We start from the raw sequence: 133,863 nt of genomic DNA, 5'->3' as shown, positions 1-133,863 counted from the left end.
AGTATGTGTCACATACGGCAGCTTGGGTTGTATACTCCCCAGGTTGAGAATGAAATCTGAGTGCACACTGATCCAGTGTAATAAAATGTACTAATATGGACTTTTTGGCTGCCATTATTATTATTATTATGATGATGATGATGATGATGATGATGATTTAAAGATCAAAATAAAAAATGGAGCAAAGAGGGTTTGGGTGATCTTGGCTCATTTAGGCTGGTTAGGCTCATCATCAGCTCAGGGCGCTTGCCCCCTCTTTGTCAGAAGGGCTGTATTCCTGGTAGCAAACCCGGGTACTCTCCCGATCTCAGTCAACAGATTGAGAGGTACCAAACCTAAGGCACCATGAACAATGGGGAGTTAGACAACTTGGTACTTGGGGTGCAAGTGTGACATTTCCAAAGTGAGGTCCGCATATTTGCCATGTTTTTCCTCTATTATTATTATTATTATTATTATTATTATTATTATTCCTTCAGGATTATTATTATTCCTCCAGGATTATTATTATAATTATTATTATTCCTCTGGGATAATCCTTCATGTGTTTAGTTGAGATGTAGTTAATCATTGTAGGCAAGGGATATTTAGTCAAGACATGTTCTGACTCTGGTGGCAGTTTGTTATAAAGAACGAGGAAGGATACGGGCCCATCTTGTCTCCCTGCAAATGTCCAATGTTTATATTATGCCCATTATCAGATATGTACAAATGGCTGACTTCTGTCCTTTATTCTTTCCAACGCTTGGAAGTTTTAGTTTTCTAACATCATAAAACGTGTGGCTAAAATGTGCGAAAAAAAAAGGTTTCAAAATACTAAATTCATAACCCAAGACGATGTTTGACCATATGCTTGTGCTGTCTTTGTTTCCAAGGAATAGTAGTTTGGGTCCAAGTCTTGCTTGTGTTCTAATGTTAGAAGGGGGCACAGTTGGCCCAGTCGTCTAAGGCGCCGCGATTTTCTGTGCAGAGTTGCGTCCCTTGGGCACGCCAGAAACCTATGATTGTGGGTTCGAATCCAGGTTCGCCCCGATTATGTTTCTAGGTTTGTCAGCACCATACCTGTGCTCGTGGGTTTCACCGAAGTGGTAAACGCCTGAGACCTGCATCACTTCGGGCTTTCCTCCCACATTAAGCTGACACGCCGTGATATAACTGGAATACTGTTAAAAGCGGCGTTAAACCCAACTCTCTCTCTCTCTCTCTAGGTTTGTCAGCACCATACCCGTGCTCGTGGGTTTCACCGAAGTGGTAAACGTCTAAGACCTGCATCACTTCGGGCTTTCCTCCCACATTAAGCTGACACGCCACGATATAACTGGAATATTGTTAAAAGCGGCGTTAAACCCAACTCACTCACTCTAATGTTAGAAAAACTCGTCCTAAATCCTAAAAATCAGACACAGTTTAATGTTGTCTGCCCAAAACACACATGTAGAAATGAACAGTTGCATTCTACTTCACATGGACAGAGGGGCGGTCGGGTAGCCTAGTGGTTAAGGCGTTCGCTCGTCACGCTGAAGACCTGGGTTCAATTCCCAACATGGGTACAATGTGTGAAGCCCATTTCTGGTGTACCCCGCCATGATGTTGCTGGAATATTGCTTAAAGCGGCGTAAAACCATACTCACTCACTCAATGGACAGATATGTTTCAAAAGGATTTTTGAAAGTTTGGCTCATTTCTTAATCATATTGAGCAGATGTGGGTCAAAATGGGCCCGTATCCTGCTTGTCCTTCGTCAATTTGTTCTGAAGAGGAACTATTTTTACCTCTCTTGTGTGTGTGCATTGTCTATAATCCGAATACCTGGCTGCTTGGCAATTACTGATAATAATATATACAAGATATTGTCTCCATAGTAAGGGTGGTGGGATAGTCTGGTACTTAAGAGGACTTTACACAACAGGCAAACTAGCACAGTACTCCCTATACCCTCTGTCGCTAAGGTTCATATCATGCCAAAAGTATGATGGTTTACTATTCTGGCTGCCATTGTACAAAACAACCTCAGCCCTAAGACTGTCGTAAGTCTATGTTAATGCATGGGCGTTACGATCACCTTAGCGCTAAGATCGCTTTGTACGACAACACCCTGGGTACCGTTGTACAAAACAACCTCAGCCCTAAGACTGTCGTAAGTCTATGTTAATGCATGGGAGTTAGTCACCTTAGCGCTAAGATCGCTTTGTACAACGGCACCCAGGTCTATTGCGTTCATCATCAAACACAAGAAAATGTTTCCTAACTTAGCAACGAAATAGTTAGTATAAGTTTATTTTTGATATTGATATTGACTCGTATCATGTGACACTGCAGGTTGTCATGTTGCATACATCGGTTTGTTAACTGCATAGGTGCAAGGCGACTGCTTGTTGTAAGAGGCGACTAACGGGATCGGGTGGTCAGGCTCGCTGACTCGGTTGATGCATATTATCGTATCCCAATTGCATAGATCGATGCTCATGATATCATTCACTGGATTGTCTGGTCCAGAATCAATTATTTACTATTTATTTATTCATTTGTTTGTTGTTTAACGCCGCACTCAGCAATATTCCAGCTGTATGACCGCGGTCTGTAAATAATCGAGTTTTGACCAGACAATCCAGTGATTGACATCATGAGCATCGATCCACGTGATTGTGATAAGATGACATGCATCAACCAAGTCAGCGAGCCTGACCACTTGATCCCGTTAGTCCCCTTTTACGACAAGCATAGTTACTGACCGCCATTATATATCTTAATATTGTTGAGAGTGGCGTTAACAAACAGACCTCAGTGCGGTTTGTGAAGCCCATTCATTTGTTGGTACCTTGCCACAGGTATGACATTTCACCATTGTAACATGTCATTTTATTTGACATTCAGCAGTACTATTTTAACAAGTAGGTACCGGTAAGCATGATAGGTTTCAAGCAAAAATGCATCAGGATATTGATCTTCGTGTGGCACAGTGGTTGCTAATCATGCAGCTTATTGTTGACTTGTCATTCTGTGCACCGAGGACCTGTGAAGATCCATGGGCGGATACAGAGGGGGGGTGCGCACCCCCCCTTTTTATTTCGAAAAAAATCTTTATTTCTGTATAAATTACCACCAAAGACAATAAATAGATCTTAATTGTGCACCCCCCCTTTTAAAAAAAAACTGTATCTGCCCATGAGATCTGTAAAGATCTGGGGTGGAATAGGTCTCAAGCCACCCATGCTTGCCATGAAAGGTGACTATGCTTGTTGTAAGATGCAACTGACGGGATCGGGTGGTCAGGCTCGCTGACTTGTTGCATGTCATTGTATCCCAATTGCGTGGATTGATGCACATGATGTTCATCACTGGATTGTCTGGTCCAGAATCAATAATTTACTGACCGTCGTCATATAGCTGGAATATTGCTGAGTGCGTCGTTAAACAACAAACAAGCAAACAAACTAACAATCCTAATTTAAGATCTGAAGACATCCCATTAGGGGTCACGTCAGAACGGCCTTTCATCCGACCAATCAGTGCTTCGCTTACCAGATTATGAAAGTGACAGTCGGAATGTGATTTCTAATCATGCAATCTCGAAAACTTTAACACGGGGTATTCCGAAACGATAGTTACGGGTTTGACAACTGAATCCTTACAATCTAGACCATCTATTAGCCATTCCAGAATGTTTTTTTGTTCAGGTTTCAAATTTGTAATCGAGAATTTGTCAAAATATGTTTCAAAGCGTAGTCGCAAATTTGAAATTAGTCGCGTAAAGCACGAGAAAGCTGTCTTCTGATTGGTCATTCCATTGGTCAGTCAAAGTTTTGCGCAAGGTCGGTCTGACGTGACCCATAATGGGATGTTCTCAGATCTTTGTTTAGCGGCAGCGAGAACTAAGATCTGATTTTAATGAGATTGGGTAGTACCATACACATTGCCAATTCTTTTGCTCAAAATGTCACACATGGTACTTGTCAGAATTAATTATTCAAGCTTAAGTTCCTGGAAGAGAAGGTATGGTGATGTATATTTGCTGCAGAAACGTGTTGTTACATTTTTTTCTTGAAAAACAATGTGAATAAACTTTTGAGGGATAATACTGTTATACATATGATGTTTTTCACATCTCCATAGGGTGTTCAGTCTCTTTTAATTCTTGTTGGAGAGGTTGAATGGAAGTAAAAGATTTTCATTTCAGTCTATCACTAAAATCAGATCCTTTACTCTTTTACAATACGTCTCTGTGAAAATAGCTAAGGACTCCTCCATTGAAAGGTAATATCAGGTGAATTTTCTAATAATTTTCTAATAATTTTCCAATCAGCATTGAGGCTTTTAAATTCTCAGTACAAGTGAGAGTGAAACTTCAGACCTCCATGTCTGGTTTTGAAGATGAAGTTAAACAGCCAGTTCCAAATGTAAATAATAAAGGCTGCACCATTATGTATTGGAGAAAACACGCTCACGAGGTTTTGGTAGACAGAGCATGCCCTGGGGAGAGGGAAAAACCAAGAGGGCGAAGCCCCCGCGGTTTTTCCCGACCCCCAGGGCATGCTCTGTCTACCAAAACGGATTTTTTTACCCCAGGGCATGCTCTGTCTACCAAAACCGAGGGAAAGTGTTTTTCCATGCTTATAAACAGAAAAAAGAAACTTAAAACAACATTTTTCAACATTTTTATGTTTCGAACATACTTTCCATGAACCTTAGGAAACGCACATAAAATATCTGTTGCTGGCGTATGGATCTTGAAAAGGACATTCTAAAAACCAGTGAGTCTTATCAACACCTCTGTAGCCTCGTGGTACACTCACTGGGCTACAGATATGAAGGTTGCGAGTTCGATCCTCGGGAATATAAAGAAAACATTTGTCATTTGATTTTACATTTCATTACATGTTACAATCTGAACGGAAGTTATATTAATAAAATACCCAGGACATTATATAAAATCCCAGGGATATTACATAATATCCCTGGAATATTATATAATATCCCTGGGGTATTATATAAAATCCCAAAGACATTACAACGTCCCTGTTTATGAGATTAACCCGACTGGAAAGTAAAACTTCACAATAGGTTTTAATGCCTATAGAAAGAAGTCTCTTACTTAATAGCGATCCCAATGAATAGGTTTATAAGTTGTGGCTGAATATCAGAATATCTGACATTTCATTAACTCAGTAATCCACTCGTCCTTCATTTAGATTGAGTGATTACCATGGTCCTCTGTGGATGGGTTGTCACATCTTCACGCAGGGAGTACTTGTATCAGAGTAAAGGTTTTCTAAAGTTATTTTAATGAGATTAGATTTTAATTGCAGGACCTAGTCCTGTAGGATTGTTTAGGAATATGGACATAGGTTTCTTTAAAGAAAAGATTAATGGATCTACCAGCCCCAGAAAAATAAGTAGAAAAGAATAAAATCTGAAAAGCACAACTGTTTTTAATCCAATTAAAATCATTCTTATAAATATCCACCATAAAAAAATGTGAATAAAATATTGATGAAGAATGCTGAAATGGCAAAAAACTTTTCAAAGAACCAAAATCTGAAATGGATGTTTTTTAAAACTTTTTTTTACCTCTACCAATTATTATTTTTTTATACAAAGGTCAATATACCAATATAAATTGTATGGTGAGCTACAGTGCATATCAATGACTTGGATGCTAATGCTGAACACTGCTGGAGCACCAGGGCTCCAGATAAGACAGCGAGTGCTTGCTCTTATGTTCTCATTCACCTTGGGTATTGATAGATTTTGGGGGTATATAATGTATACTACTCACAAGAAGTTAAGGAATGTCCGTTTATTTTTCATATTAGTAGTTAATCTGCTATGCCATAACAAAATTAACTACAGTAAACTACGATTGTATAAAACTCAAAGGGACCACTAATTTTAGTTTGTTATAACCTTACTTTGTTATAAGCACATGTACAGCATATATAACATAAATGGATGGGACTCAGAAACAGTTTGTTATAACCGTACTTTGTTATAAGCACATATACGGGGCGGTCGGGTAGCCTAGTGGTTAAAGCGTTCGCTCGTCACCCAGAAGACCCCGGGTTCGATTCCCGACATGGGTACAATGTGTGAAGCCCATTTCTGGTGTCCCCCGCCGTGATATTGCTGGAATATTGCTAAAAGCGGCGTAAAACCATACTCACTCACTCACTATAAGCACAAATACAGCATATATAACATAAATGGATGGGACCAAAAAACAGTCTGTTATATCTGTCTGTTCGTTATAAGCATGTTCGATATAAATGTAGTTTACTGTATTATAACATATGGAAGAATTGGCTGTTCTTTGACTTCTTTTGTGTATAATACGTTTACTCCCTTGGGTCTAATCTACTGGTTATTTTAAAATGAATGATCACAATTTTTTGCAACAACAAATGCTTTCATGGTTCACTTTGTGCATTATTCACAGAAATTGTGTATGCGAGATGCATGCATCACTAAATAAAGATCTGTACAGACATACGGGCATATTATTGTTTTGAAATAGGTTTCATGTGTATTTGTATTTATCCCATGAAGATCCGGGTAGAATAGGTCTTCAGCAACCCATGCTTGATGTAAAAGACGACTGCTTGTCGTAAACAGGTGACTAACGGGATCGGGTGGTCAGACTCACTGACTTGGTTGATGCATGTCATCGTATCCCAATGTTTTTTTGTGTGGATCGATGATGTCAGTCACTGGATTGTCTCATCCAGACCCGATTATTTACAGACCGCCGTCATATGGCTGGAATATTGCTGAGTGTGGCGTTTAACAACAAACAAACAAACAAACAAATGTATTTGTATTCAAACAATTAAATAATTAGTTAGGGTGATTTATTTTTGGTATTTTATGCAGCTTTGCTGCTTTTCTGGAGGTCTGTGTGACTGAAAATAGCATTTTTCCATATGTAATTCTTTTTACAATAAACATTGTTAAAAGGTGTATAGTTTTTGACTTGTCATTTTTGGAAGTGTAAAACAGAGGATGGTGTATATGTAATTTTGAAAGATTCTCTTGGCAATCCAGTTGATGAAGTCAGGACTTCCTTCTCCATACAGCAGGTAGTTTGTTTGTTGTTTAACTCTGCAATGTTCAGCTGTGATAGGGTGGCATGGATCAGGCAGACTAGTGATTGATATTATGAGCCCCGATACCAGCCATCGAGGTACATGGACGTGTTGTCAACCAAGTCACCGAGCCTGACAATCTTGGTCCTCAGTCAGTAATGTTCAACTGTAAGAGGCTGGACTGTAAAGAATAGTCTACACCAGACAAACTGGTGATTGATATTATGAGCAACGCTCAACCGTGACTGTCGTGTTAAACAGACATGCTATCAACCAAGTCACCGAGCCTGACAACCCGATCTACTTGGTCTGCAATCCACAACATTCAGCTGAAAGAGGGTGGCCTGTTAAGAATAGTCTGGACCAGACAAACTGGTTATTGATATTATGAGCAATGCTCAACACTGTCGAGGTAACAGACATGCTATCAACCAAGTCACCGAGCCTGACAATCTTGTTCCGCACTCCGCAATGTTCAGCTGTAAGAGGCTGACCTGTAAAGAATAGTCTGGACCAGACAAACTGGTGATTGATATTATGAGCAATGCTCAACACTGTCGAGGTAACAGACATGCTATCAACCAAGTCACCGAGCCTGACAATCGTGTTCCCCACTCCGCAATATTCAGCTGTAAGAGGCTGACCTGTAGAGAATCAAGCTGTGGAGCTACACTGACACATTATGAGCCAAGTCACCAAGCTTGACAACCTGATCCATACGGTTGCCTCTAACGACTAGGGTATGTTGCTGGTAACCTATTCTAACCTGGAAGCCCCACAGGTTGTGAAGTGACAGCTTGGCCTGGGGATTTAGTCAGGACTCTAGGAACAGCAGGTGAGGCTTGACACCTGTTGTGAGTGATGGCTTCACTAGAACTTGCTGCTGTCATCCTGCTGAATCACTGATATTGCAGGACCGCTTCCGTGGTCTGTAGGTAGAGCACTCGCCTGGAGAGGAGGTCATATCAGAAGATGTTAAGATGTTGTTGTAACCCAGCTTGGCGTTCTGCATTAAGGGGTTAGACAAGTATACTGTCTCTGTGTGGGGTATTCATGTTGAACTGCTGCATGGGCTTGCACTAAAAGTTGGCATTAGTCCGGACAAGTACAAGCAGACACAGACACAGACACAGACACACACACACACACACACACACACACACTGACACACACACACACTAGCCTAGTGGTTAAGGCGTTGGCTTGTCACGCCGAAGACCCGGGTTCGATTCCCCAAATGGATACAATGTGTGATGCCTATATTCCGGTGTCCCCCGCCGTGATATTGTTGGAATATTTCTAAAAGTGGCAGAAGAACCAACTGGCTCAATCACTCTGTCCTTGGCCGACCTAGTTCCTTCTCAATAGATAAGATTGTCTGAACACTGTCGCCGTTGGGGTTCCAACAGTTGACGAACAAGGCAGCAGATGTTATATTTTACATCTGGCTTATTGTGAGGTGGTGTGAATTGGTGTATTTGGCAGTTTGTAGTAATCCAGACTAATGCCGGTTCTATTGTGCTTGCCCACAGAGATACCACGGAGCAGTTTAACATGGATACCCCTCTCAGATACCATGGCTGCGTCAATGCAGGGGTTCTGGGCGAGAATAGGTTCCCATGCACTAAGATGGGATCAGGTGACACGGATGTGACGATACAGGCTTCTGGGTGAGAATAGGTTCCCACTAAGATGGGATCAGGCGACACGGATGTGACGATACAGGCTTCTGGGTGAGAATAGGTTCCCACTAAGATGGGATCAGGCGACACGGATGTGACGATACAGGCTTCCGGGTGAGAATAGGTTCCCACTTAGATGGGATCAGGCGACACGGATGTGACGATACAGGGTTCTGGGTGAGAATAGGTTCCCACTAAGATGGGATCAGGTGATTTATGCCCCAATCGAAAGATCTAAATACGTTATGGGCATTGAATGCTTCCTGAGAAATGACAAGTTCCACACTATTTATCACTTAGGGTAGCGCTGTGTATATTTGACCGCCTACGTTGTTGCGCCACGTCATACCAAATGGCGATAAAAGATTGTCCTTGTTGTTACCCTGTCTGGCGCTCGGCATTAAGGGGCTAAAACAAGGACTGGTCGGCTTGGGGTCAGTATACTGTGTCTGAGTGGGGTATTCATGTTAAACTGCGACATAAACTAGCACAGTAAAACCGGCATCAGTCCGGACTAGTGCATGCACGTCACTGTATAAGTGCAATAATCTTGGACGCAACGTTAAACCCCATTTCACCTCACCTCACCTGCGTTCATTCCACGACTATACGTACTGGATGCATGAGCCCCCCATCGGTGGTGTTGATTTATATAAAATCCACTGACTTATAACACACAACCAGCAAACATTACATCATGACCTCTGTGACGATGATAGACGAGGCGTATATGATCAATACTTTCCTCTTCCTTTGACAAGCAACAGCTGGATTCCCAGAGCTACAAATAAACAGCATATTTGCGTAAAATACCCCCCCCAAAAAAACAACAACAAACAAACAAAAAACAAAACAAAACAACAACCAACAACAACAAAACAAACAAAACAAAACAACAACAACAAAAACAACAACAAAAAACCCAACAAAATAAATATGATGACACGCATCAACCAAGTCAACGAGCCTGACCACCCGATCCCGCATAGTCGCCTTTTACGGCAAGCATAGGTTGCTGAAGACCTAATATTCTACCCCGGATGTTCACGGGTCGTATTGGCATGGATATGGTTTGGTATACCGCAACTATACATCAGGATTGTGACAAGCAAAAGTTGTAATATCAAGAGAATTCCACCACCATTCAAGTGGGAATATCAAGTTTGGTCAAAGTCATTTAATATTTGTCAAACATATTGTCCTACAGCTCCAGCTTAGCATATATCCTTGAGTACGTATGATTATGGGTTCGAATCCCGGTTCGCCCCGATTATGTTTGGATTAATTGTCTACAGTAACGTGTGGAGTTTGGTTTGAGAAGGGGGCACGGGTGGCCCAGTCGTCTAAGGCGCCGCGATTCGCTGTACAGAGTTGCGTCCCTTGGGCATGCCAGAAACCTATGATTAATGGTTCGAATCCCGGTTCGCCCCGATTATGTTTCTAGGTTTGTCAGCACCATACCCGTGCTCGTGGGTTTCACCAAAGTGGCAAAAGTCTGAGACCTGCATCACTTCGGGCTTTCCTCCCACATTAAGCTGACACGCCGTGATATAACTGGAATACTGTTTAAAGCTGTGTTAAATCAAACTCACTCACTCGACATATGGCACATAAGTTTCTCTATTATTGTCCACAGCTTGTTGTAATGCCTACTTGAAGCGTCTACCCGTGAAGATCCGGTTTAGAATAGGTCTTCAGAAACCCATGCTTGCCGTATAGGGCCACAATGTTTCTCGTAAGAGGCGACTAACGGGATCCGGTGGTCAGGCTCGCTGACTTGGTTGATGCATGTCATCGTAATCCAATTGCGCAGATCGATGCTCATAATGTCATTCACTGGATTGTCTGATTATTTACAGACTGACGTCATAAAGCTGGAATATTGCTGAATGCGGCGTTAAACAACAAACAAAGAAACTTGAAGCGTCAGTCACAATGCACGGATTTTTACGTGCGCAGTGCCTTCAAGGACGGACACGTTATTGAATGAAGTAGCTGTAAAATCTTTAATGCTCCTTTGTCTGAAATCATAAACTGATTTTTACTGAAGATCACCAGCAACCATAGGATACGCGGTGTTTGCTGGAATTGTCTGAGGGACAAAATACTAGAATAATAGTTGGGGATCGTAAATATTTGGGGTATATTTTTGTAATGTAGAAACACTGAGGACATAATTTCATAAAAAAAAATCTCCAAAAATATTCATTATCCCTAACATTTTTTGTTCAGTATACATTGATTGTGATATTTATATCATTGACACAAAAATGCGCGTGGATAAGCTGATTATCATGAGTGGTCTGCAGCATCTCGAGATTCACCTTGAGTTGAAAATATGACAGCTCGAATCTCACGATTTGCACGTGCACAATGTACCTGAGCACGAGCTGTGAAGCTAATTGGCAGGAGAACTTGCAACACGACAGAAGATGGACGGTGAGTTTTCTTGAATGTCAAGTGGCAGGTAAGTTTGGAAATTGACGGTATATTGAATTCTGGGTGATCGGTTCAGGACTTGCAGAGATTCATATGTTCTCAGTTTCCGTAGACGTAATATAGCGTAGCCGATGTTGCTACTGTGGTATTCGTTACCACTCGTGTCATTCCGGGACAAGCAGCCGTGAAGCGCTCTGCACACGATCGGCCATTTCCGCTATAAATAGATCTCTGTGTTGACTCGAAGCCATTTTGAACCGGGAGAACCTTTGACCTCGCTTGCACATGACCGTCACGTGATGAAAACATCCCCGCTTGCAGTCGACAGTCAGTATTTAAAAATATAGTAATGGTAAAACCATCTAAATAAGCAAGTACGCATTTATTAAAGACGGACGAACAGCTTAAGAGGTGCATCCTCGAGCTTGTTTCGGCGGATGTTTACTGTTTGGGGACAAGTTGTCCCATTTCCGACGTTCACAGCCGAGTCGTTTTTGCGGTCACGGAAACTGGCGGGGTTGGCCGATTGCTCTCACATTGGCGAGTTGCGACGAATGCATCTCGCATCGTTCTTTACCTGACAAGAAGACCGCCATGAATCGAACGGCGCAAACCAATCAGAATGCGCGTACGGATTGGCGGTAACTTTGATGAATGTAATCGAGATTACTTCAATTAATTATGACAATATGAGATCGTTTAAAATATTTAAAACATATAGAGTGCCAGCATCACACCACTTCGTATATTGATAACGGTCATGTAAGCTTATGTCGTTTCGCTATGTCCTCTGTCCGTCCGTCCGGTTCTTTGTCCGTCGTTGACATTTACATTTTCGACATCTCTCAACAAGACCCATGGATCTGAAACTTTGAAGGAATGATTCTTGCTGTGCCTCTAAACATTCCTTATCCTTTTAGGGGTCACGGGTGGCCCAGTCGTCTAAGGCGCCGCGATTAGCTGTGCAGAGTGGCGTCCCTTGGGCACGCCAGAAACCTATGATTGTTGGTTCGAATCCCGGTTCGCCCCAATTATGTTTCTAGGTTTGTCAGCACCGTGCTCGTGGGTTTCACTGAAGTGGTAAATGTCTGAAACCTGCATCACTTGGGGCTTTCCTCACACATTAAGCTGACACGCCGCGATATGACTGGAATACTGATAAAAGCGGCGTTAAACCCAACTCACTGACTCACTCACTCACCTTATCCTTTTACCATGACAGTGGTTGAAACTTCCATGGGCAATAAATATCAAAGCAGCTGCAATATTGGATTAACCTATCTTAGACTGCACCGTACACTAACCTGTCACTAGGTTTCATCAAATTATCTGCATACATTATGCGACCCGTGAAGATCCGGGGTAGAATAGGTCTTCAGCAACCCATGCTTGCCGTAAAAGGCGACTATGCTTGTCGGAAGAGGCAACTAACGGGATCGGGTGGTCATCCTCGCTGACTTGGTTGATGCATGTCATCGATCCTAATAGCGAACATCGATGCTCATGATGTCAATCACTGGATTGTCTGACTCGATTATTTACAGACCGCCGTCATATAGCTGGAATATTGCTGAGTGCGGTGTTAAACAACAAACAAACATCATACATTATGCAATGGAAAAGAGTAGGTATCCGAACATGGATAAAGACTCGAGTGGAAACAAAAGAAATAGTACGAGCAGCACGAAGATCTGCTGTCGGTAGGATGATGAAGGCTTAAACTCCTAGATCTTTGATACAGTAGAAAATAGCAAAACAAGTTCACGCAGGCCAAACTGTCCACGGACGGCAGGCCAGCGTTTTGGCCAATTTGACCAAGTCAAAACAGCTATTACTTCGGTCGTCGAGGCAAGACAACTTAAGAGGTTCATAACCCTGTGACCACCAGCGACCCTGACACGGACCTTTGCAGTTGAAAGACCTTTGTATGTTTACCATACTCTTTAATATCTTCTCCCCTGATACTGTCAAGGGGGCAGTCGGGTAGCCTAATGGTTAAAGCATTCGCTCGTCACGCCGAAGCCCCGGGTTCAATTCCCGACATGGATACAATGTGTGAAGCCCATTTCTGGTGTCCCCCGCCGTGATATTGCTTGAATATTGCTAAAAGCGGCGTAAAACCATACTCACTCACTAACTAACTTACTGATACTGTCTAGCATTCAGGTTCCTTTTTTTGAAGACACATTTCCTTGCTCAAATCAATGTGATTTGATGTTAAAAAAAATAGAAATTAAACTCATATTCTTAAGAACCACAAAGCACAGGGCTTCATCATTGTGTGAATGGAATGACTATAGGAGATCCAAGACATCAGGGGCGGTTAGGTTAGCCTAGTGGTTAAAGTGTTCGCTCGTCACGCTAAAGGCCCGGGTTCTATTCCACACATGATGCCTATTTCTGGTTTTCCCCGCCGTGATATTGCTTGAATATTGCTAATAATTTGCATCGTATTATTGTTGCTCACCTCACTGCAGATGTTTGTACCAACATATAGTTGATGCGTCATAAAATCAGCACCCTCGCCCCGAGGTTTCCCCGGAAACCTTTATTGATAGAAGAATGGCATTTTGCATACGTCACTCAGGAATAAATATGTTGATCGTGCTTGACCACTGGCCTTGACATCCGGACTCCCACGTCCAGTGATGGTATCGTCCCATTAGTTACACGTCCCATTTGTCACACACGTTAAAACAACATAGGTCAAAGGCTACTCATAGCTGAAGGCACTGACTGGTCTACCCTATGTTACCTAAGTATTAGGATGGAGTGATCCAAGAAAAGTAGACCTGTACTTTGTTTATGTGAAGTATATGCATATCAAGACGTATCATGTTATAAATATGTAAAAATTCTTTATTAGCACTGGTAGAAGCACGATACCAGTAGCAGTGTTAAATTAATTGAATTGAATGTCTCTGAATAGTCTTACTCCAACCGTGTAGGGCGGTCGGGTAGCCTAGTGGTTAAAGCGTTCGCTCGTCACGCCGAAGACCCGGGTTCGATTCCCGACATGGGTACAATGTGTGAAGCCCATTTCTGGTGTCCCCCGCCGTGATATTGCTGGAATATTGCTAAAAGCGGCGTAAAACCATACTCACTCACTCACTACTCCAACCGTGCATAGAAGCCTGCAGCATCCAGGAACTGGAGTGGAGTCTTGAGTTCTGGCGAAGCTGGGATCGCCTCCGCGGTCTAGTGGTAGAGTGTCCGCCCGGAGAGCGGAAGGTCCGGGGTTCGATCCCCGGCCGCGTCATACCAAAAGACGTTAAAAGATGGTACTTGTTCTTACCCTGTCTGGCGCTCGGCATTAAGGGACTAAAACAAGGACTGGTCGGCTCGGAGTCTGTGTCTGAGTGGGGTATTCATGTTAAACTGCGGCATGGTATCTCAGTGAGCTAGCACTATAAATCGGCATCAGTCCAGACTAGTACAAGCAGCCACACACACACACGTACATGCACGTCGCTATATAAGTGCAATAACCTCTGGCGAAACTGACCTTTCAATCTCTTCAGGCGGTTTTCAGACTCTGTAGACTCTCCGTAGTATGTATACCTTGATCTCTGTGGTAATCCCGTGTATTTCAGTGAGGACTGGTCCATTACTCAGTAGGTGTGGTCTTAATTAATCCCCTCCTGGCCTCCTCCCAGGCTGTGTAACAACTTGAAATATAGAGGTGTGTGACAAATGGGACGTGTAACTAATAAGTGAGTGAGTGAGTTTGGCTTAACGCCGCTTTTAACAGTTTTCCAGTTATATCACGGCGTGTCAGCTTAATGTGGGAGGCAAGCCCGAAGTGATGCAGGTCTCAGACGTTTGCCACTTCGGTGAAACCCACGAGCACGGGTATGGTGCTGACAAACCTAGAAACATAATCGGGGTGAATCGGGATTCGAACCCACAATCATAGGTTTCTGCCGTTCCCAAGGAACACTGCACAGCGAATCGCGGCGCCTTAGACGACTGGGCCACCCATGCCCCCTGTAACTAATAAGAGATAACCCCAGTGATACGCCTTATTTTGCTTCCACGTCACCGTCAAACACGCCTATCTGGTGTAGAGTTGGACAGTATACCGTTCAAAGATGAGTCCAGGTTTCACTTAGACAGCTCCGATGGTCGTGCAAGGGTCCGCATGCATCCAGGAGAACGTTTTAGCGAGGCATCAGTTACTCGGCGTCGTCAGTGTGGGGTGGAAGCGTAATGATGTGGGATGGCATCACAGTTCATTGGACAATACAACTCATCAGACCCGTGAAGATTCCGGGGTAGAATAGGTCTTCAGCAACCCATGCTTGCCGTAAAATGCCACTATGCTTGTCATAGTGATCGGTGGGGTCAGGCTCGCTGACTTGGTTGATGCATGTCATCGTATCCCAATTGCGTAGATCGATGCTCATAACGCCAATCACTGGATTGTCTGGGCCAGGCTCGATTATTCACAGACCGCCGTCATATAGCTGGAATATTGCTGAGTGCGGCGTTAAACAACAAACCAACCAAACAAAGTAAGGGTCGGCATGCATCCCGGAGAACGTTTTTGCGACGCTTCCGTTACTCAGCGTCGTCAGTGTGGGTGGAAGCGTAATGATGTGGGATGGCATCACAGTTCATGGGACAATACAACTCATCATTGTTAATGGCAATTTGAATGGCGTACGCTGCTGAGACGACATCTTTCGAGATCATGTTCTACCGTTCGTGCGAATGTAGGGACGTAACGTCATGTTGTAGCAGGATCATGGCCGCCAACACGTAGCACGTATTGTAACAGACGTGTTGAGGCCGCATAGCATTACTGTCCTTCCATGACCGGCTGTTTCCCCAGACCTCTCCCCGATGGAACCTGTCTGGGATGAGATAAAACGACGCCTACGACAGGACCAGAACCACCCAGTAACGTTGGCTCATTTAGACCAATCTTTGGTTGCGCCTCCGCTGCCTCGCCTCTATCAACACGAATGGCGGTCACACCCCATACTATCATTGTTAATGGAGTTGTTACGCCACCGCTGTTTTGAGATGTGTCGCCGTCTCCTGTGACTTGGTATGGGTTTTGTCAATGAATTTGTCAGGATAACACATTCATCAGACTAATGACCAAACATTGTTATTTTCAGTAACATTTACACCACTTTAGGGGGCACGGGTGGCCCAGTCGTCTGAGGCGCCGCGATTAGCTGTGCAGAGTGGCGTCCCTTTGGCACGCCAGAAACCTATGATTGTGGGTTCGAATCCCGGTTCGCCCCGATTATGTTTCTAGGTTTGTCAGCACCATACCCGTGCTCGTGGGTTTCACCGAAGTGGTAAATGTCTGAGACCTGCATCACTTCGGGCTTTCCTCCCACATTAAGCTGACACGCCGTGATATGACTGGAATACTGTTAAAAGCGGAGCTAAACCCAACTCACTCACTACACCACTTTATGTGAAGCATAGTTACGTTTTTCATATTAGTATAATAGATGACATTTTGAATACATTATGTGATTAATGGGTTGTCAAGTTTGAAAACTGCCCTTAAGAATTGATATCTTCCAGAATTATATCCCTTATTGAATATATTTTGCGTATCCCCAATTAGGGACGGGGGTTGTATCAGGAGAATAACAAATGCCCATTTTTGACTCTGTCTTCTTGTTTCTTGATAAGTTAATGGTAAACAGTGCTTGATATAAAACCTGGGTCTTTAACACCCCCGACCCTCCACACCCCTCTGATTCGTGCTGCTTATTACAACCTTAAGAAGAGGTGACTGAACAAAACCTGATTCCTTCCTTAACATTAACAAATAATGTTTGTGTTCCACAAATAATATACGCAACGACATGTGAGATAAAAGTAATTATTCCTACATTTGTTGGCGACCTGTAAATAATAGTACCCCGCCACGATATTGCTGGAATATTGCTAAAAGCGGCGTAAAACCATACTCACTCACTCACTGAAAATAATACAATCTGGACCGGGCAATCCAGTGATTGATATTATGAGCTTACCATTAAATAGATTGACATTGTTGTTAGAAATTTTGTGATAGGCACCAAGCGCTTGTAAACCTTTGAAAGTGGAATATTTAATATCATTGTTTATATTGAGTTCTATGTTATGTAATACCCGTCCGTGCGAAGATATTGATCATCAAAGAAACTAGATCGCGAACGAAATACTTCTCTAGGAAGAAATAGCTGACGGATTGCACACCCTGCCAGGAATCTCTCTTTGGGGGGATTGGGCAGTTTAGGGCTAGGTGGCTAGGGAGTGGGGTCGGGTAGCCTAGTGGTTAAAGTGTTCGCTCGTCACGCCGAAGACCCGGGTCCGATTCCCGACATGGGTACAATGTGTGAAGCCCATTTCTGGTGTCCCCCACCGTGATATTGCTGGAATATTGCTAAAAGCGGCGTAAAACCATACTTATTCACTCTCTTTGGGTGTACGCTTATTGACAGTTCTAGCAAAGTTGATTTAAGTCATTCTAAATATACCTTGTTTGCCTTGAAACTCAAAGTTTGTTTTTTCTCTTTTGAGTCTCTAATTTCAAAGCGCGGGAAGACCCGGGTTATATTTGGTCTCCAGCAAACCAATGCTTGTCGTAAGAAACGACTAACGGGACCGGGTGGTCAGGCTCTTTGACTTGGTTGATCCATGTCATCGTATCCCAGTTGCGTAGATCGACGTTCATGGTGTCAATCACTGGATTGTCTGACTGGATTATTAATAGACCGCCGTGATGTAGCTCGAATACTGCTGAGTGCGGCCTTAAACGACAAACAAACTCATAATACATCGTCTAGGCATAGAACGAAAATGGATATCAAATCCTATATCAATATCTCCCATTAAGGAAGACAATATATACATGTTTCAGAAATCAGGATTAGGTTGTGGATTTTTAAACCGATAAGTAACAAGTACTTTCAAAGCATGATGTCGCAAAAAAAGAGCAAAAACAAACCCGTAACAGCTGCCCTCGAAGCCTGGCTTTTGACAACTGGGCGTCTACATACTTGTCAAATAACACCCAAACTTTTTCCTTTTCGTGCAAATCTTTCAAAAAACATTCTCTTGTTCCTGCTAAAAGAAGGACATGTAACGAGGTCATGATAATCTGTGCACGTTGGTTATTGTCCGAGTGCTTTCGGGACGTTATAATACAATTCAAGTAATATTTATTTTTTCGTTTCGTATAATACTCATTACAAACTTTATAACCTACTTCCATTTATGAAAAATAATTCATTATGGAAGGAACTACAATTTCACTTCAGTGATGTAGTTATCATTGCGTCTTCGTCAGTTTCCTAAAAAGAAAACTGTGGTTTGGATACCGCCCCCAAGTGACCAGAGTGGACAACTGTTTGAGGGGCAGTGTCGTATTTACGAGATAGGACAACGTTTCCGGATGATGGCGGCGTTGGCGACGCATCATGTGACTGTTGTCGCTAGAAGGAACTTCGGACGTGACCGCCGAACACAAACGTGGTCTTATGACAAGGAAAACTTCTAACTCCCATTCTTTTCATTGATGGCGTTGAAAAAAATCGAGCACCTGTTAAATCGTTTAGAGTTTAACCTGAGAGTGGATTCCTTGTCATCTGCTTGTTTGCTAAACCGTTATTTGCTTTCGGCTTTGAACAAGTTAAAAACACCAAGAGGCTTTTATTCCAAATTGTATATAATCTTCTTAAAATGCTTGGTTAAGACGTCGTAAAATTAATTATAGGTGAGCGTTAACCAGTGTTTGTAGAATAAAAAAGCCGATTTTTCTACCGTGTTTCAGTTTGCTTTCAAATTCCAAATGCTTCGTTTTCTTATAAAAGTCGATAACGGTTATTTTTCTATTATTTCACGACCTCGCGGAACCACATTTAAAACATAAAGAATTGTTTTTTATGTGGTACTGACTTTTTCTTTGTACGTAGTTTCTGTTTGGTGATGCTTATTCCCCAGGCCTGGTCTAAATTTGTTTAGAGAAAGTTTGTCAAATGTGAATATACTTAATTATATTTTATTTGAGAGAGAGAGAGAGAGAGAGAGAGAGAGAGAGAGAGACAAATTCCACTCCCCACCCATCCAACACCCACAATATTGAACGCGACGTTAAAACCCATTTCACCTAACACAAATCATACTTACTAATTTGCATATTTAGTTCATGGATCGCGGATATGAAAATACGCTACGTCAAGGTCAGACGCGTATTTTATTCGCGTATATATTTCGTATGTGTGTTTCGTCTTTTCTGGGTTAAACGGGACAGACTTAACGTTTTGCCTGATTTCAAAGTCCCAAAGTCCCAAAGCTTGTGGCCATGCTCGTATGTTGAGATCGCTTTATAAACAGTCTTCAATATTTAGAAAAACAAGGCCTCTGTTATGTAGGTATGGAGAGATTGCCAAGGTCATCGTACTGTATATAGATATATAGCAACAATACATTGTTGTATAACTAGCAGTCGACGGTGATCTAATGCGTCATGTCAAACCAGAAGCATTAGCTACGACTCGCAACGTTACCGCACGTCGTGGGCAGGAGTGATGGGGTCAGCTGGCCGGAGTCGGGGCGACCCCCAAGTGACCGTACATTAAGTCCTTCTCGTAGATCTTTGTGACGACTGGAGTCCTTCTCGGTATCCCCATGATGTTACAAGGTAGCAGGTGTAGGCGTGACCGAGACGAACGTGCTGGTTCGGCATATATGTGCAACAAATCGGCAACTGTTGCAAACTCCCCACACACATTAGTGCGGAAACAAGGAAGAAAAATTGAATTATTACTTTTAGCTGTACAAATAACCAAAAATACTTGACTCATTTCAAAATGATAAAAAAAAAACATTGACACATTGGTGATGTGGATTTTGTTATCTTTAAGTAATAATCTCTGTTCCATGCCTAATTTAGCGCAAATAAACATTGTAACTTTTATTTCAGGTAGGAATATGTGTGACTTGTCAAAATATTACAGGGCAGTGCATAACCCACGTGTATCGATGTCACGTGTCGATATCTAAAAAAACATCCCCATAGTCCTTTTAACTTCAGTTTAAGCTGATAATAACTAACATACATATACTTTTTTAGATGTTTGACTAAAAAACATGGGATGAATGTCGACGTCATTTGTACAGACTGAGATATTCGTGCGAGAATGTTGTTTGAGAACGTTTTTTGAGCGGATTATACCTGTCCACACGGTGCGATGCGTTTCTGTTTTTTGGGTATGTGTTTTTTGTGTGCTGTGGTCCCATAAACGATGTAGTTTGTTTTGCTCAGAAGAAGTTCACAGCTTGGTCGTGTACATCCTAGATGGTCCAGGGTACTATATTTCCATTCTGTTATGAGAAATACCATCGACCCATTGGTCACCCAGTGGCGTCACCATCTCAATCTCACTTATCACAAACTTTGACCAGCATTTCTCTCGCTGAGTGAGTGAGTGAGTGAGTGAGAATGGGCGAGTGTGGGCAAGTTTTGGCGCGGGTGAATGTGGGTGATTGAGTGTAAGCATATGGGCGTGGGCGACTGAGGGTGTGTGCTTGAGTGAGCGTGAGAGTGGCGAGTAAGTATGAGAGTATGGGTGTGAGAGTGTGAGAGTGTGAGAGCGGGTGTGAGGGTGAGGGAGTATGCAATATCGTTTTTTTACAATCTCGACGCCACCATGCATATGTGTGTCCGGTGTTCCAAGAAGCTGGTCCCCCGCCGTGATATTGCTGGAATATTGCTAAATGCGGCGTAAAACCATACTCACTCCAAGAAGCTGACACTGGGTGATTTCTATTGCAGTTGCGTTGTTTGTTTTCTCTCAAAGGGAAGAGCCACAAAATGAAGGTTTTATAAAGATCAAACTCAAGCACGAATGAGAATGAAATATGATTGTTGAGAGATTTACAACGCGTGAGATATTGTGGGCCTCGGACACACTCTGGCCCACCTCCAGCCTCAAGGTTAGGGGGGGGGGGGGACACTTTAATGTCTGTATTTGTTTTATGGGGGTTGAGAGGGAGATCACATCAGAGGTTAGAGATTTGAGGCTTAAGATTAAGCATAATGCTTTGTTGAGTAATGTTCAAGAGATCATTTTCCAGTTGGCGAAATATGATTTTATTTATGGTACCCAATGTGGATATAACAATCTGATTTAGGTATTATAAAATGTGAATCTCACAATCAGGTTCGCGGGTCACACAAAATGTAAATTTCTCAATCAGATTCTCGTGTCACCAAATTTGAATCTCACAATCTGATTTAGGTATTATAAATGTGATTCTCACAATCAGGTTCGCGGGTCACAAAATGTGAATTTCTCAATCAGATTCTCGTGTCACCAAATGTGAATCTCACAATCTGATTTAAGTATTATAAATGTGAATCTCACAATCAGGTTCGCGGGTCACAAAATGTGAATTTCTCAATCAGATTCTCGTGTCACCAAATGTGAATCTCACAATCAGGTTCGCGTGTCACCAAATGTGAATCTCACAATCAGGTTCGCGTGTCACCAAATGTGAATCTCACAATCTGATTTAGGTATTATAAAATGTGAATCTCACAATTAGGTTCGCGGATCACCAAATTTGAATCTCACAATCTGATTTAAGTATTATAAATGTGAATCTCACAATCAGGTTCGCGGGTCACAAAATGTGAATTTCTCAATCAGATTCTCGTGTCACCAAATGTGAATCTCACAATCAGGTTCGCGTGTCACCAAATGTGAATCTCACAATCAGGTTCGCGTGTCACCAAATGTGAATCTCACAATCTGATTTAGGTATTATAAAATGTGAATCTCATAATTAGGTTCGCGGATCACCAAATGTGAATCTCACTATAAAGTTTTCCTACAACCGGTAAAATGAATGCGTTACACGGTAAACTAACCCTTTATAGAGAATTGACAATGTGAACAGGTAAACGAAAAATAACAATAGGACTCTGTTCCGCATTCCGATCAAGTATGTATTAATCAGGGACAATGAAATATGTACGCGGCACGTATCACCTACCGTGGTCATATAATACAAAATACACCGACAAAGAAACAAAACACCCCAGCTGCATAAACAATTGTATTAATTACAGCAACTACATTTAACCCTAATTACTTATATAAACTAACTTTAATTAGGCAAATGAGTATCTTCAACTGTCACGTGACGAGCTCGGACTCGCTACAGACACCACAGCGCGACCCCGGGGTTGACCCTATCGACCCTCCTCGCGTGTAGTGCTACCACAACGAGCAGCAATCGGCCGAGGTTGGGATGAACACAACGTAAGGCCGCTCGCCTCACTTGAAGACGGCCATAGGAGTTGTTGATTTACCAGGGTTTGTTTACTTGGAGTTTGTAGGGTTGTGTTTCTGCTGTTGTTTTAACAGATTACTTATATTTGTCCGACTGTGTTCGTCAAGGAGGAATTTTACCTATATACTGTGTGTCATCGACAGAGAGGCTTCTGTTAATTAGAGAAAGAACATCGGTCCGAACGCCTGGATGTCGTCATGCTTATCAGGTACGTGCAACTGTAATACGTGAACGTAGAACTTGGGTCTGACTATGTTCAGAAGGTCCTGCCTATCCATATTGGCATTACTGTGTCAGCTCCTACATGAAACCAATGCTGTGCCTATGTCTTACGTTGACACTATGCTTATCTTTTAAAGAATGCCAAATAGTGAGGTATCTTTACTCTGATAAAGCCGGGGATAAGTCACCTAAACTATGTTTATTTGGGATAAACATTTTCACCATTTATCAAGTTTGACGAATGCTAAACTAAGATTATTTTGGAATTTTTATAAACGTCTTTTGGGGGAGTTTTTATAGGCATTTAGAAGTTGGGTAGCCTCATGTCAAGGAGTATAATGGATCACAACTTCTTTACTGTAAACAAAACGTTTCAGTGCTACGTCTTGCCCTTCGTGATGCAGGGCCCTTAAACGTTGGGGATGTATACTAATAATAATGGGATACACATAAAAGAGAGAATGAATGGATGGAGACTTTTTTATTATGAGGAACACAATGTTTCGGAGCTTATGCTTTGTCCTTCATTATTTAAGATACTCCTTGCAACGGCTTTTATGTAACAACGCATCATATTTATGGTTAAGATGTGACGTTGCCAATGTCAATGATGCCCAAATAAGGTTAAGGAAAATAAGGTTAAGTGAAGTCGCTGCTATGCATTAGAGACCCGTGAAGATTCCGGGGTTGAATAGGTCTTTAGCAACCCATGCTTGTCGTAAAAGGTGACTATGCTTGTCGTAAAATGCGACTAACGGGATCGGGTGGTCAGGCTCCCTGACTTGGTTGATGCATGTCATCATATCTCAATTGCGTGGATCGATGTTCATGATGGCAATCACTGGATTGTCTGGTCCAGACTCGATTATTTACAGACCGCCGTCATATAGCTGGAATATTGCTGAGTGCGGCGTTAAACAACAAACCAACCAACCAAAAGCTATGCATTAGACGTGTCATTGTCTATACAAGATATGAGCTGACTTAATCGGACTTAAGGAGGGAGTGCATAGAATATTGTAGTACTGTGTATCGGACTTAAAGAGGGAGTGCATAGAATAGTGTAGCACTCTATATCGGACTTAAGGAGGGAGTGCATAGAATAGTGTAGCACTCTATATCGGACTTAAGGAGGGAGTGCATAGAATAGTGTAGTACTCTATATCGGACTTAAGGAGGGAGTGCATAGAATAGTGTAGCACCCTATATCGGACTTAAGGAGGGAGTGCATAGAATAGTGTAGTACTGTGTATCGGACTTAAGGAGGGAGTGCATAGAATAGTGTAGTACTCTATATCGGAATTAAGGAGGGAGTGAATTGAATAGTGTAGTACTCTATATCGGACTTAAGGAGGGAGTGCATAGAATAGTGTAGTACTCTATATCGGACTTAAGGAGGGAGTGCATAGAATAGTGTAGTACTCTATATCGGACTTAAGGAGGGAGTGCATAGAATAGTGTAGTACTCTATATCGGACTTAAGCAGGGAGTGCATAGAATAGTGTAGTACTCTGTATCGGACCTAAGGAGGGAGTGCATAGAATAGTGTAGTACTCTGTATCGGAATTAAGGAGGGAGTGCATAGAAAAGTGTAGTACTCTGTATCGGACTCAAGGAGGGAGTGCATAGAATAGTGTAGCACTCTATATCGGAATTAAGGAGGGAGTGCATAGAATAGTGTAGTACTCTGTATCGGAATTAAGGAGGGAGTGCATAGAATAGTGTAGCACTCTATATCGGACTTAAGGAGGGAGTGCATAGAATAGTGTAGTACTGTGTATCGGACTTAAGGAGGGAGTGCATAGAATAGTGTAGTACTCTATATCGGAATTAAGGAGGGAGTGCATAGAATAGTGTAGTACTCTGTATCGGAATTAAGGAGGGAGTGCATAGAATAGTGTAGTACTGTGTATCGGACTTAAGGAGGGAGTGCATAGAATAGTGTAGTACTCTATATCGGAATTAAGGAGGGAGTGCATAGAATAGTGTAGCACTCTGTATCGGACTTAAGGAGGGAGTGCATAGAATAGTGTAGCACTCTATATCGGAATTAAGGAGGGAGTGCATAGAATAGTGTAGCACTCTATATCGGACTTAAGCAGGGAGTGCATAGAATAGTGTAGCACTCTATATCGGACTTAAGGAGGGAGTGCATAGAATAGTGTAGTACTCTATATCGGACCTAAGGAGGGAGTGCATAGAATAGTGTAGTACTCTATATCGGACTTAAGGAGGGAGTGCATAGAATAGTGTAGTACTCTATATCGGACTTAAGGAGGGAGTGCATAGAATAGTGTAGTACTCTATATCGGACTCAAGCAGGGAGTGCATAGAATAGTGTAGTACTCTATATCGGACTTAAGGAGGGAGTGCATAGAACAGTGTAGCACTCTGTATCGGACTTAAGGAGGGAGTGCATAGAATAGTGTAGTACTCTATATCGGACTCAAGCAGGGAGTGAATTGAATAGTGTAGTACTCTATATCGGACTTAAGGAGGGAGTGCATAGAATAGTGTAGTACTCTATATCGGACTTAAGGAGGGAGTGCATAGAATAGTGTTGTACTCTATATCGGACTCAAGCAGGGAGTGAATTGAATATTGTTGTACTCTATATCGGACTTAAGGAGGGAGTGCATAGAATAGTGTAGTACTCTATATCGGACTCAAGCAGGGAGTGAATTGAATAGTGTAGTACTCTATATCGGACTTAAGCAGGGAGTGAATTGAATAGTGTAGTACTCTGTATCGGACTTAAGGAGGGAGTGCATAGAATAGTGTAGTACTCTATATCGGACTCAAGCAGGGAGTGAATTGAATATTGTTGTACTCTATATCGGACTTAAGGAGGGAGTGAATTGAATAGTGTAGTACTCTATATCGGACTTAAGGAGGGAGTGCATAGAATCTTGGATCGGACATAAGCAGGGAGTTAACCGAATCTTGTAGTGCTCTGTTGCCCCTCTCCTCCGAACGGCATATTCCAGGCGCTGAATGTCACCATACTATGGATTTCTTATATAAGGACAACTGTCTGTACTATTTATGTAGCATGCTAGTCCGCTTGTAACAAACAGTGGAGATTCCGGGTTAGAATTGGAAACTCAACAATCTAGGGTGGTCGTAAGAGGCGATTGAATGGAACGGGTGGTGACTAGATTGATTGCGTGACATCATACCCGATGGCATAGATCGCTGCTCACAACATCGATCACTGGTTTGTCTGGACCAGACTCGATTAATTACAGCCCGCCGTCATGAAGCTGTAGTATTGCGGCGTCAAACATCAAACAATAACCTGATGGGCATCCATACCAGTGTATGTATCACATAGCATTCAACAGTCAAAATAAAATGGACGCGACAGATGAAAAACAACCCTAGTATATTTGACGCCCCAGTGACGAAAATAATGATTGAAGAATTGGCTTGCCTTTGCGTGTTACGTGCGGCGTTAGACAACAAACACACAAAACACCGTTTGTTTCTCTTCTACACTGAATCTGAATCATTCATACAAACCCAAGTAATAACTGAATTGAGTACCTGAATTGACCATATACACACATACACTAAATTAATCCGTCTATTTAGGGGCGGTCGGGTAGCCTAGTGGTTAAAGCGTTGGCTCGTCACGCCGAAGACCCGGGTTCGATTACCGACATGGGTACAATGTGTGAAGCTAATATCTGGTGTCCCCCATCGTGGTATTGCTGGAATATTGCTAAAAGCGGCGTAAAACCATACTCACTCACTCACTAATCCGTCTATTTCATATCGTAGCTGCACGTGTACACACATATGTTAACCTATATTGACAAGTGTGATGTAGATATCGGAATGTTTTCAATTTACGAAGCTCAGAAGTAGGTTTGTTAACAAAGCCCGGTACGCCCCGTGGTAAATAGCAGTGGTACGTATATGACTCAAAAGGGCTTTATAACTTCAATAACTACCCTTCGCGATATAATTTCATGATAGTGAATACAACTTGAGAGCACAATGCACTTACGATCTCGAGTTAATAATTCCCATTTGTCGACAAACCATGCGCCCTAAGGCATAACATGTACGTCAGGATACAGAGATCGGACCAGTAATGGTATAGACGCATAAAGGAACATTTGTCTTTAGGAACCCATACGCCACGACCCGTGACCTTTGAAGGAATCTTTGTTTCCATTAAGAGTGGAAATTATCGTCACGGGACATGGGTGCTGTAATCGATTGTTTATGCTGTGGAGGAGAAATGGGTTACTTTAAGAAATGTATTTAATGTATTCCCCCCAAGCTGACTAAATTGGGTTAATCGTGTGTAATTAGCGAGACACCTGCTAGAAGATGGTGTCGTTGTTGTAGCGGTCTTGTCACTCGGCAGTCTCAGCTTGATTGTTTTTATTTATTTAAAATTTAAAAATTAAAAAAAAAAAAATTCAGCTTTATTTTTTCTCTCAGCTTGATTGTTATTGACAACATTCAATTAGGCAAATTAAACTTTTTTTATTGTATTATAAAGTCTTACGGTGTAAATGTGTTTCTGAAATTATAATCCGAAGGTGTCAATTTGTTCCTTGTTACGTGTTAATTTGAGTGTTAATTTGCTGTAATTTATGACAAATTAAGGTTTATTACCTCTAGTCATTGCTCTTAGCTTACTGACTACCATATGTTTATTGGACGGGATTAAAAAGCCTAAACTGACTTGATAAAAAAATGTAAGTACAGACATACTTTAAAGAAAAACAAACGTTTAGATTTCCGTAAAATTACATATATATGTGACCGTGTTTCCCGAGAAAGTATGTTAATTACGTACAACGGAAGAGTTTTATTTTACAGTGCGATTTTCTAGATTAACATAACATTGTATGGGATCTGGCGTGACGATGATGTTTGATATAAAATATCCCGACCTTGCCAATATGCAATCTGCTGACCATGTTCAAATAGAATCTGCTGACCTTACTAAAATAGAATCTGCTGACCTTGCTAAAAGAGTATCTGCTGACCTTGCTAAAATAGAATATGCTGACCTTGGTAGTATAGAATCTGCTGACCTTGCTAGTATAGAATCTGTTGACCGTGCTATTATAGAATCTGTTGACCGTGCTAGTATAGAATCTGTTGACCTTGCTAGTATAGAATCTGCTGACCTTGCTAGTATAGATTCTGCTGACCTTGCTAGTATAGATTCTGTTGACCGTGCTAGTATAGAATCTGTTGACCTTGCTAGTATAGAATCTGCTGACCTTGCTAGTATAGAATCTGCTGACCTTGCCAGTATAGAATCTGCTGACCTTGCCAGTATAGAATCTGCTGACCTTGCCAATATAGAATCTGCTGACCTTGCTAGTATAGAATCTGCTGACCTTGCTAGTATAGAATAAACCAACCTTGTGATGTGGGGAACGTCAGTCCTCCCGGTTGTCGTAGGAGCAGACATGAGGATCGAGTGGTTACGAATGGTGACCGGGCTGATTGCGTGCCGCCGTACAGACAGCCGAGATAAAACTCGAATATTGTTTTACTGCGGCGTTAAACTACAATTTGTGATATAGTTATAGACCGGCCGTTACAGCATACCACCCGACCCTTCGGAAAAAAAGATTAATCCCCTTCTACGATAAAATCGAATCTGAAATACAATTTCTTATTGTATGTCATTTATATGCAGATGTTATATATTGTGTGACACAACGTGCTGTGCCTACCAATCTCATTTTATCGCTAATTTATTTACTGTTAAAATCGTTTGAAAGAAGATTGCTTTTATGATAAGAGAAATGTTTACAGGCTCAAGCAACTTTGTTCATATATACCTATATACCGATTTCATCACTGTATCATCTTTCATAAATTGAGCTTTATTTGATTTAATTCTTTTAAAAATATTTCGCTATAAATGTTGGTGTCCCGTAGGCCAAGATTTGGCTGGACGTTAAACATAGTTTTATCACTTCAATATACGCTTTTATCTGTACATTTTTATCATGCGACACTTTAAGAAACCGAATATGTCTGTCTGTAAATTAGTCGCCCTTTATTGGGGCCTAACACCAGTCAATCCAGACAATTGCGAACATTAATCTGTCCGGATTAACGATGTTGATGTGCAAACCAAGCGTCCCGTTTTTACAGCAACGCACTGTTCCAGAATCTGTCACACATGTGAGGAAAGTGAAAACATCGACCCCCTTTAATCGTTGTCTATTTCAAAACCTCCCAAAATGTTCAAATCGTTAATCTCACAAATCCGAGCATATTTATAGGGGAAAGATACGGAGACGTTGTATTTTGGTTACAGAGTCAACGCTCCACAACCTGACGGGCTTCAGCTGTTACTCAAGTGACGAATTCGATAATGCGAAGTTTGTTCAAATAGTGCTGATCGCATGTAGAATTTCGATGTCTAATGTAATATGGCCCCAAGAGACAGAACAGACTCATCTATTGACTCAACCTGCTGTGAAAACAATGACCAAAATAGTACACAGCAAAAAATGAAAATGAACAGTTTTGAATTGCATAACTGAGACGTTCGTGACCTTGAGAGATTTCTGAGCTATTTGCATTTCGTAATAATATTGTGATTCAATCCTGGCATGGAACTGAAGAAAATTATGAATAAATAGATAAAACTAAAGTGAACTTTTTTTTACATTATTCACATTTTGTTTCTTTAAATAGCACATTAATGTTGTATTCACAGATGATCATCATGTTTTGACTCAGACAGTATTCAACTTTTGATACGGGCAGTGTTTAACTGCATTACAGAGCGTATTTGGCTTTTGACGAAGAAAGTATTTAACTTTGACACATCTATTGATGATTTATGACTTTTATTATTTAGCTTGTGAGTTTTGGCACTTTGAGCTTTTATCATTTGACACATATATATTATATGGTTTATGGTATAGATAATGTTAACCTTTCTGCACAGCTTTGGCACAGGTAAGCTTTTTACACAAATATCTTTAATCTTACTTCAAGGTCAATATATATAGAAGAGCTTACGAACGACGAGTAATTACGGATTTTGTGTTCAGAGTGAAATATAACGGCAATGGCCATTGTCGAGCGCCATATTAATATTTACAGATTAAATTTAAAAAATGCAAGAAAGAGGGTTTTCGTGATCCTGGCACTTTTCATTATTAATATTATTAATATTATTAATATTATTAATATTATTAATATTATTAATATTATTATCTCCCATTTGAGCAGGACTTACCTTTTAAACCAGAACATATTAACCCTATTACCATGGAAACTGCGTTAAATGCATTCTTCACACAACGTGCATTTTTAGTAAATTGTTAAATCGTAAAACAGGGATAAGTCATTTAAGATTGTTAGGGAAGAGACAGAAGGTTCCTTTGGGGAGTAAGTTGGTGATATGGGAGCCATTATAAACAATAGGATAATAACTTTGTTAATACTTCCTTTGGTTTATGGCGGGTATTGTGTATTAAACAACAGCGTTAATCTGGGGGAAAATAGAAAGAAAACAGACAAAGGTTCGTATTTCACACCTCTTGCCAATGCAACAGTTTGGACGTTTATGACACCTCGTAATGCATACATTCTTTTGACCCGTGAAGATCCGGGGTAGAATAGGTCTTCATCAACCCATGCTTGTCGTAAAAGGCGACTAACGGGATCGGGTGATCAGGCTCGCTGACTTGTTTGATGCGTGGATCGATAATCATATATGCCGTGATATTGCTGGAATATTGCTAAAAGCGGCGTAAAACCATACTCATTCACACTGTCGTTAAAGCGGAATCTCATAAACAGATGTTTATTTGTATTTTCCGTCATTTGAGTTGCCTAACGCATGTTGCATAATTCCAAATAAACCTCTTTACAAGGGGTAAAATTAAAGCCACGACAGAAATATACTCTTCTCGGTATTCTGAAGTAATATTCACTGTGTCTGCAACAAATTGTGTTCTGCATATTTCAGAAATTCTATAAATAGTCAGTCATCTGATCAAAACTTCGTTTTAACACCTGTTCACATGGTCACCGCTGTTGTCGAAAGACGGTTGACCATGCACAAGTACATAAATATTTGTTCATCGACTAAAGCTTTGTCGCGGCAAAGAATAGCCCCAACGATCTCACAGACAGGTTAAATAGAATAGGATTATGTATAGACCAACCGCATGATTTACGAATCCGATAATGAGACAAATACCTTATGTCAATTTCAGCCTCGCCTCAATGAACTTGCGGGGTCTTTAATACTTAAAACAATTACTGGACAACAGGTTTAGCTTTGTGTGTATAGGAATAGAAACCGTTTGCTTTGATAACGGCTTTTTTCCTATTTTTGTGTTAACAGTGCATTCACGTGTGGCCACAGACTGTGAAATCTTCTTTGTCTGATAGGATATTTACGAGTCAAAAGTATGTCGATTTCACACGCTCGCGTGTCACCAGTGTGGCAGGCAGTTTTCTTTGATATTAAATTAAAATGTATCTTTTCAAAATATCCTCTATTTTTAAAAAGCCAACGAATGTCAAACTGAGAAATTTACTTTTCATATAAAAATAGAATATACTTTTATAGTTACTTGAGCTGGGTCGATGTTTCTGCTGGTGGACTGACTCGGTTTCATCTATTCTGAGACAGCTACAAAAAAGAAGTTTGGGCCGAGACATAAAAACTGCCTCCTACTATGTTGCAAAACGAATATATTTCCTAAATGTTTTTCTTTACTCATAAGCACCCTAATCTGTCACTTGCAAACAAAATTAACAGACAGACATATATTTTATTTTCGTCTCACCGCTGTACATCATAAAAAAAACATGCATAAAATAGACGTTTATACATAAAAATAAAATTACAGCGCCTATCATATAAAGTTAACATTTTCTTGTTCATCGATCACTTGATTGTCTGGTTTGTTTAGGGGCCGCCGTCGCATGGCGGGAGTACTCAGTGCGGATCAGGCAATATATACTTACTTTTTTATAATGCAAATTTTGTGAATGGCGGGCGCTACCCAGCGGGTTTTACAAAGCTGGATGAGTAGTAAAGTAAATTCCTCAAAAGGACACTATTATAATCTGTATAAAGATATCCTCTCAGTAGAAGACCACTTATTGTATTTACCTCATAATTTACGCATCTGGCTTACTAAAATCAGAACCACCAACCACCGACTCCCAATTGAAACTTCGCCGCGAATAGCTGCAAAATTGCTGATGCGGCGTTAAGCAATATTCACTCACCAATTGAAACTGGTCGATGGTATAACCTCAATAGGGAAGATAGGCTTTACTCTCTCTGTAAAAATAAAATTGGTGATGAATTCCATTTTATACTAGAATGCCATGAATTGGATCATTTAAGAAATAAATATATCCCATCATATTATTGTAAATATCCAAATACTGAAAAATTGTTTCACTTATGACTTGTTCTTATAAACCTCTCCTCTTACGACTAGCCCAGTATGTAAAATATGGACTGCGTATGCTCCACTAACTATTGTCTCATTTCTTTGTATATATACCCGTGAAGATCCGGGGTAGAACAGGTCTTCAGCAACCCATGCTTGCCGTAAAAGGAGACTTTGCTTGTCGTAAAAGGCGACTAACGGGATCGGGTGGTCAGGCTCGCTGACTTGGTTGATGCATGTCATCGATGCCAACTGCGTGGATCGATGGTCATGATATTAATCACTGGATTGTCTGGTCCAGACTCGATTATTTACAGACCGCCGTCATATAGCTGGAATATTGCTGAGTGCGGCGTAAAGCAACAAACCAACCAACCAACTTTGTATATATGTCTCTCTTGTCAACTTCTTTATGTCACCACGGTGATCCATGAGAAATAAACATCTTCTTCTTCTTCTTCTTCTTCTTCTACCAAACTCAAAACTCAAACTCATTTATTCTATTATACCGATGGGGCAGGACATGTTTTTCCTTTTCGCGAACACGTGGTGTCATCACTGACTTTTCCGTGATCCATTCATGTAAATTTCACAGCTTCTTTTCCCTTTACGCCAAATGTAACACGTGGCAGGGTTTGACTCCCAACTTGGCAAGACTTTGTGTCATTGTCTGGAACCACGGAGTTATACAAGTCCGTGCTGGAACATTGCTAAAAGCGGCGTAAAATCCTATTTACTGATTTGTCTTAGCATGAGTTGGTACAGGTCACTTTAGTTTGGAATTATTGCACAAGAATGCAAATGTTCTTATGTCACGTTTCACGTATGAATTGACAATTCACCCCGTTATCTGGAATATAAAACGTCAACGCCAGAGATTAACCAGTCTCGATTATACGCCGAAAGATACTCATTTTGGCGTAAAGAGCAGCATGGCGATGACAGTTATATGAGGTGAGGTGAAATTGGGTTTAACGTCGCGTCCAAGATTATTGCGCTTATATGTGTGTGTGGCTGCTTGTACTAGTCCGGACTGATGCCGATTTATAGTGCTAGCTCACTGAGATATCATGCCGCAGTTTAACATGGATACCCCACTCAGACACAGTATACTGACTCCGAGCCGACCAGTCCTTGTTTTAGCCCTTTTAATGCCGAGCGCCAGACAGGGTAACAACAAGTACCATCTTTTAACGTCTTTTGGTATGACGCGGCCGGGGATCGATCCCCGGACCTTCCACTCTCCGGGCGGACGCTCCACCACTAGACCACGGAGGCGGTCGACAGTTATATGAATGATCACTGAAAATCAGTGATGACACCAGGTGTTCGCTTGAGGGGTAATCCTCCCCTTTCGGTACCACTCGACACTCACACCACGTTTAACATTCGGTTTGAACATGTTTCTATCAGAATTCTTTTCTTCATCATAGATCCAATACAAGGGGTTCGTCAGTGGCTCATCACATCTGATGTATTATGTAACAACCAACTGAAAAATGGTAACACGCAACAGCTGGTCAAAGGGAGCTAATGATTTGTGATCCCGTTATCCGACCCACCCACGGTGCATATCACATGGCCTACGCACCCCCCGGCCTCCAGACGCGGACTTGCTTAATACGCGAATAACACCGATTGTACTCGCCCCCGCGTGGTACGGCTCTTCCAGATGTTGTGATAAAATCACTGTAACATTGAACTCGTCTTTTGGAGTAGGGGCGGTCGGGTAGCCTAGTGGTTAAAGCGTTCGCTTGTCACGCCGAAGACCCGGGTTCGATTCCCGACATGGATACATTGTGTGAAGCCCATTTCTGGTGTTCCCCGCCATAATATTGCTGGAATATTGCTAAAAGCGGCGTAAGATCATACTCACTCACTCTTTTGAATATGTGTTCAACAGACATTGACTGTTACGTTGGAGCGTGGGGTAGCCTAGTGGTCAAAGCGTTCGCTCGTCACGCCGAAGACCTGGCTTCGATTCCACACTTGGATGCAATGTGTGAAGCTAATTTCTGGTGATCCCCACTGTGTTAAACAAACTAAACATTGAAAACTTTGAGTGGGGGAGTCTTGGGTTTATGGTTAATGATTTTCAGTTTCTAAGTCTTCAGCAACCCTTTGTTTTAAAAACACCCCAGAAACCTATGATTGTGGGTTCGAATCACGGTTCGCCCTGATTATGTTTCTAGGTGTGTCAGCACCATACCCGTGCTCGTGGGTTTCACCGAAGTGGTAAACGTCTGAGACCTGCATCACTTCGGGCTTTCCTCCCACATTAAGCTGACACGCCGTGATATAACTGGAATACTGTTAAAAGCGGCGTTAAACCCAACTCACTCACTCACTCACTTAATGTCGAGCGCCATCGTATCCCAATTGCGTACATCGATACTCATGATGTCAATCACTGGATTGTCTGGTCCAGTTTCAAGATGTTTATAAAACATTTGAAATTGGATGGTGCGCAAATTATGAATGTTTTCTTGTCAATAATAACGAAGGTATGTTTTTGTTTTCTATTGTCTATGGCGGTCCATAAAAAATCTCATACATCGAGGTCCGTCGCTCAGAACAGGAAAACGCGTGCTTCTCTCGTTCAATCACACGCTTCGTGTGTCGCGTAGATTAAGTTCATTAATCGACATGGGCGAAACACACACCCTTGGAATGCGATGTTGAACCTCTGACCATTGACACGCACGTGCGTCCTTGGCCACGAGGGACCCGATCCTCCAATCATCGTATCAGTTAGCGCGGATCGTGTTGTCCATGACAATCAACGTTCATCATTGCTCATTTCATCTGTCAATCAACCTGTCACATCCTGGATAAACCAATGGTTGTATATATCCCTGCCCTCGCCAAGTCGTATCAGATTACCTGGGTATATCCAAGTAAGCAGCAATATACCTCGCGGGGGCTTCCGGATGACCTTTCCGTGGAATGTTATTACGGTAAATTTGACAGATCCCGTTGATGGGAACGTATGTATATTATTTGCGATTTAGTGAGGCAGGTCATTTGACAGTCCAAGCGAGTTTGATTCATGTCATTTATAGCCTCTTTGTTTGACTGCTAACCCAAACTTGATGCAGATTAAACGTCGTCGAAAGCGCTGTAATTTGCTGTGCAGAGTCGCGCCCCTTAGGCGTGCCAAATCCTATGATCCTGGGTTCGAATCCCGGTTCCCCCGAATATGTGTCAGCACCACCCTGTTCTCTAGGGTTTCACTGAAGTGGTAAACATCTGAGACCTGCATCACTTCGGTAGACCTGCATCACTTCGGTCTTTCCTCCCTCGTCAAGCTGACACTGTTTAATGAGTGAGTGATTATGGTTTTACGCCTCTTTTAGAAATATCCCAGCAATATCACGGCGGGGGACACCAGAAATGGGCTTCACACATTGTACCCATGTCGGGAGTCGAACCCGGGTCTTCGGCGTGACGAGCGAACGCTTTAACCACTAGGCTACCCGACCGCCCAGAATACTGTTTAAAGCGTTGAACTCACACTATGCAATAAATAAGGCTGCATAAAAATAAGTGTTTCTCTATTTCAATATGAGAATGTCACTTTAAAAACAAACAATGCATGTCGCTAGAAAATTAATACAAGTGTAATTAAAAAATATATATAGAAAGACTAAGTGGTTAATTATCGCAATTTCGTTGTTTTGCGTTTATCGCAACATTCTATATTTTTGTACCTGCGATAAACGCGCTGGAATCTGTCAAGTGCAAGTGTTGCTGAGTTTACTTGCCAGTCGCCTTTAATTGATATCAGATTCCGCACAGCGGGAATGTCGTTGTTCTGACAGCAAACAGAACAGCATACTTCATCCCTGCCACCTACTTGCTAGAATGTCCCACTCTGATATTTGTGGGAGCTAAGCTGCAATTTGTTTCTCAAACTTTTCAATGAACGGTGACTAATTTGGTTTCCGAGCACCCTAATGCCTCCCAGTCACGACTGCGTTTTGTATAGAATCAGGTTAAGTGTCGTAAACAAACCATTTAAACTTTTGAACTTTTGTCAATTTTTGTGGAATGTACGAATATTGGCAACAGTTATAAACAATGACCAGAATAACGATATCAGACGCATGCATTGTCATTTTTAGTCGGATACAAACGTTGTTAGGTTTTAGCACGCCTGTTCAAAACGGTTTGGAAATTCTCTCTGCTGTTGACAAAATATTTTGAGAGATGATGCGAAGCCAGAATGTGTGAAATCTGGTGATGTCCGTCCTTTCGTTCCCTTTTCATTTGTTGAAAACAGACGTATTCCGGTTAAAACCACATACTAACAATCAAACGTGCATGTATTTTTTTTAAATTTTGAGAGGAGGCGAATTGGCTCCCAGGCGTGATGGAAACCTCTCACCATGGGTTCGAATCCCGGTTCGCCCCGATTATGTTTCTAGAGTTTGTGATAACCACCCCATAGCCCTGGGTTTAATCAAAGTGGAAAACGTCTAAGACCTGCATCACTTCGGGCTTTCATTAATCTCGAGATTGATGTACATCATTCGGTTTGAACTGGTAGATAAACAAAGTGTATTTTAAAAGACTTTCATCAAATTTGCTGGGATTGCTTTTATTTTAAGATGAGGTGAGGTGAAATGGGGTTAAATGTTCCTTTGAAGATTATTTCATTCATACAGCGATGCGCATGAACGCTCCAACGTAACAGTCCATGTCTGTTGAACACATACTTCAAAAGAGTGAGTGAGTATGGACTTACGCTGCTTTTAGCAATATTCCAGCAATATCACGGCGGGGGACACCAGAATTGGGCTTCACACATTGTACCCATGTCGTGAATCGAACCCGGGTGTTGGGCGTGACGAGCCAACGCTTTAACCACTAGGCTACCCGACCGCCCCTGCATGCATGGTGTGTAGCTGCTTGCACTAGTCGTATGCCGCTTGTATAGTGCTAGACTAGCACTTAGTCTATGAAAACAATTCTTTGAAATAATTGTAATTTTTTTCTTCAAAAGAACCTTTCCTCTTCTGCTGTTGAATCAAGGAAAAAGGAATTAGTTTAGTTTTGATCTAGACTTGCGTAGGCTTTTAGTATATAATACACATGCTGACCCCCAGCCGACCAGTCCTTGCTTAATGTGACCGCCTCCGTGGTCTAGTGGTAGAGCGTCCGCCCGGAGAGCGGAAGGTCCGGGGTTCGATCTCCGGCCGCGTCATACCAAAAGACGTTAAAAGATGGTACTTGTTGTTACCCTGTCTGGCGCTCGGCATTAAGGGGCTAAAACAAGGACTGGCCGGCTTGGAGTCAGTATACTGTGTCTGAGTGGGGTATTCATGTTAAACTGCGGCATGGTATCTCAGTTAGCTAGCACTGTAAATCGGCATCAGTCCGGACTAGTACAAGCAGCCACACAAACACACACACACGTACATGCACGTCGCTATATAAGTGCAATAATCTTGGACGCGACGTTACACCCCATTTCACCTCACCACATTGCTTAATGCCAAGCGCCATCAGTGTAACAAGTAGCCTTACTTGTACCCTTACTTGTTACGAGTGACGTTCTCATCAGATTCAGATTCAATGTATTGAAACTAATAATCATAATTTAAGCTCTTTGTATGTAAAATATGCTTTTCTTCAGATGATATGACAATAGATTGCAAAAATGTCTGGACAAATTTAATAAATATAATAAGATGAAATCGCCCATACCCAAGTCACGTTTTATCATGAATCAAACAGGTGCTTGATTCAGCGCCCGAACAACCTCACGAAGACTCTATAAACGAGATCGGTCACGGGTCATGTATTTTGAACATGACAAAGATATAATACGGAACGGCACGGCACATTATCCCGGGTAATAATGGAGTAGCGGCTGTCACTGTCGTCGTCGCAGTAATAGCGGCATAGACTTGAACAGGTTCCAAATGATCATATATGTCATCTAAAACATCAATTTACTAATACAAATTAGTCACTTTTTAATGGTATATTTATCCGGAATATTTCTGTGCTCTGTGGTTAGTGTTCTCGCATGTCGCGTTCGGTTTCCTCATGGTGTGAGTGAGTGAGTATGCTTTTACGCCGCTTTTAGCAATATTCCAGCAATATCACGGCCGGGGACACCAGAAATGGGCTTCACACATTGTACCCATGTCGGAATCGAACCCGGGTCTTCGGCGTGACGAGCGAACGCTTTAACCACCAGGCTACCCGACCGCCCCTGTTTCTTCATGGGAATAGCCGTGATCACGTACTGGGTTTGGTCCTGTGTCGCCTCCCTTTGTTGTGCCAGTCATGTGTTCGAATCCTAGATTCAATCTATGTTAGATCCTTGGTTTGGAGCTGCGTGATATCTCTACACTACCGTTCAAAGCGGCGAAAAACCCAACTCAATCACTCACTTTATAGACCCGTGAAGATTCCGGGGTAGAATAGGTCTTCAGCAACCCATGCTTGCCGTAAAAGGTAACTATGCTTGTCGTAAAAGGCGACTAACGGGATCGGGTGGTCAGGCTCGCTGACTTGGTTGATGCATGTCATCGATCCCAGTTGCGTGGACATTACTGGATTGTCTGGTCCAGACTCGATTATATACAGACCGCCGTCATAAAGCTGGAATATTGCCGAGTGCGGCGTTAAACAACAAACCAACCAACCAACTCACTTTATACAAAAGTCACACAAGTGCAACTTGAAATGAAAAGACAGCCTCCGTGGTCTAGTGGTGGTGCGTCCGCCCGGAAAGCGAAAGATCCGGGGTTCGATCCCCGGTCGCGTCATACCAAAAGACGTTTAAAGATGGCACTTGTTGTTACCCTGCCTGGCGCTCGACATTAAGGGGCTAAAACAAGGACTGGTCGGAGTCAGTATACTGTGTCTGAGTGGGGTACTCATGTTAAACTGCGGCATGGTATCTCAGTGGGCTAGCACTATAATTCGGCATCAGTCCGGACTAGTACAAGCAGCCACACACACACACGCGTGCATGCACATTGCTTTATAGAGTGCAATAATCTTGGACGCGACGTTAAACCCCTTTTCACCTTGAAATGAAATCACAAGAAATTAAAGAAACGTGATATTTTTTCATATAACTATAGGTGATCTGTCATGGTCAGGGCAGTGAGTGAGTGAGTGAGTGAGTGAGTGAGTGTGTTTTTACGACGTTTTTAGCAACATTCCAGCAATATCACGGCGGTGGACACCAGAGATGAGCTACACACATTGTACCCATGTCGGGAATCGAACCCGGGCTATTCGGCGTGATGAGCGACCGCTTTATCCAAAACGCTACCCCACCGCCCTGACCATGACAAATTATCTATAGTCTTATGAGAAAAACGATTGTATATAGTGTATTGAGTAGTTTACATGGAGAGAAGTGCATGGGGATTCCTGCTTAGAACAGATTCACAGCAACAGCTGGTCTGAGAATGCGACTGATGGATAGAGTAGTCAGGCTAGATGATTCGGTTGATGGCGACGGCGTAGAACGTTGCTCTTAATATCAATCACTGGTTTATCTGGTCCAGACTCGATTAAATAGTGTCTACTGTCATATATCTGGAATATTTCTAAATGCGGCGTTAAACATCAATGAAATATGGTTAGAGAGCAAACATGTGACTAGGAACTGTACAAACCGCAGTATAAAATATTATCGATGGAGACTTGTAGTAAGTCTAGTCGAGCACATCCTTCAAAGATACAGTTGAGCGCATCGGTTTCCTCGTTGACTTGTAAGTTGCTTTAGAAGGAAAATTGTCTGCAATATGTCACAAGGCCTGGCATACTCTACACATATTTCACATTGTTGTGAAGAGGACGATGTGTTTGTTGCTACTGACGCCGTACGTTGCAGGTCAGAATGTTATTTCTTACATTGCAAAAAACTCGCTTGCTGTCTGTTGAACACAAGGGAAATGTTTGCAGCATTGTGCACTGTTTGTGGGTAAATATTGCATGAAATTCGTATACTCGTTGTGTGTTGACGAAGGGCCACATAGGCCGGGGAATGTCTTACGTTGCTGTTTTGATGACGGGATGGGTGACAAAGGCTATTGTTAAGGTGGTGATGTCGTTGATGATGTTGTTTGTAATGCTGTTGATGATGATGATGATGATGATGATGTTGGTGATGATATTGATGCTGTTATTATTGATATTGTTGAAGAAAATGAAGTTGATGATGATGTTGATTTTTGACAGTTGACGATGATGTCCATGTTGTTGATGATGTCGTTTACAATTTAATTGGTGATGGTTATGCTGTCGTTGACGAATTGATGATGTTGTTGTTGAGGGTGGTGATGTTCATGATCTTTGAGGTTACCGGTGCCTGTAATTTGGAAATGTCCTCAGCATGTCAACCATAAAGTTTTGAAAGCTTTACTGAGACCTTGAATGTTGTAACCCTGATCAAAGTACATCTGAGTACTCCTAGATACACAACACCCCAAGTCTTGTCAGAAAACACTAAGGCAACAGTTTATTCTCTTCAAAAGGTGAAGTTGATGATGATGTCATTGATATTCTTGATGCTGATATTAATAATATTCTTGATAATGTTATTGATATCCTTGATGATAAATCATTGATATTCTTGATGATAATATTCTTGATATTCTTGATGATAATATTATTGATATTCTTGATGCTTATGTTAATGATATTATTGATGATAATATTATTGATGTTCTTGATGCTGAAGGTAATGCTATTCTTGATGATAATATTCTTGATATTCTTGATGATAATGGTATTGATATTCTTGATGGTAATATTATTGATATTCTTGATGATAATATTAATGATATTATTGATTAAATTGATGTTGACGATGCTGCTGATTTTGACAGTTGACGTTGACGTTGACGTTGACGATGTTGATAATGTTGATGATGTCGTTGATGATTTAATTGGTGATGATGCTGTCGTATACGAAATTGGTAATGATGTTATGCTCATGATGTTGACGGTGATGTCGTTGACGGTGTTGTTGATAATAATTTTGGTCACAGATGCCTCTAAATGTGTAATGCCATCCACCTGTTTATTATTGTAAGCTTCACTAACGCCCTGGCTAAGGCCCTGGCTAAGGTATATCTAAGTACACCTTGATACACAACAACCCAACGCTTTGTCATAAAACATTTTTTCCCCTTCAAACCGCGTAGCTGATGTTGTTGAATGTAATGTCGTTAACGGTGTAGTTGATGATTATGATGTTGTCGTTGATATAGTTGGTGACGTCGTTGATGGTTCTGCTTGATGCTGATGATGTCTTTGTTTAGTGATATATACAGGTTATTGATGACATATTTGCAACAACAACATCAACAACAGTAATAATATTTTTAAAAGTGTGTTGTACTGTACCTAGTGGAACAAATAAATAAATAAATAAATAAATAAATAAATAAATAAATAAATTGTACTGTCCGTGCTGGAACCGTCTTAATTAAAAAGACAACAAAATTAAGTTCAAGAAAAATAACATTTTGTTGCCCACTCGTGTAACAGTGATTTATTATGTTTTCACTGACAGCATCTTCTTATTTCCCTGCTGACAGCGTCGTGCGGTGTCTTGTCTTGTTTGGTTGAAGAAATAACGCGGAAGTTTGCCGACGTGATTTCCTAACAACATTTTCACGAACTGTAATACCGTATTCGACGTAATAAGCGCCCCGCTCTAATAAGCGCCCACGGCGATATTTGTTAATATATTGGTTAGTGAAAAATCCCAATTAGCACCCCTTCCGATTGATCAATGTACACAAGACATATTTATTCGTGTATAATACACACTCGTGTGTTACATGCAGCCTTAATTATGGGCAATTAAATTCTGGAAAAAAATATCTATATATAAACAGTTCAGGTCGTCAGCATAAACCACGAAAATTATCTTTCAACTCTGTTTTTTTTACCAAAATAATATTCTAATAAGAGCCCCAATTTCCAATTTTGAGAGCACCTTGAGCGCTTATTACGTCAAATTCGGTAGTTTGATCATCAACTCCGTATATGATGTTTTAGTATCCAACCAACAGGCTGTCTGACAGCAGCGCATTTATTGCCTTTCATCTCAGGTCAGTCGAGAAAGGAATAGGATATCTAATAAAATAGTATTATTCTCCATTAAAACATATTACAAAACATACGTGATTTTGTATTACGCACGCCGTTCAAAATAAACAGCATTACCGTATCGAAAAAATATATGGAAGAAATAAATTGTTTTCAAGGGACATCTCAGCTTGCGGAGAACATTTCGAATTCCAGGGTCGTGGCTATTCTTATTCAGGGATTAAGTCAATGGTATGTCGTACCCCTGCGACACATTAACACCGTGATAACACAATGTGAAGGTGGGCGTTACAATATTAAATGACGCAGGCGAGACAATGAGGACACGAAAGTATAACCCTACCATCAACAGAGGGGCCAGAGCGGGACAGGGGAGGAACAAGAGAGGAACAAGGGAGGTACAAGGGAGGTACAGGAGAGGCAAGAGATGGGACAGAGAGGGACAGGAGGGTCTTAGAAGGCAGGTGTGGGTTGGCTGGTTGGTTTATCTCCGGTCGTGGTGCCCGGGTATATGGACATCTGAACGTCATCACTGCAGGATATCTGAGAACTGAACGTCACTGACGTAGGATGTCTGTTATTTGGGCGTTATTTGTGTTGGCTGTCTGCGATTTGGACGTCATTTGTGTAGACTGTCTGCGATTTGGACGTCATTTGTGTAGGCTGTCTGCGATTTGGACGTCATTTGTGTAGGATGTCTGCGATTTGGGCGTTATTTGTGTTGGCTGTCTGCGATTTGGACGTCATTTGTGTAGACTGTCTGCGATTTGGACGTCATTTGTGTAGGCTGTCTGCGATTTGGACGTCATTTGTGTAGGATGTCTGTGATTTGGGCGTCATTTGTGGAGGATGTCTGCGATTTGGACGTCATTTGTTTAAGCTGTCTGTGATTTGGACGTCATTTGTGTAGGCTGTCTGCGATTTGGACGTCATTTGTGTAGGCTGTATGCGATTTGGGCGTCATTTGTGTAGGCTGTCTGCGATTTGGACGTCATTTGTTTAGGATGTCTGAGATCTGAACATCACTTGAGTAAGATGTCTGAGACCTGAACGTCGTGCCTGCTTGGTATCTGAGATCTGAAACGATCTGAACGGCATTATCGTGTTTGTTTGTTGCTTATGATATCAATCACTGGATTGTCTGGTCCAGACTCGATTATTTACCGATCACCGTCATATAGCTGGAATATTGCTGAGTGCGGCGTTTATTAACAAACAACGTCATCCTATATATACTTAAGGAGAACAAGGCTAAGTCACTTAAAGAAGTTATAAGCATACGCGCATACATTAGTAATATGTGACAAGATAATAACATGCCATGCATGCATGCTTAATCTTTTCTCACAGCTTAAAAGCTATCTCAGTAAGAAATCTCGACAGCTTCTGAAATCTCTAACTACTAACTAAACAGTGAGATTCACGTACAACTGAATGAGAGTTCTAAACTTCGCACACGCGATGTTCTTTCTTCACATATACTCCAACGGTTGGTTTCAACTAATAATGTATGGGTACGTGTTCTGAATTTTAAGATTGGGTTATAAATAGGTTCAAATATTAATAAATATAACTATGTCATATTGCTTCTCCATCCTTGTTGGGGGCACGGGTGGCCCAGTCGTCTGAAGCGCCGCGAATCGCTGTGCAGAGTTGCGTCCCTTGGGCATGCCAGAAACCTATGATTGTGGGTTCGAATCCCGGTTCGCCCCAATTATGTCTCTAGGTTTGTCAGCACCATACCCGTGCTCGTGGGTTTCACCGAAGTGGTAAACGTCTGAGACCTGCATCACTTCGGGCTTTCCTCCTACATTAAGCTGCCACGCCGCGATATAACTGGAAAACTGTTAAAAGCGGCGTTAAACCCAACTCACTCACTCACTCTCCATCCTTGTACAGACTGATAACTGTCATGGTATTACTGCACCGTGTCAATGTGTGCAATAAAATCAACACTCTGACACAATTATTGGTGACGGGTAGTTTACTTTCACAGGCTCCATATGCCCCACTTGAATATTAAAACACCACGCTAATTGATAAATTGACCCAAAGACCATAAATGCCATTGCTGTGACATTTCAATGTCGTAAAACTTAACGATGTACAGAAAGTTAATAGTCCACTCGAACAACACACACACTTTAATTTTTTTTTTTTTAAATGACACGTTATGAACATATGTGTGGGAAACTGCGGGAGATTTATTAAGAGAGAAAGAAAATAGTTTGTCTAACACTAGTAACACCCCTCAATTAATCGGCGTTGTTGACGACGCGAATCCAGCCCAAACTGACTGAAACTCAATCAAGCCTCACCTGGCCTGGGTTGAAATCGACACTAATTACCCCCGGGGGAGCGGAAGTGACCCATATCGCCTCGTTGTAACGCGACACTGCGTGGCTCATTGGTATACAACGTCGATCGTCGGTAGGCCATCTCAGAGTAAAAAAAGAAGACGAAATATAAACTATTGCTATGCGATTTTTGTCTATCACTACGAGTTTTGCTTTAACAGATTTAAATATTTATATGAAACGATTCAGGAATATGATCAGATGTGGTCAGTGGCTTTATAAAGTATACCATATTTATTTGAGATCTGAGCACGCTTTACAGTCACGTGAGTTAAATATTCAATTAAAATCACATTTTCTGGACATGCATAAGGTTATATTAGATTTCCCACATCGTCCCTGTCTCAATCCCGTCTGTTAGGAGCTGTTATTGCAGCAAAAGTCATTTTATTGTTCTTACTGAAATTTACACCTTTTAAGTAGGGGCTACGCCTATCGCTTTATAACGAGGTATTAGCTGTGCGGGTATATCCCTTCTCTTGGTATTGTCTTAGAGTTGTCAGACGGGGCCCTTGTTAGCAGCACTGAGAACAACGTTACACCAGGGATACCAAGAGAAAGTCCCGGGTATCATATGTTGGGAAATATGCGTGTGCGTCGCGTGTCTTGGTAGTGGAACACCAATGTCCTATCACAGTGCCCATAGAAGATCAGTGTACTACGGAGTATAGGATATAGATGAAAGGTAAAACAATTGTTTCTTTCCCTTGTTTTATCACTGTTTAGTGTTGTTTTAGAGCAAATTGGCACTGAGAGTAGGACATTTTCATGATTTTATCAAGTTTTGACAGGACATTTTTATGCCATTACCAGGGTCGCCTCCGTGGTCTAGTGGTAGAGCGTCCGCCCGGAGAGCGGAAGGTCCGGGGTTCGATCCCCGGCCGCGTCATACAGAAAGACGTTAAAAGATTGTACTTGTTGTTACCCTGTCTGGCGCTCGGCATTAAGGGGCTAAAACAAGGACTGGTCGGCTCGGAGTCAGTATACTGTGTCTGAGTGGGGTATTCATGTTAAACTGCGACATGGTATCTCAGTGAGCTAGCACTATAAATCGGCATCAGTCCGGACTAGTACAAGCCGCCACACACACATGTACACGTGCATGCACGTCGCTATATAAGTGCAATAATCTTGGAAGCGACGTTAAACCCAATTTCACCTCACCCCACCATTGCCAAATTTGTAGAAAATATTTTAATTTCAAGCAGTCAATGCCCAAGAAATGACCGATATTAACCCTTGTTGTTAAAGTTGTTCATTACATAAGCAGCATTAGTTACATGTATTCATAAATCACTGGTCCTGTATTCAGGATATTGTGTTAGATATGCCGTGGCATGTTACAGTCATAGAAACGTCTTTCAGTTTATTTAGATATTAAAACATCCACAAATAACAAAGACATAACAACAATATTATGACAGCAAATTACACGCATGGTTCGTGTTAAGTGGCTTTTCCAAAACTCAGTCTTCGGTTCACTGAGCTCATATACTTTGGAGATCCGGGGTAGAATAGATCTTCAGCAACCCATGCTTGCCATAAAAGGCGACTATGCTTGTCGTAAAAAAAACCCCTAAAAAAATAAAATAAAATAAAAATAAAAAACCCACACAACCACACAAACTCCTTTAGTTCCCCAACCTATAGCATGGCATTTTTTTCCAAATTTCCCCAAAATTAAATAAGCAACCCTAAAGTCCTGATAGGGCTGGCGGGCCCGTGGTCAACTTGGTTGATTATGCATTTCATCGATCCCAATTGTTTGGATCGAGGCTCATGATGTCAATCACTGGATTGTCTGGTCCGGACTCGATTATCTACAGACAGACGTCATATAGCCCGAATATTTCTGAGTGCGGCGTTAAACAACAAACAAACATATACTCGGGATGTGTGTTATACTGACGAACAGATTGTGATGTGAATGACATTTTGATACGACAGCGCCAAGCGTTCAATCTATTAATGGAAGCGGACTACAATCTCCAGCCTAGCAATCTCATCTTTAATATCTGTCAGGTCTCCGGCCTGTCGCGTAGAATTCCCACATGGACTGTGGGTGTCCATTCTCTTACCCGAAAAGACATTTCTAATATCAATAGTGTCCGTTGTGTTCATTTTCATGACGCTGGTCCTGACTGACTGACTGACTGACTGACTGACTGACTGACTGACTGACTGTGACTGTGACTGTGACTGTGACTGACTGACTGACTGACTGACTGACTGACTGGCTGACTGACTGACTGAATGAACGAACTGGTTGTTGCCTTTGTTAATGTTTTTCCCCCGTGAGTACCCGGATGATAAGCAACGCAACTGAGCGTGACCAGAGACTGGGCTACCGTCTGCAAGGACAGCTATATAAACTTGGAGGCTCGAGGCAATATTTGTTTTACACATTTTTGCATAAACACTGATTGGTTAACTGTGATCTATAAAGATTTCGACAAAGGGCACATGTTTATTAATTTCTTCAGCCTAAACAATTTGACAAAAAGAACGGCGGAGCTCATCGGATGTCGTCATTTGGAAATACCCCAGATGGTTTTCGTTTAATAATAAAAAAAAGTATCCATGCAGTGAAAGCATTTTCGGATTTCGGATTGCGTCGATAATACGATTACTACTCCCTTGTTGTCATCCACGTTTTCTGGTATAACCCTACACTTGTGTATTTGTCGTCATTCACTTGATGCTCAGTGAATGAATTTATTACAGGTACAATTAGTGGTAGCACCACTTAGATTACCTGACAAAGGTTCCTATTTGGCATTTATTGTGTCTGGTGTAATTATTTAATCTAAATTCAATCTAATTGAAGTGAGGTGAAATGTGTGTTATGTAATATGCACGTGGCAGCCCAGCAAGAGGTGAATGATCAGTTGATTTACTTTTTTTTGGTAAATCAACGGATCGTTCCTAGTCATCAAAGGATTAACAGAAAATAGTTGATTGATTAATTACTGTTATCTTGCACAGTGGATATGTCAAAAGTGAGTGTTTACATGTCTAGGTTTACTAAAACAAAGGGAATACACTCGTATCATGGCGTGAAGTGCCGATGTAAAAACAACATACTTTGTTCAAAGGGTTAACTGATAATACGTTGACTGATTGCTCATTGTTATCTATCACTCAATGGATTTTTTAGGAACCGTTGACGTAATGAAAATAGTTGTCACTTGGGCTTTCTCAGCCGACCCTTGAGACTTGACACCTATTTGAAACATCTGAAACAATCTAAGTGATCAGTTGAGAAACGAACACGTGTTATCAATATCCCGAAACGATATATATCTTTGATATCTATCTGACAGTAAAAAAATATACACACTATAAAAAAAAGCAATGCTCAGGTGAAATATTTACTTTGTGTTGCAAGTCAAAATAGTGTAAACGAAAATCGCAAAATTACCAAGCAAGTGACTTATCAAAACTTCGTCACCATTACCGATGCTACCCACAAACTTACCTACATTTCCTTATTATCTCGAAAACTATATTTCATTTTGTTGATCAATGTGACCATACGCCCTTATTACTACCCATAAAAGTGACTAATGCCCTTACGAATGGCGCAGCAGAGGTCGCGAACTAGTCTAGATTTCTGCTATACATCCGGGTACTCACGGGGGAAAATAATAACAAAGGCAACAACCAGTCCCGGGGAATTGCTTTAGATCAGTGCCCCTGATCAAGATTATTGCACATATATGGCGACGAGTGTGTGTGGCCGCTTGTTCAAATCCGGACTTATGCCGATTTTATAGTGCTAGCCAACTGAGATACCATGGGATAACATGAATACCCCACTCAGACACGGTATACTGACTCCGAGCCGACCAGTCCTTGTTTTAGCCCCTTAATGCTTAGCGCCAGGCAAGGTAACAACAAGTACCATCTTTTAACGTCTTTTGGTATGTTCGCCGACCTATCGCTTTCCAGGCGGACGCTCTACCACTAGACCACGGAGGCGGTCAAATGAACGAACGAACGAATTTAACTCGATATTGGTTATTGATGACCTTAAACAACGCTCATATCTGTGTACTCGCAATGTATCCAGGTTTTACTGTACTTAGTTGAAACATAGTCGTTTGATATATACAAAAATAAACACATGATGTTGATATACTTTCTTTATGATTACGTACATGCAGGGCGCGGTCGGGTAGCCCAGTGGTTAAGCGTTCGCTTGTCACGCCGAAGACCCGGGTTCGATTCCCGATATTATTTTATCCAAACAAAACGGGGCGGTCGGGTAGCCCAGTGGTTAAAGCGTTCGCTCGTCACGCCGAAGACCCGGGTTCGATTCTCGATATTATTTTATCCAAACAAAACGGGGCGGTCGGGTAGCCTAGTGGTTAAAGCGTTCGCTTGTCACGCCGAAGACCCGGGTTCGATTCCCGACATGGGTACAATGTGTGAAGCCCATTTCTGGTGTCCCCCCGCCGTGATATTGCTGGAATATTGCTAAAAGTGGCGTAAAAACTAACTCACTCACTTACGCACATGCAGTGGCAGTTGACAGGTCAAGGAGTGGAACAAACAAATAACACCCCACGTAACATATACACTCATGGAGACGGATGACCGATATATTTGACCATTAACCGTGTAGGTTTTGTGGCCAGGGCAACTGGCTTCACACATACGTGACGTGCGGCTTAAAACCAACGCTTGGAGCTGAGATGAAAGGTTCTCCACTACCAAGAACTCGCACAACGTCACGTTCCATGACATTGTATGAAATAATATTGACTGGTTGTATACAAACAAATCATGCTTATAGTCACATCAAGGACAAAACTTCAGTCATTAATTAGAACTTATTAACGAAATAATGTGTTCTTTCATGATATATTTAGATGGCAGCTCGTGGCATGACTCGCGGCAATCTTTTTTTTTTTTTTAATGTAAAAATATTTATTGTTAAAAAATGAAGAGGAAAAGATGATTCTTTCATACTCGCGGCAATCTATTCATGCTCCAGCCACGGGCTGTAACACTCACCTGATTCTCACTAGGGTGAGTGAGTTGATATTTAACGTCGTATCCACAATATATCAGCCGTTGGTGAAACCACCCACAGATTAGACATAAACAACTTGCACACTTAAACAAGAAGTTATAATATAACAGATTCGGTAATTCACCAGAAGATAGAAATGTAGTGATGCACCCTGACTGTGGAATGTATTCATTAAATTTGACAAAAATCAATATGATACATTATTATTCAGACAATTTGCATCAGTGACGTTCAGATCTGAGACAAACTACATATTTGACGTTCAGATCTGAGACATCCTACATTTTTGACGTTTAGATCTGAATATGATGCATTAAGTTTACTTAGTTGTAGGAACTTAGCATTAGGCAAAATATAACATTAGAAGAGAGTGAGTGAGTGAGTTGTGTTTAACGCCGCTTTTAACAGTATTCCAGTTATATCACGGCTTGTCAGCTTAATGTGGGAGGAAAACCCGAAGTGATGCAGGTCTTAGACGTTTACCACTTCGGTGAAACCCACGAGCATGGGTATGGTGCTGACAAACCTAGAAACATAATCGGGGAGAACCGGGATTCGAACCCACAATCATAGGTTTCTGGCGTGCCCAAGGAACGCAACTCTGCACAACGAATCGCGGCGCCTTAGACGACTGGGCCACCCGCATTAGAAGAGAGAGTGAGTGAGTATAGGTTTCCGTCGCCTTAACTATATTCCAGCAGGGGGCACTAGAAATGAACTTCACACATTGCTCCCATGTAGTAGAAAATCCAACCCGGGTCTTCGGCGTGACGAGCGAACGCTTTCACGACAAGGCTACCCCACCGCCCCTTAGAAGAGAAATGTAGTGTGTATTACAAGATTTCATATACTGTATGTTAGTGGAACAAAAGTGTTTCTTGCGGATATTATTCAGTAGAATAGGCAGTTTGGAGCTTATTCTTGTAAGAAGCGACCACGATGAGGATCGGGTGGTCAAAATGGCTGTAAATTATGTCTTTTACTTGAACTGGCTTCCAGAAGACAAGCCCAACTATCAGCTCTAAGTCTTTATCAGCGTGTCCCGAAGACGTCACGCTGAAGACCCGGTTTCGATTCCCCACATGGGTACAATGTGTGAAGCCCATTCCTTGTGTTCCCCGCCGTGATATTACTGGAATGTTGCTTAAAGCGGAGTAAAACCATACTCACTCACTCATCCTTAGACCCGTGAAGATCCGGGGTAGAATAGGTCTTCAGCAACCCATGCTTGCAGTAAAAGGCGAATATGCTTGTCGTAAGAGGCGACTAACGGGATCGGGTGGTCAGGCTGGCTGACTTGGTTGATGCATGTCATCGATCCCAACTGTGTAGATCGATGCTCATGTCAAACACTGGATTGTCTGGTCCAGACTCGATTATTTACAGACCACCGTCATATAGCTGGAATATTGCTGAGTGCGGCGTTAAACAACAAGCAAACAAACACTCATCCCGAAGAATGTGTTAAATACCTTTTATAATCGGCCATAGGTTTTCCTTGTCCGGGTTATTACTAAACAGCTGTTGGCAAAGGTATACAATCATATTCGCCTTGTCGTCATAGGATTAATGACTCTGAAGCATTCCCCGTGGGGATTCCGGGTCAAGGGCCCCAAACACCCCGTGTTGTAAGTGTCGACTAATGAGGATTGATGGCTGCAATGTGTCATCTTGCAGATTGTGTGTCCTTGTCTGATAATGTGTGTCCTAGTCTGATATTGTGTGCCCTAGTCTGATATTGTGTGTCCTAGTCTGATATTGTGTGTCCTTGTCTGATATTGTGTCTCCTTGTCTGATACTGTGTGTCCTTGTCTGATATTGTGTCTCCTTGTCTGATGGTGTGTGTCCTTGTCTGATATTGTGTGTCCTAGTTTGATACTGTGTGTCCTTGTCTGATATTGTGTGTCCTTGTCTGATATTGTGTGTCCTTGTCTGATATTGTGTGTCCTAGTCTGATATTGTGTGTCCTTGTCTGATATTGTGTGTCCTAGTCTGATATTGTGTGTTCTTGTCTGATATTGTGTGTCCTTGTCTGATATTGTGTGTCCTTGTCTGATATTGTGTGTCATTGTCTGATATTGTGTGTTCTTGTCTGATATTGTGTGTCCTTTTCTGATATTGTGTGTCCTTGTCAGATATTGTGTGTCCTAGTCTGATATTGTGCGTCCTTGTCTGATATTGTGTGTCCTTGTCTGATATAGTGTGTCCTTGCCTGATATAGTGTGTTCATGTCTGATATTGTGCGTCCTTGTCTGATATTGTGTGTCCTAGTCTGATATTGAGTGTCCTTGTCTGATGTTGTGTGTCCTAGTCTGATATTGTGCGTCCTTGTCTGATATTGTGTGTCCTTGTCTGATATTGTGTGTCCTTGTCTGATATAGTGTGTCCTTGTCTGATATTGTGTGTCCTTGTCTGATAAAGTGTGTCCTTGTCTGATATTGTGTGTCCTTGTCTGATATAGTGTGTCCTTGTCTGATAAAGTGTGTCCTTGTCTGATATTGTGTGTCCTAGTCTGATATTGTGCGTCCTTTTCTGATATTGTGTGTCCTAGTCTGATATTGTGCGTCCTTTTCTGATATTGTGTGTTCTTGTCTGATATTGTGTGTCCTTGTCTGATATTGTGTGTCCTAGTCTGATATTGTGCGTCCTTTTCTGATATTGTGTGTCCTTGTGGATCGATACTCATGATGTCAATCATTGATTGTCTGGTCCAGACTCGATTATTTACAGACTGCCGTCATATAGCTCGACTATTGCTGGCTGCGGCGTTAAACAACAAACAAAAAAGCCCAAACAAACAAACAAACCTCAACTAAGCCAACTGCCACATAAACAGTGAAATCGAAGTTTCATTACTCATGGCTATAGTATATGGCTATTTCAAAGTATATGGCTATTTCAAAGTATATGGCTATTTCAAAGTATATGGCTATTTCAAAGTATATGGCTATTTCAAAGTATGTTTCTAGATGTAGATTGCAGGTATCACAGAAAATTCAATGGAATATGTCGTTTATCAATCAACTCATGCATGACTTTAGGATAAACCATATTTCAAAGTCATCTCATAAGCAAAATATACCAATATGTTCGGTTATAATATACTTTCAAATTTGATACAACTTAACGATTCATTAATCACTGCATAATTACCTGTATGTATTTCAAAATCTATTTAATAGCTCGTGATATATGACATCTAATTATAAGTATATATAACCTCTGATCTCATTATCCGATGATTCAAATTCATTTATAAGCATTAACTTTCGGACTTTGCTCATAACTCAACCAAGCCATCATCAAGCCTCGCATTCTTTAGTGACCATTGGTCAGGTTATGCAAATTAGCGTGGACAGAACTGTGAGTTATGACCTCATCAATATCAGCCGGGAAACACGACAGACAGAGCGTCCATACACACACGTGACCGCTGTAGACGTGTATGCAATGATTAGCACATGTCATTAAAGTCGTTGTGTCATTCGTGTTCACCGACCGTGCCCAATTACGTAGGATAACACGGTGCCTGTCTCGCGTACACTCTAGCCTTGATGGGCAGGAGATAGTGGTTCGAGGAGGAAGCTGTTTCATATTGTTGTTCTCGTTGTTCCGAGGAAACTGACGCTGGGTATGTTGATACTGATGCTATATTTAACAAATATTGTATTTCGGATAACACTTTCTTAGTAAAGTACAATTTCTAGTACCTTTTTGGGTTGAGTCCCATAAGGCACCTAATCGCCAGCACACAAAGTCAGCGATCTAACCGATCAGCCATTAAGTTTTCACAAAAATGAAACTCCGTCAGCTGGTAGTCTAGATCACTTACTTTGTGAACCCCTCTGACATGTGTAAAGTGTGATGCTATATTGTTTGATTATCCGTTTTTTAAATGTTTTATTTCAATTCAACTTATTTTATTTCTCAGAAAAAACACCCACGGTGGTACATGAAATCCAATTATATACATTTTCTTATATATACAAAAATGGCGGCATTCTTGTGGATGATAATTATTGTTATATTTGTACTTGTACATTATGACGTGAAAGGTGACGGACTGGCTTAACTGATGTTTTATTCACATTTTACGATTTAAAAATAAGAAGTTTTATCCGGGTGGATGATAATTATAACGCGGAGAACAGGAAGCACTTGTAGGGGAAAGGGGACGTTTTTCTGTAACATGATCGTCGTCTTTGTGGTCATGTATCAGTTACAAACTGGCCAAACATCTTGTTATTATTCATATAGATATGAGAGAGACAGTATATGGATGTGAACTTCTTTATTATGAGGACCGCAATGCCTACTTCTTCATCAGGCGAATCTAAACATGACCCATATCAAATCATTGGAACCCGTTCTTTCACGCTCTGACCTGTGTGTTTCTCTGTATCCCTAGCGACCATCGAGTAGTATCTATGCAGCCATGTATTCCTCATCAATAATCTAAACTGGAGATGCCCAAAATCTTTTACAATTTGTTGTCTCCTCGCTTTCATTGACAATTTTGTAAATATACCTCTTCTGTTCAGGTTACAGTTTTGTAAATTATGCCTTTTACTGATACCCCGATTATGTTTCTAGGTTTGTCAGAACCATACCCGTGCTCGAGAGCTTCACCGAAGTGGTAAACGTCTGAGACCTGCATCACTTCGGGCTTTCCTCCCACATTAAGCTTACACGCCGTGATAAAACTGGTATAATGTTAAAAGCGGCGTTAAACCCAACCCACTCACTCTTTTAGCGATAAAATTATAAGTCAATAATATTTGCATGTTTAAGGATGCAAACTCACAACAACGCATTGTGCTTGGTGTACTCATGTGTAGATTTTATTTCCATAGCAACAGAGAATGAATAATACCATGTACGAGTTGCCAATTATTACGAGGTCGCCACATCATGGTGTCATATACACGTCATCAATCATGTGACACAATACATGTTCTCTTTCATCTTTTGCGAACAGGGGGCACGGGTGGCCCAGTCGTCTAAGGCGCCGCGTTTCGCTGTGCAGAGTTGCGTCCCTTGGGCATGCCAGAAACCCATGATTGTGGGTTCGAATCCCGGTTCGCCCCGATTATGTTTCCAGGTTTGCACCATACCCGTGCTCGTGGGTTTCACTGAAGTGGTAAACGTCTAAGATCTGCATCACTTCGGGCTTTCCTCCCACATAAAGCTGACACGCCGTGATATAACTGGAATACTGTTAAAAGCGGCGTTAAACCCAACTCTATCACTCACTCACTCCTGTACGAACGCCAAGAAGCAATCTTCGATTATGTTGTAATTGTAGAATACACCACTACTTGAATAACACTCAGCGCTGTAAGAGTTTGATCAAGAGTGTGAAGGTTCGAGCCTCGACCAGGCCAACCAGGGGTCGATGGCACGGGCACCGATTACATACGGTCATATATTCATGCGATGAGGACCGCCTCTGTGGCGTAGTGGACTGTAATATTGCTAAAAGCGGCGTAAATCCATACTCATTCACTCTTTGTAATTGAGGGGCGGTCGGGTAGCCTAGTGGTTAAAGCGTTCGCTCGTCAGGCCGAAGACCCGGGTTTGATTTCCGACATGGGTACAATGTGTGAAGCCCACTTTTGGTGTCCGCCGCCGTGATATTGCTGGAATATTGCTAAAAGCGGCGTAAAACAATACTCACTCACTCTACTTGTTTCAGGTTGATGGAACATTCTGCCATGGCGAGCACCGGTTGACAGAATGCTGATGTATTGTGATGCTAGACGTGACTGAGAACACCATGTGGACAATCTGTGTTCTGGACGTATAACCAACACTGACATCAAGGACATTTGGATTATCTAACATGCTGTGAACAATTCAAGATGGCGGCTACCACCACCGAGGAGGCAGCAGACCCCGTTCTGACGTCACTGCGCAACATTTTGCGCCGCCTGGAGGATGAAGAGAGAGACTCGAGTTACAGGCGGAAGCAGCTGAGACTTGTGGCTGTTGCACGCCGGGATAGAATGTACTCAGCACCGGAACTGGTATGTAGATCACTCACTAATGACAATCTGTGTTGGGGCAACCGACCGCCTCCGTGGTCTAGTGGTAGAGCGTCCGAACGGAGAGCGGAAGGTCCGGGGTTCGATCCCCGGCCGCGTTATACCAAATTTTAAAAAATGTTACTTGTTGTTACCCTGTCCGGCGCTCGGCATTAAGGGGCTAAAACAAGGACTGGTCGGCTCGGAGTCAGTATACTGTGAGTGGGGTATTTATGTTAAAATGCGGCATGGTATCTCAGTGGGCTAGCACTATAAATCGGCATCAGTCCGGACTAGTACAAGCAGCCACACACACACACACAAAACACACACAAAACACACACACACACACGCACAGTTATCAAGTGCCCACTTTAAGTAACACATGAAAAATAACAAACGTTTTTTTCCTGCAAAGTGCACAAACTTGTCATACAACACAAAGGCATATGTTGGTGTCCACTGCCTTCATAATGCTGTAATATTGCTAACACTGACGTCAAATGCCACTCACTCACTCAATGGTTCTTGAACTGTAGGTTCTCGTACTAACCACGAAATCTATATTAATTTACATTTTGGTGTTTCTTTTTCCATTTAATAGAATCTGATCCATTTTTTAAAGGTTTTTGAACATATTATTTGTTCTCGCCGCGATATGAATGAAATACTGAATATACGACCAAAAATGTTAACTCACTCACTCACTGTTTAAACACTATGACATGTATATCTATCTTTGACATAGTTTGTTATCATGCAATGCTGTCTGTGGTTTGATATAAAACTAATATTGTGGGTTTTATACCATCCTTCAAGATTCCTGCATCGTTTAAAGTTTTACATGGGATCGTACTCCTTTTTGTTACTGTTTGTCTATGTGTGTGTCTATGTGTGTGTCTATATGTTTGTCTACATATTAACTTTGAACGTGTTTCGTCTGAAGGCACTTCATACAGACGTCAAATATCAATAACGCGTCAATTGCTGAGCTCAGTGTAAACAGCTTTGTCAATAGAACTTCAGATATCAAACAGCTCTTTATGACACGTTCTTGAAACCGAATTTTTCATTGCGATATGCACTTAAGTTTGTTAGTATAAATTGTACCCAACACTTGAAGCGGTCATGCATCCACACAATAAGGCTTGAGTCTTGCTTACAGTCCAACGCCTTCGTTCTGAGCCTTTGATTACTTCATCAAACATGGCACCTACACCAGATTACCCACAGGGTGCTACACTTATCAAACATTCCTCTGATCCTGAGTGACAGCTATAGACAAGCACGTGCTTATGTCAATGTCAGTGTGCAGATATGTCTCATAACGACCACCAGCCATGTGTTGTGGGTAATAACGCACACCGCTTTGACAAGGCTCCAACGATCTCACACAGCGCCCCCTGACCCGAGGCTTTTGGGGCTAGGAATGAATGTAATCAGATATGTTTGTATATCTATATAAGTATAACTGACATTCTGTCGCGTGTGTATTTCAGATTCGTCAAAAACATATTGAAGTGTCACTTATCCCATTATTGATCGGTGGGTCACGGGTGGCTCGCGCTAGGATCTCGTGTTTTGTAGTCACATGGATAGAAAGGCCTTTTTTTTGTTATTTGTTAAACAGCCCGTTTGTAAAATTACGTGCAGTTATTGACAGAGGTGTGTGAATTGAAGGAAGAGGTATACAACTAAAACTGTGCCCCACACTGCGTGTTTGTGTGTATTCCAGGGGACATATCGGTATGGTCGTCTAAGGCGCCGCGATTCGCTGTGCAGAGTTGCGTCCCTAGGGCACGCCAGAAACCTATGATTGTGGGTTCGAATCCCGGTTTTCCCCGTTTATGTTTCTGGGTTTGTCTGCATCACTTCGGACTTTCCTCCCACATTAAGCTGACACGCCGTGATGTAACTGGAATATTGTTCAAAGCGGCGTTAAACCCAACTCACTCACTGGTGTATTCCTATACCCTGTCATCTGCGATCCTTTGGGACCCGGGTCAGAATACGTTCCCTGTTCCCTTTTTGTAATATTATTGCCGGGGTCTTACTTTGACCTACAAAACTAGGGACCCAGGGCCCCCCAATAATTAATTTCACGGGTCCTTAAGGAAATATGAGTGTCCTTTAAAGTACTGAAATGGTTCAGTTTCGTGTACTGTACTGTAAGATTAGATAATTACTTTTATTACAAGACCTTGTCAAGAAATTGGTACAATGAATTTCACTGTGCGTGCCTCGGGATGCAATGTATATATGCTTTTCTGCGTCCATTCTAAACTGCACCCTACACATGAACCATACAACGCCGAATACTTTATTAGTGGAATAGAACCAGACTGTCGTACCTTACACGACCTTGTGTGTGAGTGATGAGCGAACGCTTTAGCCACTGGAAGACTCGAGAATTTACGTGAGCACTGACGTTCTTTTATACACTGAATGTAACGACGAGGGAGCCCAGACAAGAGGCAAAGCAGCAGCCGTGGGCTGCAGATGATAAATCAAAGAAAATCAGTATCCGATCCCTCCGCCCCTCCCACCTGTTTCCGATCACTCCGCCCCTCTCACTTTCTTCCGTTCACTCAGCCCCTCCCACCCGTTTCCGTTCTCTCCGTCCTTCCCACCTGTTTCCGTTCTCTCCGATCCTCCGACCCGTTTCCGTTCTCTCCGTCCCTCCCACCCGTTTCCGTTCTCTCCGTCCCTCTCACCCGTTTCCGTTCTCTCCGTCCCTCTCACCTGTTTCCGCTCCCTCCCACCCTCCTACCTGTTTCCGTTCCCTCCGACCCTCCCAACTGATTCGGCTCCCTACGCCCCTCCTACCTGTTTCCGCTCCCTACGCCGCTCCCCACGCCCCGCCCACCTGTGTCCGCTTCCTCCGCCCCGCCCACCTGTGTCCGCTTCCTCCGCCCCGCCCACCTGTTTCCGCTTCCTCCGCCCACCTGTGTCCGCTTCCTCCGCCCCGCCCACCTGTTTCCGCTTCCTCCGCCCCGCCCACCTGTTTCCGCTTCCTCCGCCAAAAGTGTCCGCTTCCTCCGCCCGCCCACCTGTGTCCGCTTCCTCCGCCCGTCCCAACTGCTTCAGCTTCCTCCGCCCACCTGTGTCCGCTTCCTCCGCCCCGCCCACCTGTTCCGCTTCCTCCGCCCACCTGTGTCCGCTTCCTCCGCCCCGCCCACCTGTTTCCGCTTCCTCCGCCCACCTGTGTCCGCTTCCTCCGCCCACTTGTGTCCGCTTCCTCCGCCCCGTCCACCTGTTTCCGCTTCCTCCGCCCGTCCCAACTGCTTCCGCTTCCTCCGCCCACCTGTGTCCGCTTCCTCCGCCCCGCCCACCTGTGTCCGCTTCCTCCGCCCCGCCCACCTGTGTCCGCTTCCTCCGCCCCGCCCACCTGTTTCCGCTTCCTCCGCCCACCTGTGTCCGCTTCCTCCGCCCACCTGTTTCCGCTTCCTCCGCCCACCTGTGTCCGCTTCCTCCGCCCCGCCCACCTGTGTCCGCTTCCTCCGCCCCGCCCACCTGTGTCCGCTTCCTCCGCCCCGCCCACCTGTTTCCGCTTCCTCCGCCCCGCCCACCTGTGTCCGCTTCCTCCGCCCACCTGTGTCCGCTTCCTCCGCCCCGCCCACCTGTTTCCGCTTCCTCCGCCCACCTGTGTCCGCTTCCTCCGCCCACTTGTGTCCGCTTCCTCCGCCCCGCCCACCTGTTTCCGCTTCCTCCGCCCGTCCCAACTGCTTCCGCTTCCTCCGCCCACCTGTGTCCGCTTCCTCCGCCCCGCCCACCTGTGTCCGCTTCCTCCGCCCCGCCCACCTGTGTCCGCTTCCTCCGCCCCGCCCACCTGTTTCCGCTTCCTCCGCCCACCTGTCCGCTTCCTCCGCCCACCTGTGTCCGCTTCCTCCGCCCCGCCCACCTGTTTCCGCTTCCTCCGCCCACCTGTGTCCGCTTCCTCCGCCCCGCCCACCTGTGTCCGCTTCCTCCGCCCCGCCCACCTGTGTCCGCTTCCTCCGCCCCGCCCACCTGTTTCCGCTTCCTCCGCCCACCTGTGTCCGCTTCCTCCGCCCACCTGTGTCCGCTTCCTCCGCCCCGCCCACCTGTTTCCGCTTCCTCCGCCCACCTGTGTCCGCTTCCTCCGCCCCGCCCACCTGTTTCCGCTTCCTCCGCCCGTCCCAACTGCTTCCGCTTCCTCCGCCCACCTGTGTCCGCTTCCTCCGCCCCGCCCACCTGTTTCCGCTTCCTCCGCCCACCTGTGTCCGCTTCCTCCGCCCCGCCCACCTGTGTCCGCTTCCTCCGCCCCGCCCACCTGTGTCCGCTTCCTCCGCCCCGCCCACCTGTTTCCGCTTCCTCCGCCCACCTGTGTCCGCTTCCTCCGCCCACCTGTGTCCGCTTCCTCCGCCCCGCCCACCTGTTTCCGCTTCCTCCGCCCACCTGTGTCCGCTTCCTCCGCCCCGCCCACCTGTTTCCGCTTCCTCCGCCCACCTGTGTCCGCTTCCTCCGCCCCGCCCACCTGTTTCTCTCTTTCTCGGGCAGAAGCTTAAGTCATGGGTTTGAATCCCAATTCTCCCTGATAACGTTTCTATGTTTGACAGCACCATACCCTTGCTGGTGGGTTTCACCAAAGGTAAAGGTCCGAGACCTGCATCCTTTCCTCCCTTATCAAGACAAGACGGCGCTATATCCTGACATTCTGTTCGTAACGGCGTTAAACGCCAATCACTCACTCTACACGTTACAGGTTATGAAATCCAAGCTTGACGGTTCTATATCCGCCCTTGACCAACACGGACGTTCTGTCCGCTGTAATATCGACACTCCTATCACCACAGTTGGTATAGCTTCTTCTAAGAGTAATTCAGTACACCGGCCATGCGAAGCTCGCTTACCCGTACACAAAACAACATTATTGAGGAGAAATGGAATTTATGACGTGAAGGTATGTACTCGGAATACCTCTTATTATGGTGAGAAGTCAGTGACTTGTGTATTCATATTGTGTTTATTTCACCGCGTTGACGCATTGTGTGGTGAATACAGAGACATATGACACACATAATCTACAGAAGCCAAGTGTTTACCCAGGTATAATTTCATTACACACCGCCTCAATTTAAATACTTTTGGTTTTAATTTTCTTAAACGCGCATACGCGTATTTAGCATCTTCTCAGCACTGTCAATATGCTTACGCCCCTCCTGTTGCAGTGGACTTGCCCTTCGTGCCGTTGAGTGTTGGTGTTATCAAACAATGTCATGCGCTGTTTGACAATATTTGTCAGTCCCTAGATTGGTCATTTTCACAAACATGGCTGCTAGCAGACAAACGTTAACCCCCCATCAGATAGGTTGATATGGGACTGAGTTTCAGACACCGTTATTCCTACTGTCACCGACAAACGAAGGTGCAGGTTTCGTAGGATAATTAATATGTGGATTCATTGCCTTGTGAAGCTGTAATCTCATCAGCTGATCTGGAACTGGCTTCTCATTGGGTAGTAGTCTTTGTTGGATATGTACACCAAGCCAGGTAAGACACTAGTTCTAGCAGGGAGTTAGAAATGGCAGTAGAACTCAATTATTAATTTTACTGCAGTTTAATGAAACACTTGAAAAGGATTTCTCCAAATTATAATCAAATTACCAAATTTGAGTATGCTCATTCACATATTATTCTCTACAAAAACACACAACCCGCATAACTTTTATATTGACTCCTATTTTGAATATGGCGACGACAGCTGATTGAAACTGACACAGGGTAGATCGATTTTAAAACCAAATGATACAGATCTATAGCTTATAAAGCATAACTCTTGTGATGAAAGGGCTTAGGTCATATAACCTAGTGTTGAAGCGCAATACACAATATAACCCTCGTGATGAAGATGTTAATATGATATAACCCAGGTGATGAAGGGGCGTATGTCATATACCGCTTGTGATGCAGAGTGTTATGCAATATAACCCTAGTTATTCAGGGGATAATACATTTTTAACCCGAGTGATGCAGAGTGTTATACAATATAACCCTAGTTATGCAGGGGATAATACAATAAAACCCTAGTGATGCAGGGGATAATACAATATAACCCTAGTTTTGCAGGAGATAATACAATATAAACCTAGTTTTGCAGGGGATAATACAATATAACCCTAGTTATGCAGGGGATAATACAATAAAACCCAAGTGATGCCGAGTGTTATGCAATATAACCCTAGTTATGCAGGGGATAATACAATAAAACCCTAGTAATGCAGGGGATAATACAATGAAACCTAATGATGCAGAGTCTTTTGCAATATAACCCCAGTTATGCAGAGGATTATACAATATAACCCCAGTGATGAAGAGGGATTATATTATATTACCTCAATGATGAAGAGTGTTATCCAATATGATATAACTAGTGCAGCATAGTATAGCCCTCGTGATGCCGAAACTTGGATTATATGACATAACTCTTTTGATAATGAGGCCTGTGAAATATCAAATCGAGTGATGGAGACGCTAAACGTATATAACCCTAGAGGTGCAGGCGCTAAACGTATATAACCCTAGAGGTGCAGGCGCTAAACGTATATAACCCTAGAGGTGCAGACGCTTAACCCATATAACCCTAGAGGTGCAGACGCTAAACGTATATAACCCTAGAGGTGCAGACGCTAAACGTATATAACCCTAGAGGTGCAGACGCTAAACGTATATAACCCTAGAGGTGCAGACGCTTAACGTATATAACCCTAGAGGTGCAGACGCTTAACGTATATAACCCTGGAGGTGCAGACGCATAACGTATATAACCCTAGAGGTGCAGACGCTAAACGTATATAACCCTAGAGGTGCAGATGCATAACGTATATAACCCTAGAGGTGCAGACGCTTGACGTATATAACCCTAGCGGTGGAGACGCTTAACGTATATAACCCTAGCGGTGCAGACACTTAACGTATATAACCCTAGAGGTGCAGACGCTTAACGTATATAACCCTAGAGGTGCAGACGCTTAACGTATATAATATAACCCTGGTGATGTGAGATGTTTACTTGTATAACCCTGGTGATGGAAATGCTTAACTTATATTAGTATATAACCCTGAGATAACTCCTTATAAGGTAGTTAACCGTGCTACACTCATAATGTAGTATTAACATACTTTTCAAAATGGCGTAAAAAAGCTCACTCAGAATATCAATACATATTATTATATCGGTCAAAGACTCATTCACAGATATCTGATTTATGTTTACCTGATTTGAAACAAAGGTTAGGCCGTGCCACTGATCTACGCGTCGAGAGTCGCGCTTTGTAATTACGAAGTATATGTGTTGGCTGCGGCTAGCCAGGCACGTAGGCGGCATGTCCTTTGATGTCTATGTATTGTAAAGCTATATAGAATCACCTGTTGCCGCGTCTGTGTAGTCCAGGGAAGGCACGGGGTACGGCAGGTGTTGGGTTTAAGTGGTGTGTAGTTAAGGGATTTCAAACCCTCACTATGGACTGTTTAGTGACTTCGTACAGTCACGGAGAAGAGCAGATGTTTGGGCCTGGCGCATGCAGACCATGGTTTGTGATGGTCAGTGAACTGCCCGTCGTCGTCACAATTGTGTCTGTAAGTAACGTATTCTTGACATTTTATGTTTTTGAATGCTATGGTGGCCTTGTGGTTATCGTATTCGTCCTCACACTGAATGCTTGGTTTCGATTCCACACATTGACCTACGTCATAAAACTGGAATATTGCGGAGTGCGGCGTAAAACAACTAACCAATCCACACAATTTGTAAAGCCCTTTTCTGGCATCCGCTACGTGATATTGCTGGAATATAGCTAAAGGCGAAAAACACAACTCACTCCCATTGCAATCATTAGTATACTAGGGGGCACGGTTGGCCCAGTCCTCTAAGGCGCCGCGATTCGCTGTGCAGAGTTGCGTCCCTTGGGCACGCAAGAAACCTATGATTGTGGGTTCGAGTCCCGGTTCACCCCGATTATGTTTTTAGGTTTGTCAGCACCATACCCGTGCTCGTGGGTTTCACCGAAGTGGTAAACGTCTGAGGCCTGCATCACTTCGGGCTTCCCCCCCACATTAAGCTGACACGCCGTGATATAACTGGAATACTGTTAAAAGCGGCGTTAAACCCAACTCACTCATTAGTATACTAAAATATATTAACATCGAGCATATCTCTCAGTGATGTGGATTTTAGGCTGAAGAAATAGACTTCTTCTTATTATTGTTATTATTATTATTACATGATATGTAAAGGTACTCTTTTTATGAAAGATTAAGAATTGCTATCTATCTTTAGAACTCTCTGATTATCATCATGTTCATGATAATGGATGCATTTTCCACTCATCACATTCAGCTACAGTAAACTACGGTTATAACGAACACGCTTATAACGAACTGACGGATATAACGAACTTACTTTTTGGTCCCCACTATTTGCTGTAGTTATGCTGTATATATGCTTATAACGAACTACGGCTATAACGAACTAAAATTAGTAGTCCCTTTGAGTTCGTTATAACCGTAGTTTACTGTATGACGATTGAATGTCATATGCTAGTCAACAGCTGGTTGGGATATTCCGAGTGTGGCGCCTAAATGTGTGTGACTTGTTCTTGGAGAGGGTGTCATACAAACAGTATCCCATGTTGCCATGCAACTTTAGCATGATCAGCTATATTTTAAGTTAATAAAGGTAACTACACAATACACGTACACCATTTACTTACCCGTGAAGATCCGGGTTAGAATAGGTCTTAGCAACCCATGTTTGCCGTAAAAGGCGACTATAGTTGTCGTAAGAGGCGACTAACGGGATCGGGCGGCCAGGCTCGCTGACTTGGTTGATGCTTTTCATGGTATCCCATTTGCGTAGATCGATGCTCATGATGTCAATCACTGGATTGTCGTGTCCAGACTCAATTATTAAAAGACCGCCGTCATATAGCTTGAATATTGCTGGGTGCGGCGTTAAGCAGCAAACAAACAAACAATCTCCGTTTGCTGTCCTCTTGTGTTTCCTCAGTCCTATATACGCAAAACAACATAATTTGTTTTATGTGGCCATTTAAAAAAATATTACCAAAAATCGAATTTATGTGTCTGTATAGATGCTGGACAAAATTGACCAACCATTACGTAGCAACATGTTTATTAAGACTCACATGGTCAAGTCTATCTCAACACAATAACTGTTCTCAGTTCTATCAGGGATAAATAAATACCCTCATCAAACATGCCAGCACCCACTAGCGGGTTTATCATATCCCAGAGCGCTAATACCAGTGGGATTCCAGACCCGATACCGTTAAGTCGTGATAAAGACTTATGAGGACCTTTCGTCCGAGGAGCTGTTGATCCCACAAACACCCGAAAGTCCCCTACCACCCGGGGAGTTGCGTGTTTACCTATCTATTATATACAATATGATAAAAGTAGAATGGCCCGCACTATCAACAATGGCGTGTTGACCAATAGGCGGGACGCTGATAGGAGTAATAATGGCCACTTTATACTAGGAAAATGAAGTAGAAGGTTTGGCGTTATGAGTTCCTCTGTCTGCGTTATTGGCGTCAATAGGGGTGCCTGGCAATGGCTGAGTGTTGTTTTGTTGTCATGCTTTGATCAAACCCTACGAGTGAGTGAGTGAGTGAGTTGGGTTTAACGCCGCTTTGAACAGTATTCCAGTTATATCACGGCGTGTCAGCTTAATGTGGGAGGAAAGCCCGAAGTGATGCAGGTCTCGGACGTTTACCACTTCGTTGAAACCCACGAGCACGGGTATGGTGCTGACAAAGCTAGAAACATAATCTGGGCGAACCGGGTTCGAACCCACAATCACAGGTTTCTGACGTGCCCAAGGGACGCAACTCTGCACAGCGAATCGCGGCGCCTTAGACGACTGGGCCACCCGTGCCCCCCAAACCCTACGACTTGATTTTGATTAGAACGAGACATAAAACGATATCATTATTGAAACGAATTTCAGTGATACAAGATAGGCTGATTGATAGAGTCCCGGGTTCGATTCCCGATATGGGTACACTGTGGGGGCCCCCGCCGTGATGTGGCTGGTGTATCGTTAAAAGCGGCATAAAATAATACTCACTTACTACTGACACGAGTATATAAAAATCTGTATATATCCTTTCATTTCCTTATATATTTAAGAAATAAAAGACTCGTGGTCGTTGTTTATCGTACGATAAAACACTGCAGGGAGAATAAACCACGGGCGCAAAGAACAATGAAGAACGAAATGTGGTTTATTTCACGATAAAACATTGTTCTATCATGACGTCATTTCTGGAGAGTCGAACATGCGCTCGCAACAACTTGATGACGTCGTATAATGGACGACGTTATTTTTGAGATGGGAGTGTCTTGTCAGTTGTTCCCCATAGATGTAGCTGGGCAGCGCAAATAAACGCGATGGCCGAACGATCGGATCCAAAAGCGGGAGAAATATAACAATCTGTACTGGGAGAAAAGGTACGGGTAATCGACGTGAGGATTATGAGAGTATACGGGCAATATCCACCTATGCATAAAATGGACTTCTCCGACATTGCCGAGGTCGGATTCTATTGAGGGAGTCATCATTATTAGAATAGGGGTAAATATTTTTAAAACTTGCACATTTTATCATCATCCTCAACGAAGTTGTATATAATGCTGAAATCTCATATAAGAAATAAACGACTCGAGGTCGTTGTTTATCGTGCAATAAAACACTGAAAGCGCCCCTCATGCAGTGTTTTATTGTACGATAAGGGGCACGGGTGGCCCAGTCGTGTAAAGCGCCGCGATTCGCTGTGCAGAGTTGCGTCCCTTGGGCACGCCAGAAACCTATGATTGTGTTTTCGAATCCCGGTTCGCCCCGATTATGTTTCTAGGTTTGTCAGCACCATACCCATGCTCGTGGGTTTCATTGAAGTGGTAAACGTCTGAGACCTGCATCACTTCGGGCTTTCCTCCCACATTAAGCTGACACGCCGCGATATAACTGGAATACTGTTAAAAGCGGCGCTAAACCCAACTCACTCACTCACTCACTATTGTACGATAAACAACTCCCACTCGTCGTTTATTTCTTAAATATTCTGTGTATTTCTTTAGCCATTTCTTACACGAGTGTTTACCACAGTATATCAACGTCCTTCCATGTCGAAACGCTTAAGAATATTTGTCGCATTCTTATTTTTTTTAAAGCAAAAGGAGTGACAGAAAATAATACGAATTTGTTTTACCGTTGCGACACTGTATAAACATGAATAAGGGGAGTGTGGTCATTGACTAAACAGGCGGCCAGCAAATGCAGGAATTCATTTGGTGCAAGGAATATGGCGGAATACTTTAGAACTAAAAATATTACAAACACGTTGTAAAACGTTTCACTGAACCTGAAAAAGCAAAAGTCTCTGGAATTCCTATTCTTTTTTTTTCACACCCCTAAGCGACTTTTCTCCCCCCTACACCCCACACCTAACGGGGTAATCTTCTGAACAACATCGATGTGGGCCGTGGTCTTAGGCCTGGCTATTTTGAGACAAAGTCCTAAATTTGTCGACAAAGCACGAAACATGAACACCGCTAATGCATTGCTAAACACGAGGAGATCCACCAAGAGGTTCCCCATTGAATATATTGTGATTTGTGCTTTTGAGATGAATCGGCATCTTGCGCCCAGCACACAACAAATGTATATTGGCAGAGGAGTTATTTCGTTTGTATTTGGAGTCCCAACTTTGATAGAAACATTTCTGAGTATTGAGATGCATATTCTCCCGGTTCGATAAAATCCTTTTTATGAATTGGGATTTGAATTTCGAATACATGTTGTTTTATGCCGCACAGAGTTTGTTCACGACATACCAGTGGTTGACAGACTCCAACCTGCGCCGTGGGGAGATGGTGACACACAATCAGCCACCTATTTTGGCATCCTCATCCTCATTAGGATGCATATAAGGGACATTCTTTAACTTAAAGCAATACAGAAATGGTAAATGTGTTTTTTATGAACTCGGCTTATGTGATTTTGGTCTCCAGGGAACATTAAAAAGTTATATGAGTAAAACATTTAATAGTCTACCATTATTCGTCGTACAGCCGTAATTTTATATCAGGGATAAATGATATTTTTTTGTATTTGGTATTTCATTTCTGTGTTCCCCGTTACGGATTAGATCAAGCACCCAGGGTAGTTCCCTTCCTAGTAAGAAGAGTTAATAAAGACAATTTATGAAAGCGCAAGCTAAGTTATTAAATGTGTTTCGGTCACTAAGATACATAATTATGTTCGAAAATTAAACGCACTTCAATGGATAATCGATCAAATCTTCAATCTGTTTGTCTCGGGTCTCCGATTCGATCTGTCACGCCTAGCTACAGAATAAATCAATGATTTTACTGAGTGAAAATATGCTTGAGAATACACTGAAGGTAGGAGTACAAATTGAATGTATTTGACAACAGACTGGGCTATCAATAGCGTGATTGGGATGACAATCATTTTCAACACCTCCCCAACACACGGCTGGTTTGAAGCCAAACATGGCCCCACAACCTGAGGCCTCTGTGGCACGTTGAGAACGTTGTGCAACTCGAAGGGACCGCTTTGTAAGTTTGTTTTCTCACAAACGTCGCCATAAAAAATTGTTCGAGTTTGGAAGTCGCGTACTTGAAAACATACGATGTTTGAACAACGCCTGAAGCGACTTGCATCAATATAGTGTGGTAGCGTTCCAATCCTTGACGAATCGAGCTTGGTAATATTTTTACAGATTTATCGAGTCTAGTCTCTCTCTGCAATTGCTGTTCTGTAGAGTCCGATTTAATGGTGGAATAGATGTGGGGTGTAAGTCCATTGGCGGTCATAGCGGGGACATTCAGTTTCCAACCCTGACATTTCAGTGAGACGAGCAAACTCACGGGCTAAGCTGTCAGTGTTTTTAATTCACGCGGTGTACCATACGAATATAAGTACCCTTTGTGGTTTCCATTTAGTGTGTAAGGATAAGAGTGTCAAAATCATAAGAAATGTCCATTGTCCATTGTAGGATTTTCACTGTATCATAAGCATGTTTCTTATGAAGCACTATCAAGTGGGGATGATACCAGCTGTTCGCGAGACCGCCTCCGTGGTCTAGTGGTAGAGCGTCCGTCCGGAGAGGTCGGGGGTTCGATCCCCGGTCGCGTCATACCAAAAGACTTACAGAAATGGTACTTGAAATGGCACTCGGCATTAAAGGGCTAAAGGAAGGGGGTCAAATCAGATTCAGTATATTGTGCCTGAGTGGGGTATTCATGTGAAACTGCGGCATGGTATCTCAGTGGGCTAGCACTTTGAAATCGGCGTTAGTCCGGACTAGTACAAGTGCATGTACGTCGCTGTATAAGCGCAACAATCTTGAAAGCGGCGTTAAGTCCCATTTCACCTCACCTCACCTCACCTCACCTCACCTCACCAGGTGTTCGCGAAAAGATGAGCAAATCCTGCCCCACCCGTCATAAACCCCTGCTTGTAAGAGGCGACTAAAGGGATCGTGCTCAGGCTTCGTGACTTGGTTGATGCATATCATCGTATCCCATTTACGTATATCGATGCTCATGATGTCAGTCACTGGTTTGGGGGTCCATTTATTTACTGACTTCCATTATGTAGCTGGAATATTGCTCAGAGCTGCGTTAAACATCAAGCAACAAAACACAATGGCTTTCTGACCTTCCAGCATGTTTAAGAACAGCCGGAATCTGGAAGGGCGACCGCCGAGAAATCCCAAGGATGAGCTGGCTGTATTAGCGTAAGACTATACCCCTGACACAATGGCCGTCAACTCGTCAATCTGTTGGCTGATGCAAATGACTCCCCGTCCGCAGTTCCTCTATAAAAATACATATCTCAGTTTCAACCCCTAACCATATCATTTCTTCACTAATATGTATGTCCCTGTGAACCTAACGCTCACGATGAAGACCCCCCCCCCCCCCCACTCCCTCCGCCTACATACCACCCCCCGCATCGTTACTCACCCCAACATAGCTTCTTTGAAGTAAACCCAGCAAACGATAAAACCTTTTAACTTTTAAGATAACTTTTAAAACTTAAAAGTCAAACTCCGTCCTGTGAAAGGTTAGCTTTATTCATTTTATCTGAATGTTTATCCATAGCCTAATATCACATCTGGCAAGAAATATGTGTCATCAATGGGTTTATTGTTTCAAAGAGATGCGGACCTTGGCTAGATATTATTTACCTGGCATTACCTGTATGTATTCGTGTGTCTCGCTCTCGTGGAGGCGATCTCCCGACAAAGGGCCTCAGTTAAGCGCGTTAAGGCTGGATCTATGTACGTGTTGATGGAAAAAAGATTTAACTTCGAGGAGATGAAGCCCAGTTGTCCTGTAGATGATAGGATGTGGCGACAAGGAGAATCTGCTTGTAGCGTACACTTGGTAAGCCGGCATGTACATGCAACCCTCCTGTAACCCCCCCCCCCCCACACACACACACACACACACACTCACACTCACCCCCCTTCCCCAATTCTTACCCACCAGCTTACACCCAGGCACCGAACCGCGTCCCTCATCCCCCAAACACAAACCCATGAGCCCTTGAAAGAAAGAAGTATTACTTTGTTCAACTTGAATCCAAGGGCTGACTCCACCGCCCCTACATACACCCTGACACCGAATCCCCCCCCACCTTCCTCCCCCTATACACCCTTCCACCCCTACAACCTTCCTTCCTCACACCCCTCCTCCTCCCCGCACCCTCCACACACCCCTCCTTCCCCACGCACATCCTCCCCCGCCCCTCCCCCACGCCCACCATTCCTCCCCTACAAAATCTCCCCCCTCCCCGTCCTCCCAACACCCAGATGCAATTGAAAGCAATAAGAATACCCATATTCATCTGGAATCCGAGACAGCAGAATGGCAGTCTCCAGTCACAGAATATAACAACGTGACCCGCAGTTCAATGCGTTAACATTTACAATAATGTGGAGAAGTGCCAGTCATAGGCACATACACACGGGTGTTAATGACGTTTTAGTTGTGAGCCGTGAAGCGTCTCTGACACGAGTTTGCCAGCTTAAGGGACATACAGTCTGTGTTTGGAGGTGGAGGTAGATAATAAGAGATCATTTAACGTACACCAAACTGTAATCCATGGTGGTACTACCCGAACACACTTGATACCCCGGGTAGATTACTATGAGCGTTAGCTCCTGGAACCGGGGAATGGCTGGAGTACGGACATCTTTTAGGTTAGTAGTGTTTCTTTTGAACTGTTGACGCGCACTTTCCTGACCATTTTAATAAGACGTGAACTTTGTAGGGATATCAACTGTTTTCTTATTTGTTAGACTTTACTAGGATAATGCCTTCGCCTGGCCTGTAGTAGTGAACCGTGGTTACAAACAACACAGACGTTATCCACAAAGTTCCACCCTCTGAAGGGGGCACGGGTGGCCCAGTCGTCTAAGGCACCGCGATTCGCTGTGCAGAGTTGCGTCCCTTGGACACGCCAGAAACCTATGATTGTGGGTTCGAATCCCGGTTCACCCCGATTATGTTTCTAGGTTTGTCAGCGCCACACCCGTGCTCGTGGGTTTCACCGAAGTGGTAAACGTCCGAGACCTGCATCACTTGGGGCTTTCCTCTCACATTAAGCTGACACTTGAATACCGTTAAAAGCGGCGTTAAATCCAACTCACTCACTCCACCCTCTGAATGCTTATCACAGTCCTCATTTAAATATTCAATAAGAAACATGGATTTAAAAATATATTACTTGTACAGCTTGTAGGTTTATCATTGGCTGAGAATATTACTTGTTCTACATTTTGGTGGATCATTGGTTAAAATATATTAGCTGTTCCGCTTGTAGTTTTATCATTGGGTAAGGATATATCTTCTTGTATTGTGATGCTATGGTACCGGTATCCCCTCTCTAACCACTTTTTTCACAACGTTATATCACAGGAACCTAAAGTGTTGTATTTTTTTTAAACTAAAAGAGTCCTAAATCGGTGACTAACACCACAATTCTGTGAACCGTTGGTGCAGCAGGTTTGATTCAAACCATGTTGATTCCTATGTTTGTCTGCTAAATCATTTTGTATAATGAGAAAAAGGCGGAAATTTCACCATTACGGTAAGTACACAATGGCCCTAATTACGTAATTACGATTGGACATTGGTACCAGGCTGTATAGCATTGTCCTTAATTAAACACGTTTTCATTTTTGGCTACATACGAAATGTAGGTACATATCAACGCTGTGTATTCTTCTTTTGAAAGGCTTTATTTCCATCAGTAAACCATTCGATACCGTTAATGTAGGATACGATTATACAACTTGTTGTATTCATTTGAATGAATTTATATTTGGTTTAACGCCGCTGTGAACAGTATTTCAGTTATATCACGTGGTGCAGCTTAGCGTGGGACCCCCCCCCCCAAAAAAAAAAAAAATAATAAATAAAAAAAAATAATGCTGTTCTCGGACACCCACGAGCACGGATATGGTGCTGACAAACATTGTATCAATTGACTTCGTCACAGTGAACGGTCAGAAATGATATGAACGCCGTTCATCAGACAACTATTACTACGGAGTGAGCCAGTGGGGTTTAGGCCGTTTTAGCAATATTTAAACTACAGCACGACGGGTAAAAGACAGTTAGAAAGCATTGCCACATTAACAGATTCCCGGATCCCTTGTGGTCCAAATAACAGATATACTCAACGGCAAATAACTATGCTTTTTAATACAATATATTAAGAATTTCAGAAGCCCTTGAATAAAAAAACAACTCTTTTGTCTTGCAATATAAGTGTATTGGTGTATAGTACAAAGATTATATTATATTTCTAAACATTCTGAATATTTACAATTTTTAGCTAAACGTTTTTATTTCTTACATAAGCTAAGTTGGATATTTGAGGTATGACGTTCATTTTGTGACCCAGTACGTATCAATACGGCATCAGGTACCCGTTCATCATGATGATATCTGCGTATTGGGACCGCATCAACGTTGACTTGGTGTCATGCATAATATGTTTCTAGGTTTGTCAGTACCATACCCGTGCTCGTGGGTTTCACCAAAGTGGTAAATGTCTAAGACCTGCATCACTTAAGGCTGCCACTGACACGCCATAATAACACTCACCAACACCCCCTCATTACAACATAACGGTTTCCCTCATGCAGACTGAATGTCCCGTTATAGTCGTGATCAGTGCCTATATGTGTACATCAGGTTAAAGTCGCGGGTTGTCAATAATTCCCTCGCAACCTGACCGTGTTTGACCTACATTTATGTCTTAACTAAATTAAGTCAATTGAGTCGCATCAACACTTCACTGACACCCGCGGCTTTGTGAGGCAAAACCTACTTTTAACAATAGTTCAACCATATCACTGTGCCCAGCTCTAGTAATCCCATCCTGGCTTTGTTAAAACCATTGATACACTGTTGTAAACGCCTTGATACCTGGCGGGAGTTACCTCATAGACAATTGTCTGCATTTGTAACGCTTCAAGGCACAGCGAATTAACCATTAGTCCCCCTTGAGCTAAAACTTTGGATTAAATCACCTTTACCGTACATACCTAAAATAATGTGTCTTTGCTATTGATGTGAGAGTAAGTGAAATTGTTTTACACCGCCTTTTGCAGTAATCCGGCAGTATCACGGCGATAGGGATGCGTTTCATAGATTTTACCCTTGTAGGAATCAAACCCGGTCTTCGGCGTGACGAGCGAACGTTTTAACCATAAAGTTGACTCACCGCCAGGTTAGAGTCAGAACTGATAGGAGAGTGGGCCATAGCATATGCATATCGGAAGTTAATTTCTTAAATATTACTTACCTCATAGATGTTAATGCATGTTTATTTCAATGCCAGTTTTATATTGGTCTTTTACCTTTAATACATTACTTCGATCGTGTTCAATATCAGCCTTGTGTGAGATGAGGATTTTTACCGTTATTTGTAATGTTCAATGAAACCTCGTTAATCCGACCGATACAATTCCCAATGAAATCGTCATGGTTAACACATGTCTGGGTTAACGAATATTGTCACCGAACATTCTTTAGCACACATGACTTCCAGAACTGAATCGTCATGAAAACCGACTAATTATTTCTGTTTTATATATTTTAAGAGACAAAGCGTTAGTCTAGCATATTGCCTTTCTGGAATGTTCGTATGCGCATCAAACACTAAATGTAAATCCTAGAGTTATGATTTACGTCGATAAGCAAAATTTACAACATAATTATAGGTCTTGGTAAGAAACTAACGATTCTGTATAAATAACTCCTTTTAGGTTACCGACACTAATTATTGGATTTACGGTAATCTCATTGTTGGTACACGAAAAGTCAGACCGTAGCTTGAATAACACATGAACGTTATGCATGTGATCGGAACGTTTAAGCAGCTTAACACTCGCAAGGGAGGTAACTCCTTGGTTGACTGAATTTTCTTCTTCATCGCTATTCAGAATGTGACCGAGTTCGAATTAATCAGATGTGGGAAATAGTTTGGTATCGCAGCCAAATATGGATCTTTACTTGGAAATGTGGTCAATATTTTGAAATTGACAATATGGATTCTTACACTCCTCACACAGGTATGTCAAAACATGGCATTAATATTCCACGCTTCATATAATATTTGCAAGGAAAGTTCTTCAGTTGACGTCAAATTCTTGTGGGAAGACGGGCAATTGTTTGATGTTCGTCGTTTACATAAGTAATTGGCTGTATTACCATTTTTGTTCCTATTCTCACTCATAATGTAAAAGCTTGTTTTCTCCAAACTCCCAAATTATGTCGATGTTAAGAATAGCAAAAGTTTGTTATCCGTTTGAAACATAACTATTTAGAAAATAATATAAACTTAAACATTTTATATTTTATGGGGTATACGGCCGTGTGTCTGTTATTACACCGGTAGGACAACAGAAATGGTTATATATGAGCTCGCGAAACAAATGTAACACTCAGATATAACATCTAGAATGGATGCGTGTCCTTAGATGCACGGGGCGGTTGCCTAGGGGTTAAAGCGTTCGCTCGTCACGCCGAAAACCCCGGTTCGATTCCCGACATGGGTACAATGTGTGAAGCCCATTTCTGGCGCCCCCCGCCGTGATATTGGTGGAATATTGCTAAAAGCGGCGTAAAACCATACCCACTCACTCACCTTATATGCACGAGAACTGTCGTTATTTTAGTTTGTGTTCACGTTATTCTTCAAAGTTAAGTGTCATATGTTTACTATTAATGTATACAGACACACACGTCAAATGCAATCAGTGTGAACTGCAGCTACTCGATCAGGGCCAGTGGTTTATTAGTTATGGCCCTAAACATGAATATCAAACCCTTTCGTTGTTTACATATTTGTGATTCATATGACAGATTTATATTTCGCAGAAATAGAAGTCAAGTTTTGTACACACTAGAGCGGTAGAGACCATATATTTTTGACAGATGCCAACGTTGAAATTAACAATGTTTATGCTATTGACAATCGTTAAGTACATGACATACGTGGGCTTGTCATAAAACTATGGTTCGAATGATACCTATGCATTACATGTCGGTGTGTGGTGTTATGTCAACACATATTGACGTCATTAGTGTTTGAAATGAAAACCCCAATGAAAATCCGAAAAACAACGATGTTTATTCTTACGACCAACTGGGGCGGTCGGGTAGCCTAGTGGTTAAAGCGTTCGCTCGTCACGCCGAAGACCCGGGTTCGATTCCCGACATGGATACAATGTGTGAAGCCCATTTCTGGTGTCCCCCGCCGTGATATTGCTGGAATATTGCTAAAAGCGGCATAAAACCATACTCACTCACTTACGACCAACTGTTCAACATGTTTCCGACGTTTAAACTGTATATTTATAACTCATTATTTAGAGTGAGTTGGGGTTTTAGCCGCTTTTAGCACTATTTCAGCCATATCAGAAAGACATTGTTACCATGTGGAGATTCGAACCCAGGTCTTCAGCGGACGAGCGAACGCTTTAACCACTAGGCAACCCGATAATTCCCTCATTGTTTAGAGATGTGAATTATCCAAAATGAAAACAATATGACGTTGTATATCATTACCGCTATTCTACATTATTTACTTTAACCACGAGACTCCTCAACGCCCCTCATTTTGAGACCGAGATAAATTTCCTCAAAATGTTAAAAATATTATATAACGTACTATATCCTTACGCGATTCCAGATATTCGCTATTTCGGTATTCGTGGGATACCGACAATGAATTGAGCTTAACCTACACGCTCTGTGTGTAGTTCACGTGTAACCTTTGACCTGCACGTGTATCCGTGACCCTTCATCAATAACGACTTTGGAGAAGCCGCCAGAGTTCGGCTCACCTGCCCTGCTGTGTACTCAGACTCGCGTCTAACGGTAATCTCGGCTTTAATCTAAAGTCAAGCCAGAATACTAGGCAAAGTTTAAACATTAGATAATCTTCAGACTGCTGAATAGTTAGCATGCTTTCCTGTATCAACAATGACCTTTGACCGTCACCAGTTCGGCTTGTGGTGGTCACATACCCGCTGACGTGAGTCGAGGCGAGCTCGCGATGTGGACGATTGTGTTACCGCATGCGATTAACGCCGTCACATCGTAATTAACACGTTTATTGTATTTTGTATTTGGAGCCACAAGACCCAGGTTCGATTCCGAACTACGGGTACAATGTGTTACGCCCATTTCTCGCGTTCCCCGTCGTGTTATTGCTAAAGACGGCGTAAAACCATACTCATTCACACATTTCAGGTATCTCCAAGCCCTGATATTGCAGGAATGTTGCTAAGCGATGCGTAAAACCTCACTCACTCACTCACTATAAGTTCTGGAGGTCGTCAGAAGAATGTTTTAAAAGTCTAATTATTTATGTCGTGCTGTGAAATGACGTTATATATAATACCGATCCGTCAATATTTTCAACTTTAATTTGAACACGCAAAAGTGACACCCATTATGGATTGCAAAGGATATTTCCTCAGTGTGAAGGATGCGACGCTAGCACTCTTTATTCTAAGCCACAGACCGACCCCAGGTCAGCTGTGTTTTGTCAATCCCGAGGTCCTGAGGAGGCTTGTTAATGATGCGCTGAAAACAAATATTGGTGAAATGCAGTCTAAATAAACTACTGTCATCTCAAGTGTTTGTTCAGGCAATTAGCATTGTTGAAAGGCAGGTTTAGACTCCAAACATTGTTCAGGACAAATAACACACAGTCTCACTGAAGCAAATACAAGAATGAGCCGAATTATTGTCATCGGGGGATTTTAAACAACGTCAGATTGCTCCCTCTGAGGTACGCGTTGGGCAAAGAGGTCAAGTTGTTCTCTATGACGTCCGCGCTATATAATTATGTTTTGATATCGACACACCTACCATCTGTGTTTTCACCATGTATGAGATAATCGGAATCGTTCAATGGACTCTGTTATTAGTTAAAATTTCTTATTATGGAATTATATTTATCCCTTTTTATTTATTTTTATTTATTTTTATGATTGATGACTGTCTAGCATATGCAGCAGTACCTACTTTGATGTAGCCGATGGATATGTCAAGCACATAGGTAGTATGAATATATTTTTCACTTGGTATGTAAGCATAAGTTTTGGCTGAGGAACAGCCTTGTCACTTTAATGTCTACATAGAATTGATACCTTACCTTCATTTGTTGGTTCTGGGAAGGGCACCACGTACACACGCTGCATATAATTAATATCTCTCAGTCTACAAATATTTCATTTTTTATTGAAACAAATAAAGGGACGCGTATGTATGAATTAATGATGTGAGGATTTCAAGTACGAATGTAGCGAAAATGAGTGAGTGAGTGAGTTTGGTTTAACGCTGCTTTTAACAGTATTCCAGTTATATCACGGCGTGTCAGCTTAATGTAGGAGGAAAGCCCAAAGTGATGCAGGTCTCAGACGTTTACCACTTCGGTGAAACCCACGAGCACGGGTATGGTGCTGACAAACCTAGAAACATAATCGGGGCGAACCGGGATTCGAACCATAATCATGTGTTTCTGGCGTGCCCAAGGGACGCAACTCTGCACAGCGAATCGCGGCGCCTTAGACGACTGGGTCACCCGTGCCCCCTAGCGAGAATGAACACATACGTGATTGATTGATTGATTGATTGATTGAATGAATGAATGAATGAATGAATGAATGAATGAATGAATGAGTGAATGAGAATGGTTAATAGAACAGGAAAGTTTCGAAGGCGTTCGCGAGGAATTGTCCCGTGTTTGCCCAGCTAAACAGTTGACTTGCCCTTACATGTGTTTGTGACGGGATACGCTCACCTTTTCGCGAACACATGGTATCGTCTCTAATTGATAGTGATTCATAAACATATGTCAGCATTGTACAACTGACTCTGGTATTTAGCAGAAATTTTTTATAATATATAAATCCCAAGGACTGAGGATTGGGGTTGGATAAATGTAAAGAAATGGTTAATAGAAGTGACGGTATGGGAACGAGACTACTGGATTGCGTGGGTCAATATAATTACAAAAACGATCAAATTACCACACTATATGTTCACGGAGAGCACAAGCTGGTGTTCTCATATACGCACAGTCGCAATTTATGAACTGTAAATATGCCCTCAGGGAATTTCAAATATGTCTCCCATATCCTTCTTTGATTATTCTTCTAACAAAGTGAGCATGTCTTTAATGTAATTCAAACAAACATTTCAAAAGTTAGTTAAGGAAAGCAATCACACATGTTGTGTTATTTTACCAGTCTTGCATGTCCCCGTGAGCGAGTTATTTTAATCAAAGGAGCGATGTTGACTCAACAAATCAACATTTGATGTTTACCGTCTGTCAGATATGAAGCGCTGTTGTAAGCATGTCTCGCATGAAATACAAGGTGTGATTATGAAGCGCTGTTGTAAGCATGCCTCGCATGAAATACAAGGTGTGATTATGAAGCGCTGTTGTAAGCATGCCTCGCATGAAATACAAGGTGTGATTATGAAGCACTGTTGTAAGCATGCCTCGCATGAAATACAAGGTGTGATTATGAAGCACTGTTGTAAGCATGCCTCGCATGAAATACAAGGTGTGATTATGAAGCGCTGTTGTAAGCATGCCTCGCATGAAATACAAGGTGTGATTATGAAGCACTGTTGTAAGCATGCCTCGCATGAAATACAAGGTGTGATTATGAAGCACTGTTGTAAGCATGCCTCGCATGAAATACAAGGTGTGATTATGAAGCACTGTTGTAAGCATGCCTCGCATGAAATACAAGGTGTGATTATGAAGCGCTGTTGTAAGCATGCCTCGCATGAAATACAAGGTGTGATTATGAAGCACTGTTGTAAGCATGCCTCGCATGAAATACAAGGTGTGATTATGAAGCACTGTTGTAAGCATGCCTCGCATGAAATACAAGGTGTGATTATGAAGCACTGTTGTAAGCATGCCTCACATGAAATACAAGGTGTGATTATGAAGCACTGTTGTAAGCATGCCTCGCATGAAATACAAGGTGTGATTATGAAGCACTGTTGTAAGCATGCCTCGCATGAAATACAAGGTGTGATTATGAAGCACTATTGTAAGCATGCCTCACATGAAATACAAGGTGTGATTATGAAGCACTGTTGTAAGCATGCCTCGCATGAAATACAAGGTGTGATTCACTCCGGGCAACTTCTCCAGTCATTGAAGACGGCTGGGTAGTCCAGTGGGTAAAGCGTTCGCGTTTCAGTTCCCCAACTTCTGGTGTCCCCCTCCGTTATATTGCGAAATATTGCTGAAAGCGGCGTAAAATTCACTCACTCACTCACTCACAATGGGATAGCTTAAGGATATATTTGCCAGCGCCGCGACTAACGGGATCGGGTGGTCAGGCTCGCTGACATGGTTGATGCATGTCATCGTATCCCGATTACGTAGATCGATGCTCCTGATATCAATCACTGGATTGTCTAGTCTAGACTCGAATATCTACAGACCGCCGTTATACAGCTGGAATATTGCCGAGTGCGGTGTTAAACAACAAACAAACCATTAAACCAGCGTCGCTTGATGGCGACTTCACGTTTCCCCCCACCTTGGAGCGTGGGGACACGTCTTGGGCAACGACACACCTTGGACGACGACGGCACGTGTGAGATTAGCGCCATAGCTGTGCCAGTTCCGCCTATATGTGACGTAATCTTCTCAGGATTATCTAAGAACTAGACCATTGTCTTTCAAAGCTAACTTGAGGGAGAATATTTGTTAGGTTTACTCGGATGAAAGTCATGACATAATCTGTTTAAAGTCAAGAAATACTCGGCACAATTCGCGAACAATAGCTACTGTTTGCTTCTTTGATTGTTTTACTAGTAATCAAAATGCGTTGACATTATGTATGCATGTATCTTATATTGGACAAACATCTTGTCTCTGAAGTGAACATATTTTGATGAAATAACCCGGATGTTAAATTATCTAGATAAAATGTAATAGAAATGAGACTTATCTAGACTTGCCAACTATTATAGACTTGCATGGGCTGTTTTGGATATATTGGTTTCAGGGTCGAAATGACAGACATATTTTATATGGCAAATATACATCCGATAATGTTTTCTGAAACGTCAGTACATTCGTATGACAATGAGGAAGCCATTTTTAAAGTTTTAAAGTTATATTTAGCGTAGGACATATTCTCCCCGTATTAGGGGAATCACAACGATGAGAGTCTTCACATGTGAGTGAGTGAGTGAGTGAGTGAGATGTGTTTCACACATTGTTCCCATATATTGTTTGTTTGTTTGTTTGTTGTTTAACGCCGCGCTCAATAATATTCCAGCAATATATGACGGCGGTCTGTTAAATAATCGAGTCTGGACCAGACAATCCAGTGCTTGACATCATGAGCATCGATCCACGAATTGGGATCGATGACATGCATCAACCAGCTCAGCGAGTCTGACCACCCGATCCCGTTAGTCGCCTCTTACGACAACCATTGTCGCCTTTTACGGCAAGCATGGGTTGCTGAAGACCTCCTCTACCCCGGATCTTCACGGGTTTCCCATATATTGAATCAAACTTCTAGCTTTCATCTGGATACAGTGAGTGAAGGAGTGAGTGGTCCACACCATCACATGGACGTCCGTCAGCGTCGGTCCACGTATTAGGGCACGTTGAAGTAGTAATTCATTCATGTCGCCGCCGAGCGTTGGCCTTCAAATAATTCTCTCTTAGATATTTAGCGGCAATTCCCATCGCTTCATACGCCAAAACATAAGCAGGTGACATCGTCTACTCCGGACCGACCGTAGTCCCAGTGTGGTTGTGTGATGTGGCACCTGTTAACTCAGCAGGAAGTGGGTACCCGGTAGGATGACTGTTTACGTTCTAGCGCTTCACTAGCAGCTTGGGATGTATTCTACACAGGGCTCTGAGAATGAAAATCAAGTGACCTGACGAAGTTTGAGCGTGAAGTCTTGCAGGAAAAAGCAAATTACACGAATAATAATAATAATAATAATAATAATAATAATAATAATAATAATAAAAAAGTGGTGATGATGATGATGATGATGATGATGATCTCTTACAAGCTTCAAGACCCACTGTGCAGTTATCATGAATATTTAGCACTACAAAATACACGGAAGCAAGAAACGGGTTTAGGTCTAATCCGTTCTGTGTAATCCGGTTTACTGACTGAACGTCACGCAGACACCAATCTTAATCCGGATTATGTAACCGGATTATGGTGTGATCCAGCACAGCTCAGCAATCCGTTATGTAAATCTGTCCCGTGCAGGTTTTTCAACACAGACCTGTTTTGTAGGTAAAGAGTCTTTTGACCTGCGATTGGGTTTAAGTATTAACTTGAGGTAATGCATACATTGAAGATCATCTTCATGCGGAGTTTATATTTATTCCGAGAGTCATTTCATGATAGAAAACAGGTTTATTTTCATTCTTAAACTTTTTGAGTGAGTGAGTGAGTATGGTTTTACGCCGATTTTAGCAATATTCCTATCAATATCACGGCTGGGGACATCAGAAATGGGCTTCACACATTGTACCCATGTCGGAAATCGAACCCGGGTCTTCGGCGTGACGAGCGAACGCTTTAACCACTAGGCTACCCGACCGCACCTTAAACTTTTTGAATTTTTAACACGTCGCTTCCAAAGAAAGGGGCGATGGGGGTAGCCTAGTGATAAATCGTTCGCTCGTCACCCCAAAGAACCGGGTTCGATCCCCATCATGGGTGTAATGTGTGAAGCCCATTTCTGGTGTCCCCTGGTGATATTGTTAAAAGCGGCCTAAACCCACACTCGCTCACTCGCTTCCAAGACGGGAAAGACTTATTTATATTTTTGAATCAACACCGAGATAACGAGTGAGTGAGGCAATTCTATCTAACGGACATTGGAACAGTACCTACAGTTACGGTGTTCCCATAGAAACCTGTCTCGGGACTCAACGCTGCATAGCTAGCGGCATGTTGGTTGGTGTGTTGTTTAACGCCGCACTCAGCAATATTCCAGCTTTTTGACGGCAGTCTTTAAATAATCGAGTCTGGACCAGACAATCCAGTGATTATTATCATGAGCATCGATCCACGCAATTGGGATCAGTGACATGCATCAACCAGTCAGCGAGCCTGACCACCCGATCCCGTTAGTCGCCTTGTACGGCAAGCATAGGTTGCTCAACCTATTCTACCCCGGATCTTCACGGGTCAAGTAGGGTGAAAGATGAGGGCCTTGAGGTTAAAACATTAGAACGTCACTCCGAAGACCCGGGTTCGATTCTACACATCGGTACAATGTGTGGATCCACTTGCTGGTGCCCCCCGCCGTTATATAGCTGGAATATTTCTCACCACGATGGAAAACTGCCAACTATATTGTTAGTTGCGTGCCATTGAGCACTGAACTTACATTGCATTGACCTGGGGGTTGATCAGACAAACATACAACCGTATGCGAGACCCACCAATTAATATACTGCTAAGAATACGCTTTTTTTCTGTTTGAAGAATTTGAATTTCGTTTTTGTAAAACCTGGACAAATTATTGTTTAACGTTTCTCTCAATCAAATTATTATTGTTATTTTGAAAAAAAATATCCCAGACCCCCATAATATCACTTCATCACGTCAGGATATAGACATAAAACGAATTTATCTCACCACAATTTATCATTTACCACAAACGGAGATAAAGATACGATTCGTTTGTATGTCGCCATCTTTCTAAACGAAAATGTGTTTGTTGAGGCTCTGTGCACCCCGTATATCTAATGTCAATATTAATATATATGACGCGACGCCGTTTCGCTGTAAGGAGCTTGAACCCTAGAGATTCCAGAGATCAGACGGCGGGGTATATTTGTTCCAGCTGTAGCAGAGTACATAGTAAAATATCTAAACGTCATTGACCAATAAAATTCGAGTGTTGTACGTGCAAGGAAAGATAAATAAACACTATAACTCTTGTAACATAAAAGTACTCTCACATGAACATATGACACCTTATAAAGGAGTAAGCATATACTCCAAAACGTTGTGTTCTTCATTATAAAGAAGATGACATTCATATATTCTCCTCCTTAGGTGTATCGATTCTAAATGCCTTTCAAAGTCCTCACACATATATTGTTGTGTTGTTAATATAGTATCTATTTTAATGATAATTTAGTATCACGACACGCCCCAAATGTGTGTTTTTGTCGACCCTTGTCATGATTTTCTATGCTATACAAACCACAGTTTTATTTATTTCTGCCCTTTACCCCGAACTCCGGTTATGTCGAAGAATGTATGTAGCTTCGTATGGGCCCCGTGTAATAGGTTCCCAGTAATATATTACTTGTAAGAGGCGACAACATGACATCGGGTGAAGCGAAGTGGCTCGGTTGATCAATTGTCATCGTCCCTAGACGGCATGGGACGTTGCTCATAATATCAACCACTGGTTTGTCGGACGCAATATCTGTACAGCCCGCTGTTATATTGTTATGATATTGTGAATGTAGTGTTAAACAACAGACTAACGAACAATCCTCCTCCCCCTAATAGAATGCATGACATGTTCACATCACCAAGCTAAAACTCCTCTTATTTATTTTCCAGAATGACTCTGACGACGACGACGACGATGATGTAGATGCCTATTCCCCATTGTCCACTCGATCCTGGAGGCTGTGTAAAACCACGCCCCCCTGTCCGTCACCCCCTCCTGGCCTCACGATGAACGGCCACCTGCATCCTTCCCCTTCCAAACAAGGGCCAACTATGAGATCCGGCAGCTCATTGAAGAGGAACAGCATGGTGCATGATAGACCTAAAAGAATGAATGGACTGTCAGTGTCCGCTGACGTAATCACACTACGAGAAGAATCCAGTGTGAACTCCCCTAAGATCAACGGCTTGAGTCAGTCGTATGACCAGTCTAATGTCCATAACGGTTCCTGGAAGTCACCCAAATCAGCGAGTCCTAAGACAAGACCGGCTCCTCCCCCTCCTCCGCTCCCCAAGACCAGCCCCCCGTCCCCCAGGCAAGTGTCCTCGTGCGAGGTCACGAACCCTGACCGATCGGGCTGGCTGCTGGATCAGCTCAGAGGGGAGAAAGTTTGGTGTGTGGTAGCTGACATGCTGTTTTGTGTGTTTGAGTCCGACACTGCTGAGAGTTCCAAGGATGTGATCTTCCTGCCAGGCTGCAGGGTTAGATCTCTCGTGTTTAACAGTGCTAAAAGAGACAGTGTAGGGAGTAAGGATGGCGAGGAACACACTAAGACAATCACAGGTGTGGACAAGTATCAGTTCTATATCGAAAACGTGAGTATAAGGAGAAAATACTTGTTCGGGACGAAGTGTAAATCTGATCTGGACGAGTGGGTAGATGTTCTGACCAGGGCGTGTGATATAGCTGTGTTTGACAATTGTGCTAACCAGGCTCGAGACTCTGATGGCTGGGACAGTGCTGACGACTCTGTGTTCCCCCCAGCCAATGGAAGCTATTACCCGTCCCCCACACGCACAAGGAGGATGAGCATGATCTCCATGTCGCTCAGGGACAATGATCTGAGTGATTCTAAGTGTGACTTCAGAAAACGTTTACGTAAGGAAACCGATGATCCTAAAGTAGCGCCAGTGAAAGGACTCCACATTATGGAAGCTCAAAAGCAGCCTAAGAAGTCTAGGTCGTTCTTAAAACTGAAGTCCTTTGGGAGTCTGGACAGCCTTCTGAAAAGGAAAAGAACTAGAAGTGCTGAGAGGGCAGCCACTCGCGATAGTCATTCTCTGGATGAGACCAAATCTCTGAACATCCCCGATTCCCCGAACTCTGACGTGTCGGACGCTTCTGTGTTATCACGACCAGTCTCCTCTTCCCAGTCATTTTTATCGAGGTCGTGGGATTCAGGAAAATCTTCCAATGGTTTAGGATCGAGCATCAGACGACGAGCTTCGGACCTGAAAGACAAGGTGTTTGGTGGAGGAAAGACTACGCACTGTTCCAGAACTCCTGGCTTGAGACTGAGAGACCTGAACGATATCAGGATAAGTGGCCATTTGCAATACAAGTTTATGATGAGGTGGATTAAAGTGTGGTGCGCTGTGAGCAGAGGGTGTTTCTATGGGTTCAAGTCTCAGAATGGAGGCGAGAGTCCCATGATTGCTGTCATTCTGACGCAGAGCATCGTCTCGTATGTCACTGAGCCTGAGAAAAGGAACAAGAAGCTGTATGTATTTAAGCTCGCGCAGAATCATTGTAAGAATATTTACCTCTGTGCACAGGAGGAGACGGATCTTTCACGGTGGTTGCAGACGCTGCAAATGGAGGCGTGTAGAATTCAGGCAGACGACAATCTTGCCTTAGAAAGCACGTCCGATTGTAACTATAGCGTTGACAGCGCGCTCAGTGCTATGTCAATTGCGTCTAGTCATACCGACATTACTGACAATTACCACACCTTCAGTACTCATCTTGCCCTTAGCTCAACGTCACATTCAACAGATGCTCAGGACTATGTTCCGGGAATGTATGACTTTGCCGGAAGTGACGTCACGGGTCGTCTGGACAGCACAGAATCAGCAGACGACTGGGACAACTCAAGTCAAAGCTCAACAAATGAGGCTCCCTACCCTCGTTATAATGACGTCACACCCAAACATGACCCCAGCGTCTCGTATTTGTGGGGCAAGGACAAGGGGTACCTGTTCCAGGTTATACGAGCTAAGCTGCGGAAGGGAAGGAGAAGTCGGGGGGAGGGGACGCTGTATGACCGGGAGGTGTCACGGTTGGAGGGAGGAGGGTCGCTGCTTCTCATCCACGATGATGATGACACATTCAGACAAAGACAGGTAGGGAAATCTTGCTTTCTTCTTGTGATAAATTTTGTGACGAACATTTTTAATGATAAATCTTTAAAAATAATTCTGCCTTAGTTTTTGTGGAAAAAACTAAATTGTTCGGCTTAAAGAATGTATGTTTTTAAAATATTCTGTCTCAACACAACCAACCTTCAAAATATTGAATGGTGGGCCATTATAACACTGAATTTTATCGAGTGGTCAGGCGCGTAAAACTTAAAAACAATACATCTTTATTTTATCAAAGGTTGTTGCCATGTTTTAATATTAGAGTAGCTTGTTTCGTGTATTTCTTCGTTTATGAATAAACTTTAAAACTCAGTCGTCGTCAGCCCGACCTTCGTACGCTGAAACTCGCTTGTCAAATTCAACGTTCGCAATCTAAGTATTTTATATCACTTCAGTCGGTTCTCCATCACCAAATCACCACATTAGGAAGGGGGCATAACTCCTTTCTCCTTCCTCAATCTTCAACTGCCGTGTTCATCGTATCGTGATGAACAAACAATAGTTTCAGAGAAGGTAACTGGTAATATTAATACTTTGATACGTCGAACATTCGCCAGACGTAGGGTATAAACCAACACTTGAACTAAACAAAGAAAATTAACCAGGCACACTGAACTAATGAAATCCAAATATTAACACGGAGAAACATTCCCACGCAGGTGCCACTGGTTTTATTAAATTCTGTTGCCGGCAATCCACGGCACACAATAGCCGTACACACGTGTAGCTGTAAAGACTTACAAGCGCCCGTTATAGTGGTTTAAAGGACCTGTAAATGTTGAGGAAATAAATCCAGGAATTTGCTTCACATACTCGTGTACACAATAGCAGGTCGTTACAATGTTGTTTTCATTTCGCGATTCTTTCTTGAACCGGCTTTGAAGTTCCGCGCATTGTGTTAGAGGTGTACTTAGTATTTATATATGTACATGATATCAGGAAAGCGAGGCAGGGTTTAAGGACTTGCCTTTCCTCACACATTTACTTGTTGAATAACTGAAATACTGTTGAACCCAAATTACTCACAAACTCAAATACAGTCAAGTACGTTTATAACGAACACGCTTATAACGAACTGACGGATATAACGAACTGATTTTTTTGTCCCGACTATTTGCTATAGTTATACTGTATATATGCTTATAACGAACTACGGTTATAACAAACTAAAGTTAGCGGTCCCTTTGAGTTCGTTATAACCGTAGTTTACTGCATACAATCACGTTGTTTCCTGATACGAACAATCGGTTGCGACTAGAACTATTAGCGTTTAATACAAAATAACCCCGTCACTGTGTAACTCATAAAACGTTTGAGTTAGTGAATGGTGTTTTACGGTACTGTCTGTGATATTCTTCCTTTACCTCAGCAGCCTACAAATATTCGATCCTGAGCCATTGAAAAAAGTGGTTGATAGCACGAGCAAAGCACGCCACCGCTTTAACGTTGATTTACGATCGTCATAACGCTAGACCCGTGAAAAACCGGGTTGGGATAAAAGCAACCCATGCTTGTCGTGAGAGGCGACGAACGGGATCGGGTGGTCAGGCTCGCTGGCTTGGTTGATGGAAGTCATCGTATCTCAATAGCGTGGATCGATGCTCATGATGTCATTCACTGGATTGTCTGGTCCAGACTCGATTATTTACTGACCGCCGTCATATAGCTGGAATATCGCTGATTGTGGCGTTAAACAACAAACAAACAAACAAACAAACATAACGCTAAGGTTGTTTTGTGCAAGAGGTCTCTGGTCACAATGGAACGGCAATCAGGTGACGTGTATGGATGATGGTTAACGCCACACCAAGCAGCATCCTAGCAATGTCACGGCTTGGGTCACGAATAATAGGTTTGCTAAATTGTACCCGGGATAAAAACTAATTCATGTTTTGGCGTTGCCGCCATGTCCCAATAAACGTCCAAGGCAGCTCAAGGGCGAATCCAGCATTTTAAAAGGGAGGGATCCAAAATATAAAAATAAAATCATCTCTCAGTGACTATATTTGGTTTTCTAAAGGGCCGACCTGCTGTAACACCCCCCCCCCCCCCCCCCCCCCCCCCCCTTACGCCTATGTTTGTTTGTTGTTTAACGCCTCACTCAGCAATATTCCAGCTATATGACGGCGGTCAGTAAAAAATCGAGTCTGGACCAGACAATCCAGTGATTAATACCATGAGCATCGGTCCACGCAATTGGGATACGATGACATGCATCAACCAAGTCAGCGAGCCGGATCACCCGATCCCGTTAGTCACCTCTTACGACAAGCAAAGTCGTTTTTTACAGCAAGCATGGGTTGCTGAAGACCTATTTTACCCCGTATGTTGAGTGGTCGAATCCGCCTATGTATTACTGATGCTAATGGCATGCGGGGGCTGATGGGTAGTCCAGCGGTTAAAGCGTTCGATCGTCACGCGGAACGGACGGGTTCGACTTCGACTACCCACATTGGTACAATGTGTGAAGCCCATTTCTGGTGTCCACTCCCGTGACATTGTTGGATTATTACTAAAGGCGGCGTAAAATCATACTCACTCATATTAGCTCATAGAAGCAGAACAACGAGGGAATACATCATTTGTGAGATATTGACTCCATGATACATTAAAGATATCACACGTGACTTCATGGGCCACTCCCTCAGCCCGACATACACATGTGTAGGTATGTTTATGTGTACGTGACGCCCGTGCATCTCAGTGACGCCTAATGTTGTGTCACGTGACAGGCTATTACCACGCCTTGCATCACTAATGGCCAATAAGGATCATCATCGACGGGCCCAGTTATGTTTAACGAGAAGTGGTGGGTCAGCGAACTTTCGCCCACGCGATGGGACCAGAAGCATTAATTGATTGACGGGTGACATAACTTGATTAACCGATCCAGATTTGGGGCACACGTTTCAAATCATTTCATACCAAACAAAAATAACGGCAAATTTACTTCAACATTTAAGTAGATTCCTATCCACGTTTAGGGGGGTGCGAGATGTATAACCAGCCCGGAGCGAGCGTACGCAATTGAATTTTATTGAGCATAGCCTTTGCTTTCTAAGCAGGCTTGGGACCGTGTTGATTTTATGACCCGCCCGGATCGAGTGTATCTGTGATCCTTTACGCTCCGAGTTCGTGTGGTTAAGCCTGGTGACTGACTGACTGGCCAGTTGGACACGGGTGTCAGTATCACAGAGTATAGAGTGAAATACACATCAATGTATCACCATGGATTATAGGCTGAGATAACGCGTGTGAAATATACATCGATATATCATCGGGATGTGCTTGGATATTACGTGTGAAACGCACCGATACCGGGTTCGCATTGGATTCAGGTACGTTTTGAAACCATAACCTTGAGAAGACTGATCCTAAATTTCTGGCTGCAGGTTTTATATATACTACTCACAATAAATTAAGAACACCCGATGTTTTCATATTTCCAAAATTAATCTGTTAACTGAATACCAGATTAACTATAGTATTATGAACGAATCTGGTGTTTTTTAACTTCTTTTATGATATATTTAGTTTAAAGAATGTCTTTCTATTGTACAACATGAGTGGTTCGTGAGTGTGGTTTTACGCCGCTTTTGGCAATATTCCAGCGTGGGACACCAGAAATGGGCTTCACATATTGTACCCATGTCGTATAACATGAGCTATTTGCATATATGTGGTGTGGTCTATCTTACAGACCCGAGAGCCTATCTATTTATTATGAAACAATTCAGTTCTCACTCCCATTCTCTCTCTCTCTCTCCCTCTCTCTCTTCGCCGCGAATAGCTGCAAAATTGCTGATGCGGCGTTAAGCAATATTCACTCACTCACTCTCTCTCTCTCTCCCTCTCTCTCTCTCTCTCTCTCTCTCTTTCTCCTCCCCTCTTTTGTTTTCAGTGCCCCTTTTCACGCCCTCTATAGCTTTATATGAAACGTGAGGGTTCCTTAACACTCGAATAATCCTTAAAAGAATCTTTATTTGAGCTGATACATCAATTTCTTTCGGGACTACATGTCAGGTGGTGGGGTAGCCTAGTGGTTAAAGCGTTCGCCCGTCACGCCAAAGACCCGGGTTCGATTCCCCACATGGGTACAAAGTGTTAAGCCCATTTCTGGTGTCCCCCGCCATGATATTGCTGGACAATTGCTAAAAGCGGCGTAAAAACCATACTCACTTACTCATTCACTCACATGTCAGTTCAATAAGCCTTTTATTTATGCATTATTTCAACCACTTAATTTTTAAAGTCTAAAATTACAATATATCAGTAAGAATATATTCACCCGAATCACCGATTAGAGAATTTCACAAACAACAGCAGTTTTGCGCATATATGGTAACGTATTTTCTTCAGAAACCGAGAACGTGAAGATTATCAATATTTAAATTCTGTTTTCAATTTTTGTGAAAGTACTCGACCAGAGACCACGTGGACTCTGACTCGACAAAAACGTCTCAATTTAACATATCTGTCGAAATTACGATTCTGTATGTAACATATATGTCTTTGTTAACTACGTGCATACCTATATTTATGTTTATATATACAATACCAGTGACTTCGTATCTTTTCAAACACGAATATTTTACACCCCATTTTCACTTGCATGACATTCCTGCGTTTGGAAATAAAAGCAATCAAGTGGAAGAATATATTTTTCATTCTAAAGAAACTCCCCATGGTTAGTGATAAGTAACAACCTCATGTTTGACCCCGCATTGCTCCCGTTGTTCGCTTGGTTGTTGACACGCTTAGTTGTATTGATATTATAAGGGAGGTCAACTGAGATAGTAGTTCCGGGTCACTGAATTATGGGCCAAGTTCAAACAAAACTGAAGATGCAAGCTTGAAACAACGTATTTATGATGTAAATTGAAAAACATTTCTGTTGGTTGTCTTCACAAACTTTCTTTTTTCGGTTATCTGATGAGTCAAGATAAGAGACTTGTTCTCTCTTGTACATGTTCGTTGAAATGAAGAAATCGCCACCCTAACTACGCTACTCGAGTTGAGTTCGAGTCATGTCCTAGTTATTTTAACAGAATTGCCTGTTTAGTGCTGCGATTACCATACATTCGTGGCCCGTGAAGATCCGGGGTAGAATAGGTCTTCAGCAACCCATGCTTGCCATAAAAGGCGACTATGCTTGTCGTAAAAGGCGACTAACGGTATCGGGTGGTCAGGCTCGCTGACTTGGTTGATGCATGTCATCGATCCCAATTGCGTGGATAGATGCTCATGATATCAATCACTTTATTTTCTGGTCCAGGCTGGATTATTTACAGACCGCCGTCATATAGCTGGAATATTGCTGAGTGCGGCTTTAAACAAACAAACAAACCATACATTCGTACTGCTGTTTGAGGATTTGCAAGAGTCTTCCGTGATGCCCCTACAGTCAATAAAAGGAATTGAAGTTGCTTTAATTGAAACAGTGAACCTATCTGCGTTTGCTTGACAACATGATGCGAGATAGTATCCCACATTATGACCCTAACGGAGCTTTACATCTCCTACCCAAGGACACTTGCGTTGATGGATCGAGTGGTCAGCCTTGGTCACTTGGCCGACAGTGGAGACGTACCCCGACGTCGTGGATTTTTGGTCATTATACTGATCACTGGATTGCCTGGTCCAGACTCGCTTGTTTTACAGGGCGTCGTATGGCAGGAGTATTGCTGAGTGAGGCGTTAGGCAACATACACTTTTTTAAATGAAAATTGTGTGAGTTGCGGATACTATCTGGAGGGCTGGATCCGAGAACACCTGGTGTCATCACTGAATCTCAGCCATCCATTCGTATAATTTTCATCACTATTTATTCTGTTTTGGCATTTAATCGAGACTGGTTATTTTCTGTCTTTGATTTGTTTGTTTTGTTTGTTTGTTTTGTTGTTTAACGCCGCACTCAGCAATATTCCAGCTATATGACGGAGGTCTGTAAATAATCGTGACAAGACTTGAAGACACCGACCTTGTCAGTCCTTTACTGTTTTGTAGTGAGTATGGTTTTACGCCGTTTTAGCACTATTCCAGCAATATCACGGCGGTGGACACCAGAAATGAGCTTCACACATTGTACCATGTGGGGAATCGATCCCTGTTATGTAGTGACCCTTAATAAGCCATAGGTGCAATGAACATGTAATAGTTTGACCTTCACCTTGTATGTAATAAGGAGGCCCTATAGGGGTTTCTGGTTTGAGTATGTCCCCAGTAACTTAGGCTGGTCGATAGAGTTGACTTTATAGGTGGTGTGATCTGGCTGGGTGATTTGTGTGGCATCGTACCCCGACGGCGTGGGAACATAACAGGCATCTTGTTGGTTTGTTGTTTAACGCCGCATTCAGCAATATTCCAGCTTTATGACGGCGGTCTGTAAATAATCGAGGCTGGACCAGACAATCCACCGTTTGACATGAGCATCGATCTACGCAAATGGGATACGATGACATGCATCATCCAAATCAGCGAGCATGACCACCCGATTCCGTAAGTCGCCTCTTACAAGCATAGTCACCTTTTACGCAAGCATGGGTTGCTGAAGGCCTATTCTACCCCGGATCTTCACGGGTAACGGGCACGCTACACTCATGCCGCTATCTGTGATATCATAGGTACACGGAAGTAGTCATCTATACATGGACGTTGCTCACAATATCCGTCACTGGTTTGTCTAGTCCAGATTCGATCATTTACAGGTCGCCGTCAATGTTGGAGTTAACTGGGTGCTACGTTAAGCAAACAAACGTACAAACGTACTGTCACCAAACGAACTGCCTTCAAACGAAATGCCTCGTCTTTCAGACCCAAGCGTGTCCACCAGCCTGCGCCAAAGCGTAGTTTCCAGAAAGAGACCCAGACTTTGATATAGGCTAGTGGACACTATTGGGTGTGAAAGATGAGGCAGTTCGGATTTGATAGTTCGTTCATTTGGTTACAATAATTAAGTTTACAAGTCAGCATAAATCTGAGACAGTGTTGAAATGTAGATTAAAGAAATCCGAACTGAAGGAATTTGGAATACATTTTAGCAATTGTTGATATTTAAAAAAATAACTGGTAAGTAACAATATACATGATTTGCGATGGTGTACATCTTAAAACAAATAAGGCAATAAAGGAGATAAAATGTCATGACGCAAATTGTCCCAAGAAAGGTCACTGGGTACGTACTGCTGTTGAAACATTAATAATTACAAAGTAGATTACAAGATATTCTTTGTCACGTTCACACCAAGACTACACTAACACAACCACCCATATTCATACGTCAGTTATCAAATAACACAAAATGGCGGCCATCACAATCCTATCACGTGACTAATGATGACGTCACGGACCAGGCGTGTTCGCAAGTCAATTAGCAGCTACGTGTTGTTAAAAGTATGTTAATGAATTAATGCGTGGTTTCCGTTTGTTGATGCCGCCGGTGTTGTGTAATGATCTGTTTTGATAGCCATTTGAGACGCCATCTTATAATCCAGGCTATTACTTACCACAGTCATGATAATAACCCTCGAGACAATTGTCTTAGTAAAATGAAAGCAAATATACATTGACTAGACGATGTTATCGTAATGATAATATAATGTTAGAAAACTTGATTAATATGGAATGTATGTTAGGGAAGGACGGGACTCGGTCTTGAGTGAGTTTGAATTGGAAACAAAAGCGATTCGTTATTCCCTAATGTAAACGCACCGGGGGTACCTCCTCTCCCGTAGTGCCCCCCTCGCTCACCCCGTCAGGGTTATTGCGTGCCCCGGATAAACCTCACACCAGTCTACCGAAACATACATTGAGCTAAGGTCGTCGTAATTTTCTATTGTCTGTAGCTAGAACGGGCGAGTAAATGTAATCAGTGTTTGCACCTACGTTGGTATACAGCACGTGGGTTATCTGGGTGTTGGGCAGCGTTCTCTTGTCGGGGGATTTCTGGTGTCCCCCGCCGTGATATTGCTGGAATATTGCTAAAAGCGGCGTAAAACCAAACTCACTCACTCACTCACTCACTTGTCGGGGGCACAAGTGCCCTGTCATCTGTGGCGCCGCAATTTGCCGTACAGAGTTGCGTCCCTTAAGCGTGCCGGGAAGCTATGATCGTCGGTTCTAATGCCAGTTCGCCCTGATTATGTTTCTTGGTTTGTCAGCACGAAGAGACAGTGATAGACAAAATGTTCGTGGAGAAATGGACGAGTATAATAATAGTCGGAAAGGAATTATATAAATAATAGCCAAAGAGAAATACTATTCGAATGGTAATACTAGTGGTGTGGAAATGATAGAAATAGTAGTCGTAGAGAAAAAATAGTCGTATGAAAATTCTTAAATAATTATTTGAACACAAATGTTTATGCAGTTCTACTCCATACAGTATTTGCTGTATACACGCTTTAGACGAAGACAACTGGCTCAAAGAATATAAATGTCGTTTTCTCGTTGCCGCCTTATGAACAGTGTGCAGTGACACCACCTCTGTACTGACCTGCATTAAGAACGTTTGGGGGGCTCGTTTAAGGTGCATCGGTGCAGATTTGCGCCCCTTGGGCACGCCAGGAACCTATAACTGTGGGTTCGAATTCCGGTTCGCCTCGGTTATGTTTCTAGGTTTGTCAGCATCATACCCGTGCTCGTGGGTTTCACCGAAGTGGTAAACGTCTGAGACCGGCATCACTTCGGGCTTCCCCCTCCCCACGTCAAACTGACACGCCGTGGTATAACTGGAGTAGGGGCGGTCGGGTAGCCTAGTGGTTAAAGCGTTCGCTCGTCACGCCGAAGACCCGGGTTCGATTCCCGACATGGGTACAATGTGTGAAGCCCATTTCTGGTGTCCCCCGCCGTGATATTGCTGGAATATTGCTAAAAGCGGCGTAAAACCATACTCACTCACTATAACTGGAGTACTGTTAATACCGCGTTAAACCCGACTCATGCACTTTAGAACTTTACTATTTGAAAGTCTACACAGGGACAATATTCCGATCCGTATTACTATGATCTGTTTTTCCGCAGATATACAACTCAAAAGAAATGAAAGAACACCCGATTCGTTCATATTACTACATTTAATCTGTCATGACTATTGACAGACCGCCGCCATATAGGTGGACTATTGCTGAGTGCGGCGTTAATCAAACAAACAAACAAACAAACAAACTAACAAACAAAAGACGTCAAGGAACACCCGAATCGTTCATATTACTGTAGTTAATCTGTCATGGAAAGAAAAATCTTGTGTACTGATCACACCAAGGTCATCGGCTGATTGATTGGTAAATTACGCTATTTAGTACCCCCTGTGTCAGATGCTTGACAACCGTTGGTGCCCTCTGGGCAGGGGGTCAAGGTCGACAAATTGAGGAAATGTCGTGGCTTCCTGTATTGGCAATCCTGCCCGGGGTGTTATTGTAGTAATTTACCGGGAGGGCTTTCATGGTCTCGTCAATTTTCGATAATCCAGTGCAAATGTTAGACCGTAAATATGTTTGTTTTGTTTCTCTTTTCGTTCTAAAACAAGTCTTGGCGTTTCGCCATACATCATGATCATCACATGATCTAGCCTAGTGGCTAAAGCGTTTGTTCGTCATGCCAAAGTTCACGGTATGGAATCGCTCAACGGCAAATTTGAATTACAATTTGAACAGATTACATAAAACTGGTGGCAATTTGCATGGCAATCATCTAGGTTAAATAAGCACAACTGAGCCCATTAATATGTAATGTTCATTTTTTCTTTTACATAACCTAAAATATATCCTGATATCTGTCATTTCCGTGTAATTTAAAGGTCGAGTTACCAGTAGAATTGGGCAAAACAGCCACTGCAACTCAAAATCACCATCTTCTCAACAGGAAATGAGAATGATTTTGCTCATAATAACATATATCATCTAAAAAAAATCAATCCACATTTAACATTGGCAAACATGTTGAAGTAATAAAACTGATTTCGTTCTCAGGGACTAGCTATAGGGACAGAGAGAGGTCTGCCTTTGATATGGTATTGAACGACTAACATCATTTACGTTTAAAGCGATTGAACGAATTATGATTCCCTAAATGTCCTTAGCGTAATCCGTTCAACAGAATTACTGGTGACTCTCTGTATCCATGGTATGCCTTCTTTCCAGCTTCTTCACCGAAGTGGTAAACGTCTGAGACCTGCATCACTTCGGGCTTCCCTCCCACATTAAGCTGACACGCCGCGATATAACTGGAGTACTGTTAAAAGCGGCGTTAAACCCAACTCACTCACTCACTCACTCACTTTCAAGGTTCAGGATAATCAGGATAAAAAAATAGTTTAATCAGTGCAGTGAACATCTTTGAAACTATCATTTGGAATGAAGAATACAGCATTATTGCAATTGAATGTTTTCCCGTTAAACAATACAGAGTGTTACCGGTATATGTACAGATTTTGACGTGGTGGTACATGACGCATATATACATCTAGTGTGTCCAATTTAGTTTGTATCTCCATGGTGATCCTCATAATCACGATTATCGTTGTTGCCGTCGTCGTCATCATGTAAAAACATTCTCCTCATTCTTCCTCAACCCGCGAAGATCCGGGTTAGATTAGCTCCTCAGCAACCAATGCTTGTCGTAAAAGGCGACTATGCTTGTCGTAAGAGGCGACTATGCTTGTCGTAAAAGGCGACTAACGGGAACGGGCGGTCAGGCTCGCTGACTTGGTTGATGCATGTCATCGATCCCAATTGCGTAGATCGATGCTCATGATATTAATCACTGGATTGTCTGGTTCAGACTCGATTATTTAGAGACCGCAGCCATATAGCTAGACTATTGCTGAGTGCGGCGTTAAACAAAACAAACAAACAACAAGAACAACGATTATCAGAGATACTGATCATGTGCAACAATACTTTTTCAAATCCGGGCATTTTGTAGAATAATGCTACACGAAAGCATGTCAACATGGCCCTACACACTCTAGTACCGGTGCAGCAAGGCGGGGACACATCAGCATGTTATCTCCTTGTGGCAGGGCGAACTTCTGACCCTCCCCATACCTGAGACAAGCCCCTGGGGGCAGGAGAGGGAGCTTGTGGGGTGGGGGATTGATTGGGCATAGACGGAGGGGTTTATCCATGTAGCGGGTCGGGGTTTGGGACATGGAGTGACAGTTACTGGAAGGCGAGGAGGTGGGTTGGTTGTTCGGCGTTGTCTGGATTTGATGGAACTGTGAAGAAATCAGTGGGAAGGGATTATTGTTCTTGGGAGCAGTTAGTGTTAACATGGAGGGGTTAGTGATATGCTGAGACGTAATTCTTTTATGGGGAGGGTTATTGTTATGGATGGGCTTAGTTTAAAGAGGGGGAGATTAGTGTTTTCGGGTGGGGGTCAGTGTTTTGGGGTGGATTCTTGTTATTGCTGATTTTGGTATGGGGGATTAATGTTATGAGTGTAAAGAGGGAGGGGTTAGTGTTATTGGGTGAGGGTAGAGTTATGGGGTGGGGTTAGTGTTATTGGGTGAGGGTAGTGTTATGGGTTGGGGTTAGTGTTATTGGGCGAGGGAAGTGTTATTGGGTCAGGGTAGAGTTGGGGGGTTGGTTGAATGGTATGGGGAGGGATCAGTTTCAAGACGGAGGTCTCAGTGTTATGGGTAGGGATTAATGTGTGAAGCTCATTTCAGGTGTTCCCCGCCGTGATATTGTTGGAATATTGCTAAATGCGGCGTAAGACAAAAGCATACTAACTCACTCACTCACAATGGAGGGTTTAGTGTTCTGGTGCGTGCGTGCGTGCATGTGTCAGTAAATGTGGCGGCGACAACAACAAAATTAATCATTTTCGAAAATGACACGTACAAAAATTAAGAATTTAACAAAAAACTAGCAGAAAATATTAAATGTATTCTGGTCAGTAAAGTATGCGCGCAATTACCGGTGCGCCTCTAGCGTTGTTTGTAGACAGAGCCAAGTCGGAGACACATTCTCGCGACGTGACGAGTTGTTCCAGGCCTGAGCAATCCGGCAGGTGTCGCGACAGTGTGTGACTAGCTCAGTATGACCGTCATTGGGTATGTTTTGAGTTATCGGGTTCATTCATGGCTTGAGGGCTGGAAATGGAGAAAAGAAAATGAGGAGTTTCCGAATGCTTCTGGGTAATCCGATCGCAGGGAAATATTTTGATTTAAGAACTGCCGCACCTGGTCAGCAAATGTGTTCAAACTTAGAGCCATTCGCCACACGTTCCTGCTCTGGTCCCGCAGTCACGCTGCTAAATATTTAATGCCCTCGCTAAGGGCTCTGCACTTACACCATCAGGCCCTTTTCGAGTATAAACGGTACTGTATCGTGTTGACGCTGAGTGGAGGAGCATTTAGTGCAGCGACACAGACTGTGAGTGGCTCTGGAAATACGTATCTTTTTTCAAGATATATGTATATAATTTTAGAACGTATCATTGGTTCTGGTGTAATGCTGTCCCGTTTCTGTCCCATAGGTGAGGTGAAATAGGGTTTAACGTCGCGTCCAAGATTATTGCACTTATATAGCGACGTGCATGCACGTGTGTGTGTGTGTGGCTGCTTGTACTAGTCCGGAGTGATACCGATTTATAGTGCTAGCCCGCTGAGATACCATGCCGCAGTTTAACATGAATACCCCACTCAGACACAGTATACTGACTCCGAGACGACCAGTCCTTGTTTTAGCCCCTTAGGAGCGTCAGACAGGGTAACAATTTTTTAACAAGTACCATCTTTTAACGTCTTTTGGTATGACGCGGCCGGGGATCCAACCCCGGACCTTCCGCTCTCCGGGTGGACACTCTACCACTAGACCACGGACGCGGTCTCTGACCTATACTGTATATGTAGAAGTCACAGGTACTGCTTGGTTAGCGTATGTTTAAAGGGTTAAGTGAAATGAGGTTTAGAGTTGCGTTCAAGATTATTGCACTTGTATAGCGACGTGCATGCATGGGTGTGGTTGCTGGTACTAGTACGTATTAACTCTGAGCCAACCAGTCCTTGTTTTATCCCCTTAATGCCGAGCGTCAGGCAGGGTAACAACAAGTAACAACTTCTTTTGGTATGACGTGGCCGGGGAGCGACTCACCGACCTTCGCTCTCCGGGTAGACGATTTATCCACTATCCACGGTCCGCGTATGTTTTTGAGAATCAGCTGTCTTATTTTCCGGGTCACGATATGGTCCCTGGTAGGGTGTCATACCATCAAACGAACCACAACTTGTAATCAGGGTTTGAAAAATAGCTTGTTATGATTAAGTCAGAGACCATGTGTATTTGATGTCTGGTGTTACTTATTACTTATTACTTATATTTACAAAATTATTTAAAAAAAAATAAGTTTGTGATTAATCACGGCCCCAAAAGGGTCTTCACACATTGTTCCCATGTAGAGAATCGAACCCTGACTTCGGTATGACGAGCGAAGGCTTCAAGCACATAACAACATATTATACTTAAAAATAGTGGTCCGAGATTTTAAAAAAGTGGTAGGGACCTACAGTTGTTTTTTAATGACGTTAACAGAACTAGGGTCAAAGGTTTCTACATGGAATGGGTGGCACATAGATAATTGTATATATAAGTAGGGTTATCTATACGATCTCTGAATCCGCTATTTCATTAAGTAGTTCCAGTGTGTATCGATTACGTATAATCATTGTTATGGATCGATAACATTGATCACCCGGCCCATGTCGCGTATTTAACCCATGTAATTATGCTACGGGGAACTGTACAGGATAAGAAATAATTATTTACAGGAATTTTAATTGTGCGGTTACATCGCTACATTTTTTCCAACACTGAATTGTCCTAGAAACTACAAATGCCCCGAGTCACGGTTAGAATAAACTTTATGATAAACGTGAATTTATAAACGTGAATTTGTTTGAGGCATTGAATAATTTTCGCTTACAAATTACATAAGAGAAAAGTTTTACGATCTGAATAAAAATGTTCCCCGAATGAAAACATATTTCACCCTTACAAGGCCCCTCGGAAACAGCGCATATGGTGCCTTGCAAGGACACCGAGGCAGGGTCTGACATTCAACTGTGTCTCTCAGATAACACTCTACACATGAGCAGGAGACCTGCTGTAATATTATCTTAGACATTCCGGATCAATTACATCGTTATGAAACCGATTCCAGAAGCTTAATCCGGAACTAGTTCTGATACAATTTACATTATCACCAAATGGCGCGTGAAGTACCAGAACGATGGTAACGGATTCCAGAATCATCAACCGTTACAAGATTCCGCATCGTTCACATGGTTGCTGTGTTGCTTTCAGGGTCCACTGGAATTAAAGTCGGGACGCTCCAAGTCGTTTGGCGATCCCCACACCCCCTGGACAGATAGCGTCACCCCCGAGGACAAAACCCGAGGGGGTAGAGCAAGACCCCGACCCCTCACTGTAAGAAGACTCCCGGCCGAGGAACTAGGGTCTCCCTCCATTGCAGGATATTTGGAGCGCAAAGGATTTATTGGGCAGTGGATCAGGTAGGTTGGGATTCTGGTTGTGTTCGATGAATGTACATGATGGAGGCACGCTGGAGCCAGGAGGTCGCGTTATCGCTTGTTATTCCATAAGCTGTTATTGGAGAGATTAACTCAGTTTGGGGTATTAAGATAGCGACTTAAGTAAGAAGTGGCAAAGCAGTCAGATAGACAGGGGTATAGAAGGCAGGAGGCACGGAGATAGACAGGGGTATAGAAGGCAGGAGGCACGTACTCCGGAACACGTGGGGATGTGTTTATAGTGGAAGGTAAGACGCGTGTATTGTAAGGCTTTGATATATACCAGTAGTTATATTATAGTGTATGTATAAATGGTATATTTATTTGCTACATCAATTCGGAGATGGGCTTCTCAAAGAGGTTTATTAGACAGCCTCGCTGTTTGACAGGAATAGAACCAGGGTTTATACAGGCACGTGTGTGTGTGTATGTGCACGGTGTGAACTACAAGTATGTGTGTTCTATGAGACCCGCCTTTGGCCAAAAAACAGAACGAATATTCATTCATTTACGCTTCCTGATAAAATTTCCTTTCTCCTATAAAGGCATCTTATTGTTGCTGTTTAACACCACAAGCTTATCAACTGGATTTAGTTTTCAAATTAGCTTTATACCTGTGATAGAGCACATACTGCAAGTCATAGATAGTGTTAAAACGATATGTGAATTTTTATCACATTGGTTAAAAAAGAGACAGTTGTCACGTGGGATATACTTTCAGGAAATAGGAGGGCCTCTGCATCAATATTTTGTTTGAACGCGTTGTTTTATTTGTGTAGTGTTAAAAAGAAAATATAAAAAATAATGATATTGTTGGAGTTTAAAATGACAACAGGCTACCGCCCATTTGCACACACTTTTCCGTCCTTTCTGACTCATACATGCAGAAAACGACTCATTTCAAGTTTGTTTTCCGTCTCTTTTATTCCGAGCAATGAATGATATGGGATATGGCGTGTTGTGACTTTGTGTAACCCCCATTCACACATTCTCCATCCCCATCTTCTATTCTGTTTACACAGGGAAGGTGTATCCACCAAAATATCATTTCCTCCGCATATTCCCAGACGGTACTTGTGATAACCTGTTTCCTGCAAATATTTCCCTTTCCCCAAATCTGCTGGTAATTCGAACACTGATCTACTGTGTAGCTGTGCCACACACCGTATGCAGATAGGAGCTTGCTTAGCTGTGGTGCGGGCCTTGTGGTTTGTAACACCGGCCCCTATCGCGCATTGAGGTCATATTATTTGGTAAGGTTTCCATGTCACTGATACGTCCTCTTCTGCAGTGTGTGGAAACAACAGCGTATAGCCGTATTCATGATTGTGTGAGTGTGTGTGTGCCTGAGTGAGTGTCTCTGTGTGTGTCTGAATGTGTAAGTGTGCCTGAGTGAGTGTCTGTGTGTGTCTGAGCGTGTCTGAACCTCAGTGAGTGTCTGTTTGTGTGTGTGCCTGAGTGAGTGAGTGTGTGTGTCTGAGCGTGTGTGTGCCTGAGTGAGTGTCTGTGTGTGTCAGCGTGTGTGCCCGAATGTATGTGTGTGTGTCTGAATGTGTATGTCTGAGTGTGTGTATGTGTATACGTGTGTGTGTGTCTGTGTGTGTGTCTGTCTGTGCGTGTGTCTGAGTGTGCGTGTGTCTGAGTGTGTGTGTCTGTGTGTGCGTGTGTGTCTGAGTGTGCGTGTGTCTGTGTGTGTGCGTGTGTCTCGCGAACAGGTACGGGTAATATACACAGAGATACACCACAAGCTAGGAACATGTGCTTCAGACACACCATACAAACGAAGTTAGAAATAGAATCTGAAAATAAAAAACAGATATTCTTATCAGTCCCACATGTGCAATATTTCTTGCCGTACTGATAAAGAAATGTTATGTCAGTGTATATGTTGCTGTTTAACCTGGTGGAGACTCGCTGCTGACATTGGATATTGTCATGTTGTAGTGGCTTTGTGAGGTTGGTTTAACGCCGCCCTGAACAGGTATTTCATTTGATCACGCTGTGTCAGCTTGATTGGGCGATTCAGGTGTTAGATTGTAGATTGTATGACATTGTCAGTTGATTGTAGAACATTGTCAGTTAACTGTATGACATCATCAGTTGATTGTAGAACATTGTCAGTTAATTGTATGACATTGTCAGTTGATTGTAGAACATTGTCAGTTAATTGTATGACATCATCAGTTGACTGTAGAACATTGTCAGATAATTGTATGACATCATCAGCTGATTTTTGAACATTGTCATTTAATTGTATGACATTGTCAGTCGATTGTAGAACATTGTCAGATAATTGTATGACATCGCCAGTCGATTGTAGAACATTGTCAGATAATTGTATGACATCATCAGTTGATTGTAGAACATTGTCAGATAATTGTATATTGTCAATTGACTGTCGAACATTGTCAGTTGACTGTATGACATTGTCAATTGACTGTAGAACGTTGTCAGTTCATGGTAGAACATTGTCAGTTGACTGTATGACATTGTGAATTAATTGTGGAGTAATGTCAGTTGATTGTGAATTGTAAAATAGTGGCAGTTGTAGGGCAAGTATGATGACGATGAGAGGATGTAGAGTAAACTGAGATGAGATGAGGAAGCTCCCTTATCTACTGTGTCACGTGACACTGCCCGTACATATAATCCTCAAAGATCAAAGACGTAGAGGGTCATTTTTTAGATTATTTTGCCAGAACATACACCACTGTTTTCGAGAGCGCGAGGTGCTAAAGTGGGTGTTGGGACGTTATCTGCCGAAACATAACAAGTCCGACACATATTAACCCAACACGTTCTCGAAAATAACACCTAAAAAAGATTAAGACGGCTTTACGAGAACACACAACTGTCTACATCATAGATGACTTTTTACAGTCTATACTGATATTGTGTAAGCATTTCCGTAACAAGCAAGTGACTTCCTACAATACCAAGATGGTCTTGCAATTTGACTGAATATCTGCATTTAGTTTAGTCAAACCTACAGAAGATAAAAATAGTCAAGTGCACGAATTTTAATCAAAAACAGCCCAGGTGATAAAAATAGGCACGTGCATGAATTTTGATCCAAACCAGCCTTGATGATAAAAATTGGCAAGTATAGCTAAACATATTCCACATCTGCGTCAGAATTAAAAAAAATAAAACAAAACAGATTTTGTTCACAATTTATTGTGTAATAAAATATTTCCTAGCCGTAGTCAAATACCAAGACAGAATCAAGAATTTATATTGTAGAGAACACCCTTGTAGGGCAGGGTACACACTCTCAATATACGTGTATGAATATAACTATAAACATGAGAGGTAGATATACATAATGTACACTGTAATGAAGGCACATACTGAAAGTGTTAGGTATTCCTACTGATGGACAACCTCGAGCATCTTGACGATGGCAACAACATGTGCGGCAGATGGCGGGGCCCGGGTCGGGGTATAGTACCTCTGGACATGGAATGTAAATATCACGGACACTGACCTCAACCTGCGAGATACGAACACGTGGGAAGTGGTCAGTCACGTTTCCGATGTCTCAGAACGGTTACGTGAGAATATGTCCAACCCGATGTTGGTCCTCCGGACAAACGGCTACTGCACCAGTGTTGAGTTTGGGGATGGTTGGTGACAACTCGTTGATGTTGGTGCGTTGTCAGGGTAATACGTTGGTGCGTTCTTAGGGTGATACGTTGGTGCGTTGTTAGGGTGATGCGTTGGTGCGTTGTTGGGGTGATAGGTTGTTGCGTTGTTGGGGTGATAGGTTGGTGCGTTGTTGGGGTGATGGGTTGTTGCGTTGTCAGGGTGATACGTTGGTGCGTTGTTATGGTGAAACGTTGGTTCGTTCTTAGTGTGATAGGTTGGTGCGTTGTTGGGGTGATAGGTAGGTGCGTTGTTAGGGTGATACGTTGGTTCGTTCTTAGGGTGATACGTTGGTGCGTTTTCAGGGTGATACGTTGGTGCGTTGTTGGGGTGATAGGTTGTTGCGTTGTTGGGGTGATACGTTTGGTGCGTTGTCAGGGTGATAGGTTGATGCGTTGTCAGGGTGATACGTTGGTGCGTAAATGAGGTTTTGCGTGTTGGTAGTATATTTGTGAACCCACAAAAGTCACAAAGTTCAAATCTGCTGGATCAAGTCGATTTTATTCGAAATCAATTATTCATAAACTCTCACCATAATTGGTGTCCCTTTCTCATATTGTTTAATGCTGTGGAAAGTGAATGCCGATTTCCGCCAGCAGTCAAAGCTGTCTAGAAGTAAGCGAGTCACGGCCAGGAAAATAAAAAGGTTGAAAAAATGAGCAACGATTCACTCCTTGGGGGGTGTCCACTCATTGTCCACTTCTGACCCAATCAACTCTTACAAGTAAGGGTACTAGGAACCATTTCTCTCCCCAAAACTCCAAATCCCCAGAACTCCATGGAATATGTTTGCCCTACCGCTCACCCGCCCCTCACAATTTCCATGACAAAATCACCCAGCAATACTAATTTGGTGATTATCTTTAAGTCGAGTGACCTAAGTCGTTGGTACCAATAATAGGCATGCTCTTCGAAAGTATTGACACAAATAATTCAAACTATAAGCTCACAGTTTTATGCTGTTAAAAAGATGAAATTTAATCTGCGTGTAAAAGTATACAGATTTATGAGTGTGAAAAAATTCTAAAAAATATATTTCAAACCGACGAGACGTCTTAAACATGTTAAATTTCGTTTGATTCGCCTGAATGGACCATTGATACCTTTTTCAAGGAAAACATCAAAACATAAAAAGCCATAAAATTTAACCCTGGTTAATTAAATTACTGGTTGATGATAAAGCACCAGGAAGCATCCCCCGAAGGAGAGTCTGATCAAGGGGTAGAGGATAGTGGCATTTCGTCAGGCCGCTGTGGTTAGGAGGGAACATTTGCTTCCACTCTCCATGGTTCAAAGGGTACGGTATTCAACAGAAACCATGCTACATCAATAGTGCACCGCAGAGGAACGGTATCCATGGTCGGCTCGGTAACGTTTGTGTTTCTTGTACCTATTTCACGATAGTCTTGTAGTCTTCTATTCCTCTATATACTTGGGAAAAGGATATATATATATATATATATATATATGTGTGTGTGTGTGTTTGTGTGTGTGTGTGTGTGTGTGTGTGAAGTGTATATATCTATATCTATACATATCTATTTCGTTATGTACGTAAACTTTATATATTAATATGAAGGAGATAAATCTGGGATTTTGTAAACGTTCGTTGTATCCGTTTGTTCGCGCTATCCGTGTTCGTTATATCCGTGTTCTACTGTATATATGTTATATCTATGACCACGCTATACATTGTATAGTAAGCGCTGTTTAGCCTCGATTTAAAAAGATATGACTTTTTTATGGAAAACATAATTCTATAAAAGAACCCATTTTTCAAAAATCGTATCCTGTGTTAATTTTCCGACGGAACACATTTGGGGTTTGATAGCCCAGTGGTTGGTTAAAGCGTTCGCTCGACACGCCGAAGACCCGGGTTCCATTCCCCACTTGGGTGCAATGTGTGAAGCCAATTTCTTGTGCCCCCCCCCCCCCCCCCCCCACCCTCCCCCCCTCCCTCCCTCCCTCCCTCCCTCGCCGTGATATTGCCGAAGTATTGCTAAAAGCGGCGTAAAACCATACTCACTCACTTATACATAGAATCAATGACCTCTGTGAATGTTTCGAAACGTTTCATATAATATCAGGGTGTGTAATAGCAGTGTGAAGAAGCAGCGGTAACTTCCTGTATGTTACTTGACTGATATTTTATTATAATCCATCGTTTTTGTTTAACATTTAGTTATGGAAATATTTGTAACAGTTGATTTGCATAAGTCTCGTGCCCCCGTGAAGATCTCGGTTAGAATTGGTCTTCAGCAAAATCCGTTCAGAATTAATCACGAGTACTCGAGTACATGGTTTGAACCAAGTGGCCCGGTAACAGGAGGTCGAGGACAAGCTGTGTTTTTGCCTTCTTCAGGAATCTTAATGGTAATGTTTTTTATATGTCAAGAGTTGCTGACAAATAATAAGTATAAAATAATAATGCCAACTTTAAAAGACAGCTAAAAAAAGAATATACTTTCACTTGTTTGTTATTCGAGGAACAGTTCTAAACAATTGCCCGTGTACCCTGTTCGACCATGTAGTAGTACTGTGCAATTTATTTTAGAAATGAATCACACGTATATAACGGTAGAAGCATCCTATATAAGTGTTTGTGTGCATCATACCCGTACCAAAGTGTAGAGTTGCGTCCCTTGGGCGTGTAGAAACGTATCGTGGGTTTCAGTCCCTGTTCGCCCTGATTATGTTTCCAGCACGTCCGTGCTCGTGGGTTTACCAAAGTGGTACCAAAGTCTGAGATCTGCATCACTTCTTGATACGCTTTAATATAACTGAATTATTGTTTAAAGCGGCGTTAAACCAAATTCCCTCACTCACCATGAAATGTCTCTAAACGGTTTCATACGTCCAGATGTTCACAAAAAGATCAGCGCATCCTGCCACACCGCTGGCACCGGTCACAAACACATGCAAAGGCAAGTCAAATGTTCACCTGGAAAGACAAAAAACATCTCCAACATCACACCTGTCTCCGATGCGTCAGATTGGGAAACGCCCTCCACTTGTCCACATGAAACCATTTTGACAGTTGGTGTATAGTTGCTCGCATGAAAGGAGGTTCTGATCGCACCATCCAGTCTCCGATGCAACTCCAGGTCCACACTGAGAACCTCCTTGACGTCTGTACGTGTAGGGGGCACGGGTGGCCCAGTCGTCTAAGGCGCCGCGATTTGCTGTACAGAGTTGCGTCCCCTGGACACGCCAGAAACCTATGATTGTGGGTTCGAATCCCCGTTCTCCCTGGTTATGTTTCTAGGCTTGTCAGCACCATACCCGTGTTCATGGGTTTCACCGAAGTGGTAAAAGTCTGAGACCTGCATCACTTCGGGCTTTCCTCCCACATTAAGCTGACACGCCGTGATATGACTGGAATACTGTTAAAACGGCGTTAAACCCAACTCACTCACTCACTCTGTACGTGTAGCAGGTCCGTTACTGACGTCAAACAAATAGCCATTTTATCGATACGAACTTATTCAACTTCACCCTCGCGAAAAAAAGAAAAAGAATCTAAAACTGCTCTGTAATCAGCGTCATTGGCTGTCCATGGCTAGGCGTCGTTGATATGGGCATGTTACTTGTTGTGCCGGAGATGTATTTATATCTCTGGAGGATGGTATTAATACTGATCAGCGCATGTGTCTGTTTATGATTGAATTGATGTGCTGACGCAGATGGACCTGGTGTTCCAAGCGTTCATTGGTCAAAATTCTTTAATCTATTAACTCTACTAAATAATATGTTCGACCCGTGAAGATGCGGGGTAGAATAGGTCAGCAACCCGCTGCATTAAACCCTGCTCGGCCACACTCGTCACTGTTTCCGCTATCTATCGACATTTAGTTCTGGTGGGGAGGGGTGGTCGGGTAGCCTAGTGGTTAAAGCGTTCGCTCGTCACGCCGAAGACCCGGGTTTGATTCCCGACATGGGTACAATGTGTGAAGCCCATTTCTGGTGTCCCCGGTCGTGATATTGCTGGAATATTGCTAAAAGCAGCGTAAAACCATACTCACTCACTCTGGTGGGGCATTCTGGTTAGACGAGGTCCCCAGCAACCTATGTTGTCGAAAGAGGATCGGGTGGTCAGGCTTGGGTGACTTCGTTGATGGCGTGGATCGATGCTCATAATGTCAATCACTGGATTGTCTGGTCCAGACTCGATTAATAACAGGCCGCCGTCATATGCATGGAATACGACGTTAAAAACAAACAAAACAAACAAACAAACAAACAAACACAGGGAGTTAAGTCATATGCACGATGATAGCCAGTGTTAAAATATGGGAGCTGCGACATCATGGCGCTGTGATCGCTTTGTGAAACTGGCCCAGCGACTTAATGCAATCCTAGCGGAGCGCTCCGTCTATGTTAAAGTGTAGGTGTAAGGCAGCTGTAGCGTTAAGATCACTTTGTGGAAGTGCCTCCGTTCAGTACGTCCTTCCTAACTAGCTATAATGATGTCTTGTAGTAGATCACTGACACTCACCTAGATAAGAACACGGTAGTTACACTGGAAAATGAGATAAAAAGGCCAAATAAATAGCCATTGCATGACATCGGCCTGTTTAACATGGCATACAAATGCCACGTGATGTGATTTATTCATCTTCATTAAAACGTGAACTTTGTTCTTAGCTTTTTAGTAGCTTGTTTACCAATAAATAGCCGGCCCTTATCCCCCGGGCATCTGTGAAGAGGCACCAGTCAATGTAAAGTGCTGATTAGTGCATCCCCATTCTCCTACATTCACTTTCTAACGGTTAATTGGTGCCTAACGGTTCAGAGACTCGAGTAGTCTGTCTCCCAGACCCTTGAGAATAAATTAGAAAACAAATTTAATTCAAGTTCACATTGCCTCAACTCCAGCAATTAAGCATTTGGATTTTTCGGTTTAGTTTGTAGATATGTTTTTTTTTAAATAAGATAATATTTTTCCGGGACTTAATGTTTGTCTAAGTGTCGAGTGGCGCGCGTAGCCCTGTCGCTGTGCAGAGGTACGTCCCTTAGGCGTGTCAGAAGCCTGGGTTCAATTCCAACATTCGATTCGTAATGTTTCTACCCTGTCAGCACAATAACCGTCCTTGAAGGTTTCACCACGTCTAAGACCTGCATCACTTTGGGCTTTCTTCCTACGTCAAGATGACGCTTGATGAATACTGTTTAAAGGGGCGAAAGGCCCAACTCACTCACTCACTCATAACCGCACACCTGTTGGTGAGACCAGTGAAGATCCGGGTAGAATTGGTCCACAACAACGCTTGATTGCCGCAATAGGCGACTATGCTTGTCGTAAGAGACGACTAACGGGATCGGATGGTCAGGCTCGCTGACTTGGTTGATGCATGTCATCGTATCCCATTTGCATAGATCGATGCTCATGATGTCAATCTCTGGATTGGTTGGTCCAGACTCGATTTTTTACAGACCGCCGTCATATAACTGGAATATTGCTGAATGCAACGTTAAGCACCAAACAAACAAACAAACAAAACCTGTTGATGACTTGTTGTGAAAGAAGACGTTGAAACCCAAAACCCAAACAAATAAAAATATCAATTTCACGTCAAATGTACTTCGGTACTTTGCACGCAACACTGACACTCATTTTTCACACACACCTGTTAGTATAGCTAATAATGTACGCTGTATTGCCATCAGCTTACTCGGTTAGTGTAACAGTCGGTAGTTTATGTCATTCTGGGTCTGCGCCGACAACCTATAAACAAGACATGGCTGTGTTGTGTGAGGCCATGTCCATGGTTTAGTACAGTCTACAGATAGTGGTGGTCTAGGGATCGGAACAGGTGCGTGATAGGAAAGCCGTGCAAGACAGCTTACCTGGTTTTACCGTTAGTCTTTGGCTAGACGAAATACCGTTATCGGTCACCATTCAAAGCAGGTCGCAAGTCATTTGTAAGTAGAATGATTATTTATGCTTTTTACTTATTTTGATGTAATATTTCTGTGAAGTGTTTGTGATGTGTGTCAGTGATGTGTTTGTGATGTGTATTTTTTGTATATATAATGTGTTCAATGTTCTCACGGAGTTATTGGATTTATGTTCCCGTTATATCTGTATATTATGTTTTCGTTGATATTTTGGTTGATGAATGAAGTATATTCTGTTCCGAATCGAGAAAATGGCTTTCGTCTGATTGCAATATTATGCGATAATTATGTGATGAAGAACATTATTCTTCGAATTAACATGAGACTGAGCACTAACATTTCATACTCTGTGTTTGTTTTTATGCTTGCCCACTAAGCTATATTCAGTCTATGTGAGGGGAGGTGAGGTAAGGTGATGTGAGGTGAGGTGAGGTGAAATGGGGTTTAACGTCGCGTCCAAGATTATTGCACTTATATAGCGACGTGCATGTACGTGTGTGTGTGTGGCTGCTTGTACTAGTCCGGACTGATGCCGATTTATAGTGCTAGCACACTGAGATACCATGCCGCAGTTTAACATGAATACCCCACTCAGACACAGTATGCTGACTCCGAGCCGACCAGTCCTTGTTTTAGCCCCTTATGCCGAGCGCCAGACAGGGTAACAACAAGTACCATCTTTTAACGTCTTTTGGTATGACGTGGCCGGGGATCGAACCCCGGACCTTCCGCTCTCCGGTCGGACGCTCTACCACTAGACCACGGAGGCGGCCCAATCTATGTGACGGCGGTCTGTACATAATCGAGTCTGGTCAGTCGAGTGATGGATATCATGAGCATCCCTTCATGCAATTGGGATACGATGATAAGCGTCAACCAAGTCAGCGAGCCTGACTACCCGATCCCGTTAGTCGCCTCTTACGACCTTTCATGCTCAGTTCGGATCCTCACGGGTCGAAAAGACATTGGGAGGCGCTTCGCCAGAATATAACAGTTTCAGTGTGAGCAGAGCTTATCACCGCGTTGACCAGTATTCCAGTTATATCACGGCGTGTCAGCTTAATGTTGGAGGAAAGTCCGTAGTGATGCAGGTCTCGGACGTTTACCACTTCGGTGAAACCCACGAGCACGGGCATGGCTCTGACACACCGAGGAACATAACCAGGGCGAACCGGGATTCGAACCCACGACCATAGCATTCTAGTGACGTAACTATGCACACCGAATTGGGGTACCTTGAGCCGGGATTACACCTATTCGTTATTTTCGCCCCTGGAACCAATATACGTAGACTAACATTTCTGAAATGAACATATCGTACAGAAAAAACAGTTGTTCAGTTATCTTAATAAAAGATATAAGAAAAGGGAGCCCAGTGTCAACCAAGTCAGCGAGCCTGACCACCCGATCCCGTAAGTCGCCTTTTACCACAAGCATAGTCGCCTTTTACGGCAAGTATGGGTTGCTGAAGACCTATTCTACCCCGGAATCTTCACGGGTCAAAATACAGATATGTACAAATGGCCCATCAGTACGAAAATCTCATGGTGCCACTTTTGTAATCGAAATTTCGAGTTTATTGTCGTTACTTCGATTATATTTTCGTAATTTCGATTTTTTCTCGTTATTTCAAGCTTATTTCGAAAATCATCTTTTTCAATTTCAATTACCTTCTCGTTGGTTATTTCAAGTCTATTTTAAAAGCTCCATAATTATAAATAAACTTGAAATAACGAGAAAGAATCGAAGTAACGAGAAAAAATTCGAAATTTCGAAAAATTAAACAAAAAATGAAATAACCAGAAATTTCGATTGAAATAAAATTATGCTTCTAAAGAGGCAAATTTCGAACATTAGACATCTGGGCCATCCATGTGAAACTGATCACATGAACTGATCTGAAACATAATTAGTGTTTTCAGGTGACATATATAGGTCATAAAAACACCAGAAACACTACGACGGGAGCTAATGTCGCTGTAAAATGCTAATTCGACAGCTGACCCAGTAATACGGTGTATGTTCCGTCTCTAAGTGAATTGTTTTCCTGATGGGGCCGCATTCGTGACGGCTCATATGTTATGTCTTCTGTTCATCATGGAAAACCTTAGCTCACCACACACAAACAGCCGGATCTAGGCCGCTATATATCCTCATGAATAGTTTTTATTGGTCGCTCTATATCCTCATGAATATTGTTTTAATTTGTCGCTATATATCCTAATGAATATTGTTTTAAATCTCTCCTGATGCGAAAACTGAATCGTTGCTGTCAACATGCTTCATACCACGACAAACGAATGATCGGCCAGATTATGTTTCATGTGTTAGTTTTAGTTGAGAACAATATCAGTTACCTGATTGTCGATTAATTACAGGCCGCATTCACAAAGTTGCGGACCCGTGAAGATCCAGGGTAGAATAGGTCTTCACCAACCCATGCTTGCCGTAAAAGGCGACTATGCTTGTCGTAAGAGGTGACTGATGGGTTCAGGTGGTCAGGCCCGGTGACTTGGTTGATGCATGTCATCGTATCCCAACTGCGTGAATCGATGCTCATGATATCAATCACTGGATTGTCTGGTCCAGACTCGATTATTTGCAGACCGCCGTCTGTATGATATGGCTGAGTGCGGCGTTAAACAACCAACCAACCAACCAACCCATTGTCTTTTCCACCTGTTGATTACAGCTCACCTGCATTGTGTTTGATCTGTTGCAGGTACTGGTACATTGTCAAAGGTGCTTATCTTTACTGCTATCTCACCCCCGAAGACCAGGTAACGGTCGATATCACCTATCTCCATGGTTACCAAGTGACGTCACTCATTGACCAGTTCCGAGGGAAGAGATTCGTCACACATTTATCACACGAGGTAAGGGACGGTGTAGAAAACATAAATTCATGTTGTAAGTAGTATATTAACAATAATTTGTGTTTGGGGAAGCATGCTATTATTACAGATATTTACTTTCACAAATGACTTTGTTTAGCCTTTTAACTTAAGTGGAATCTGTCTAAACGGGGTTTCTTTTTGACCGAGATCTAAATCCGGTTTAGAGAAAGGTCAAGGGCAGGGAGGAAATGGAAAATATATGTAAAAGTTTGAAAGAAAAACTTTTTTTTCAAAGTATATTCGGAACTGTAAATATGGTTTGGTATGATAGAAATCCAGATTAGTCAGAGTCCAGTTTCAACAGATTCCGGTGTATATAATATATGTGTAATGTCTGTGGTGTTTTTTTATGTGCATATGACCTGTGTATTTTGATGTTGCAGAATTACATTCCTATTGTCCTGTCTTTTGAATCACGTGACGAGATGGAGCAATGGTCAGATGCGCTGCAGGAAGCTGCGCAGCTACCGGAAGAGGAAAGTAGCGAAGAAACAGAACAAGAAAACCAAGGTTTGTTTCTAGATCATCGTCTCCTCTGATTTCAGTACGATGCACGTGACTTCATTTACATATATCTATCTATCATCTTTGATGAGGATACTCAGAGGCGATGGGTTAGCCTAGTGGTCAAAGCTCGTCACACTAGAGGTTCAGGTTCGATTCTCCACATGGGTACAATGTGTGAAGCCCATTACTGTTGTACCCCCCCACCCCCACCCCCCGTGATATTGCAGGAATATTACTACAATATTAACAGAAGTATAAGATTCTGTCCATTTTGCATAGTATTAATAGTAGAATCAGAATACCATTTCTGCCTCCAAATCCATTCTATGCAGATTTAAGACATTTAAGACAGCATTTTACCAAAGTATTATTGTGTCCATCCAAACCAGCAATTCAAGCTCGAATCCGCCTTTACTTAACAGTCTTGGGAAACATATTTACTTAGCACTTAAGAAACGCAATAGATATTTTATCATTAATTACCCTAAGTAGTAATACTGTCCACTATTGTACATTAAAGGCAAACATTTTGGCGCTCTGTCAAATATATATGTGTGTGAGTAAATACTTCCGTAATGGGCCGGTGGCCTCATTACGGAATATACAACATCAACATCAACAAAAAGCGTCGAAAAAAATGGTCACTCATACATTCTAGTTTACGTATTTAATCAAATACGACGCTTCACGTCATGAAGCGTCGTTTTTACGTTTTATGTAAATGTGTGTACCTGTGTTTCAGTGAGCCAGGATGAGGGTAGCTATACCCGTACCAGCGTCAAACAAAAGCTGTTGGCCGAGGTGCTGCGTCAGAAGGAAGAGCTGGAGAAGAAACAAGCAGCGAGACGCATGGTAGGAGATTCCGTATGCATTAATGATCCTCCACTTAGCAGTTCAAAAAGCTTTCAAACATTCCACAGCACACTGAATTCAATATGAACCCTGGCCTTCCACAAAGCGATCTCAGCGCTAAGATGATCGTAACTCCCATACTTTATGATATGCATTTAATCGTAGCACTAAGATCGCTTTTTTTTGGAACGGAGCCCTGTCGAGAATAGATTAACCTGTTCACATGGTCTTGTTTTCGAATATTTTATATCTGTGTGGTAGGTTATTCTCTATTCTCATTTGCATACATTGTCATCCAGAGTAAATGACAATGACCCTGTTGCTATGGAAACAATAACTATTATATAGAAAGTAATCATGCGCATCAACAGCCACGGACAGGATCACAGTGTTTTCGCGTTGTAACATCACTGTGTGATAGTGATTCATGAACACATTCGACCGTGAAGACCCAGGGTAGAATAGGTCTTCAGCAACCCAAGCTTGTCGTAAAAGCGACTAACGGGATCGGGTGGTCAGGCTCGCTGACTTGGTTGATGCATGGCATCGTATCCCAATTGCGTGGTTCGATGCTCATGATGTCAATCACTGGGTTGTCTGGTCCAGACCCGATTGTTTATAGACCGCCGTCATACAGCTGTAATATTGCCGAGTGCGGCGTTTATCAACAAACAAACAAATAGAAACAAACACATACTCATGATGTGGTCGGAAGAGTACAATGGAGATTTCTTGAGAATATGGAAATGTTTTTTATCGCTTGTCTTTAAAGAACTGTTGATATATTTCTTTCACCGGAGTTTTCACTTCCTTTATGGCAAATGATGTATGCATAACTACCTCCGAGATTCACATTTCACTGTAGTGTGTCCATATTATACCTATAAGCAGGGGGCACGGGTGGCCCAGTCGTCTAAGGCGCCGCGATTCGCTGTGCAGAGTTGCGTCCCTTGGACACGCCAAACACCTATGATTGTGGGTTCGAATCCCGGTTCGCCCCGATTATGTTTCTAGGTTTGTCAGCACCATACCCGTGCTCGTGGGTTTCACCGAAGTTGTATTTGGCTTTCCTCCCACATTAAACTGACACGCTGTGATATAACTGGAATACTGTTAAAAGCGGCGTTAAACCCAACTCACTCACGCCATGAAGCGTCGTTTATAAGCAGGGTATTGTCTACTGCCTTATATCACTCCCGTGTTTGTCTCAAGGCTAACTGGGGCGGTGGGGTAGCCTAGTGGTTAAAGCGTTCGCTCGTCACGCCAAAGACCCAGGTTCGATTCCCGACATGGGTACCATTTCTGGTGTCCCCCGCCGTGATATTGCTGGAATATTACTAAAAGCGGCGTAAAACCATACTCACGCACTCACTCATTCACTCCAGGCAACCCAGAGCGAAGGTCCTTGTCGCCGTAGTGGCGTAGTCAACCAGACGTTGTCGTCACAGACGCCGGGGAAGTTGACAGGGGAGGAACACATCAGCACCGTGACCAGACTGAAACAACGTCGACTGTCCACGCAGATCAAGGTAAGAACAGGCTCCGAGATACGACCCTTGCCACAGGGACGACACCGCTTTCTCGTCCATTAATGGCGTAACAATATCGCTGTGCAGAGTTGCGTCCCTTATTCGTGCCAGGATCTCACGCTAGTGGGTTGAACAATGGCGTTTTTGTTGGTTTTACCATGTGGAAAACGTCTGAGACCAGCATATCTCCTTCCACGTCGAACTGACACGCCCTGATGCCACTGAAAAATAGTTCAAAGCAGCGTTTATACAAACTCATTTGGCCGCTCTCGTCAATTACCGTTGCTCTACTTAGTCAAAACTTCTTAGGGCACGTGTGGCCCAGTCGTCTAAGGCGCCGCGATTCGCTGTGCATAGTTGTGTCCCTTGGGAACCATATCAGTGCACGTTGGTTTCACCGAATTGGTAAACGTCTGAGACCTGCATCACTTCGGGCTTTCCTCCCACATTAAGCTGACACGCCGCGATATAACTGGAATACTGTTAAAAGCGGCGTTAAACCAAACTCACTCACTCACTCACTCAAAACTTCTTAATTAATGGGCCTCAGAGGTGTAGATGGAACACATGGCATTTGTCTTTTCGTATCACGCGGCCGGAGATTGAAGCCATGACCTTCCTCTCCCCGGGCAGACACTCTACCACTAGATCACGGAGGCGGTCACCTTTGTGAGCAGGGCCCCGTTGCACAAAACAATCTTAGCTCCCCTACTTTAACATAGACTTACGATAATCGTAGCGCTAAGATCGCTTTGTGCAGCGGGGCCCTGCTCACTGAGGTGGCCGCCTCCATGGTCAAGTGGTAGAGCTTCTGCCTGGATGGTGGAAGGTCAGGGCTTCGATCCAAGACCGCGTCATACGAAAAGAAGTTACTTGTTGTTACTCTGCCTGGCGCTCAGCATTAAGGGGCTTAAACAAGGGGTGGTCCGTTCGGAGTCAGTATGCTGTGTCCGAGTGAGGTTTTTAGGTTAAACTGCGTCATAGTATCTCAGTGAACTAGCACTATAAAATCGGCATTTGTCCAGACTAGTACAAGCGCGCGCACGCAGGCACGCGCTCACGTACGCACGCACGCACACGTCCCTATGTAAGTGCAATAATCTTGAAGGCATCATTAGTATAGCCCCATTTCACCTCATCTCACTTTAGGGGGCATGGGTGGCCCAGTCGTCTAAGGCGCCGCGATTCGCTGTGCAGAGTTGCGTCCCTTGGGCACGCCAGAAACCTATGATTGAATCCCGGTTCGACCCGATTATTTTTCTAGGTTTGTCAGCACCATACCCGTGCTCGTGGGTTTCACCGAAAGTGGTAAACGTCTGAGACCTGCATCACTTCGGGCTTTCCTCCCACATTAAACTGACACGCCGTGATATCACTGGAATAATGTTAAAAGCGGCGTTACACCCAACTCACTCACTCACTCACTCAACTCACTTTACTGAGGTGTAAAACAACATTCACTCACACACTCTATGGTTCAAGAGAAAACTTAAACGCCACGCGGTTCCTGAGAAATAACGTGGTGCTAAGGAATCTGATAAGTTGAATTAAACTCATGTAATAACGTTTTGGAATATCCTTGACAATACATCCTCGATTTTGTCAACATGCCAGTCAGGTTTGACATGATATATTATTTCGTATTGTTATGACATTCCCTAAAATCCAACGTCAGTGTTCCTGACAAAGGTTGTAAGAAAACAATGCGATTAGTGCCACGAGATGATACAGTTATAGTGGTCGACGTCTGTCCCTGCCTTGAAGGCGGTGGGATTCGAGTGCGCGTAGCAGGTGCTATGCGAGAGGCGCATTTCTGGTGTCCCCCACTGTGGGTTGCTGTAATAACGTTTAAAGCGGCATAAAACCCAAAAAGGTTTATGAATAATGTAATTGTGTTGAATGTTATTATTGGTCACTCACTCTCTCTCTCTCACTCGGGCTCGGGTGGCCCAGTCGTCTAAGGCGCCGCGATTCGCTGCGCAGAGTTGCGTCCCTTGGGCACGCCAGAAACCTATGATTGTGGGTTCGAATCCCGGTCCGCCCCGTGCTCGTGGGTTTCACCAAAGTGGTAAACGTCTGAGACCTGCATCTCTTCGGGCTTTCCTCCCACATTAAGCTGGCCGTGATATAACTGGAATACTGTTTAAAGCGGCGTTAAGCCCAACTCACTCACTCACTCACTCACTCACTCACTCACTCACTCACTCACTCACTCACTCACTCACTCACTCACTCACTCACTCACTCACTCACTCACTCACTCACTCACTCACTCACTCACTCACTGTTTCTGTCTTCAGATGGAGGCCATACAGAGGCAGCTTGGAGATGGGGGCAAAAACGGACAGAAGAAATCTTTGTTTAAAATCGGGAAGAAGAAATCCCAGGACGACAAGAATCCTCAGTTGGTGGAACAGCTGAAGGAGCTGTCGACGACGTTGAAGGAGATTGACATCAACCTCAACCACGAGGGCGTTCACACCAACAACAACATCAAGTCGGCCAAACTCGGCTTCCACAAAGTCCCGACTGAAAGTGATCTCTTGAAGAAGGGGGATTCCTTTGAATCCGACGAACAGGCCGTCCAACGAAGCAACAGCCTCAAGGCGAGCGTCCAGAGATTAGCGCACAGGACCTTTGCTAAAGCCGGGTGGAGGAAGAACGCCCGCAAAAGCCAGAGTCTACACATTGACGACTACAACCCGGATGACCCCGAGCTCAGCCCTGCGAACCAGAGCCAAGAAATGATAGACTTGACAACTCATACGGCAGACATTATTTCGTCCATTAGTTTTTCGTCTTCTGCCGAGTTGACTTCCATGGCGTCGTCAAGTGACTTCTCCCACCTAGGCTCCCAGGATCCCGAGAGTCCTCTGTCAGGGCGATCCACCCCCGCGTCCTCCTATTCCCCTCGCTCCCCTCGCTCCCCCCGCTCTCCCTCCTCCCCGAGGGTGACAAGCTTCCCGGCTTCACCCCCTGTGGCCCGCCTCTCCCCTCGGGACAGAGGGTTGTCTGCTGCGCGAGCCGAGATGATGACACGGTCCTACAGTGCAGGGCCGACCTTGTCGACGTCGTCGTTGTCGTTTGAAGGCGAACCCAGCTCCCCACGACGAGAGGTCAACCCTAGCATCATGGCGGAGATTGATGTAAGTTGACACGATCTGTGGGAACGATTCCTTGGGGGTCCTGTACTCTATATTTTTTGTAAGAAATGTGTAACTGGGATCGGGTGTCCGCCATGGCTGTTGGGTAGGGGTAGAATGGGGGGGGGGGGGATGATAGCGGATCAATGATTTTATTTTGTTTGTTTCTTGTTTAACGCCACACTCAGCAATATCCCAGCTATATGACGTCTGTCTCTAATCAATCGAATCTGGACCAGACTATCCAGTGATTGACTTCATGAATATCGATCTACCCAATTGGGATTCGATTACATGTATCAACCAAGTCAGCGAGCCTGACCATCCGATCCTATTAAATGCCTCTTACGACAAGCATGGTCCCGTTTACGGCAATCATGGGTTGCTGAAGACCTATTCTAACCCGGATCTTCACGGGTCGGATCCGTGATTTATAAGAGCGATTGGGGTCATCATTCACATTTATGTATTTGTAACTTCGTAAGGGCAGAATGGAGTAGGGATGGAGGGGGTCACCGGGTACACAGTCAGCAACGTTTCTAATGAACACGTTTTTAACGAACTGGCAGATATTACGCACGATTTCTGTATATTTTAACGAGCTGTAACGAGCTGTTCACGTGTCACCAATCAGTCTATCAAAACATCATCGGCCACACGGGAGCACGGGTGGCCCAGTCGTCTAAGGCGCCGCGATTGGCTGTGCAGAGTTGCGTCCCTTGGGCACGCCAGAAACCTATGATTGTGGGTTCGAATCCTGGTTCGCCCCGATTTCTAGGTTTGTCAGCTCGTGGGTTTCACCGAAGTGGTAAACGTCCGAGACCTGCATCATTTCGGGCTTTCCTCCCACGTTAAACTGTCACTCACTCATCGGCAAAACGGCAGTAAACAACCTGGGGCAAGTTATTAACAGGATTAAGTACTGACGCCTTGACCCCAGTTTACTCCCTCAATAAACAAAAGTAAAACTGTGATGAGACTATGGCCTTTTAAGTGGATAGATACTGTCTTTAAATGCGACGACGACGATAACTACGGTTATAATGAACTAAAATTTCAAATGTTTGCAAATGTTTCTGGACCGGGTATGTCATGGCCAGTGGCCTGAAGCGCCGCAATTCGCCGTGAAGAGTTGCGTCCCTTTAACGTGGACTCGATTCAAAGATTCTTCGTGATCAATTTAGTTTTTGTGCTCGTGGGGTTATCCGAAGTGGTAAACGTCTAAGACCTACATCACTTCGGGCTTTCCTCCCACATTATGACGACACGTGGGACATAACTGGAATACTGTTACTATTATTCTGTTAAACCAAACTCACTACAAATGTATGTGACCCCTAAAGATCTGGGTAGAGCATAGTCTTCAGCAACTCATGCTTGCCGTAAGAGGCGATTAACGGGATCGGGTGGACAGGTTCGCTGACATGGCTGATGCATGTCATCAATCCCAATTGCGTTGATCGATGCTCATGATGTCAATCATTGGATTGTTTGAACCAGACTCGATTATTTACAGACCACCGTCATAGAGGTACCGGTGTAATATTGCTGAGCGCGGTGTAAACATCAAACAAACAGACAAAACAAATGTATCGGCACGGACGGATTAGAAGACTGTAAAATATTTTTTACCAGGTCCTATGTATGCTTGTTATACCCCCGTTACGAAGGAAATCGGGGGGTATATAGCGTTCCGTCTGTCCGTCCTTCCGTCCGTGCGTCCTTCCGTCCGAGCTTTTGTACGGCCCATAACTCTTTAACCATGCACCCTAGCTTCACCAAACTTTCTACACACATTAACCACAACGAGTACGTGTGCCTTTTGCTAGTTTGAAGATTCTGAATTTTTTAATTTTTGCCGTTTCCATGGACACATTAAGAAACATCAAGAATGTATATTGTGCTAAGCATTGATTATCCCACACTAGATTGAGATATATTTGCAATAACATGTGTTCATTTGAAACATAATGCGTCCTCGTGGGGTTACAAAGGAAGGGGCAGTTCCTCTGACTTAAAGCAACAGGTATGTTTCATTAATTAACAAACTATTTACTATTTGTTGTTGACCAGCGGGGATAACGGGGGTATGCGAGCTTTGCTCACTTTTTTCTTGTTTATCATGCCGAGTTATATGCTCTGTGACATAGACGTGTTTCCTCTACTTTCAGGCATTCGAAGAACTGACTAGACAAGTGTTGGGACAGAAGTCAGCGTTGACGTCACACTGACGTTCTGTTCTGACGTCATTGAATTGTCAGTGTGTGGGCAGTGGATATAATGTGCAAATCTAAGAAAGCTGTGTGGAACTACATCGGGAAGTTCGACGTCATTGTGACGTAAGTGTATTATGACATCAGAGATGCGTGTTCCTGTAGGTCATCACAATATGGCCGAAGAAGATGGAGGAGCGAGGACTTCGAAGTAGCATGAGCGTATTGAGAATGACTGTAGGGTGAACGAATCCATGAGATCGGAAGTGACCCGCTGGTGCGTGAACTCTGTCACAGGTCATGGCTGTCTTGTCCGAGAATTACAATTGCGGATTTGCATGTGCAAGCAGTGATGTGGGGATCTGGATCATGTGACGTATCGCGTCACTGCCAATTTTGCAGTATTCGTCGGTGCAATAAATTATGTTTATTTTCGTATGAAATCGTCCTCTTAATGTCATTTCTGTTTGCTTTTCTGTTGTTTAACGCCGCACTTAGCATAAGTCGAGCTGCTTGACGGCAGTCTGTGAATAATCGAGTTTGGATCAGACAACCAAGTGATTTATATCATGAACATCGGTCTACGCAATTGGGATACGATGACATGCATCAACCAAGTCAGCGAGCCTGACCACCCGATCCCGTTAGTCGCCTCTTACGACAAGCATGGGATGCTGAAGACCAATTCTAACCCAATCTTCTCGTGTCGATGTCATTTGTGAGACCAACCATTTATTCTGGCAGCGATGTTCGTGAAGGTCTGAAACAGTCCTATCTCTGTAACTGAGATGTGGGGGGAATTTTTTATTAAACACGGGCCATATTTCTGGTTAATCATGATCCGCTTCATCAAGTGTGTACATACAGCGTTGGGGCCCAAATGGCCCTGTATAGAGTATGGTTAATATCATTCGTTGCTTTGTGCTTTCCTTGCTCATAAGGGGGTACGGCTGGCCCAGTCGTCTAAGGCGCCGCGATTCACTGTACAGAGTTGCGTCCCTTGGGCACGCCAGAAACCTATGATTGTGGGTTCGAATCCCGTTTCGCCCCGATTATGTTTCTAGGTTTGTCAGCACCATACCCGTGCTCGTGGGTTTCACCGAAAATCGTCCACATCTACATCACTTCAGGCATCGCAGGAGTTGCGGTAGCCAAATGGTTTAAACATTCGCTCGTCACGCCAAAGGCCCAGGTTCGAATCCTAACATAGGTACATGTGTGAATCCCATTTCTGTTGTCTTTGGATTTTTTTGTCGGAATATTGCTAAATCGGCGTACAACTCTACCTACTCTAAGTAATGATTCATACATGTATAGTCGTACAATACATAATCGGGGGCACGGGTGGCCCAGTCGTCTCAGGCGCCGCGATTCGCTGTGTAGGGTTGCGTCCCTTGGGCACGCCAGAAACCTATGATTGTGGGTCGAATCCCGGACGCCCCAATTATGTTTCTAGGTTTGTCAGCACCATACCCATGCTTGTGGGTTTCACCGAAGTGGTAAACGTCTGAGACCTGCATCACTTCGAGCTTTCCTCCCACATGAAGCCGCGATATAACTGAAATACTGTTAAAAGCGGCGTTAAACCCAACTCACTCACTACAATACATAATCGTTGGATTGTCATGCCGGAGTTCGTATCCCCACATGAGTGAAGCCCATTGCTGGTGATGTTGCTTGAACATTGCTGAAAGCGCCGTTAACCACACCCATGGAAAGTAAAAAAAACGAGTCCCATCGTGATGGTCTGCCTCGTCGTCTACATACCCAGGCAGGGAAAAGATTCAATGTAAGGGAGGCAACTCCCGCACAACCCTGATTATCATTTGGTGGTATCATGTTAAACTGAAAGTATCGTAACTTGGTAATATAAACACTTGTGCGTCACTGAACATGGACATATTTTGACACCAGTTCCTAAAACCATTATGATAGTATAACACATTCGAACATAATAGACCCGTGAATATCTGGGTCAGAATAGGTCTTCAGCAACCCCTGCTTGCTGTAAGAGGTGGTGAAATGGGGTTTAACGTCGCATCCAAGATTATTGCACTTATATAGCGACGTGCATGCACGTGTGTGTGTGGCTGCTTGTACTAGTCCGGACTGATGCCGATTTATAGTGCTAGCTCACTGAGATACCATGCCGCAGTTTTAAATGAATACCCCACTCAGACACAGTATACTGACTCCGATCCGACCAGTCCTTGTTTTAGCCCCTTAATGCCGAGCGCCAGACAGGGTAACAACAAGTACCATCTTTTAACGTCTTTTGGTATGACGCGGTCGGGGATCGAACCCCGGACCTTCCGCTCTCCGGGCGGACGCTCTACCACTAGACCACGGAGGCGGTCCTTGCCGTAAGAGGCAGCCATGTTTGCTGTAAGAGGCGACTGACGGCATCGTATCCCAATTGCGTAGATCGATGATCTCAATCACTGGATTGTCTGGTCCAGATTTGATTATTTACAAACCGCCGTCAAAAAGCTGGAATACTGCTGAGTGCGGCGTTAAACAACAAACAAACCAACAAACCAATCAACTTGTTGTCAACCTGTCTGACGCTCGGCATGAATGGGATAAACCAAGGACTTGCCTGTGTGAGTGGGTTGTCTGTAAAACTGCGGCATGGAAGTTACACATATAACCCGGTATGGTGTGAGTGAGTGAGTATGGTTTTACGCCGCTTTTAGCAATATTCCAGCAATATCACGGCGGGGGACACCAGAAATGGGCATCACACATTGTACCCATGTCGGGAATCGAACCCGGGTCTTCGGCGTGACGAGCGAACGCTTTAACCACAAGGCTACCCGACCTACGATGGTGTAAGAGTATTACACAAGGATACACAACCATAAGGTGAGGTAGGTTAATTGCTAGCGCCTTCACCCACCCCAATGGGTACAATTGATAAACCTACTGGCTGTTTGTGTAACTCGATATGGAGTTTTTGAAATTGTGGTAACACCTCGCAGGAGGCCTTTGTAACACTCATTGTAAACCCTTGATAGAACAAAAACTACGAACAGCCTACGAGACGCACGTGCAGATTCCGTGCCATTGCGAGACGCACGTGCAGATTTCGCACCGTTGCGAAACTCACGTGCTGAGGTCACCGGTTTCTTTGAACCGAGTTCACGACTGCAGGCGATATTTCATCTCCGACACAGGTTATACATTTGAGAGTTTTTATTACAGTTATTTAATTAAAAACGTTGTCTATGCGATGAGTCGGTTTATAAGTTGGACAAACCATTTCTCCTACGGGACGTTCCCTCATGTGAGGGTTTACAATCTCTAGTAATCCCTCGGAGACATTAGCATCTTCAACGACACTGGCAACCCGTGAAGATTCCGGGGTAGAATAGGTCTTCAGCAACCCATGCTTGCCGTAAAAGGCGAATATGCTTGTCGTAAGAGGCGACTCACGGGATCGGGTGGTCAGGCTCGCTGACTTGGTTGATACATGTCATCGGTCCCAATTGCGTGGATCGATGCTCATGATATTAATCACTGGATTGTCTGGTCCAGACTCGATTATTTACAGACCGCCGTCATGTAGGTGGAATATTGCTGAGTGCGGCGTTAAACAACAAACCAACCAACCAACCCTGGGCGACATGGTTTGCCCTACATGTATAACATACCAGATGTTCCGACACGATTACAACCTGTTACATTAAGACAAATTTACAAACTTATGTTTGACAGTCGGCTAAGGATTATCTCACTGAGGAAATACACTGAAATTAAAAAAACCCCCAAAACCATCAACATCCAGAAAGTAATGTACCATTAAAAAAAGAACCAATTCCCATTGTCCAAAATTATCATTTCCAAATAATGTATGGCAATGCGTTATTTACATATTAAATTTAACATCGATGGTATGTTATAAAGGAACGGCTGCGCTCGTTGCAGCTGATGGCCCCATATCGATTACTGTTGGTGATTTTACGAACGCTTCCATTCTGTGACGGACTTGATTTCATCAATTTTCCATCTTTCCGAGGCAAATGAGTTAACTGACTAAAAGTCCATTTTCCACCCTTGCCGAACTAGGCTGGAATTTCGGGGCCCGATCGTAGCGCCACCAGTGGCTACTACGAGTTATGTCCCTTCTATGGGCTCTCCTATTGACCAATCAGAATCCACTTCTTATGTCACTTGCATTTGCTTTAAACAAAACGGCGACGCCCAGTCAACACGATCTGATCGATAAATAAGATCTCTATTGAAAAAACCCTGGCCCTACTTCGATAGGTGCATCAAATCACGTGATCACCTTCATAACAAAACATCAAGATATTTGGAAAATATCTGTTAGCGCCGAGTTGGCGGTACACATGCTTTACAAATCATGCAGTCGACCGAAATCTGCACGACAGTTGAGGAATCGGATGTCGATTTTGATTGGACTATGAATAGATTCGTTAGTTCAGCCAAAATATATCTCCATAATACCAGCCTAGTTCGGCAAGGGTGGAAAATGGACTTAACTCCCTTGCCTCGGCAAGATGCAATTATCAGAAATTGTTTGAAATATGTTCGATATGTCCGACCACCTGATCCCGTTAGTCACCTCAAACGACAAGCATAGTCGCCTTTTAGGACAAGTATAGTCGCCTTTTACGGCAAGCATGGGTTGCTGAAGAGCTATTCTACCCCGGATCTTCACGGGTTTGTTATTCATACTGACCATCACTGGTTTGTCTGGTCCACATTTGATTAATAACAGGAACAATGGTATCGCTAAACAACACTTACTCATTATCTTTGTATCCGTGAAGACCCGGGTAGGAATAGGTCTTCAGAAACCCATGCTTTTCGAAAGAGGCGACTTACGGGATCGTGTGGTCAGGCTCTCTGACTTGGTTGATGCATGTCATCGTATCCCAATTGTAGATTAATGCTGATGATGTCAAGCACTGGATTGACTGGTCGAGACTCGATTATTTACCGACCGCCCCCATATCGGTGGAATAATCCTGAGTGCGACGTCAAACAGCAAACAGACATTATCTTTGTTTTAAATATTAATTAATTAAAACATACACATTGAGTTCATGGTTGCATTTGTGTATTCACTAAGGTGCATCATCAGTAGCTGTGCAACAAAACGCCAGAAAACTGCGTGTACCCCCGTGACCCAACCAGGGTTCCAGTTCCCTGTGCTAGTTGCGTCAACACCGTTTGGCCAGCATTCAATCTGACGACAGTTTGAACAGACCCTTGTGCACCCTGTAGTCCCGAGGAAGTTCCGTACAGTGCACCACCCGCAAAGAGATTAATGGCCAGGTAGCTCTCGGCCAGAGAGGTCAACTGGAAAACGTACAGTCCACCAACAGGAGTCGTGAAGATACCTGTTGTTTGGTTGAAGCCTTGTCCGAAGTTCACTGTGATGTCATCGTATATGATTGGTCCGTTGCGAGCTATAGTTCGATTCCAGAACGACGGCCTTGGTTGAGAAAAGCGAGCAAGAAACGCAACTTCTTTCTCCAGTTTTGCTGTAATGATGCAATGAGACAAGAATATGTTTAAAATAATATCTCAAACACGAATGCATTTGTATTCATGTAATTGTAACAAAACACCCAAGCATATCAAAGCATACCTACTTTTGCCATTTAATATACTAATGCTTACAGATATAGAATTCGAAAGACTTTGTGGGAATACGGGTCAGAATTGGCCCCAGTACCATTGCTTGTGGTAAGAGCTGATTAGAACGTTCAGACGGTGGACGGATGACGTGCTTGGATCGTTGCTCATGACTTCACTCACTCAAGCCGAAGAGATTAAATGACAGCCCTAAAACAAGCCTAAATGCTCGGCCCCTTTAATAAATGGAAATAAAACTTTGGACTTACCAAATTTCTGCTGGGAAAGTTCTGCCGTTAAGTTCCTCAACACTATGTCCTGTTGGTCAGATTTCATTGTCATGTTGTTAATAATGTCCTGTTGACTTAGATGTTGCTTCAGGAGATATTCAATAAGTATGTCTTTCTCTTTCAACTTCAGGGCAAAATCCTTCATCTCAACGCTTGTCTGGACGTGCTCATCTTGCATCTTCTTGACGTCCTGCTGCAGCTGCAGAATCAACGAGTCATTTTGATTGGCACTTTGGCTATCCAGAAGATACCCAAGGCTTGATCCCAAAGAACAAAGGTATAATATGATGTAAGCCTCCATTGCCGTTGCAATTAATTGCTCTCAAAACGGAAGAAATCTTAACAAAACTGCTCACGTGGCACGAAGCAGACCTTACTGAGGCGCAATTACACTGTGGGAATGTACACATGCCGGATGTGTATCTTATCGGTGTCCAAACAAACAACAGAATTGCAAGACAATCTGTGGCAAGTCACTTTATCCTCTATACAAGACTTGATAAGAGGTATGCACGGATGCTTAATGTTTGATAGACGAAGAATTCGTGGGTCGCTCCTTATCATGAGGAAAGTTGCATATATCAAAACATGACATCAGCTTTCCCTTATATCTGAAGATTTAGAAATAATTAGAATTACCAATTAGAACTTGTGTATATTATACTCTTCAAAAAAAGAAACGCAAAGCCCGATTTTTTTTTAGGTAGGAAAATACATTTATGCGAGGAACCGTACAAGGTATTGAGCCAAAATGTTGTGGAGAGAACACTTGGTGATTGTAGTCATCTCAGTTATTGGTACATAGGAAAAGTCCAAGGTGAAGGTCAGCTACCATCAATAACGTAAGTCCCCCGTTGGAATCGATAGCGGCCTGACATCTCCTGCCTATGTAAGAGACGACTATGCGAACCACATCCTAGGGAATAGCAGCCCACGCGGCCTGCAACGTAAAAGGCAACTGCTGCAACGTCTGGGATTGTGGTTGACGTCGGCGTAGCCGTCTATCCAATTCATCCCACATGTGCTCTATCGGGTTCACATCCGGGGATCTGGAGGGCCAGGGGAGAACATCAACGTTGTTGTTGTGTAGACAGGCTCTTCTGATCCGTGCTGTATGCGGTCGAGCGTTGTCCTGCTGGGATACACAATACAATACAATTAATGCAATTGGGAGGACGTGTGGTAGGAGAATTTCGTTGATGAATCGTTGAGCCGTAAGATTGCCCTACATCATGTACCAAACCTAACCTGCCATGATGAGAGATAGCCGCCCAGATCAAAACGCTACCCCCACCAAACCTGTCACTGTTCGATTGACGTAGATGCCAGGCAATCAAAAACCCTGCATTTCAATACCGTTCATAGTGTTGCTGCACGTGCAGTACGTGCAGCTCCATGGCCCTTTTATTAATGCACTGGGTGCGTTTTTCCGATTCGTACGTGTTTCCCGACTAATAGTTTGCATGTTGTGATCATTTTGATCCGGGGGCACAGGTGGCCCAGTCGTCTAAGGCGCCGCGATTCGCTGTGCAGAGTTGCGTCCCTTGGGCACGCCAGAAACCTATGATTGTGGGTTCGAATCCCGGTTCGCCCCGATTATGTTTCTAGGTTTGTCAGCACCATACCCGTGCTCGTGGGTTTCACCGAAGTGGTAAATGTCTTAGACCTGCATCACTTCGGGCTTTCCTCCCACATTAAGCTGACACGCCGCGATATAACTGGAATATTGTTAAAAGCGGCGTTAAACCCAACTCACCCACTCACTCATTTTGATCCTGGAAATTTGTCAATGACACTGTAACACATTAAACCCCTTCATTTTGCACCTCTTGGTCACCTAATTTCACCTTTCTGGGAAAAAATATCCGTAATGCGTTTCTTTTTTCAAAAGAGCATGCATATACATAAATACAAAAATCCGTTACGTATATAAATACCGAATACCTTGACCTATAATGAATATGGACAAGGCATGACCATCTATTTTGCGATCACGTGGCGATAACAAACCCGCTCTATCGTCTATGTTTAACTCCCCGATTCCAATCAACGACGTGAAGCCCGTTTGTGGTGTCCCACGCCGTGACATTACAGTAATATTGTGAAAAGAGGCGTACAAACCATACACACTCACTCACTCACTCCACTCAAGGAAGGAATTTCTTTATATTCGCAGAAAGTACATATAGGGTTTTCTTTATATTCACAGAAAATATTTGAGACAATTAATACCACGTAGATTCTCAAAACCTTAAAGGATTTGCTTGACCTTATACAATCTCAGAAGAGAACCAAGTTCAATTCTGTCAAAACATTTCTTACAAACTTTGTACACCACCATACCACATGACAAACTTCATTCCTTGATCCATGGGACTTTTGTTACAAAACCAGAGATTGGCAAAGCCAAAACAAGGTAATCTGGCCAAGAAGTTAAGAACTTGAGCTTCAGGTATATCGATGATCTGATGTTGTTCAATAACCATCAAATAGCCAGTTCCCTTCCGATGATTTCCCCCACCTGAACTAGAAATGAGCGAGTATTGTTTTACGCCGCTTTTAGCAATATTCCAGCAATATCACGGCGAACCCGGGTCTTCGGCGTGACGAGCGAACGCTTTAACCACTAGGCTACCCGACCGCCCCTTGAACTAGAAATGAAGGAGAACAGTGAGACCGCCTCATCTGTTTAAAATATTCATATCTATTCATAAAGATTTAGGGTGACAAAACACTCTCCTCAAGACTGTATGACAAGAGGGAAAATTTCAACTTTCCATCGTCAAGTTTTCCTTTATGTCGAACGTTATTCATGTGCTTCCAGTCTTTGTAGTTTACATTTCACAACTCTTGAGGTACAATCGAGCATGCCCTTTCTACCACGATTTCAAAGAGCATCTTACGACTCTTACTCAGAAGTTATTTGATCACGGTCATAATATTCAAGGTGTCCGATGGCCCATAAGGGACATGGAGTCTGTTTTTCCATATTTTGATATTTCACTTATATTTATCGTAACCTTTTGCACATTAACACGATTTTTCTTACAAATATGTGATAAATCATGTGTAAAGAAGATATTGAATCGCTGAAAAACGAAACGAAAATGTCAAAAACTAAAATGAAAATACAGAAAACTATTTCCACCGCGGTGGAAATATTATCACCGCGGTGGAAATAGTTTTCTGTGGTTTCACTTTAGTTTTTGACATTTTCGTTTTGTCTTTTTGACATTTCCATTTTAGTTTTTGACTAAATAGCTACTTGAAAGTACATTTTCCATGTTTTCGGTTGTTTTTATACATGATTTATCACATATTTGTATGGCAAATTGTGTTAATTTGCAAAAGGTTACGATAAAAGTAAGTGAAACATCAAAATATTGAAAAACAGACTCCATGTCCCTTATGGGCCACTGTAAAGGTGTCCGTTGCAATTCTATATTTTGAATTGTACCATATTATCCAGTGTTTATTAGGAGAACATAACACTTGCCTTTGCATGTGTTTGTGATAGGTGGTACCGATTGGGAAGGGAACTCTCACGTTTTCACAAACACTTTGCATCATCACCGAGCATTTAGGCTTGTTTTAGGGCTGTCATAAAATCTCTTGACAGAGTTAAATCATGAACAACGATCCAAGCACGTCATCCGTCCACCGTCTGAACGTTCTAATCAGCTCTTACCACAAGCAATGGTACTGGGGCCAATTCTGACCCGTATTCCCACAAAGTCTTTCAAATTCTATATCTGTAAGCATTAGTTTATTAAAGGGCAAAATTAGGCATGATTTGGTATGCTTGGGTGTTTTGTACATGAATACAACTGCAGTCGTGTGTGAGATGTTATTTTACAGATATTCTTGTCTCACTGCATCATTACAGCAAAACTGGAGAAAGAAGTTGCGTTTCTTGCTCGCTTTTCTCAACCAAGGCCGTCGTTCTGGAATCGAACTATAGCTCGCAACGGACCAATCATATACGATGACATCCAATGAACTTCGGACAAGGCTTCAACCAAACAACAGGTATCTTCACGACTCCTGTTGGTGGACTGTTCATTTTCCAGTTGACCTCTCTGGCCGAGAGCTACCTGGCCATTAATCTCTTTGTGGGCGGTGCACTGTACGGAACTTCCTCGGGACTACAGGGTGTACAAGGGTCTGTTCAAACGGTCCTCACAGAGAGTTCGATTTTAGACATGGCGGCCATATTGAATATTGAAATTGCATTTTCGCCCGTTGATCAGCCATTTCTTTATGTATGATTATGAATTTTGACACACATGAATTACTTGGTACACATATAATGGTTGACTATATGATATTTACAACCGTTGACCTTCATGTGGCGAACAGCTATATTATATGTCGTGAAAGGCATCGTGAACGTGTGATCGTAGGTAGTTACTGTCATTATACTTGTATATACATGTTTACGTTGAAACTCCCGTGTACCCGTGAAGACCCGGGCCAGTATAGGTCTTCAGCAACCCCATTCATGACCAACTCGTGTTATTCCGGGACAAGCCGAATAGCGACTCGTGCCCCTCTCGTGGCAATTTTTGTGACCGGGCTCCGTCTTAGCGCAAACGGGCATACCTAAAACAATTGTCAACTCGTTGTGTAATGGTTCACATATATTTCCCAATATTTTATATATATTTCAGATGCACATCGGGACATGCGGAATTATACAGTATGACTGAACACATTTAACTGTGTCTTGGGTATATGTTTAGATGCAAGACGTATGTAAAATCAAAAATTATTTCTCAGGGATTCCTTGACGAAGAACTTGAAATCATAGGCGCATTCTGATTGGTTTGTCGTATCTTCGCACATAACATTCGTCGATAGGGGGACGAGTCTTCTTGCAGGTTACGGAAAGGGGCGAGTGGTGACGAATGCAGCAACCCATGCTTGCCGTAAAAGGCGACTAACGGGATCGGGTCGTCAGGCTCGCTGACTTGGTTGATGCATGTCATCGTATCCCAATTGCGTGGATCGATGCTCATGATGTCAATCACTGGATTGTCTGGTCCAGACTGGATTATTTACAGACCGCCTGTATACAGCCGAAATATTGCTGAGTGCGGTGTTAAACAACAAACAAACAAATAAACAACAACAACAACGCAATAACGAACACATATGTTATGTTTTCAGTTAAATTACTCACTACCAAACAAATCGCCAATTCAAAGAATGTAACTCGTTTTCCCAAATGCTGTATCAACGCTTGAATGTTAATATTTGTCGATATGTACAATTGGACTGCGGTATCATGGCGACACTAGAAGTAACGGTGAACCAGGTTAATAGTCAGGTGGAACTAGACTCGAGCCATTTGCCATCCCTAGTACGTTTAAAGCAAGTCATTCAAGCCCAAAGTGTTTCCCTGCAAATTCAAATTTATGAGACATGTCAATTTAGCAGTTGATTAACCTAATGGCATGCGGTTACTTCCTGGGTAGGAACAAAATCACTGTGAGTGAGTTGGGTTTAACGCCGCTTTTAACAGTATTCCAGTTATATCACGGCGTGTCAGCTTAATGTGGGAGGAAAGCCCGAAGTGATGCAGGTCTCAGACGTTTACCACTTCGGTGAAACCCACGAGCACGGGTATGGTGCTGACAAACCTAGAAACATAATCGGGGCGGACCGGGGTTCGAACCCATAACCATAGGTTTCTGGCGTGCCCAAGGGACGCAACTCTGCACAGCGAATCACGGCGCCTTAGACGACTGGGCCACCCGTGCCCTCCTCTAGATACTGAACTGTTACTGTAACTTGATGTGACACAGCCTCGATGGTTGCCTCTTCCTGTTTTATCTTTTATGAGGACCCTATTACATGTTTGTGAATTTGCACCCATGTCGGGGCTGACAGGACAGAGATCACGTCGATGCTTGGTAAACAATGTACCACTGTGAAATAACGATGTCTGATGCGTACGGTGGCCCATTAGGGACATGGAGTCTGTTTTTCAATATTTTGATGTTTCACTTACTTTTATCGTAACCTTTTGCAAATGAACACAATTTGTCATACAAATATGTGATAAATCATGTATAAAAACAACCGAAAACATGGAAAATGTACTTTCAAGTAGCTATTGACTCGCTGAAATGTGAAGCGAAAATGTCAAAAACTAAAACGGAAATGTCAAAAACCAAAACGGAAATGTCAAAAACTAAAATGAAACCACAGAAACCTATTTCCACCGCGGTGGAAATAGTTTTCTGTATTTTCATTTTAGTTTTTGACATTTTCGCTTTTGTTTTTTGACATTTTCATTTTAGTTTTTGACATTTCCGTTTCTCTTTTCAGCGATTCAATATCTTCTTTACACATGATTTATCACATATTTGTATGACAAATCGTGTTAATTTGCAAAAGGTAACGATAAAAGTAAGTGAAATATCAAAATATGGAAAAACAGACTCCATGTCCCTTATGGGCCACCGTAGATGCGGACTCATACCACTGGTGATTATGAATTTGCATATTAATATTGCCATATTGCTTTGCCGATAGTATTGCTAGGGTGCTCTTATTTGTTATATTAGCCGGTATTGTGCGCTATGAATTATTCTAAGTGTAGTATTAATTAATTCTTTTTGA

General features: G+C 42.9%; 3 protein-coding genes across 3 annotated transcripts; 1 reads left to right on the top strand and 2 right to left on the bottom strand.

Annotated features, from left to right (window-relative positions):
- Positions 1-58,503: 58,503 nt before the first annotated feature.
- On the bottom strand, positions 58,504-70,503 carry LOC124149547 (glycine-rich cell wall structural protein 1.8-like). Its single transcript, XM_048395051.1, has 2 exons — positions 70,407-70,503; positions 58,504-60,185 (listed from the first exon to the last, which is right to left on the bottom strand). Exons 1-2 carry the CDS (start codon positions 70,501-70,503, stop codon positions 58,504-58,506), a joined length of 1,779 nt encoding a protein of 592 aa, XP_048251008.1.
- Positions 70,504-74,240: 3,737 nt separating this feature from the next.
- LOC124149546 lies at positions 74,241-121,773 on the top strand. The gene is made up of 9 exons (XM_048395039.1): positions 74,241-74,323; positions 83,873-86,104; positions 100,429-100,637; positions 112,921-113,074; positions 113,479-113,605; positions 114,345-114,454; positions 115,840-115,983; positions 118,284-119,129; positions 121,298-121,773. Exons 2-9 carry the CDS (start codon positions 83,990-83,992, stop codon positions 121,355-121,357), a joined length of 3,765 nt encoding a protein of 1,254 aa, XP_048250996.1. The 5' UTR covers positions 74,241-74,323; positions 83,873-83,989; the 3' UTR covers positions 121,358-121,773.
- A 4,635-nt stretch (positions 121,774-126,408) lies between these two features.
- LOC125379111 lies at positions 126,409-127,632 on the bottom strand. Its single transcript, XM_048395038.1, has 2 exons — positions 127,216-127,632; positions 126,409-126,852 (listed from the first exon to the last, which is right to left on the bottom strand). Exons 1-2 carry the CDS (start codon positions 127,535-127,537, stop codon positions 126,446-126,448), a joined length of 729 nt encoding a protein of 242 aa, XP_048250995.1. The 5' UTR covers positions 127,538-127,632; the 3' UTR covers positions 126,409-126,445.
- Between the last annotated feature and the right edge of the window lie 6,231 nt (positions 127,633-133,863).

The sequence above is a fragment of the Haliotis rufescens genome, unplaced genomic scaffold (assembly GCF_023055435.1).
Source record: "Haliotis rufescens isolate VD_foot unplaced genomic scaffold, xgHalRufe1.0.p SCAF_139, whole genome shotgun sequence".
NCBI lineage: Eukaryota > Metazoa > Mollusca > Gastropoda > Lepetellida > Haliotidae > Haliotis > Haliotis rufescens.
The sequence above is the reverse complement of the archived record's forward strand: the minus strand, read 5'-3'. Positions and strand labels throughout refer to the sequence as shown.

Bases quoted from the DNA above. Each gene is read 5' to 3' on its own strand.
- LOC124149547 (XM_048395051.1), bottom strand. From the start codon at position 70,503: ATGGTGGGCGTGGGGGAGGGGCGGGGGAGGATGTGCGTGGGGAAGGAG. The intron at 60,186-70,406 runs GTAGGGGTGGAA...CCATGACTTAAG, and splicing joins GGGTGTGAGGAAGGAAGGTT to CTTCTGCCCGAGAAAGAGAG.
- LOC124149546 (XM_048395039.1), top strand. From the start codon at position 83,990: ATGAACGGCCACCTGCATCCTTCCCCTTCCAAACAAGGGCCAACTATG. The intron at 113,075-113,478 runs GTAAGGGACGGT...TTGATGTTGCAG, and splicing joins TCACACATTTATCACACGAG to AATTACATTCCTATTGTCCT. The intron at 119,130-121,297 runs GTAAGTTGACAC...CTCTACTTTCAG, and splicing joins GCATCATGGCGGAGATTGAT to GCATTCGAAGAACTGACTAG.
- LOC125379111 (XM_048395038.1), bottom strand. From the start codon at position 127,537: ATGGAGGCTTACATCATATTATACCTTTGTTCTTTGGGATCAAGCCTT. The intron at 126,853-127,215 runs GTAAGTCCAAAG...GCATCATTACAG, and splicing joins ACTTTCCCAGCAGAAATTTG to CAAAACTGGAGAAAGAAGTT.